The sequence below is a fragment of the Thalassophryne amazonica genome, chromosome 1 (genome assembly GCF_902500255.1).
Source record: "Thalassophryne amazonica chromosome 1, fThaAma1.1, whole genome shotgun sequence".
In the NCBI taxonomy this organism is placed as follows: Eukaryota; Metazoa; Chordata; class Actinopteri; order Batrachoidiformes; family Batrachoididae; genus Thalassophryne; species Thalassophryne amazonica.
Genome location: NC_047103.1, coordinates 12,903,609 through 13,047,787, shown reverse-complemented (window position 1 = coordinate 13,047,787; position 144,179 = coordinate 12,903,609). Strand labels below are relative to the sequence as shown.

The 144,179-nt window shown below is 41.2% G+C and overlaps 1 long non-coding RNA gene across 1 annotated transcript; it reads left to right on the top strand.

The window, feature by feature from the left end:
* Positions 1-82,537: 82,537 nt before the first annotated feature.
* On the top strand, positions 82,538-111,615 carry LOC117518996. Its single transcript, XR_004563137.1, has 3 exons — positions 82,538-83,237; positions 103,298-103,303; positions 111,605-111,615. It is a non-coding gene; the product is annotated as an uncharacterized LOC117518996 (long non-coding RNA).
* The last annotated feature ends 32,564 nt before the right edge of the window (positions 111,616-144,179 follow it).

Genomic DNA, 144,179 nt, shown 5'->3' with positions numbered 1-144,179 from the left:
CCTTCCTTAAGGTTTTTTTCCCCCCCTATTCCTGCCTTATCGTGTGTGTGTGTGTGTATATAATAAAATACAGGCGGTTGTAGCAGTGAGAAAGCATTGGAAACAATAGAATATACAGTGGTATATGACTACGTCTAACACGCTTTGAGAAGAAAGAATATATCTTGATTAAAAATTGATATTTGCTGTTCACACATTTTAAAAAAAATCAGCACCCAGCTTTGGTTGGAGGTTCGCATTACCATCTAATATAACAGGAAACGCTGCAATAATGGCATAAATGAAGAGTGTGTAATCCATATCTTTATTAACAGAAGTCGTTTCACTTCCCTTCATTTTATTTTCCGCTGAATATGTTCTTGGACGTTGCTATTGATCTTGGAATGCGACGGAGGTCGAGTCAGCTAATTCCCTTTTTCATTAGACCAAAGCCCCCCAAATTCTCTGAGTAGATCTTCCTCTTAGTGGCATCCAATCTCCTGCCTCTCCCAATGACATGAATATAAGCCGGCGCTGATGGGGCCTGGTGTAAATGTATTAGCCCTGCGCCTGTGCCCCGAGCCCAGCCAGCCATAATTATGTTAGGAACCAATGAGACAGCTGGGAAATCAATATGCTAAGACAGATTGAGTGGAGATGTGTGGCTAGTGGAGTGGGAATAGAGAGGTCTGGCAGCTCCCTGCAGTGTGAAGGGGCTAGAGTCAACGATTAAGCCATAGACTTAGCATTTACTCCGTGGATTCGCTGCCAGGATCTAGTTAGCATTTAGGGAAAGATCCCTGCGAGGAGACTGTGTTACACTTAAACGTAGACTTCACTCGTTACCTGAGCGGGCAGTCATCTTATGAAGTTGGGAATGCGTAAGAATGTTTCACTTAGCGTATACGGTCTGAAACGTATTAACCGTTTCATCCCTGTTTACTGAAGATCCTGACTTGGAAATTTGACTTTTAAAGTGATATTTACAGGCACTGTACACATCATATAAAATATACAGTATGGCTTCTTGAATTATGCAAGTAGGCTTTTGTGTTCCATTTACAAATTAATTCATAATATCAGTCTAGAATTCTATAGGGGCATTTTATCTGGAATCCCACCCCCAGTGTCAGAAGTTACATATGTACCCCAAAATGCCTTCTGTTAAAAAAAAATCCTGGCTCTGCCCCTTTATTTGTACTCATTGTAAAATGTAACTGCAGGTATTTCTGCACAAACATTCACTTTTTGAAGATATATTCTTGTAACTTTTCATATTTCTAAATCTTTGGACTCGGTCCAATATTTTCATAAATGTTTTGCAACAATTTGTTCACAAGTACACCACTTAGATTGGAAAAAAAAAACAGGCACCACTGCCTTATCAAGATATTATTAAAAATGTGATCGTAACTATTCCAGGTGATTAAAAAACAAACAAACAAAAATGTCCTGGCTCCACCTCTGTATCCATATGTGCCCCAAAATTTAATTCAATGTAGCAGGTTCAGCTTTGTTTTTACACAGATTTTATGACATTTGGCTGGACTGCCATGTACTGTATCATAATAAAATGTGTTATGCTTTTCCATTTCCAATTTTTTTCCACTATTATAACTTTACATCCCTGTTTCCCAACCTTCGGTCTCAGCACCCCTATGGGGTGCCAAAAATCATTGGAGTGGGGTCTCTGAGGTAAAAAGGTCGGGAACCACTGCTCTAACTCTGTAAACTAAGAAATTTAAATCCATTCTTTACAAAATATTTGCTCGTTTGATGGAAACCTGTTATTTTAAAGGAACATTACTGCTGTATTTCATTTACTGCATGTTATAGTTACAGATCTCCTCATGTAAGATAAAAATCTTTACAAACATAAAAGCTTTACTTATATTACTCATTTTGATCTTGCTTGACGTAGACCAGTTGAGTATTATCAAACTGCAAAAGACGTCTTCACTGGATTGAGGTGGAGGGACAAGTGGGGTTCGGTCACATCAATCTTCTACCACAGAACACGGCAGTTTGGTCTTAATTTTGTAAACCAGAGCGCTGCTGTAATTTCTATCCAATTAAGGACGGGATGGAGGGTGGCTGCAAAATCAAGACCAAGGTGTATGGGTTGGCGGAGGTAATGCCAAGGAGGTGGGGGCTTGTTAAAGATTGAGAATCTGGTGGTTGTGTGAGCATGGTGGGGTGCGATTGCATCGTCCCCCATGCCCAATCAGTGACCTCGAAGGCACCGTCCCCTAACAATGGGCCCCATCAGCGAAGGGAGTGAAGTCACAGCGTAAGTGCACCCAATAAGTGTGCAATTTCTGCCCATATGATCTTCCGACCACAATTGCTCTAATTTTCCTCCTTTGAAATGACTGATAAAAGACTTTGGTAATTGCCAGAGCTCAGAATTTCTCCAATGATCAGGAAGCAGGATGGAACAACAGAGAAGCACTGAGGGATGTGTGAGAGAGTTTGGCTGAGGAGTGACACTGCCTCAGGGCCGACAGCCATGCACACTAACGTGTCAGTTTGTGAAAAATCCCAAATTAATACTTGTCATTTCCTCTTCACCTCTCTGAGACACTGTCCTCTGCATCCGCCAAGGATCTTATTAAGTGGAGCTAATTTCTCTAGGCAGTGTGACAGACATTGCTAATTCAGGCAACGTTTTGGAAAACATCTTCAAGATAAGTTGGTGTTGGTTTTAGCATGATAATTTATTAATAGTCGCTGGTTTGTCATTTCAATGAAACGATGCATATATGTCACTTGTTGTGTTGGGTGGAAGTTATGTTTTTGCCCATTTGTCTGTTTGTGAATAGCCTGGAACCCATAATTTTTCATATGTCATTATGAAATTTTAACAGAGGATTCATATCCTGATTCAATTTTCAAGGTCCTAGGTCAAAGTCAGGAAAAATATTGGAAATATCCCTATCCTTTAGCATTGAATGAATTTTCAAACATTCATAACTCTTTCAAAAAAGATCGAATTTCTTTCATATTTGAGAACATTATGTACGATAGTATCTTTTATCGACTGACAAAGTGTGATCTGGTTCTGATCTGGATTACAGATTTAGTGGCCATTGAAACCCCATTTAATATATATTTTACATTATATCTTAATCAAACATGCACCAATCACTCTCATATTTGAAAGTGAGGTGCAGACTGGCACTCACTAACAAAATAAAAACCTGACAACACCACAAAAAAACCTTTGATTTGAGTGCATGAACTAAACACATACTCCTGATATTTGATCACATCTATTTTAGCTTATGAAAAGCCACTTTTAACAGGACTTTGAGCTTGAAAATTTTTTCCAAGGTTAAAATTTGTAGAATTAAAAACTAGTGTTGGCAAAGGTAAAACTAGTAAAATTTAAATTTTATGCCAGTTTTTACATCACGGGAACGTGGCAACTGTTGCATCACAGGGTGCCCATCCCACACACCTACTTGTTAAAGTTCTTTCACATTGACTGTCGTGCAAAGCCATTCTGATAGTCACGCAGGAATAGAAGAAATGCTTTTAACATCCACTCTTCTGCTCACATGATTCAATACTTTCATTCTGTCCATGTTTATCTGTGAAGTCTTTTCACAGGAAGCAGAGAGTTTGACCACATTACACCCATTTTGACATCTCTTCACTGGCTTCCTGTCCCTGTGAGATCAGATTTTAAGGTTCTGCTACTAAAACTATGAAATTATTCATGGGCTAGCCCCTCCTACTTAGCTGACCTAATTAAACCCTACGTACCAGCCCGGGCTCTGTGTTCTCAGGGTGCAGGACTACTTTGTGTCCCTAGGGTGAATAAAAAGTCTTTGGGTCATAGAGCTTTCTCTTATTGTGCCACTGTTCTGTGGAATGATCTCCCTGCATCAATAAAACAGTCAGATTCTGTAGAGACTTTCAAGTCCAGACTTAAGACGCACTTATTTTCCCTTACGTATGGCTAGCATACTGGCATAGTATGTTACTATGCTTCCTACCCTTTTAAATTCATTCTATTAGCAAAGAGAGCGTGTTGCGGACTCAACTTTATCTAAAGTCTGGGTCTTTTAGTGAAGCTTAGGGCTAGTGGCTGCTGGTCACCTTCGTATTTCTTCTGTTTTTATTGTTGCTTAATGCTGACAAATTACTAATTACAAATTATTAATCACTGTATTTGTTCTCTTTCCGATGCCGATTCTGTATTTTTTCTCTGTGGTGCGGCTCCATCCTGAGATGGGTGTGGTATCTGTTGCTGCAACCCTTCTGTCCTGTGCGCCATCATAGGCAGAATTTCCTGTATATTCCTTTTGTAAATTGTTTTGTCAATTGTGTCTGTAGCATGGCCCAAGCAGAGGGTCACTGCTTTGAGTCTGGTCTGCTTGAGGTTTCTTCCTCAAATCATCAGAGGGAGTTTTTCCTTACCACTGTTGCCTGTGTGCTTGCTCTGGGGGTTGGTAAGGTTAGACCTTACTTGTGTGAAGTGCCTTGAGGCAACTTTGTTGTGATTTGGTGCTATATAAGTGAAGTAAATTAAATTAAATTAGTCAGGCTTACACCTTCACATACAGCAAACTATGCAGCAACCGCACCACGTTTGCTCCAACTGTGTGAAGAACCAACAGTGTGAAGTAAAAATAAGCCCTCCTCAGCCCCAAAAACACTTAAGGATGGACAACACAATTACATCTTAGACCATATTTCCACAACTGTTATGTCTTCATGCGAAAATGACTTTATAATAAGTTACAGCCATAAGGAAAATGATTAACAGGTGTTTGACTCACATATACTGCCCTGCTGAGCCGAGTGTTGCAGATGTGCCAAAATGATTATTCATTCACAAATGAATTGATATTTGGCATAATTTTTAGTTATTTCATTGGCGTTATTAAAAATATAAATAAAAAAAATCTGGCCATCTGGGGATTCTTATTGGCTTGGCAGCCCATCAGAGCGATACTGTTATAGGTGGACTGCTGGAAACTGAAACTGGAGACTTCCCAGATTGCTACAAATGCAGGTGCATTACACTACTCTCTACACCAGCAGGTGGTGCAAACATTATCCTTAAGACAACCTGATGCGCAAATAAGTGATTACATTCCACTGCCCTTTTTGTCTTTGTCAGTGTTAATGTTTTTTTCTCCTCTCAAAATGTGCTTGGTGCTCTCTACAGGGGCAGATCCACTGTAAAGAGGTAAAGAGGGTTGCGACCCAACCCCCCCCCCCACATAAAATTTAAAAAATCTCTGTTTTTCTTGCTTTCTAAGGCAATCTTGGAAACTAATACTGACTGTCATCAGTTTTAATACACATTTTTTATTTTAAATACTGTAAATCTTACAATTGTGCACGCAGCAGCTTATTTATTATGCAAGACCTTTCCCATATTTTATCACACCTTTTGCCAGCGGCACCCCCCCCCCAACCACCACCACCACTCTGCGCCAGATCGCTCTGTCACATGTATCACTGCCATGTGACTTGTTTGCTTGGAATTAGAAGTAGTGGTTTGTAATGACACTCGCATTATGGCTGAACTAGTTTATCGCTAACTCCGAAGTTTGATTCACCTCAAAGGTCAGTAGTAAGAACATAATTTATGATTGGATTTGCCACAAATATAGCAACCATAGTTGAGCTTTCTGTGGTTTGTGCTTTATTTCTTGACTTTGGAGTTAAATTTGTTGTGTGTTGGGGGGGTGTGGCTGGACATTTTGGTGTTCTTTTCTTTTCTCTGCTCTCCAGGTGGTATGAAAACTGATTTGTCTGTGGAGAAGGTGCTGGCTGAAGAGTCCTTCACCCTCATCAACGTTATGTGCAGCACCTGTGGATGGTGCTCACATGCAACCTTAAAGACTTTCAGCTGAAGCAGATAATTAGATGGCGTTCTGCATTTAAGCCATGTGTGATTCAAGCAGAATTGCCGGGAACTTGACCTTGTGGTGTTCGTTTGTGAGACGCTGAGGACCGCGCCTGGGTTTGACATCGTGCCTGTGAAGGAAGAAGGGTGAGGGACACATGCTGTCAGCACACATCAGAGGTGAATAATTGTTTGACTAATTGTTGATAGTAACTTGGTATTTTGTTACGCAGTATATTTGAATTGTGATGAGAATTGTGCAGCTCGCTTCTCACTGCCGTGGCGTGCGGACAACTGATCCTCCACCTGTTGTGAGAAGCTGCTCATTTACATAAAGCTTAAATACAGACCTGAATGTGTTGCTGATAGTGTGTGCCTTTTGAAGGATATTGCTTGTAACTGCTGACTTACCTCACCTCTTCTATCCTTCGCAGAGAGTCGGTTTGTTGTGTCCACCTGGGGGGTGTTTGGCGGTAAAAGTGAGTCCAGAAGCGCCGGGCCTCGATCCTTTTGGGCGCTGGAGAGCGTGCCAGCCTTCACTCCACCAGACTGACGCTGTTTTAGTTTGTACACGTTGTTATGCACCAAAGGGTGGAAGAAATAAATTGTTTTGTTATTGGAACCGCTTTCTGGTTATTTTAGCGCTGGGTTCCGTCAGACGCAGGTCCGCTCCTCAACCCGCGTCGACACATAACAGTAGTTCCCGGCCATTCCATAATGGACCCAGCGGCAGAGGCGGTTCCTTTCGCCGAAAGAGTTCAAGAACACTTGGAGAAAATATGGGAGCAATTACTGCATCTCGCAAACCAAATTAAACCAACAGACGCCCGTGTTACGGAGCTTGCAGCGCAAGCCGTTCCACTTCCTGCTGCTCCAGCTGCGGCACCATCGATACCGGTGCAGATAACTCCGTCTCCCAGAGATTCGGTGTCCGAACTGGTTATTTGTCATCCGGAGCCTTATGCGGGAGACGTTGAAGCCTGTGCTTCGTTTTTGATGCAATGTTCTCTGGTGACGTATCTCCAGGTGTTCTGGGACAGGCAAAATAATACACACACACACACACAAAAAAAAAACTTGTATGGGTTAATGTTTTGTTTCTTTGAATAGGGGTTATAATTTGTTTGGGGAGTCAGAGGCGTGTCTGGTGGAGTGAACGATAGGCGGTTAGAAGCCCGTCTGGACTCACTTGATCGTTGTTTTTTTTATGTATATTTAGGTATTTTCTGTTTGGGTTTGGGGTCGTTTTGTTTTGTTGTTTTTTATTTCCCTACTTCCCTAACCCCAACCTCACTTGCCCCAAGTCCGTTCATCTTGTGGGTTGTGGGGTGGTGCAGGTTGGTCACGCTGAGCGTTCTCAGAAGACCTCTGCACCTGGGGGGGGTTGTTAGGGGCGTTTTTCTTGGTTTGGTTAGGGCCCGGTTCCACTCCAGCCTCGGTGGGCCTTTGTACCGTTCGTCATCGGTGTTGCCGGGGTGTGGTGCAGCGGGGACATACCTCAGTCAGAGGGGTGGGCCGATCTGTTGCCGTTCGCCATTTCGGTAGTTCCACCCCTCCCGAGAGGCTGGGGTATGTTCGAGTTGGGGCACCGGACGTATTTCCGGTTTTCCGCTGCGCCTAGGGGTTGGGGCTGGGTTAGTTTTTCCTGTTCCCTTCCCCGGCTTGATGTTTTGTGCCGTTCGCCAAAATTGAGCCGCCGAGGGGCTCTGGGAGGGACCTGGGGTCTTTCGGGGTGCCGGGGAAGGTAACAGGGTTTAACGGTTGTTTTATTTGCCCCCGGGGTTGTTTAGGGTAGTCCTCCGGGGGTTGGATTTTGATTTTGTTTTGTTTCCTTCCGGGTTCCACCTCCAGGGTTGATGGGACGGTCCTCTGGGGGGAATTGGTTTGTGGGGCCGACTAGCCAGGTGTGGCCGGGTCTGGGGTTCCGGGGTTGTGGGGAGGGTGTTGTGAAAGTGTTGGAACACGGACCCACAACAGGGGGCGCAATGAACGGACAATGGAGAAAGTAAATAACAAGTTTTTTACTGTCGTGAAAGTGCACAACCAATACAACAATTGACAATTTGGGTTTACACCGAATTCCACTGGTGTCGTGTGGGCAGGCTCGAAGGTAGGAGACGTCCGTCCAAGTCGAGCCGGAACCACCCAGATTTCCCCTGCCACCGAACCCTGGAAATACTGGAACCGCCAAGTCCCGAATTCCCAGGTGGCCACTGCCTCCGCTCGTCGGATCCAGTACTGCTGGCAAGAGAACAAACACACAGGTGTGGATGCGGCTGCACCCAGTACACAGAGAGGGAAGAAGCTGACTCCACCTCACGTCAATACTGCAGAAAGGTGAGTACTTATCTTTTAGTAGTCAGCTGTTCTGCAAAACTCAGAGAGACAATATAATGTAGCAGAGAATCGTTACCTCTAACGTAAGGCGATATCTCGGCACTGAGGTGGAGACGCCGTCCTCCTGATATACCTCTGTGCTGAGTGGAACAGCTGTGTCTGGTGATGGGTGACAGCTGTCACCCAGGCTGCTCCCATAAGGCGGCAGCGCCCTCTGGTGCCTGGAGCCCGCACTCCAGGCAGGGCGCCCTCTGGTGGTGGTGGGCCAGCAGTACCTCCTCTTCAGCGGCCCACACAACAGAGGGTGCCTCCTGGGGTTTGATGGTACTGTCCTCTGGGGGGCGCCGTTTGCTCCATGTGTACCTGGGGACCTTTGTGGGATTCCGGTTCTGGCTATTTCTCCTGGAACCGGCGGTAAAGACCTTCTGGGGGTGTTGGGCTCTGCAAGTCGTTCTGGGAGGGTTGTTTGTTATTTTTCTTTTATGCATTTATGTTTGTATTGTGTTTGTGGGGCTGTGTTGGGTTTTTGCATTTGGGAGTTTTTCTTTTCTTCCCGGGGTTGGATGGGACGGCCCCCTGGGGAGGTTTTGGGTGGGTTTTATGTTTTTTCTTGTATGTTGGATTGTATTAGGGACTGTTTTGGGGTTTTTGTTGATGCCAGCCGGCCTTCCAGCTGCGGTGCCCTGTCCTGCTGTCTGTGGTGGACCTTGGGAACGTTATGCTGTCTGCTTCCTGACGAGGACCCCGGAGGGAGGTGCTATTCTCGGACCTGGTTTGTTCGGTCGCCGGGAGGCTTCCCGTTAAAGGGGGGGTACTGTTGTGTGTTGGGGGGGTGTGGCTGGACATTTTGGTGTTCTTTTCTTTTCTCTGCTCTCCAGGTGGTATGAAAACTGATTTGTCTGTGGAGAAGGTGCTGGCTGAAGAGTCCTTCACCCTCATCAACGTTATGTGCAGCACCTGTGGATGGTGCTCACATGCAACCTTAAAGACTTTCAGCTGAAGCAGATAATTAGATGGCGTTCTGCATTTAAGCCATGTGTGATTCAAGCAGAATTGCCGGGAACTTGACCTTGTGGTGTTCGTTTGTGAGACGCTGAGGACCGCGCCTGGGTTTGACATCGTGCCTGTGAAGGAAGAAGGGTGAGGGACACATGCTGTCAGCACACATCAGAGGTGAATAATTGTTTGACTAATTGTTGATAGTAACTTGGTATTTTGTTACGCAGTATATTTGAATTGTGATGAGAATTGTGCAGCTCGCTTCTCACTGCCGTGGCGTGCGGACAACTGATCCTCCACCTGTTGTGAGAAGCTGCTCATTTACATAAAGCTTAAATACAGACCTGAATGTGTTGCTGATAGTGTGTGCCTTTTGAAGGATATTGCTTGTAACTGCTGACTTACCTCACCTCTTCTATCCTTCGCAGAGAGTCGGTTTGTCGTGTCCACCTGGGGGGTGTTTGGCGGTAAAAGTGAGTCCAGAAGCGCCAGGCCTCGATCCTTTTGGGCGCTGGAGAGCGTGCCAGCCTTCACTCCACCAGACTGACGCTGTTTTAGTTTGTACACGTTGTTATGCACCAAAGGGTGGAAGAAATAAATTGTTTTGTTATTGGAACCACTTTCTGGTTATTTTAGCGCTGGGTTCCGTCAGACGCAGGTCCGCTCCTCAACCCGCGTCGACACATAACAAAATTGGTTGTTCCTAACACCTGTATATCAATGCGTTTGTTTTTTCGAGCCTCCATATGATCCCAGGGGACTGGCTCGTTCATCCGTGATGGTGATCTCATGAAAATGTTGGGAAAACTCCAGGTGCAGCATTTACTGAAAGATTGTGATTTTGGCAAACATGACACCATGGAGTGAAATTGGCAGAAAATTGAAAGAAAAATGCACGTCTGGAAAGTGCTTATCTGCCAAAGTAAATACCACTTTTATTAGCACCCAAATATCATCTTTTCCATTCAGAAATATCCTCCAGTCTCCCTTTCCTGCGCCTTGTCGGAGCCACATGTGTGCTTAAGTGTGTCCGTGTTTGTCCCTGATTGTGTGATGCTTGACTCTTATAGCTAGGCTCCATCCCGTGTCACTCCTCACTATGACCTTGTCGTTTGTAATCAAGCCTACTTTATCTGATCCCTCAGCTTGTGTGTGCACGTGGCACTCACACCCATCATTGGAACACCTCGTCTCCTGGACTGTGCTTTCACTTGATTGGAGTTCAGTTACCGTAGGAGATAAAGAGATAGAGGATGGACAGAGGGAAATGGAGAAGAGAATAGCAGGTTAGTCACTTCACTAACTAACTAACCCGGCTGCACTCCCAATCGGTTTTGCTAAAGCCCATGTGTATTGTGAGACACTGTGACGGACACGAGGCGCTGATTCCAAATAGTCTCTGCCCGTGCCTGGGTAATGTTGGCTAATAGCTTAATCAGTACTTATTATGGCCCTATTGGTTCAGTAAAGTGAGAACAGAACCTTGCTACATGCAGTGTCTCAATGAAAAGAAAGGAAAAGACTGAAGAAGAATGTTCTTGCAGTGATCCAGATGGACAGCTTAACCCCTCTTGTGGGATTTCATTATTTAGGAATCCCATTTTCCCAACGTAATTGACGCGAATTGGATCCCGTGGAATGTGGCTAACTCTTTTACTTCCCCTAATGAAGCTCTAATGGCTTTGTCACTCATTTTCTAACTTTTTCTTCCTCAACTGGTCTGGTCAGCTGCAATTGTCACAGACTAGAGAAGATGGTGTGAAGTGGAGAACAAGTGAGAGTGGGGCAGTAAATGGAGCGCTTGAGGTACAGGGAGCGAACAGGTGATTAGTCAGAGATGGCGGTGATACAGGTGATTGCTGAGTACTCAGACTCAGGTAATTACAGTCATAGTGGTTGGACTAAAAACTGATGACAAGAGTGCTAAAGGTTCCATACAGTGGCTAAGTTAGTCCTGATCAAGACTAGAAGTTTACTCCACAGCAGCTGGACTTGGAGTTCATTATCAAGATGTTTCACCATTCATCTGAGTGACTTTGTCAGGTCTGATTTTAAGTCAAGCGACAACAAACAGCTGAAGAATCAAACCATCTAGCCACAAATTACCTCATTCTCTGGTGTCTATCTAGGTTACAGGCTAAGAGGGCTCATAACTACCACTTTGGGGGTGACAACAATGTTGACGGTATTTTTCTGAAAGCTATATATCACTAAGCATCACTATTGTGCATCTTCTTGAATTTACAGCCTTTCAAACAGACCCCATATTGACCAAGATTTCACATCTCCAAACAAATAATTTTTTTTCCACTCGTAAACACATACGTGTAAATGTTTAAGTACAGTATAAAATAGTATTGTAATCATAATAAATGTCATGGTTGATGTTCAAACATATGCAAAATTGTCCGGCTGTCTGGTTAAGTGACAACTGTTTTCAGTTAGTCAACTCATTAAATTAAGTGTAGGTATGTATTCAATATCAAATCAAATCAAATCAGTTTTATTTATATAGCACCAAATCACAACAAACAGTTGCCCCAAGGCGCTTTATATTGTAAGGCAAGGCCATACAATAATTACGGAAAAACCCCAACGGTCAAAACGACCCCCTGTGAGCAAGCACTTGGCAACAGTGGGAAGGAAAAACTCCCTTTTAACAGGAAGAAACTTCCAGCAGAACCAGGCTCAGGGAGGGGCAGTCTTCTGCTGGGACTGGTTGGGGCTGAGGGTGAGAACCAGGAAAAAGACATGCTGTGGAGGGGAGCAGAGATCAGTCACTAATGATTAAATGCAGAGTGGTGCATACAGAGCAAAAAGAGAAAGAAACACTCAGTGCATCATGGGAACCCCCCAGCAGTCTAAGTCTATAGCAGCATAACTAAGGGATGGTTCAGGGTCACCTGATCCAGCCCTAACTATAAGCTTTAGCAAAAAGGAAAGTTTTAAGCCTAATCTTAAAAGTAGAGAGGGTGTCTGTCTCCCTGATCTGAATTGGGAGCTGGTTCCACAGGAGAGGAGCCTGAAAGCTGAAAGCTCTGCCTCCCATTCTACTCTTACAAACCCTAGGAACTACAAGTAAGCCTGCAGTCTGAGAGCGAAGCGCTCTATTGGGGTGATATGGTACTATGAGGTCCCTAAGATAAGATGGGACCTGATTATTCAAAACCTTATAAGTAAGAAGAAGAATTTTAAATTCTATTCTAGAATGAACAGGAAGCCAATGAAGAGAGGCCAATATGGGTGAGATATGCTCTGTCCTTCTAGTCCCTGTCAGTACTCTACCTGCAGCATTTTGAATTAACTGAAGGCTTTTCAGGGAACTTTTAGGACAACCTGATAATAATGAATTACAATAGTCCAGCCTAGAGGAAATAAATGCATGAATTAGTTTTTCAGCATCACTCTGAGACAAGACCTTTCTAATTTTAGAGATATTGCGCAAATGCAAAAAAGCAGTCCTACATATTTGTTTAATATGCGCATTGAATGACATATCCTGATCAAAAATGACTCCAAGATTTCTCACAGTATTATTAGAGGTCAGGGTAATGCCATCCACAGTAAGGATCTGGTTAGACACCATGTTTCTAAGATTTGTGGGGCCAAGTACAATAACTTCAGTTTTATCTGAGTTTAAAAGAAGGAAGCAATGCCGTCTAATAATACTGCCTAAGGGAAACATGTATAAAGTGAATAAAATTGATCCTAGCACAGAACCTTGTGGAACTCCATAATTAACCTTAGTCTGTGAAGAAGATTCCCCATTTACATGAACAAATTGTAATCTATTAGATAAATATGATTCAAACCACCGCAGCGCAGTGCCTTTAATACCTATGGCATGCTCTAATCTCTGTAATAAAATTTTATGGTCAGCAGTATCAAAAGCAGCATTGAGGTCTAACAGAACAAGCACAGAAATGAGTCCACTGTCTGAGGCCATAAGAAGATCATTTGTAACCTTCACTAATGCTGTTTCTGTACTATGATGAATTCTAAAACCTGACTGAAACTCTTCAAATAGACCATTCCTCTGCAGATGATCAGTTAGCTGTTTTACAACTACCCTTTCAAGAATTTTTGAGAGAAAAGTAAGGTTGGAGATTGGCCTATAATTAGCTAAGATAGCTGGGTCAAGTGATGGCTTTTTAAGTAATGGTTTAATTACTGCCACCTTAAAAGCCTGTGGTACATAGCCAACTAATAAAGATAGACTGATCATATTTAAGATCGAAGCATTAATTAATGGTAGGGCTTCTTTGAGCAGCCTGGTAGGAATGGGGTCTAATAGACATGTTGATGGTTTGGAGGAAGTAACTAATGAAAATAACTCAGAACAATCGGAGAGAAAGAGTCTAACCAAATACCGGCATCACTGAAAGCAGCCAAAGATAACGATACGTCTTTGGGATGGTTATGAGTCATTTTTTCTCTAATAGTTAAAATTTTATTAGCAAAGAAAGTCATGAAGTCATTACTAGTTTAAGTTAAAGGAATATTCGGCTCAATAGAGCTCTGACTGTCAGCCTGGCTACAGTGCTGAAAAGAAACCTGGGGTTGTTCTTATTTTCTTCAATTAGTGATGAGTAGTAAGATGTCCTAGCTTTACGGAGGGCTTTTTTTATAGAGCAACAGACTCTTTTTCCAGGCTAAGTGAAGATCTAAATTAGTGAGACGCCATTTCCTCTCCAACTTACAGGTTATCTGCTTTAAGCTGCGAGTTTGTGAGTTATACCACGGAGTCAGGCACTTCTGATTTAAGGCTCTCTTTTTCAGAGGAGCTACAGCATCCAAAGTTGTCTTCAATGAGGATGTAAAACTATTGACGAGATACTCTATCTCACTTACAGAGTTTAGGTAGCTACTCTGCCCTGTGTTGGTATATGGCATTAGAGAACATAAAGAAGGAATCATATCCTTAAACCTAGTTACAGCGCTTTCTGAAAGACTTCTAGTGTAATGAAACTTATTCCCCACTGCTGGGTAGTCCATCAGAGTAAATGTAAATGTTATTAAGAAATGATCAGACAGAAGGGAGTTTTCAGGGAATACTGTTAAGTCTTCAATTTTCATACCATAAGTCAGAACAAGATCTAAGATGTTGGGAAAGTGTAGTGACACGGACCCACAACAGGGGGCGTAAATGAACGGACAATGGAAGAAGACAAATTATAACACTTTACTGTTGTGAATGTCACAACCAAACACAGCAGATTCAGAATGTGCAACAGTCAATTAATAAAGGTGTCGTGTGGGCAGGCTCGACGATAGGAGACGTCCGTCTGGAAACGAACCGGAACCACACGATTTCCACCGCCACCTGAACCCGAGGAATACTGGAGCCGCCAAGTCCCGGAGTCCCCAGGTGGCCACCTTCCCGGCGTGTCGGATCTGGTACTGCTGGCAGAAAGCAAAAGACAGTCAAAGGGTGGGTGTGTGAACACCCAGTAACAATGGTGGGAATGCCACCTCCACCTCTCACTCAACACGTTGCAGCGGTCTCAGATGAAAAGGAGCGCCGTCTTGCACAGCCTCCGTAAAAACGACCGGTTCTCCTGCAAACACTCACAATAACAGATTTATAAATCACAAAAGGCTGAGAGTATTACCTCCAGATGAAGATGATATCTCAGCAGTTTGGTGGAGGTGTCTTCCTGCTTTTATACCAGATGTGATGATTAGTGACAGCTGTCACGGATGATGGGTGACAGCTGTCACCACGGCTTGTTCCTGAGGCGGCAGTGCCCTCTCGTGCCTGAAGCCCACACTTCAAGCAGGGCGCCTTCTGGTGGTGGGCCAGCAGTACCTCCTCTTCAGCGGCCCACACAACACTAAGATATGATTAAAGTGGTGGGTGGACTCATTTACATTTTGAGCAAAGCCAATTGAGTCTAATAATAGATTAAATGCAGTGTTGAGGCTGTAATTCTCAGCATCTGTGTGGATGTTAAAATCGCCCACTATAATTATCTTATCTGAGCCAAGCACTAAGTCAGACAAAAGGTCTGAAAATTCACAGAGAAACTCACAGTAACGACCAGGTGGACGATAGATAATAACAAATAAAACTGGTTTTTGGGACTTCCAATTTGGATGGACAAGACTAAGAGTCAAGCTTTCAAATGAATTAAAGCTCTGTCTGGGTTTTTGATTAATTAATAAGGTGGAATGGAAGATTGCTGCTAATCCTCCACCTCGGCCCGTGCTACGAGCGTTCTGGCAGTTAGTGTGACTCGGGGGTGTTGACTCATTTAAACTAACATATTCATCCTGCTGTAACCAGGTTTCTGTAAGGCAGAATATATCAATATGTTGATCAATTATTATATCGTTTACTAACAGGGACTTAGAAGAGAGAGATCTAATGTTTAATAGACCACATTTAACTGTTTTAGTCTGTGGTGCAGTTGAAGGTGCTATATTATTTTTTCTTTTTGAATTTTTATGCTTAAATAGATTTTTACTGGTTATTGGTGGTCTGGGAGCAGGCACCGTCTCTACAGGGATGGGGTAATGAGGGGATGGCAGGGGGAGAGAAGCTGCAGAGAGGTGTGTAAGACTACAACTCTGCTTCCTGGTCCCAACCCTGGATAGTCACGGTTTGGAGGATTTAAGAAAATTGGCCAGATTTCTAGAAATGAGAGCTGCTCCATCCAAAGTGGGATGGATGCCGTCTCTCCTAACAAGACCAGGTTTTCCCCAGAAGCTTTGCCAATTATCTATGAAGCCCACCTCATTTTTTGGACACCACTCAGACAGCCAGCAATTCAAGGAGAACATGCGGCTAAACATGTCACTCCCGGTCTGATTGGGGAGGGGCCCAGAGAAAACTACAGAGTCCGACATTGTTTTTGCAAAGTTACACACCAATTCAATGTTAATTTTAGTGACTTCTGATTGGCGTAACCGGGTGTCATTACTGCCGACGTGAATTACAATCTTACCAAATTTACGCTTAGTCTTAGCCAGCAGTTTCAAATTTCCTTCAATGTCGCCTGCTCTGGCCCCCGGAAGACAATTGACTATGGTTGCTGGTGTCGCTAACTTCACATTTCTCAAAACAGAGTCGCCAATAACCAGAGTTTGATCTTCGGCGGGTGTGTCGCCGAGTGGGGAAAAACGGTTAGAGATGTGAACGGGTTGGTGGTGTACACGGGGCTTCTGTTTAGAACTACGGTTCCTCCTCACAGTCACCCAGTCGGCCTGCTTTCCCGGCTGCTTGGGATTTGCCGGAGGGTAACTAACGGCAGCTAAGCTACCTTGGTCCGCACCGACTACAGGGGCCTGGCTAGCTGTAGGATTTTCCAAGGTGCGGAGCCGAGTCTTCAATTCGCCCAGCCTGGCCTCCAAAGCTACGAATAAGCTACACTTATTACAAGTACCATTACTGCTAAAGGAGGCCGAGGAATAACTAAACATTTCACACCCAGAGCAGAAAAGTGCGGGAGAGACAGGAGAAGCAGCCATGCTAAACCGGCTAAGAGCTAGTAGCTGCGCTAAGCTAGCAGATTCCTAAAAACACACGAAGTGAATAATGTGTAAATAATTTAGAGGTGATTCAGCAGAGGGAGTGCTTTAGTTAAGGCACGTGAAGATTACACTGTGAAACAAATCGTTATCTAGTTATGTAGATCAATCTAACTGTGCAGATTAAACAGCTAACAGATACAGCAAAACACCACTGTGCTCCGGAACAGGAAGTGATACAATACTGCAGTGAGAGCCAACCACCAATATGAAAACAACCTCTAAAAACTGTGTTCAGAATTTTTTATTTTAAACATTTTCAGAGTACAAATACCCATTTCCTGCACTGGCACTGTGCACACATGATTTCCTTGCCAGAAAACCTCTCACCATCTCAACAGCAGTGCAACAACACCGGGCACTTCAAGGGAATCACAGACAATGCTCTGATTGGTTTATTGCTCCAAACATATGAATTTGGGTACTGCACTTTAATTTTGGCTCAGATTAAATAACTAAACAGCAAACTAGAGTTGGACACACCCCAAATGCACCTCCATTATGTGCTTTACACTATGCACTATGCATATTGTCAAGATACACAGTACATTTTGCAGAGTAAAATATACTCTGCCAGGATAACATTTGGTCCAATTTCAAATAGAGTTAGATACACTCTACTATAGAGTGAAATCAGCTCTACAGTCTCGTCAAATCAAGTTTGATCATTCCATTAAGAGTCATTCACAGCATGATAGAGTGGATTGTACACTGTGACAGAGTATATTTTACTCTATTTGGACTGGGACCAAATGTTATGCTGGCAGAGTATATTTTACTCTGCAAAATTTACTGTGTAGGCCCTTTACATGGAACTCGATTACATTTCTTCTGACTATATGCATCCTTATGGCCTTTTTTGTCATTTTTGGACTTGTTTTACATCCTTATTATTTTGCCTTTCATGTGTTATCCTTCCTTGGAGTTTCATTAAACCTGACTCATTCAGGCTAATATTTATCTTTGCATATTTCCTGATTTCATGCTTTGTTGTAGTAGTTCATACATTTACTTTTATTCATTACTATTTGTCTACTTGAGCATGTTGATTTTGGCTCCTTAAGACTGAGGTACCAATCTTTGGAAAAGTATAACTCAAAAAGCAAACTACATGTATGGACCTGTAGGTGACACTGGCTCCCACACCAACATTCCCGTGTTAGTAGTGCTAGAATATTTTATTAACAACAGTGGTGGTTCATAAGAAACTGTATTAATATTAATGTGATGTAATAAAGTAAACACAGAGACAAAGAAAGCATGTCTGTGAAATTGCCATATTTTAATATAAGGCAGTTTCCATCTGCAGAAAATAATAAAATTGAAAAAATATATGTACTATATGGAAACTACAGCAGTTAATTAAATGTAGGAGTACGGTATCTTCTGGTGTTTGCAGTTTTCATTAAATCTGAAGTGTAATGACATTGATTTAACATGTTATTATGCTCAGTTAATAGCAATACAAATTTGAAAAATATGAAGCGTGATAGCTTTCAAAATATCATTATCTAAACTAAGCATCTTCTTCAAGAGTTTCTAATTTAATGGAAATTGATAATTAGATGTGTTGTATACAGTAAACAACATAGCAGCATGAGGCATTCCCATCTCATTTAGTCAAATTGCAGCTGTCGCTAAAAGCTGAATTACGAAAGATCTGTGTGATGGACAGAAGAAAATTGTTCTTTAAAGTTTCCCTTTATATTATTAAAAGTTAAGCTAGTATTTTTAATGTTACAGGTGGTAATGGTATGTTTTCAATAAGACATACAAAGCATGCTCATAATTCCAAAGTGATTACAGAGCCTCAGTTTCGCAGTATAATTTAATTTAAAATTTAATTTAAATTATACTTTAAACCCCATTCAAAGAAGATGTTGTGAAGTTGTTTGTGGAACTCTTTGCAGCATTACTGAAAAGGTCCTTATGCAACAATCACCAAATCAGGTGAAAAGTATGAACAGAAGCTGTTAAATTCTGTAACAATTTTGCAAAAAAGACTTGAACTGTTTTTAATCAAACCCAAATTCTTAAATGCATGATATTAATAAAAAGTATGAAAAAAAAACCTTTTTCCTGAGAAATGTTCTATTAAAATTTGCAGGGTGAGGTTTTTCTTTGAGCAATATTGTTAATATATATAAAAATAATGTACATTTAATGTTCTGTCTTTATCACTTCTTTGCAAAATTTATTCCATAACCTTCATAAAAAAAGACCTGAAGGTACATGTCATCCTGGCACCACCCACCAATTTGAGTTCATCTTGAAATGATTTTGTAACATTATAAAATACAACAAATTAAGTTGGAAAAAGGAAGTGTGGGATGAGCTGCTTGGTCTACTGCCCGGACCCAAACAAGTGACAGAAAATGAATGAATGAATGTTGTTATAGACGAAGCAATAATTAGAAAACTTGGGAAATATATTGCGTGCAACATGCAGTAGGAACTGTTACACTGGGGTGGAGTTCTGCAAAAAGGGGGCGGAGACAGGAGGATAAAGTGTGCTGATCCAGATTAATCGTTTTCTTTGCTTTATTTTTCATTGTATTTTTCGACATATGCTCTGAAATAGTGACAATTCATAAAAGTTTCTAAACTTGGATTTTATGGCCTCAACCTTCTAGTGTTGCATATTTTGCAGTGTTGTGATGTCACAGGTGTACATTGGGGTGGGGTGGGGGTGGGGGGGGGGGCAGATTTCCATTTAGACAAACCGTCCACACCCAGCATGAGAACCAGTCAAACAGCAGTGTCACCTACTGTGATTTGTGGACCTTCTGTGACTCCATCAATGTTCCTCCTCCAGCTGCCATCATCAGACCAGCATGCGGTGAAATGACCGCGCTATGGAAACCCATCGTGGTGCACTGTGGCGACGTGAAAAATCTCGACTGCGGGAACACGATTAATGCTCTGTGTTTCAGCTTTGCTGCGGTGTCGTCGGGTGTAATATATTGTGAATAGGCTGTGATTGCACAGATCAAACATGCACAGACATATGAGAAACTGGCTTGCGTGCACACCTGTCTCCCAACTCCCCTTTTCTGTTCCACCAGGAACCTTACAGGGACAGGAGCAGGGATCACCGCAAGAAATGGGAACATTGATTGACAGCTTAATTCCAAGGCTGTGTGTATGTGTGTGTTTGTGCTGTACGTGTGTGTGCTATACGTGTGCCGATGATTTTGACTGTGTGTTTCTGCTGACCTTGACAGCTTCATACTGGAGTAGTGTCTGTCAATCAGACAGACAGAACTGGCCGTTTGCGGTGACCAGGCATAATTTGGAACAATTACAGTGCATCTGGAACGTGTTCACAGCTCTTCACTTTTTCCACATTTTACGTTACAGCCTTATTCTAAAATTAATGAAATGTATTATTTTTCCTCAAAATTCTACACACAACACCCCATAATGGCTTCTGTCTGGCTACTCTACCATACAAGCCTGATTGGTGGATTGCTGCAGAGATAGTTGTCCTTCTGGAAGGTTCTCCTCTCTCCACAGCGGAATGTTGGAGCTCTGAGAGTGACAATCAGGTTCTTGGTCACCTCCCTGACTAAGCTCTAGGAAGAGTCCTGGTGCATCCAAACTTCTTCCATTTACTGATGATGGAGGCCACTGTGCTCATTGGGAACGTCCAAGCAGCAGAAATGTTTCTGTTGCCTTCCCCAGATTTGTGCCTCAAGACGATCCTGTCTCTACAGTCAGTTTCTTTGACTTCATGCTTGGTTTGTCCTCTGACATGCACTGTCAACTCTGGGATCTCACATGTAGACAGGTGTGTGCCTTTCCAAATCATGTCCAATCAACTGAATTTACCATAGGCGGACTCCAATAAAAGTATTCACAGCAAAGGCTGCGAATACTTATATACATGTGATTTCTCTTCTTTTTTTAAAATTTGCAATAATCTAAAAAAAAAAATAAAATAAAAATCTTTTTTCACATTGTCATTATGGGGTATTGTGTGCAGAATTTTGAGGAAAGAAATGAATTTCATCCATTTTGGAATAAAGCTGTAGAATATCAAAATGTGAAAAAAAAAGTATAGCATGGTGAATACTTTCCGGATGTACTGTACATTATTACAGTTAAAAAGAGAAAATTAAGCAGATCCTGTGGATTTTTAATTGATTTTATTGGAATTTAAAGTGTTGGTTGACACCAAAAAATGTTCATAAATAATCACTAAAAATTATGAAATGGTGATATTTTAAAAAATCCTGAACATAAAAGTTGATTATAAGTGCACAGGTGAAGGATAAACAACAGCTGTCTTAAGCCTGCAGGCTTCAGCCGTGGCCATATGGTTGCTACGTCATCACAATCTTTTTGAGCCACTGTAGTCTGCTTTTTGAAAATATCATTCCACAGAGACAACTAAAATGGTGAATGATCTTCTGCTTGCAATGGATTTGGACACCACTACGGTTCTGGTGCTGTTAGATCTTAGTGCTGCATTTGATACCATGAATCATCATATTCTACTCGATAGGCTGGAGAATCATTTTGGGATTACTGAGAGTGCCCTTGCATGGTTGACGTCATACCTGACCAGTTGTTCTCACTGTGCTTTGTACAATAACACTATGTCTAACCTTAGTGACATGAAATTTGTGGTTCCACAGGGGTCCATCTTAGGCCCCCTGCTTTTCTCCCTTTATACTATATCACCCCTTGGGCACATATTGTGGCATTTTAGGGTTACCTTTCATTGCTATGCTGATGCTACTCAGTTATACATTCAGATAACTGCTGGTAATCTCATTTCAATTTTCAATTTGAATTTATTTTCATTTATATAGCGCCAAATCACAACAACTCAAGGCACTTCACACAAGTAAGGGCTAACTTTACCAAACCCCATCCACATGAAATCCTTAGAAGATTGCCTTGCATCAGTGAAGAGCTAGATGTCGAGCTATTTCCTACTTTTAAACTCTGATGAGACTGAAATGATGGTTGGTCCAGTGAGGCATCGGCATTAAGTTGAGCAGCTAAGGCTTAGCCTAGGCTCGTGTGTCATACATCACACTGACAAAGTGAGGAACCTTGGGGTAATTTTTGATCCTATATTGTCTTTTGACCTCCACATTAGAGATATTATGAGGACTGCTTTCTTCCACCTGTGAAATATAGCGAAGATTCGTCCCATCCTGTGTATGGCTGATGCCGAGACCCTGATTCATGCATTTGTTTTTTCTAGATTGGACTACTGCAATGTTCTGTTTTCTGGTTTACCGCAGTCCAGCATTAGGGCTCTTCAATTGGTTCAAATAATTGTTGCTTAATGCTGACAAGTTATACTGTATTTGTTGTCTTTCTGATGCCTGATTCTGTTTTTTTTTTCTCTCTGTTTGAGGTGCGGCTCCATTCAGAGATGGGTGTGGTGTCTTCTGCAGGCCTCCTATCCTGTGCACCAGCATGGACTCCCAAAATTTCCTGTATATTTGTATTGTTAATGGTGTCAGTAGCATGGCCCAAGCAGAGGGTCACCCCTTTGAGCCTGGTCTGCTTGAGGTTTCTTCCTCAAATCATCAGAGGAAGTTTTTTCTTACCAATGTCACCTATGTGCTTGCTCTAGGGGTTCATAAGGTTAGACCTTACTTGTGTGAAGTGCCTTGAGGCACCTTTGTTGTGATATACTCATCACTCATCTTCAACCGGTTTTCCGGGATTGGGTCGTGGGGGCAACAGCTCTAGCAGAGGACCCCAGACTTCCCTTTCCCGTGCCACATTGACCACCTCTGACTAGGGGATCTCGAGGCTATATAAATGAAAGAAATTGAAATGAAATTATTTGATCACAGGAACGGGATCTGCTGATTCAAGCCCAAATCAACTGTAAATATGGCGGAGGTTGAGCTGTTTTTCAACGGGTTTGTTTTTTCTCTTTTTTCTCTCTTTTTTCCTCTTTTTTCTTTCTCTTTTTAAAGTCTAATCTGCAGGTGATTTTAAAGAAACTGTGGTTTTGAGCCTTATTTAGATCACAAAGATGGAGACTAAACCTTGGAAGAAAACCTTCAGTCTGACAACAGAGATGATATTGGCAGAATTCAGAACATAGAATGGTGATTATAAAATAAATAAATATTAAAAATCCATAAATTAATCGGGTTATTAAGATAATGATTCTGGCACCGATGACATTTCCTCCTTCCTCTCCAATGTCAGGACTCATCAGGAAGTTCCTGGTTTTTAGTGGTGCGCAGTTCAAAATCCGAATATTTATCTCTTCAGTAACTGCACACCTGGAATGATCAATTTCAAACTGTTGTTTAATTTTCATCTTAAATTTTAGTCTAAAAAAAAATTACATATGATGTCACCTACATTTTAAAGGGGTCATATTACACACCTCATCAACACATTTTGGTCACCCGATAACAATATCTGCAGACAGAAATGCTCTAGACATGAAGTTGATGCATGCAAGGAGTTGTTACCAACGCCACCCCCTCTCCAAAGTGATGCAGAACACCCGTAATACAGTTGTCATCAGAGGTTTACATGCACTCATCATGGACATGAAGGTCATGGCATTGTTACTCCATGAGTCTGGCACTTGTCAGATTGTAAGTACCACCTGTCAACAAAATTCCTCTTCAACAGAAAAAAACATACATAAGTTACGCATTGCACCTTTTTTTTGCATGTGGAGCTGGCATTTTAACACAGCATTTCCCAGAAGGTGAGTTTTACAATGGACAGGAAGAAAGTGCAGCACATGTGCACACCACAGCCTGTGCTGTTACTGAACATAAGGACTTTTAAATTCCAAAAATAAGCAAGATGGACAAATAAATGCGTCACGGATGACATATCCATGTTATTTGATATAGTTTGAACAACAGAAAATGTCAGCTGGACACTGACAGAGAGGTTCACAGTGAAATTATGCATCAGTTTTTATCAAAATTGGAGAAACTTTTACTTTTGACCACTGCACAAACTGAAATTGACCATTTCTCCATTTTTTGCTATTTGTATCCCATAAATCCATAACATTCAATTAGAGAGAGTAGTTGTAGAATGTTTAAACCAGGATCATATTACATTTTTGGAATGTTCCAAAATCCTGGCCTTAGTCCTGCCAAATGTATATATATGGATGGTACTTAAAAGTTCACTCTGTGCCCAACCAACATGCAATTGAATTCTACAAATTCTGCAAGGAAGATTGGTCAAACACCCAACCACAATTCTACCAGAAGCTTGTTCATGGCAACAAGAGCTGTCTGTTCAAGGTGCATGTTGCTGGGGGATATTCAACCAAATATTCAGTGTGCTGTACTTATGTACATTTTTGATCCTGTGTTGAATTTGGAATTCTATGGAAATTGAATTGTATTGTGTCATGATTAAAAATGAAAACAAACCATTATACATGTTCTATCAAATTTGGGACAGAAGATGAACATGAGCCTAAATTTTGATTTGTGGAGATTAGCAGCTACTGAATTAACATGAAATCTCGACTATATTCAACTTTTAAAAAGAGATAAAAAAAAAGAAGCCATTTTTCACAGTATGGCCCCTTTAATCCTTGACAACCATTAAAACACCTTGAATGTGTAATTCCCATCTTAAAATAACACATAATTTGTATTATTCTGATGGATTTAATGATCTTAAATGAGTCACAATTAACATTTAGCTTCAAATGTCCCTTTTCTTGGTCGCTACAGTAATGGAAAACCATTAGCAACACTCAGAACATTTTTTAAATTTAAACGGCCACTGCAGCTTTTTTTATGGTTTTGTTTTAAAGTATATAATTTTTTTAAGTGATCTAAGTCCAGTTTTCCCTTTTTCTTTTTAACACTTTTCTGAAATTTGACATTGTCACAAGCACAAATGAATTGCATCACAACTTGTGCAGCACAGTCACAGTGGAGTTCAAATATGAAAAGGCCAATCACAGGGCCGGTGGGTGGGGCTTGACAACTGGCCCGTTTGCTATTCTGTTTTACAATGAGAAATCGGAAAAACATGTTTTCAGGTATTTCTCAACAATTTCATGATAAGCAAAATAACACACCCGTTATTTGTTTAAAAAAATTCACATCAAAACATTAAAAAATAAGCACCGGAGAGCATCTTTAAATCTTTCCAATGTTATTTCTACACCAGTGCTCTTTATATGATAGCCTGGGGTGACCCTATTCCCACCTCATCGCTCCAGAGGACCCGACCCTGAACTCAGTCACCTCTAACAGCTCCTCAGTATCATCTCGCGCCCTCCAGCCACTGATCCCAGAACAGATACTTTCTTATCCTTCTAATGGTTAAGGTTAGGGAGCTGGTCCGGAGTAATCTGACCCTGAATCTGTGGTGGGAGACGAGTTATTCCTCAGGCGACTGCTGCTCCACAAACAGAGAGCGGTGAGGTGAGCCAGGGGGCAGTATGGGTCTAACAACCTGCCTCATAGCAAGGTTGTTGTGTGGCGTTTGTCATCTCTCTTCATGTGTTTGCATGCGCGCCGGAATCATTTTTGAATAATATGCATGCTTGCAAATTTTTATGCAAGAGTCCTCCTTTTGCTTTTTGGTGCATGCATGGTTTTTGCATGTGCAGGTGTGTGTGTGTATGTGTGAGCGTGCGCGTGCGTGTTTGTGTGTCGAGCTTGCAGTGGGGAGGGAGACGTCATGTTCAGTTTGTGTTTGGCTAACCCTGTGGTCTCCACCCCTAATAGCTGGGTCTATGGGGTGTAGACACATGCCAATATTCATTGGCAGTTGAATCAAGCCACTTAGATACCATCTGTAAACAGGACTCGGAGGGCCTTGAATTAAACGCTGGGCTGGAAACAGTGGAGCTCACTGCGGAGATTACTGAAGGTTCAGCGCAGGTTAATGGGCTTTGTTGCCATAGATCAGTTTTACAGATATCGCCAGGGCTCAGCTGAAAACAACCCGTGGATTTCTCTCTTAAATTATACATGTGTGCAGGAAATTCTGCATGAAATTAAAAAGCTCAAGAGTGAAAATGAGCATCTTATCAGCAGGAAAATCACGTGGACTACATTGGATGTTGTTGTCAATTAGTTTTTTTTAAAGCAAGATAAATTCTTCATTTTTGAAAAGAACGTGCTTCACCCTCCTCATTATACAATTCAAAGCCGGTATATTAAAAGACACAATGACAACATTGTGCGTCATTTCCACTCAGCCAATCGGCGCTCTACTCCCTCTCTCTCCCTCTCTCGGCTCTCCGTCTGTCTCCCTGCTCCCTTTCGCCACCGTGGCGCTCTGCTCACCAGCACTGATTCATAATCTATAGCCATGCCTGGGAGACCAGCAGCTATTGATTTAACGCCTACAGTAATCCAGCGCTGTATCCGCTGCTTGTTAGAGATGCTGGGGCCCAGGAACTGTGGCTTGTAAAGGTAGCTGGAGAGGGACTGGGCCTGATGAAGTAGAAATTTTGAATTAGAAAAGACTAGAAATTTTGAAGTGAGTGTAAATTCTAAGTTTTTAGCCTTGTAGGCTGTCATTGTTTATAGAGGGAAAAGTGGTGTGTTCAAGAAAACAATGGAAAAAATAAAAACGTGTGGAAGGTGACTAAAGTTCTACAAAGGCCAACATGTTCTAATGCTTGATAATTCGAATTAATGATGCATTATACATCATACACTTGCCATTTATAATCAGGTCCGTAACTACTTAGACAGTGCCACAGTTTTTGTATTTTTTGTCTCTGTACATCACCACAGTGGAGCTGAAACAAAACAATCAAAATGTTATTGTAATGTCGACTTATGGCTTTAATTCAGTGAACAAAAACATCACATCAGCCATGCAGGAATTGCAGGCCAAAATTTGGCAACATAAATATAAGTCAAGTCAAGTCTGGGAGTGACACCGTGGAACCGCCTTGACTCCTGGATGGCAACCACACAGGCAGACAACTGGTCCATTCCCAACATCTCTAAAATAACCATCTATCTGCTACAGCCAGGTGTAATGTGAGTGTCCCCTTGGCCTTCTGCAGCTACTGGGGTCATCAACACTGAAGCACCTGTGTGCTGGATCATGCACAGACAAACGGGCCACGTGGCCAAAAGGCCAGAGCTGACACTCCCTCACAATGCAAGTGATACTCCTCATCTTAGTCTCTCATCATTACCACTTATTTGAAACAAAGTCATTCCGGCAGTACCCAACGATCCTCCAAAGACACTTAGTACCAAAGATATGCAATCGCCATCTTAGGTCACTGGTTAGTCTCACAACCATGCAGTAAGACGGGACAAACCAGGATCCTACGGTCTTTGACCTTTGTTCACCTGCAAAGATATCGCCATTGCCAAACACCTCTGTCCAGTGACCTCACGACTCTATAAACTCTTCCTCAATTCACCTCGATCTCAAAGGCTGAGGCCCCAAAGGCAGTGAGTTAGCAAAAGTTATCAACAAACAAACAACAAAACAAAACAAAACTGCACAGTCAATGGGATGTATGGATATGGTGGTACAGTGGTAATATTGCTGCATAGCAACAAGATCCTCAGTTCAGGATCACCTGAGCCGGCAATCCTGGAGTTGCAGCATGTAGATATCATTTACATAAAATGTTTTACAGAATAAAATACATTAAAAAGAAAAAAATCCACCGCCCCCACCCTGCCCCACCACCACCAACAAATATATGCAGCAGAGAAGAAGAATGTGCTTAGATTTAAAAAATATTGTTAGAAGTCAACTGTCTAATTTCAGCCAGCAGTTTGTTTTGTGTCCATTTTACTATTTTCCAAAGTTTTTGGTTAAATATCTGTCATACACTACTGGAACATTGTGTATATCATTTTAATACTTAAAAAATGTCAGGAAGTAACATTTGCTTAACTGCTCTTTGGAGTCATGATGAAAGTATTTCATCAGACACAAGGTCTCATCTTCATCTGCAGTATTTGATATTTGAGGAAAATATTGCTTATTCACATGTACTAATCTATCTGATTGTTATTTATTTTTATTTTTGGATCATTTTTTATAATCAGGTATTGAATTGCGTCATCCTCTAAATGACACAGGCTGAAGGAGTCTAGATTTTTCTTTGTGCTACAATAACCCAGCATTTACATGTACAATAACAGAGTTTGATTGGGCGTGAGTGACAGCTAAAGTAGCCTCTGCATATTCACGCAGGGTGCTCATCATGCACGGTACAAGAATAATAGACAATGGTGCTTTCAGTTCATTAAGCTTCCCGGTAAGTGGATAGGTAATTTAAGTGTTATTATCAAATCTACCTAATTCGGTTTGGGCCATCCATCATGATAATAGCTCCATTCTGTCCACACATTTTCGATTGTGACAAGTTGGTGGATATATGAACAATACCTTTGTCATTAGAGTTCATATCAATTCTATGTATTTACAGACCAAGCGTTTTAGATGCCCCTCTATGTCGATGACAGTGTGTGTTGTTGTCTTGAGTGGGAAGGAAGTGTTCCAACGTGTGAAATTCTGTTCCATATTTGTGTTTACCTGTTTGGCTGTAAATCGACACTAAAATTTTTCAAATCCATGTTGGCTATTTGGTTAAACGTGTTTTTCTCACCTTTTCGGCTTATTAGTAAATACAGTGATTCTGCTGGTTTTAAGAGACACAGACAATAAAATGGTTTACATAATCTAAAAGCTGTTTTTATTGACCTTTGACAGATAAATATGCTTTGGATTTGTATATCTACTAGATACAGTGGCTTGCAAAAGTATTCAGCCCCTTGGTATTTCATGCATTTTATTTTGTTTATGGCATTTCAAAAGCAAAATGTAGATCAGGCTTCTCAATATAAAAGTTTCTAAAATTATCTTCTTTAGACTCAAACTGAAAGTAAATCTGTACAACTTGATATAAATTAATTAAAAATATAAAAGTCAAGATGATGGGTTGCATAAGTAACCAGCCCCTTTGGTATAATACCTGTAATACCTTTCTTCAGACAATTCAGGGGATGGATACATGAACATTTCCAATTCACTGAATATGTCTTGAACTTTATTTCCATCAGTTTTGAAGAAATACAAACAGTATGGCACTCTATGGTAAATTTGTGTAGATTAGACAATTCACAAAAACTGAGTGACTGTGCAAGAAGGACAAGAGTGAGGAAAGCCAGCAAGACACCCAGACAACCCAGAAGAAGTTACAGGCTTCTGTGGCTGTGATTGGAGAAATTGTCCCGTAGTGCATGCTTTGCATTTTGTATCCCCAGTTATACAGATTCATGATGAAGTGGCACAGAGGAGGGTTTTATTAAAAAGAAGACCTGAAAGTTCAGCTACAATCTGCCAGAAGGTACATCTGAGATGCAAGCCTAGATTGAATGTTCTGGTGAAACAAAACCCTCCTCTGTACCACTACTTTTTTCAAAATTCTATATGAATCAAGGCCACATCCGGCCTACATACAGCTACTATATGAGACAGTTTCTCTGTGCTGGTCTATGGTCTTTGAGACACACCCGATACAGTCTGTGGGAGTGGCACATGACCTGCCTCCAATGGGAGAAGATGTGTTTTGCTATCACCACTTCAACTGCACTTAAACTAACATACACCCAAACTTGTTGTTTCTTTGAAGCATAAAAACCCTGAAAATTTCATCACCTTTCACACCACTATTATTTGTCCAGCTTTGCAGAAATAGAAATAGTCTATATAAGAACAGCAGTAATGTGCACAAAGTACCAATGCTTAAATGTACAATATGCAGAAGAATAAGGTAAATGAAAGAAAAGATGCTCACAGGTTCAGTGCACGGTCACTTAATCAAGATGATAAATGGCAGGAAGTTTGAAAAGAAGCACTTATCTCAGTCAGGTACAAGTCATCAGCATGGAGACAGACAAGCACTGTGACCTTCATTAGCTCGGTCAAATAATTAGCTGACCTCGGCTGACAAGCACTCACCCTGCAGATATGAACACGCTGCATGCTCCGTGGCCCACGTGTGTCTCTAATGAAAAGAGGACTGACGCACAAAGCTGATTGCTTTGTTCTTATGAGTTTCTGGCTCAAGTAGCCCACTTGATGGATGGATGGAGACAAACAGAAAAGGAAACCAATGGAATAGATAAGTGAACATGTCTAATAACGTGGAACGGGCTGGGAGCATGGTGGCAAATGATGCTTGTTGCTCCTGAGATAGCTGCAGCATGATTGAACTAATCTTAAAAATGATCTAGGTTCACAACTAAAGGCTATTTAGTAAAATTACCAGCTTGGCAGAAACCTGATGTTTCCTGATGGAAACACATTCTTTGAAAAGGTAACTTGCTCAAAAACCAGGTCACCAGACTCGTTTGCGAGCAGCTATATGTTAGGTATCCAACATAATGTAACGCTATTGTAGATAGGTGAACGGTTCAGTCTTGAACTGATTGAAAATGCTGTCAACAATTAATCAATCAGGTTCAGCATGTTACTAATTCTTCTTTTTTGGTAGTCCTGGCTATCTATTATGATCTGTATCTCCATGTATGCATGTTGTTTGCCATTTTCCTCAAAGGGCAACCAGTGACACCGTGGTCAATGTCGATCTGCATGTCAAAGTTCATAAAAGCTGTATTTACATTAATCTAGTCTGACAACTACGTGGCTGATGATTCCCGATTAACAAATATTATTAGCATATATAATGTGCTCATAAATCAGTTTATTGGGCTCAGTTTCAAACCACTTATGTTCCAAGTATCCATTATGACATAGTTGTTGGATTGAAACTGTATTAGCTAACTAACTATAACATAAAATAGCCAGAAAGTAAAGTTATATGTAATAATACTAAAGCATTTGTACAATACAATGGACAATGGATAATTGATTTAAAACTATATCACCATGTTTTTGAAACAATTAATAAGGGAAATACGGTTGCAAATTTTACTACACAAAATAACTACCCTCTACAATTTTTGCCAAAACTACTAGCACAAACATGCTCCTGCAGCTTTCTAATTTATTTTAATTAATGGAAGTGTAAAGGCAGGTATGTATATATATATATATATATATATATATATATATATATATATATATATATATATATATATATATATATATATATATATATATATATATATACATATATATATACACACACATACACTTTGCTGTGTTGGTGGTTATAATAGTGTTGTTCTGTCATTATTCAGCACCCCTTCCAGGCAGAAAGATAGTATATATACTATATACTATACAGTACACCTGCCTTTTGAAGTACTGCGGTTCCTTTATTTGTCCGTGCTTTCGGCGCTTGTCATGTACTTTATGCACAGTCACATTGCCGTGACCAGTGCACTAATCTTTGCCGTTCTCTTCTGGCTACAATGAGCTGAAGAAGGTTAACTTCACCTTCCAGGGTAAATAGAAAAATGAAGCAGAATTGCTGCCAGGGAAGGAGCTATAAACAGTAGTTATTAACTCGGGTTTACAACTTGTTTGCACACACGGAGATTTTGTGAAAGGTCAGTGCTTTAAAACCGGCCTCACTGAGATGATGAGCAACACAATTCATTTGATGTATTAGCAATAAATTAAAAAAAAAAACCTGATACAGTCAGTTTCTCCTTTATTTTCTATTTTTCTACTCATATGGGTTTATCTAATGTCTCTGTGTTTCTTTGGTTGTCTCTGCATCTGTTTTACTTGTTTTTTTTATTTGTCTCTGTCTTTGTCTCAGCCTTTTGTTATGTCACTATCTGACTTTGTCTCTTTATTTGCCTGTCTGTGTCTGTCTTTCTGTCACTCTATGTCTCACTTTCTACTTCTGCCTCTTTATTTTTGTCTTTCTCTGTCTGGATTTCATTGTCTTTCTGTCTCTCTTTTTGTATATCAGTCTTTTTTTGATGGTCTTTGTCTTTCTGCATTTTTGTCTGTCTGTCTGTCTGTCTGTCTGTCATACATTACATGTGTCTCTTTGTCTGTCTGGGTTTGTCTTTGCCTGTTTTGTGTCTCTTGCCTGTCTGTCTTTGTACATCTTTCTTTATTTGTCTATTTCTGTCTGGATGTCTTTGTATGTAGTTTGTTTGTCTTTCAGTTCTGTTTCTGTGCTGTGGTGTCGTCTCTCTGTGTACTTTGTGGTTTGTTTGTTTTTTTTTTTGTCTCAGGCTGTATTTTTATCTGTATATCTGTGTCTCTTTGTCCATCTAGTTATGCCTCTGCCTATTTTTTATGTCTCTTGTGTGTCTCTTTCTCTGGATGTCTCTGTCTATGAACATCATCGAGGGCACAAATCCATTTGGGGTGTTCGCATACGTTACAATGTGACACCACGACTGAAAACAGTGTGACATCGGCGTGACACATGTTGGTTGTTCCCTCAAACAAAATAATCTATGGTGGTGGAATATGTTCCAAAGACCTGTATTTCAATATAAATTTAATATATTAACCATTTTTTTCTCTAATATTTTGTAAAGGCTAGCGAGAAATAAACACTTCTACGTCTAAAAAATCTGTTTTTCTTACTAGATAACACCTGAAGTGATGTTAGCATGCTAACTAGCGTTAGAGGAATGTCCAACTCACTCCAACTCTGATTGTGTTAAGCAGTTGAGTGTGGAATAAATGTTCATAGTGACTGTCGGGTTCCTTCATTCTTTATAACCTGCTATTAAACATTGTGCACAGTAAATCCAAATATGAGCTGGCCACACCCCCGGAACACCCATCTGGAGACAAACACCAACTGCTTGTCACTCTCTTTTGAAGCTAATCACACCTTGGCGTGAGTCTTTCGGTGGAAGACATAAACATGGAGACGGACACTCAGAGGCACAGAGACGAGTACTGAGTTGGTACTTAATGTACCACCTCCTGTAGGACTGTGCTCTGTGTGAGGAGAGATTACCTTTTGTGATGTCATCACACGGCATTCCCTTTTCATCACAGGCTTCAGAATGGGCACTTTTCCCTCTTGATTTCTGTCGTTATTATCTGTAAAATGCATGTTTTCTCCCACATTATCATTTTCCTTGCACTGAAGTGTGATTTCTGAAGAACATAATTCAACCTGCATGTTGCTCTTTAAGTGTCAAGGATGTGATTTGCATTGGAGTAACTGATACTGTGAACTGAAACACAAGAGCCCTTCACACAAGGATAAATCAAACCACATCACAGTGAAAAAATTGTCAGGACAGAGCAAAACATGTGAAATAGTGGAGGAATAAGTGCCTTTTCTGACTCCAGTCCATTCCTACTTCTTTTACTTGACAGTTTTAGAACCACGTTAATATATTCTGGCACTGGGTCTGAAGACAATTATGTGAAATTGCTGCTTTCGCATCCACATTTGCCCGTCTCCCCTACTCTCATCTCAATCCAATGTGAAACCGTTTGGGCAAATAAAATGATATTTACCTCATCTTCTGTTACAAGCTTTCAAAATTACAGGCTTCAGGAAAAATCAATACAAAATGCCAGCTTAGCAGCAGATGTATGCTCCGTGAGAATGCTAACTTTTCCTCTTCGTATTGTTTGTCTGCCCCCCTCCCCCCCCACAGCAAAGGATGCAAGAGAAGAAGAAGAAGAAGAAGCCAGTGGTCGTGTGGTGTACAGGGGCGGGGGTGGGGGGCATGTTGTGGTGAGTGTTTATAAACTACTTGCACGCTTGCAGGGCGAATGCATGATTGTCTTGTCCAAGACGCTAACCTTTAGCATCTCGCTGCGCTTCGGCGCATCTTACAAAGTTCACTGTGAGAGGGGAGTCGTGACCCTGCAGATGATTTGGAGGACTGAAATACCACTTTCATTTATTATTTATCCCAGCTGGCTGAAGGGAAGGCAAGCCGTGGTGCTGTCATACCTGACTGGCTAATGTAAGAAGTGGCCATCTCGCTGCGGCCCTGGGGAGCCAAAGCCCATTACTGGTTTGAGAGATGGGCTAATGTCCGCGGTGAACACACACACTCCAGATCAAAACATCAGGATGAGCGCGAGACGCTCAAACACGCAAACTCACACGTTCCACTCAAACACGACACGTGAACTTTACGCCTCAGAGTCCTGCAGAAATCAGCATTTATAATTCAGATCTGCACTGTAGGATCTGTTCTTCATCCACAAAAGCCCATTCACTGTGGTATTTAAAGCCTGATGTCTGTACAGTTCGGACACACCATTCATAACAGTTATAACGGTGATGACTGAAAGAAAAGACCCACACTCTGCACTGCAAAACTGCAGCTGCACAATTGTTTTTTGCAGCGATGCCACTGCAAACCTTCATAAATATTTAAAATTCCTGGCCACTTTTGGGTGGCAAGGTGGCTTTGCAGCTAGCACTGTTGGCTCACAGCAAGAAGGTCCTGGGATCACTTCCCACCTTGTCCTTTCTGTGTGGAGTTTGCATGTTCTCCACGTGTTTGCATGGGTTCCCTCCTGGGGCTCCGATGTTCTTCCACTTCCAGAAACACACCAGTCAAGTGAAATGGAAACTTTGAATTGACCGAGTGACCATGTGAATATGTTTGTCTGTCTATACATGGCCCTGCGATGGACTGGTGTCCTGTCCAGGGTGAACCTCACTTCTCATCCATTGACTGTTGCCAAAGGCTCCAACCGCCCCCAATGACCCTCAATTGGCGTAAGTAGGTATAGAGAATGAATAAATGTGGCAACTTTTCACTTTAAAAAATACATAGTTCTCATTAAAAAACAGTTGTGCTGAAAAGTTTACATACCCTGGCAGAATTTTTGCTTTTTTGGCCATTTTTAACAGAATATGAATAATGACACAAAAACTTTTTTTTCCACTCATGGTTAGTGGTTGGGTGAAGCCATTTATTGTCAAACAACTGTGTTGCCACTTTTTAAATCCACAAGACAATGACAAGACAACTACCCAAATGAACCAGATCAAAGGTTTACATACCTCTGTTCTTAATACTGTGTATTGCCCCCTTTAACATCAATGACAGCTTGGAGTCTATTGTGGTAGAAAATGGGCAAAAACGCAAAAATTCTCCCAGGGTATGTAAACTTTTGAGCACAACTGTACACATTCATACACACACACACACACACACACACACAGGTATGTATCACGCTATTTTTTTTCTATGATACTGTGTCAATTTTCCTGCTTCTCATATCGGTACAGTAGATTTTAAAAGTGCTTTGAGTTCCCTTAAGCCCCTGCGATCACTATGATCTCCAGTTCTGTAGATGTCGCCGTAGAGCTGGAAGGCTGATTGCCTCCTTATAGTCGGCACCCGTTGCTTCCGGTATTATTTCAGAGGCAAACATTGTCAAAAATAGAAGCACAATACCTTTATCTTTCAATGCCAGTGTGTGCGCATGCTTTGGTTTTAAAACCAAGCCGGTATGTTTGATGGTAATAATTTATTGTTCTGCACATTATGCAAATTGGACATACTTCATAAATGAACCTGGACTTTATTGAAATTCTGCTGTTGAGAATGTCTCCCAAAGTGTGGAAGTATTATTTTCACATATTTCAAAAAAATGACACACTGACTCTTATCCTGATCCTAACCCTAAATCATTTAAAACAAAAAAAATAATCTGCAAGGTTGCCGGGCAGCTGAGACATCAGGTTTCGAGCCTCATTCCAACTGGTCGGCTTCAGGAGTGCGAAAAAACAAAACAAACAACAACAACAACAACAAAAAAAAACAGTCTTTTCCGATTCACATACTGAACAGAACACAAAAACCATTCCAATAAACTAGAATGGAAATTTAAAATGAAGCTGTTTCAGATCAGTTCATCAGCTGCGTTATTAACGTGATGTGATGTAGCTTTTATATCTCATTGTGGTGGGAAGTAAAATCCTGCCGTTTCTGGAATTTGGCTGACAATTCCCATATTGGCCCTGACTGATAGAAGTTCTTGAATCTTGATTTAAATTTGGCATTTTTGTTGGCATCTTCATGTAAATGGTTCTTCTTCTTCTGCTTCTTCTTCTTCTTCATGCTCAGATGTTTGTATTCTTGTGGTTTAGTGTCAGTTGCATGATAGAAAAGTCAATACATCCACTTGCTTGCTGTAAATCCCAGACAGTGACCGGCGGTCTGCACACATGGACCCAATCAGACATTACGTGAACACTGTACAACTGCACGTAGCTGCCAAGTTGCCTTCAGCTGGTCCAGCTGATTTGAACATTTGCATTCTGACAGACAGTTTGTAAGTAAAGTTTTTACAAATTCAGAGTTGCGTATGTGTGAAAACAGGTTTTGTGTGTATGTGTGTGTGCGCACGTGTAATTGTCAAGACGGAGATTTAATGAGCCTTTTGTATCTGGAGCCGAGGGGCAGCTAATGAAGCGTACGTGTTTGAAGTACAGGCCTCTGCCTTTTAATGGGGAATTCCTATCAATACCATATATTAGATTAATATTTCAAAGTTAATGTTTTTGTTGAAGAATTTGCAAAACAAACATGAGATGAGGCTTCACAGTTGCCTGTGCAGGAAAATGCAATTTTCTCAGACTTAGCTGCTCATCTTTTTAATTACAGCCCTAATAGCTTTATAGATTTCTGAAAGATGAATTCTTATTGGCATTTTTATAATTACTGGTCTTTATTGCTTTTTATGAAAATAATCGTCAAGGCTCATTTACCAGCACAAACCCTGAGACTAGAAGTGTTTCAGTGATGAGGCAAATAACCTCCAAAATATCAGCATTCATTTTTCAACTCTGTGAACTCTCCAGTTAATCATGGTTTTATTATTATTATTATTATTATTATTAATTTAATCTAAGTCCTCCAAGGTGATAAAACTACACATTTAAGTAAGTGAACACTGATCATAGTCAAATCATTAGCTTCTTCTATTCAGTTAGTTTTAGATGTGGTTAACTTTATCATTAGATTTGTATTTAATTTCAGATTTAGTTAAGGTTTAGTTAACTCCAGATAACTTTGTTTCATATTTCATTAATTTTATATCCAGTTTAAGATTTAGTTTTGATTACATTTTAGAGTACATGCTTAGCTTGTTTGTTAGCTTTACATTCAGTTAACTTTATATTCAGCTATTTTTTTTATTAAATTATATTTAGTTAGATTCATGGTCATTTACATTCATAGTTATTTTTGGTTTTCACTCATGTTTAATTCTGTTAGTTTTAGATGCACTTAAGATTCAATTTAGCTTAATATCTAATTAGCTTTTCATTGTTAGCTCTAAGTTTAGTTTCCGTTTAGTAAGTTTTGTGTTCAGTTATACATTTAGTTAGCTTTTCAGTTAGCTTAATATTCACTTCGTATGAAGTTTAACTTATTGCTTAGCTAGTTTTACATCGGTTAACTTTGTATTTTTATGTTCACTTTGATTTACAGTTAGTTAAATTTATAGTTCGATTTAGTGTTAGGTTTTGATTGTTATTTTTACACTCAACAAAAATATAAACGCAACACTATAGGCTGGAGAATCACTTTGGGACTACTGGAACTGCTCTTGCATGGTTGACGTCGTACCTGTCTAGTCGTTCCTACTCACATAAAGTCCTTGGAGGATTGTCTTGCATCAGTGAGAAGTTGGATGTCTAGTAACTTCCTACTTTTAAATTCTGATAGGACTGAGGTTATGGTTTTTGGTCCAGCGAGATATCGGCATCAATTTGATCAGCTAGCATTTAGCTTAGGTCCGTGTTATACATCATACGGATAAAGTGAGGAACCTTGGAGTAATTTTTGATCCTGCATTGTCCTTTGATCTCCACATTAGAGACGTTACAAGGACTGCCTTTTTTCATTTGCGAAATATAGCGAGGATTCGTCCTATTCTGTCTATGGCTGATGCTGAGACTTTGATTCATGCGTCTGTCTCTTCTAGATTGGACTATTGTAATGCTCTATTCTCTGGCTTACCACAGTCCAAGATCAGGGGTCTTCAATTGGTTCAGAATGCTGCTGCCAGACTTTTGACACTGAGCAGAAAGTTTGACCACATTACGCCAATTTTGACATCCCTGCACTGGCTTCCTGTTTCTGCAAGATCGGATTTTAAAGTACTGATTTTAGTTTATAAAATTGTTCATGGACTTGCACCTCCCTATCTGGCTGACTTGATAAGCCCCTATGTACCAGATCGGGCCCTGCGTTCTCAGGGTGCAGGACTTCTGTGTGTTCCCAGGGTGAATAAGAAGTCTGCCGGTCACAGAGCTTTCTCCTATCGTGCCCCAGCTCTGTGGAACGATCTGCCGGCACACATTCGGCAGTCGGACACTGTGGAGACCTTTAAATCACGTTTAAAGACTCATTTGTTTTCCCTGTTTTATCATTAGTGTTATGATGTGTTTTTAATCTTGTACTTTTTTACTGCTGTTTTTTTTCTTATGGTTGTTTTTATTGTGTTTTAAATTTTTAATTGTTTTTATGTTGTGAAGCGCCTTGAGATGATTTTGTCGTGAATTGGCACTATATAAATTAATAAATTTGAATTTGAATTTGACTTTTGGTTTTGCTCCCATTTTGTATGAGATGAACTCAAAGATCTAAAACTTTTTCCACATACACAATATCACCATTTCCCTCAAATATTGTTCACAAACCAGTCTAAATCTGTGATAGTGAGCACTTCTCCTTTGCTGAGATAATTCATCCCACCTCACAGGTGTGCCTTAGACTGTCCACAATAAAAGGCCACTCTGAAAGGTGCAGTTTTGTTTTATTGGGGGGGGGATACCAGTCAATATCTGGTGTGACCACCATTTGCCTCACGCAGTGCAACACATCTCCTTCGCATAGAGTTGATCAGGTTATCAATTGTGGCCTGTGGAATGTTGGTCCACTCCTCTTCAATGGCTGTGCGAAGTTGCTGGATATTGGCAGGAACTGGTACACGCTGTCGTATACGCCGGTCCAGAGCATCCCAAACATACTCAATGGGTGACATGTCCGGTGAGTATGCCGGCCATGCAAGAACTGGGACATTTTCAGCTTCCAATGAATTGTGTACAGATCCTTGCAACATGGGGTTGTGCATTATCCTGCTGCAACATGAGGTGATGTTCTTGGATGTATGGCACAACAATGGGCCTTAGGATCTCGTCACGGTATCTCTGTGCATTCAAAATGCCATCAATAAAATGCACCTGTGTTCTTCGTCCATAACAGACGCCTGTCCATACCATAACCCCACCGCCACCATGGGCCACGCGATCCACAACATTGACATCAGAAAACCGCTCACCCACACGACGCCACACACGCTGTCTGCCATCTGCCCTGAACAGTGTGAACCGGGATTCATCCGTGAAGAGAACACCTCTCCAACGTGCCAAATGCCAGCGAATGTGAGCATTTGCCCACTCAAGTCGGTTACGACGACGAACTGGAGTCAGGTCGAGAACCCGATGAGGATGACGAGCATTCAGATGAGCTTCCCTGAGATGGTTTCTGACAGTTTGTGCAGAAATTCTTTGGTTATGTAAACCGATTGTTTCAGCAGCTGTCCGAGTGGCTGGTCTCAGATGATCTTGGAGGTGAACATGCTGGATGTGGAGGTCCTGGGCTGGTGTGGTTACACGTGGTCTGCGGTTGTGAGGCTGGTTGGATGTACTGCCAAATTCTCTGAAACGCCTTTGGAGACGGCTTATGGTAGAGAAATGAACATTCAATACACGAGCAACAGCTCTGGTTGACATTCCTACTGTCAGCATGCCAATTGCACGCTCCCTCAAATCTTGCAAAATCTGTGGCATTGTGCTGTGTGATAAAACTGCACCTTTCAGAGTGGCCTTTTATTGTGGACAGTCTAAGGCACACCTGTGCACTAATCATGGTGTCTAATCAGCATCTTGATATGGCACACCTGTGAGGTGGGATGGATTATCTCAGCAAAGGAGAAGTGCTCACTATCACAGATTTAGACTGGTTTGTGAACAATATTTGAGGGAAATGGTGATATTGTGTATGTGGAAAAAGTTTTAGATCTTTGAGTTCATCTCATACAAAATGGGAGTAAAACCAAAAGTGTTGCATTTATATTTTTGTTGAGTGTAGATTTCATTAGCATTTCAATTAACTTCATAGTTGCTTAGATTTTTTTGTTCGTTCAGCAGTAATTGTCCATTTAGTTAGCATTAAACTAAGTTTTAGACTTAGAGTTTGGCCAAGTGTGGTCACAATTCACTTTTTGCAGTTCACCACATTGGCTCTTCTGTTTAACTTATTTTAGGTTTAATTTATTTTAATTATGTTTAACTCATCGTGTATTTTATTTTATATTTCTTTTGCATATCTCTTACCTTTTTTTTTACTTTCATGCCTTCACCAGCTCTTGAGTACCGAAATTTTGCTTCTTTCATGTACTAAAAGTACAATACAGTAAATGAACCTTAACTTTGAGTTTTAGATTTAGTTGGCTTGATTTTCACTGAGCTTTTTATTGTTATCTTGACACCAGTTAACTTTATATTCTGTTATCTTTTGATTCAGTTAATCATGGTTTTGGCTGGCTTTACAGATAGCTTGTATTCTCTTAGCTTGTCATTCATTTCATTTCATGTTCAGTTACATTCACAGTAAATCAGGGTTATGTTCACATTTAAGTTGTTCAGTTGGGTTTATGCCACATGTAGTTAGCTTTACATGCAGATGTACATTTAGTTAGCTTTGCAGCTAGCTTTGTACTCTCTTTCTATTTTCATTTAGTTTTGTGGAACCTTCATATATGTTTTTGGACCCTGGTGACCTATTAATCTGCAGAAAAAGTGAGACCGTATGTGCCTTTAATGATTAATTTTTAGGCAAACGGTGGGTTGTAAGATGCTTGTTCTCAGGTTCCATCCAGCAGGCTGCACTGCACTCCAGTGTATTTTAACACAGCATAAAACCCAAAGGCCAAAAAAAAAAAAAAAAAAAAAGATTAAATAAGAGCACATGAGCTCATGGTAAAGCAGAGTTTGGCCAGAAAATCATATATGTCAACATGCTATCACATGAGCTGCTAAAATAACTGAACCTCTTCAGCATTAACATATGTACAGGGTCAGAGCGATCCAAGGCTACTTCAGCACTCTGACTGTCCACAAAATATATCTGAACACTTCAGCAAAAACATATTTAGAAGAGCTGGCCAAGGTTCCTTTATGTAGTCTACAGAGGCCTTCGAGTGCAGCAGCCTTAGACAAACAGTGGCTCACAGCCAGACCCAACTAATGACTTAGACAATAAATTTGGGCAGGCAGAAGGAATTTGACCAAATGAATTTGTGGGATAACAAAACAGGCAAACTATCTTTTGTGAAATTCATACCCAGATTCTTCCAATCAGTATTTAATTTAGAATGAAATCCTGTGCAGAGGGAGCGGTGTGCATTTGGCTTCCCTCATCACCACTAAAAGGGAAATAGGCATTGATTTAGCCTTGAACTCCATGTTGAACTTGGCTGGCCCTCTTCACTGTGGTTTCCCAGAGCATTCCCAATTCCTCCTCCATCGTCTCAGATCCAGTCTGCGTACGGACAACAACCGGAAAGAGAATTTAGAACGTTTTGGAGTAAAGTGGATGTACATTTCACCCTTTGCGTTTGCCAGAACCATGTGTTTTATCTATAAATGCTCAGCTCCAAAGAGCCAAATCTGTGGAATATTTCAGGCCGTGCTTTATTTAATTGGTTTGGAAGCACGAAAGGAAAGAAAGAAAAGTCAAATGTGACTTTCCCAGTGGATGCCCTGCTAACAAGCTAGGCTGGCCTGACTGTAAAGTATCCTGATCATAATTGGACCATGGGTAATTTCCTAGTGTTATGGCCAGCTGAACATGTTCATAACACAGAGTGCTAAGAACAAGTCATTTACTTGAAGATGCCATAAAGCAGTTGGAAAATTATGTTTATGACACAGAGATTAAACAAAATTTAATTTTGCTTTTGGGGAAATTGGGTTCTTCGTAGTGTGAATAAGCGCTGGCTGAGCTTGTCTGTCCTTGGCTGGGTCTGCTGAAAGTCTAAAACATCCCTATTTAGGTTCCAGCGTTTTTGGTCTTGGATTGTGTACTGCACAGTGAGTGTGGGCTGAAGAGTCTTGTGTGTCTGCTACACATGTGAATATGCTCGACAGATGTTTGCTGGCTCCCAGGCAGACAAGGTCTCCTCCCCCTGGCCTTTTTGGCACTGCTTGTGACATGGTGACACACAGTAGCATCTGGAGTTCAGTCCGGGTCAACCAGGGCAAACGTAACACAAGCAACCACATCAAGACCTCAAGTATCTTTGGATAATTTGGGAGAAAATGTTAGATTTCTTATCGACTCTATGCACTGATATTTGTGGGTTTTGAAGATATTTGACTCTCTATTTCTCTATAAATGGATAGATCTGGATGTACTAGGAAGTGATGGGTTCCTCTATGAAGTGAGGGGAGGAGCACATCACTGATGTCACCGACTGATGTTAACATAATGGAACACGCTAAAACTAATTTTGTCAATGGGTTTGGTAAACCTATTCTGTATGCTAATCATGAGAGTTCTGTCTCCAACACAGTTATTTCAATAAAAAACAAGATAATAGAATAATCCTTTGTTATTGGCCATCGCTACACCAAACGTTTTTGGCCTGCAATTTCAGGTATCCACAGAATCACCTTTGATATAACACATATGTAGAATTGTAGGGATTAAAACATGGCAATTGCAAAACACTGCTGTTACTGAAGTCCTTATTGTGGAGGGTTGTGCACCCGTAGACATTCATGGACAAATGAGTGTTGTCTGTGGCAATGCCTGTGTGGATGTCACTACCGTCAGGAGGTGGATGAAGAATTTGAAGGGTGAAAATCCAACAACAAGTCTGCATGAGCAGGCCCATAGGGCGCGCCCTGTAACAGCTGCAGATGCACAACATCAAGTGCAGGTGGGATGGCATAGTCCTCACAGAAATTTTTGAAATGCATCAACAGTGTCCACTCCAACCAATATGTCGATACTTTGCAAAAGCTATGCACACGCTTGAGGTTGGTTTGTCCTGGAAAAGACACAGTACAATGCAATGCTCCTCCACACACCAGTTGATGCGTTGCAGCGGCTCAACTCTTATCACATCCACTGTACAGTCTGGATCTTTCCCCCTCCAGCATTTTTCCTTTTTCCCAAGCTGAAGGAACACTGTTACATCAGTGACACAGAGGTGCCAGCAGCTCTGTTTCGCTAGTGCACCTGATTTGATTCCAGACCAGATGCAAAAACTTGTCTGGGGTTGGCAAAAGTGGGTGGAAAGTGAAAGTGACTATGTGGAAAAGTAATGACATTGTCTGACAGAGACCATGCAGATATGTTATTTATGTGATTGTCTTGATTATTATTGAAATAATTACGTATGAGGCAAAACCTTTCAGCCAACCCTCATACTGAGGCACTGTATTTCAAAGTATTGAATCAAAGGACACTGGGAACTGTAAACAGTTAAAATTCAAGAAGGCGACCTTTTACAAGTCAAACATTATTATTCATTACGTGAATTAACAGTATAAAGTGCACAAGTTGAAGTAAGGTAAACAAATATCTAGCAGATTCACAGATGTCTTTATGATTAAAATATTGTAAAGAAACATGATGCGGTGTCTTAGTTGAAATAAATTATTGCAGGAGGAGAAGAGAAACTGTAAAACAAAGCAACACTCATTATTCCATTATTCAGCATAATATACAGTTTGGAATTGCCCAAGGTCATGTTAACACCAAAGTGAAAGCAAAACAATCGAGCGTGTTGATAAACTGAAGATTCATGGTGCTATTTTGAGGATATTATAATTTTGAAGTAATAGTCGTGCTGTTGGCCGTTGTACCACCAAGAACGGGTGTTGCCATAAAAGACGCTCACTACACACGTTTTGTATTTTGTATCACCAGTTATACGGCTTCATGATGAAGTGGTATAGAGGAGGATTTTCTTTCACCAAAACATCAAATCTAAGCTTGCATGTCAGATGTACCTTCTGGCACTTTGTAGCTGAACTTTCAGGTCTTCTTTTTAAGAAAACCTTCCTATAACTTCTTCTGGGTTGTCTGGGTGTCTTGGTGGCTTTCCTCACTCTTTTCCTTCTTGCACAGTCATTCAGTTTTTGAGAACTGTCTACTCCACATAGATTTACCACAGAGTGCCATACTGTTTGTATGTGAATGGTAAATTGACTACATTTATATAGCGCTTTTCCATCTGCATCAGATGCTCAAAGCGCTTTACAGTGATTCCTCACATTCACCCATTCACCCATGTTGAAATAAAAGTATTAATAAATGGAATATATTTGACAGTGTTGAATGCTTGGTCTCCAAAGTAAAGGTCAAACAAGTTCATCATCCACTGGATTCTGTGACGTATGACATATGTTACCCCGTAACATGATAACTAAGTATGACAGATGGTGCAAACTATTCCTTTTTAAAATGCTATTAACTCAACCAATAATTTGCATATTTGTTTTTACCAAAATTGGAGCAACTTTAATTTTTGACCCCTGTGCAAACTGAAACTGGCCTTTGTCACCATTTTGCTGTTTTTACCCCATAACTCCATGGAATTCGGTCATAGGTAGTCCAAACTATACATTTTTGGAATTGTTATGATCAGACAAATAATGTGGTATAGTTTTCAACATGATTGGAGCGTCTTTAAATTTTGACCCCTGTGTAATTCTTTATTGACCCCTGTAGAGGTCAGCTCCAGGATGGCTCCATATCTGAACATCAACTAATTAGTTAGTTAATTTAGACTATGTATGCCAAATTCCATGCTTTTGTCACAACATGAACAATTTTTATAGAAATTTTAGCTAAGCTGCACCACATTTTGTTGCTCGGCCAAACTGTCAGCCACTATAGTATTAGCGTAACTATTACAATTGTACAAAATTCTGCCCTCCCAAAGAATTACCTATTCTAAAATATAGCTTTTGGTCTGTTTTAGAAAGAATAAACTAGAATAAACTAAAATAATACATAAAATAAGGTAGAATAATAAAGAATAAACCTGCTAGCCTTGTCCACTTGCTACGGTGACTTTCCATGCAAACTTACCTAGTACACATATGGCTGAAAAATGTCTCTGTTGAACTTTATTGTGAACAGAGTTCATCTGTGTTTGTCAGTTGATGTTGATCTTATAATTGTGTATGAATAACACAGTTGGTTTTATTGGCCCTATTAACTAATGTATGACCTTGTATCTATGCTGCCATTATCTCTTGCAGATACTATTTTTGGTGCTCATTCTTGCAGTATAATAAATGAAAGAAAATGGTTTTCTGTTTTTGCTGCATTTAATGAGCTGAAATGTCTGAAATACATGTTTTCAATTAGCAAAGAGTTTTTAAAAGAAATTTACCATTTTCTGAAGCCTTGCAAGTATCAGGAGATACGTCACATTTCAGGCGTTTCTAAGGTGAGGTGTCACCAGTAACAGGGTAAGCAGAGAGTGAATTTTTTTTCCTTTCCTTCAGCCTTCCACCAAAAATATCTGATACCTACTTTATTGAATGGACCCAAAGGAGAACAAACCAGTTGTGTTGTTATTGATTGTACGACAACTGCAAACAAGCTATCCTGAGAAACGGTACAAAATTCCACTCTGAGTACGGTGACTGCATTTGTAATTTTATATGTTATGTAATATGGTTAATGCCTTAAAATTCTCAGGTTTAGAGTTGGAATCATAGATAAGAAAAGATCACACAAAGTAAAAAGCCACAGGAAACAGAGCCAGGACCTAAAAAGCAGCATTCAGCATAGAAAAACAAACCCATACATAACTCACTGAAAGTCAAAAGTAGACTCCCAGCAGGGGTCCTTAAACCATATGTGAATTCAAATTAAATTAAACCCTATAGCATCTTTAGTACTAAAGGCAGCCAACTTCATTTCAAGCCTCAGATGCTGCCAAAGGAAAATAGTTCATATTTGAACAAGAACAATAAAAAAGATGCCTGGTTGCCTTTAAACCACAAGACTGTGGTTTGTTGTTTTACTTCTTACAAGTCGAGCAATGAGGCGCTCTTAGAGGTTTAAAATATACTCATTTTTTATAGATATTACTGTTTTATGGAGATCTATTTGACAGGATTATGAACACTGCTGCTTTTTTAGGGAATTTTAATTTTTTTTTATAGCCATCAAAAAAATGTATACAAAAACATAAACATAGCTTAGAAGCCATCCTTTCTGCTGAGACGATTTGCTTACAGTTCGCCTTCCGTAAGATGACAGTCGACCCTGTTCGGAGACAGTCAAGTGTCACTTCATGAAAGGAACATTTAGCAAATGTGCAACAACAAAGCTGCCAGCTGACTTGCACGCCGTCAAAATCCGCCCCGTCATGTAAATAACTTGTTTCGGTGTGCTTTCAATTAAAGTGGAGGACGGAGTGCCATTGCTGCCTTTGATGGATGGGCTTAGATATTGGAGTGTACCACTGGATGACAAAACGTTCCCCCACTCCACCTCAACTCCTCTTTCCTATTGATTCTCCAGGCGGATATTCATCAGGGCGGTGGCCACTGTCAGATCAGCTGCTCCTTCTCCTCACAAAACACATTTTCCACAGTTATTGATAAAGCTATTTGACCTTTTATTCAAATGTATGTGTGTGTGTGTGTGTAGCATGCACACATCTGTGTTTTCTGTTGCTCTTCTCTTGCCAGAGGCTTGCAGATCACTGCAGCTAACATGAGGAAATGCAGGCTGTTTTGATTAACGCCAAATGAGTAGGTCTATTCTTTGCAGATGTCCAATCCAGCGGCGCTGAGCGTTGCTTTCACATAACAAAAATATAAAACCCAAACCTGTTGTTACAGTTTGGCAAATGCAGGCAGAAGCACACGGCCCCATGCACAGTTTTTCACACTGCGACTGGCGTTGCTGTACATACATTTTCAGTGTTTTGAACATTTGCTCTTTTGTCAAAGCGAAGGTGAAGACAGGCTTTCTTTGCTGCAAGGCCAAAAGCAAATGTGGCCCCAAGTTAAAAAAAGGTCAGCAGCGGAGACTTGTTTAATCACTTTACAGGACTTCTGTGGTGAAAATGATGTCGGGAAAAGTTAGAATGTTGGCCAGTATCTAAAAAATCTGTGCAATGTGCTCTTTGAAAACCAGTCTGTTTAATGTCACCTTTTTAACGTGCGCTGGTTCAACACAGCTGCAGCAAAGGGAAAAAAAGAGTGATTCTTGATCAGACGTTGTACACACACACCTATTGGATGAATCAATTAAACCTGTGTTCACATTATTGCATCAAAACAGATTTTGTGTCGCCATCAAAAGTTTAATGTGTTTTGTTTGTGCAAACACACCGACTGCGCTCTTAACAGAGTAGAGGCTAATGGTAATGCTATGTATGTCAGAACTTCCAGAATTGTGCAGGAACATATCAATGTTCAAACCAACTTGGGGAAATGTCAGCATTTAAAAACAGCTGTCAAGTTTACAAAAGGTTTTAAGTTTGCTGAGCTAACGACATGACTAATGCTAGTGATATTTAGCACACAGTGAAGGAGAATAAGAACATACAGCACCACCTACAGTTCTGGCATCATTAGGATCTGCACAGTCCAGTGTAGCATGTAGAGATAAAGACATTCCAACATGAAAATACATTTAGGAATCAACGGACGTACTCACTGCAGCACTTGAGAAGCTGAGTGAGGAGTCATGGTGGTTGGGATTGCAGTTGTCCTGGATTACGACTAAGACACAGCCTTTGAATGACTTCCTGGATTCAGCCATCAGAAAAGGATTTCTCTGTAGTGAATGTATTGAACTTGTGGAGACATTCGCTGAGTGACATTCATATCTCCGGGTCATTGGACTTTGACATCAAGAGACAATTCGGAAGAGATCATGGAGTCATGATGTTGCATATTTTTGCAGGAGAACAAAGTTCCAAGTCTTTAGGGTCCTGGTGCTTCATGTCTTACTGTAAGGTTGAGACTTGGATGCTAACCAGTGACCTAAAGCAATGGTTTAATTTCTTTGGTACCAGTTTTCTTCAGAGGATCCTTGGGCACTGGGCTACTTAGAGAGATTAAGATGAGATCACTTGCATTATGATGATGTGCAACTTCCACATTTTGTCCATGTGGTGCATGATCCAGCCTGAACCCAGTGACTGGAGAAAGCCAAGGGGTTTCTTTTGAGATGTGAGGACAGACTGGTTGTCTGCCTGGGTGGTTACATTCAGAACCCAAGGTAGTTCTGAGGTGCCATGGTTGCGGTAAACCACGGCACCAGCACATGCTCCCAGACTTGACTTGACATTTAGGATCTTTTCCTCAGCCATGACTGAGCTCTCCCTCATTGGAGGTGTAGCTGTTGAATCTGGTCATTAAGGTTGGCACATACTTTATGCAGTGGTAACCAGCAGTAGGTGCTGTGTAGTAAGTAAACCTCACTTCCCAACACCAAAATATATATATTATATTATATATTATATATTCCATGTGGACTATATAAGCTAATATAGCTAGAGTAATTGGCTATATTAGTTAACCCTGTGGGGTCGACGCCATCGTATACGATGGCTAAGACCAACCTTTACTGAATGATATGAGATAGAAACTTACTTTTTTTTGCTGAAAAGTTAACTCCATAGACTTTCGAGCCAGCCATCAGCCATCTTTGTACTCCTCATAGAAGCTGTGTGATGATGTGCGCAATGTGAGTTTCCAATCGGAATTGGTTCACCGTCACATGGTTTTCCAAAATCCAATCGTAGGGCAGATTTACCTCACGTGAAAAGCCAAAGATCGTTTTCAGGAGTGATATGTTACTAGTTGGCCTGTTTGAATAGCTCCAATGAGTACATACTATTAGTACATACTCAGTGTGCCCTGCACCATTACGCATAGCGATCAGTGAAAGTAGGAACAGACGGAGAGCCTCTGATGACAATCTCACATGCTCAAACAAATAGTGTGTAACTATCAGGATTGCTCCACTAGTTTGCATGTGAATGTTACTGGATAACTCTGTTGCTTTCTCTTCGTAAAGCACTGTTTACCATATCAATGGACAACAAAACGCATAGACCATTTTATATATATTGTTCAAAATGTGCATTTGTATTTATTGTTTGAACCTTTTTGTTGTACAGACTTTCACACAAGACCTCAAATTACCTTTATAAAGTGTCAAAACAGTTGTTTATTATAGTTTGCTGTGTGTTTTGAATAAATGTGTGTGGAAAATTATTTTTCGCTTTATTTTTTCCTTGCCTATTTTTGATTGTAAACCTTTATTACACTTATAAAACACAACAAAAACATATATATTCTGAAAGCACAGGTTGTCCTGAAAAAAAGAGACATAGGATGGGACATGGGATGCAGGGAGAGCTGTTAACAGCAATCATAAAACATTCATGCCAGACGAGTGAACTGTCCAAATAATGCCCTCGGACCCAAGAGGGTTAAGCATATCCTAGGGGTTTGAACACCATCCTCACATGCTGGTTACCATGAATTTGAGACCAGTCAGAGACACGAGGCACGTTACATTGGAGCCTTGACTTGGAACACCAAAAGACATTCTCACAACAGACACTGAAGCCCTCACTGTACAGCACCACCTGCTGGCTAACGTTAAATTTGTGTGGATGATGAACAAAAACTGAACATCCAAACAAGTATAGCCAAACCTTCCAGGCCCGTCACCATGTGTTTTCACAACAGGCAATTTTTGAAGCATTGAAACATTGCCTGGCTTGTATTCATTTTTAGATCATGGCTCCACATAAATAAATTTTATTCATTTTATTAGGTGCACCTTGCTAGTACTGGGCTGGTCCCCATTTTACCTTTAAAACTACTTTAAATCTATGCGGCACCAAAGCATTTTGGTCCAGTCTTGATCCAGCACACAAGGGGGTTTAGTGTGGAGGATTCCAGCAGCATGAAAAAGCCAAGGGAACACACGTTTCATCTGGCTTCAGAGGATAGAAGACTACTTTCAAGAGGTGAAGATGGACCTGTTGTATGCCTGGATGGTACCAGTGCTCCCAGACCTGACCACATCTGTGTGAAGAGTGTACCAGCATGGCTTAGATTAGCTCCTTGAGGAAGATTTAGGCTAGGTTTGAATTTTATATGTCTACTCTAAACCTCCAATATGAAACAAAAACCAAATCATTAAATTGTTGTAGAGGATGTAGTGTGATCAAAGCGAGACTGTTGTTTTATTTATTCTGCATGATGACTCATAGCCGTGTTTATATGGTGTATAATTTTAGACACTGCAGAGACTGAAGCACAACTGTTTTATCCCATGAAATTCCTACTCATGTTTTTTGCCTTGCTATCAATAATTAAGACTAGATCTTGGAAGGAAAAAGTAATTTCCCTTGAAAGATGCGGATAGAATTGACATAAACCCCCGGTCCTAAAAACACACTCAGAGAGGTATCTGAAAGCTCAGAAGGTGCCAGTAAAAGTGGAAAAACAGGAGTCTTTCTAGCAAAACACAACAACAAGAACAAGAGCAACCCATTGAAGTGGAGAAGAGAAAAACAAGGGAGACTTAAGGTGATTCTCATCTTCGACTCCAAAGCCTGGGCACTCTGAAAAAGAAAAAAAGTGAGAATGTAATTTCCCAGACTAGGAACATAAGCCAGGAGTAATCTGGCCTGTAATACCTTCTAGTCCTTAAATAAAAGCCCTCCATTTTAAGTCTTCAACCTCGTCCTCCCCACCCAACCCCCCACCCCCTTCCCCACCTTTAATAGGATTTGGTAGAAAATGGCTTTGTGAATCGCTCCTCTTCGTCTTGCTCAAGGAAGAGCGGGCTAGTCTCTTTGAGAAGTGCTTAATTGCTTTAAATGACTGATGATACATCTGGGGAGAAGGGCCTTGAGGTAAGGGCCTCAGCAGATAGCTCTCCAGGATGACGGGAGGAGACGTTTCTGCCCGGCCGTATATTTGTGTGTTCGTAACAAAGAAGAGATGCCGGGATGGACGCTTCTCCAAAAGGGTCATAACGGTGTGCACGGATGTGCATGAACATGTGTGTGAGTGTGTGCGTGGGCATGTAGAAGTGTGCGTGAGGGTCAGCAGGCAGTGTTCGTCCTATCGACACCCCAGTAACAGACTAAATTAAAGCTGTGATGAATTGTGGCTGTCATGGTATGAGAGAGGGGAGACTTGGTGCCGTATTCCACCTCTGATTAGGTGCAGATAGAAGATACAGAATATCATTATCAATATGTAGCACTATATTTTCATTAGATTTTTCTCTCTGCGGTGGACAGTTTGATAGCAGGATGATTTTTCATCTCAAGGAAAGAATAAACGTCCTCATGGACATCAGAGAGGAGATTAGTAAAAAAGTTTGCCATTAAAATCACTGTGCAAGGGTGAATTTATATATATATATATATATATAAACGTCTGTTTTATATTACAGTCACTTAGACTTGCAATGTACCATATATTATAATAATATAACCGTATATTCTCCAAGTTGCATGTTTTGTTTAAAGTGTGCAACTTGTACTCTGGTGCGACTTATACCAAAACATTATATGTTTGTTCATAATAATAATAATAATAATAACAATAACTATAATATTGCAATTTATATTGGATTTTTATAGGAATCAATGCAAAATACAATAAATAAACTCCAATAATAAAAGAATAAATACCAGTCACTATAACAATGCACAAGAAATAACTGATAAAAAAATCTAATGGATTCATGTTTGTATTGTATTATTTCTTTCCAACACTGTGGGACAGCAATTTGTGCTCATTTGCATCAAATAATGCAGAATATGTTGTCTTGCAGACATTTATTGTTCCATCTTGCATATTTTTGAACTTTAAAAGTCCTTACTGTACACACCACAGGCTGAGGGCTTCTTGCATAAATCCACTGTTAAGTTCTCCATTTGTCCTTTTGACAATTTCTTCTGTGAAAATGTTTCAAATAACATCCAGTGTGCCCAGTGTATGTTTATTTGTCTATCTTGCAAATTATAATTTAAAAGTCCTAATATTAAGTAACAGCACATGCTGCGTGCACATGTGCTACCAAGTTCTTGTCTGTTTTTAAGCCTCAAAACTATAGACTGTGAAATTCCATGATGCAACTGTAAGCATAGCATGTGAGGCTAAAGATAAGGAACAGTATGGTTTGTACGTTTGCCAAATCTTCTTAACGAGAAAATAATTTTTAACTGAAGGCAACTGAAGCTGGGTTTTACTCGACTCTGAAACCATCCCTTTGTAAAGCATTTCTTTCCATAAAATATGATTATTATTGGCACACTTTCTTGGAAAACTGCAAGTCACATGCAGATTGCAGAAATTTTCTTTTCACTAAGACAATTTCAGAAGTTGGGACACTCACAACTTGCAATTAAAATTCAAAAATCCTAAAAGCTCTTTCATCATTGTAGGATGCTTGTGGCTGTTGGAGAGATTAAAGCTTTTGGTGTCTTTCAGTTGAACCAGGTTGAAGAGTCTCACATTTATGCATGAAGTTGAAAGTGACATACTTTGGGTAGACCTCAAGGCTTCTTTAGTCAGTTAAAACTACAGCTGTACATGTGAGAAACAACACAGTACATGTACCAAACACCTCTGCTCGATCCATCAGGGCTTCCACCAGCTACAGCATGCTCTATGTCTTCCCCTTGCTGGAGAAGGATGACTCTCAGGGTCAAAGTCAGCACTGCTGTTGTTATTGCACTGTCCAGAAGGGACCAGCATGCTCACAGTAGTTCCTAGTGTGCACATCCTCGGGCCCTTCCCAGTCATGGATTCTGGTAACCATTAAAGTGGATATGACACTTAAAGACAACATAGTCTTATTACATGTAACAAAGGTTATATAATTCCGTCAACCTAAGCGTTTTGGGAAAATGGACGCAATTGTCCCGTTATATATAACATTTGAACGTCCCGCCACTGAAAAATGTGCACGCCCCAGGACCAGCTTCCCACTGAGCACCAAGCCTAAAATACATCACTACGTATTGCTTGCGCGCCTGGTGGCTGTTGTTTACATTTTTTTTAGTGGCAGAAGCTCTCAGGGACTTGTTTGTCGATATGCCTGACCAGTGTGTCGCAGCATATTGCACAAACACTAGGGCGAAAGGTTTTAGCTTTTTCAAGTCCAGGCAGATTGACTGAAAGCCGCGGTGATGTGTGATGCACGAACTGTCCTGCTGCCACTCGCTCCGCTCGCACACACGCATTTGCTCCCGACAGCAGACACTTTCCTCTACCGTTTCCATGTTCTCGCACCGCTCACAGGAACACATAAAATGTCAACCCCAAATAATATGTTCACAATAATCTTGAAATGGTCAAGGAACTTAGGTAGTAAACACGGCGGCGGCATGTAAACACGGCAGCGGCATGTTCACTGTTGTTTTCGGCGATCTTTTTCGAAACTTTCACCGTTTATTTCCTATTCTTTCATGAAAATAATATAACTAAACACGGATGAATGCAATGGCAGGCACTCGAAAATGGCAAAACCCGAAGGTAATGACGGTGGGCCGCAAGTAATAGCTACACTATCACGGCTCCGGAACAATAACAAAGGCAGTAAACAGACGCTCAAATTGAAAATGCTATACAGTGGTCCCTCACTATAACGCAGCCTTTCATGGCCTCACAGTTTCGCAGATTTTTTTTAGTGCAATTTTGCATGCTTTTTTTTTTTTTACAGTCCATTGTGTTCTGCGTCCTTATCAGGTGGGCCAGTCGCGGCACCGATCGGCATCACCGCGATTGCTCTCACTGCCTCTGATGCCTCCAGGCCACTCACACCGCCCTCCAGTCTGCTGTGCGGAGCTGCGCCAAATCTGGCGCATAAAGTGTGTAGTGAGGGGTTTTACAGCCTTAAAACATCTATAATAATTGCAAAAAATAGTGCTGACTACTTCACGGATTCCGCTTATCCCGGGTTATTTTTAGAACGTAACTCCCGCGATAAACGAGGGACCACTGTAATTAGAGTGTTATAAACAGCAGCAACAAAAATCAAAGCCTACCTTACCATTCCATATTCTGCAGCCTTTCAGAATCCATCGGAATTGGCACGTCTCTTGCCTCTGCTTCGGCTCTGCCATAAACACTGTCGGCATTATTTTCGCTGCCAGAATGCTCCTGGTTTGAATGTTCGTTCGAAAGATACGGCTCCAATCTGTAGGGTCTAATCACTGCTGCAACATCCTCAGGATCTGAGTCAGAAATAATCCACACTTGAAGAGGAGTCAGAAAAGTTCTTGATCTCGTCACTGTCCTTGTTAAGGTCCATCTGTTCCTGTTTGTTAATCTAACAGACAAAGACGGGACTCTACATGCTGTGACATCATGGATGATGGAATGCTGCCAGTGCGCTTTCCAAGAAACACACTTTTGAGAAACTGTACAAACTTTATTTCTCAGTGATAATAATTACAACCACTTTCAACTTACTTTACTGTAGGTATATTTTGATATTTATATCAGTTTTACCTAATTTTTTAGGTGTCATATCCACTTTAATGTCCTCAAGGCCATGGAATACTTCACCAAGTAGCCCAAGACATATGCAGTGCTGTGTCAGAGCACACAACTTATCAGCAAAGATGATAGTGGAGGAGATCTTCTCCCACTTTATGGTCCTTAACAAGCTCTACAAAAACCAAGACTAAATCTTTGACTTAAGGCACCTTGAGACTTGCACGAAATTGATCCCCACACCGGCACGCAATCTTGCATGCCATTGAGTAAAGTCATCGTAAACTGTGCATTTTTTTAACCACTCAAAAGTCTACACAGAAGACCCAAAATGACTATGAGAAATTATTATTTTTTTTTTTAGTTTTTTTTGCAAATTTATTAAAAAACAAACAAACAAACAAACAAACCTAAGACATCACATGTAGATGAGTATTCACAGCCTTTGCCGTGATACTCAAAATTGAGCTCAGGTGAATCCTCTTTCCACTGATCATCCTTGAGATGTTTCTACAGTTAAATTGGAGTCCACCTGGAGTAAATTCAGTTGACTGGACATGATTTGGAAAGACACACGCCTGTCTACATAAACAGTGCAACAGTTGACAATGCACGGCAGAGGACAAACCAAGCATGAAGTCAAAGGAATTGTCTGTAGACCTCCAAGACATGATTGTCTCGAGGCACAAATCTGGGGAAGGGTGCGGTGTTTTTTGTGAAAGACAAATGTGTGTTACAGATTACAGATTTTATTTGACATTTCAGCTTTATTCATGTCAGGCACGGGGCAATGCGCGTTTGTCAACTCCTCCACAATTAACCTGCTTACACTAAATTACATATTCAGATTTTAGTCCCACGTAAATATTCAAACCTTTCAGTACTATTTTAAAGATTCATACGTTATTCTACAAGGCAAATGTACTTCAACCTTTTTCTGTGAGCCACAGTACAACTTATTTTGCACTAAGACCACAAATCTTACTTTAAGCGCGTGTGAAAACCTCAGCTTGTGACTCCCTGGTTGAGAAACATAGGTGTATATACGGTGGTAATCAGATGTACACAGGAGCTGTCATCATTCGCAACGACAGTTTGTGACGATATAGAAGAATTGTTTTGTGCTTTCTCATATCCAATCTTTTCAAATTGTTCCCATCTGAATCACCACGGCAGCTCTGCAGCAACACAATCCTGAATATAGAAATGGAGAGAGAATTGCAAGGACCAAACACAGCGACATTATTACAAGCTATTCACAAAGAAATAAAGGTTTGTCATTCTCTGCCGTTTTAATCTACATACATATGGGTATTGGTGTTTCTTTAGAAATATCAGCATTTCTCCAATATGAATCACTATATCCAACAGTGTTGTGAATGTGGCAATTATTGTGTTGACCCCACTCAGCGACACAAAGAGAATTTCTTTTGCTAGAATTTTCCCTTTTAAAGCCGACACATAGAAATGCTAATTTTTTCAAGGGTACTTGTACCTATGTCCCCCCCCGAGTTTGCAATATATTTATAAGGACATAAATGATGTGATAGATAATGTTGCTGCAGATTGATTTAAGGCACCTTAGAACATAGTTTGAATTACAGGTGGTACTGGGGGTATTACCACCATAAGTAAGACTTGGACTAACCATAAGTAAGACTTGGACTAACCCCAAATGAGACAAAAATAAGAGTTGGGCAGAGGGGTTAAAACATTTAGATGTCTTTACCTGTGATTGTAAATATAACAATAGATTCCCCATGTTGATGGCTGGAAAAAGGTTGTGATATGCTTTCAAACACCCCTAAAGAGTGCCGTTCCATTTCGTAACTTTAAGTGACTGCAGATAATGTTAGCTAGTTCCAGGGTGTGTCATCAAGTGGTGAGATTTCAAATTATATTGTGCTGTCACGATTTTGTTTCCCTTCATGCTTTTGCTTCTTTGGGAACAGGGATTCTTGCTTCCTGGCCTTCCCTCGTGACAAGCGGCATGTAAGATTCTTCCATTTAAAAAACAAACTGAGGTTCTCAAACTTAGCCTGTGCTAGAAACCTGTATGCAGTGTATAGGGGAGCAGCCATTGATTCCACTTCTTTTGACTTCAGTCTTAGGGCCCTGTCCCACTGGCGTTTAGGAGGATTTGCGCATGAAATGAGGAGACAAAAGCTGAGCGTCTGCAACAAAGGTGGGAGGAAATGACAAATGTCCCGGGGTGGATTAGCGAATACATGAGGAAGAAAAGTGGATATAACAGGGAACAGAAGCGACGGCGACCGCGGAGGCGCCCCCATGAGGGGCACAGCGGCTGTGATGCACTCGCTCACTCATCCGTGCCCACTCTGTCTGCATGCGCGACATACCATTTGCGACCATCATGTGGCCATGCTGGGCACGCGTCATATCTGTTTTGCACGCTGTCCCGGTCCGCAACCAAGCCGCGCCAACCAGTCAGTTGCGGATATCAGCGGATGACAGGGGATATGCGGCGCATTGGTTGTGTATGTCCTGCGTATGTCTTCAGTATGTGTTCAGGCAGTGATGCGGATCTCATCCGCAGCAGGATTTTTGAGCCGCTCAAAAATCCTGGCTGCGGACATGCATGCCTCTGCGGATGATCACGGACGTGTTCGGATGGCGGCCGACTCATACAGGAATGTTACACGGTTATTGCGGTTGTTTGGCGGATGTGGGCCACTTTTGTGCGCATTCCATCCGCAAATCCTCCTAAACGCCAGTGGGACAGGGCCCTTAGATATGCTGCACAATGAGAGTAACAGAGTAAATGTCTCTTTTGGGCTATGGTATCCACATGGGGACCTCCATGAGGGTCTCATTCTAAGCTCATGACAACATGGGGATTTCTTGTTGTCGGCAGTTATACACTAAGGAACTGGTGTTTATGAACACTGTATTCCATTTCTGTAAATAAGCATCCCCAAATCCTACACACTGTAGTTTTAAGTAAGAGTTTAATAGACTAACATTAGCTAGAGGAAGCTAACATTTGCTTTGACCAACCTGATTGAACAAACTTTCAGTAAGGACCCCCTGGACTGTCAAAGTATAATTAGCCTTCTGCCTTGATATGTGGTTTTCATGTAGTAGGGAACACTGTCATAAATTAAGGAGAAATCTAACATAGCAAACTCCAGTAAACAGTTTTAAAATGTAATTATTCCTACTTCTGCGTCTTTATGTAGCTCTAACACCATCTCACTCACTAAACGTCACACAGTGAGAGAGATTTTTGGATTGAGTCTGTGTGGGAAATTGTTCTTTAAACATCAGCAGAAACGCTTGTCAAACTTGGTAATGTCACTAAAACTAAATCTCAACATGGGAGCAGATTAGCTTGAGTAATTTGTTTCACATCCATTTCAACTTTGGGGAATTCTACATGAACATTTACAGTGACGCAGATTACAAGTGGCCATTACACTTACTGTTGAAGTCACAAATAAACACTGACCAAAATAGCCACAGCTATCACGCGATTGTATTCGTAAGGTGTGTCACAGGATATACATTTTTAAAGACAAAACATTCCAAAATATAAAATCATGCAAATGATGCTTGTTCTGACGTGTAAAACAGAACGGGATGGTAAAAATAAACTGACTTAAAAAGAGTAGGTAATCAAGCAACTGAGCTACCTAGCTAGCTTAGCTTAGCTAACAGCTAGTGTTGCCACCTGTCCCGTTTTTTCCTGATTGTCCCGGATTTTCATGGTCTGTCCTGGAAAATAAAAATAAAAATCCGGGACACTGAATGTTGAACTCCATGATGTTGTTCATATTCTTAATTAAATTAGTATTTTGGACCAGTTTGTTGGATTCACATTTTAAAACATTAGTTACATTTGTTACATTACACACCACTAGCAAGTATTTACTTGTATAAATGATTGTTGCAATCTGGGGGGCTTGATTACTGCTGATGTTATCAATATGCAGATATGTTCACAGCATTGTTGTCCCCAACCACGCCCCCCCCCCCCCCCCCCACAAAAAAAAAAAAAATCATCACAAGTCATTATTGGCTCCCTGAAATGTGGATAAAAGTCACTAAATTACATGATAATATCATCACACCTGATTTGCCTATGATGGGAAGCTCAGTGGCATAGTGGGTGGGGACAATACAGCTGCTGTTCTTAAACCATTTAAGCCCAGTCACTCGGCACTAACAAAGGACACCAAAGCCTAAACGAAACAAGAAATCTGGACTTCCGTATGTTGACTTTTGGAGGCATCATTTAACCATCTTCCAGCTTTGTTTCTATAGGTCGTCAGAATTTTCAAACTGTTGTAAAATGTGAACGACTCCCGATGACAACCTCAGTTAGTCCGTATTCTGTTTTGCTTTCTGTTTTGATGGTTCCTCATCATTTGCGTAGTTCCAGTACCGTCAGCGTTCAGTTTGATTGTCGTCCAACTTCATCCAATCTCCCAAGTCCAACATATTGACGATATCTGAATGGCTCAGTAACTAAAGATCCAATGAGCTGAACGTGACTTGTCCATGTCTGGGACGAAAACTAGCATTTTCATACAGAAGCAATAGCGGTAACAACATTTGATCAACTACTTTAACTATTTACGGACGTTGCAGCCGTCTCTGGTTGTAATGTGCGTGTGCGCGCACAAGTTGTTGTAGTGAACACAAACCTGTTATCAAGACAACGCAGCTGCAGGTGGCTGTGGAGAGCACAGACTCGCTGCAGAAATGATCACAGCATCAAGGCCGGCATTCGCTTAGTTTTTCTTTTGTTAGTTTCGGTTTTGTTTTGGTCTTTTTTGCGCTCTGCACTTGCAGGCTTTTTGGTGATGGGAGAAGTGCCGGCTCATTTGTCCACTTTTTCTAGATGATTTGTGACTTTGGGACTTGTTTTCCTTTGTTCAGTGAACGTAGTGTGACTGGGGCTTTACAAATGGGCTGGTTTGTGTGGAATAAAAGTCACCATAATTGTCGTTAGCCAGTAGATTTGATTTTTAGTCTCTAAGGAAGGACAAAATATTGCCAAATCAACACAACACTAGCTCAGAGCTCTGTCCAGTGGCGTTGCATTTTTATGAATGCACCACAGTTTTCCCACGAATGCACAATGGTCTTTGCTGTGAAAATCGGCATGCAACAGTTTCCGTTAAAGATGACAGCAATGGCAGGCACAGAAAGCACAGAAATGTCTGAAAAGAAAGAAAGTGATTCATACAGGTAATTTCTTCTGCTCCACCTTCCAGCAACCGGAATCTGTTCCTCTTGGATCTTGGATGAAATCACAGACTTGAGATGTCACAATGTTTTGAAATGCAAAGCCACTGGATGTCTTACCAAGCATGCTGAGTTGGCTAGTTAGCATGTCACTCACTCAGTTTGGGTTTGTGAAGATGATTTTCCAGTAAATCATGTACTCTGCTGATATGTTTTTTTTTTTGTTTTTTTTTTGGGTTATGTTAGCCTTGGTTTGATTAAATAATCTTGCAGTTGTGACATTAGATATTTATGTATGGCGGTTAACAGGGGCAACACAATAGCTGCAATGGGTCCTGCAACATCAGAAATAATAATAAAAAAAAAAATTCTGTGCTTCTCAAACAATTGTTGCAAAACTATTTGACAATCATCCAAGAGAAAAATCATTTAAAAAGATTAATATTTGACAAAAACAAACTTATATCCTAAAATGCTTGGAAATTTAATTGTACACTCTACTTACTGTGCAACCAACAATTTTGTGTATCTCTTACACAAATTACTTGGCAGAGCGGCTGAACAGTATTTATAAAATGTGATGTTGAAAGTCTGAGTTGTGATCCATACAGAACTATTTTCAGCGACCCATCCCAGGTATGTAGCAGCAGAGGGATGTATATTCTCCCCTGGTGGTAGTCTGTGTATGTGTATATATTGTTTTATCAGTGACCCGTATCCTGTTTACCTGATAGAGGCAAAAGCTCAGTGTCGAAACTCCTTAAAAGTCAAAGCCAAAGGGGGGCAGCGGGTGGAGGAGCTCATCCAAACGTATACCACATGTTATCACACACATACACACACTCTCCTTCAGCCGCAGGGCGCCATGGTTACCTTGGAACTTTAACGTGGACCAGCTGGTGTACTTGGGTTGTGAAATTGCATTGCACACGCGCGCACATACACACACACACACACACACACACACACACACACACACACACACACACACACACACACACACACACACACACACACACACACACACACACACACACACACACACACAGTTGCAGAGGATCAAAGGGAGTTGCAGCCCTGCACAGCAGCCCTTCTGCTCCCGCCCTCGGCTAAATGGACGACCAAACATTCCAGGCCGTCCAGCTCAGTAATATCTGGCCTGCAGCCTAATGAAGATGGACTGTGTTTATAATTCTCATGTTTGCTCTGATCACTAACATAATCCTTTCTATACACAAAACATGCAGACAGAAAACACTCTTTGTTTCTTCATTTCAATGGAAACGAAGAAGAAGAGACAGAGAACAAAGTGTGTAAAGATAAAAAAGAAAACATGCTTTTCCTCAGGTTTAGTGCACTTTACATTTTTGCACAGGGCATCACAGGATCTCAAACAAAACAGAAGGCACCGAGGGATGTTTTTCTGCTTGCTTGAGACTTTGACACCTGCCTCACTGCAGCAAATTGGAATGGCACACTCTCAAATGAGATTTCTGTCCGCCGCATAGGGAGAGAAAAAAAAGGTCACCCATTACAGCTATTCGACGTGATTCACAGCGTTATCACATCTCTGCTCGCCCACCTTCCCTTTAATTAGCTTGGGAGACCTGGCCAAGGTGTATGTGCTTTTCTGTTTGAGTCTGATGTACAAATATGCTTTCTTTCTGCCTCCTTCTCCAGCCTTTCATCTATGTGTTTGCACCAAAATTAAAATTCCATGATGTTTTTCAGGGATACACTGCACATCTTCAACAGCTAATTTACCCATGAACAAATGAACTGTGTTGTTATTTATGCCGAGCGGGACTGTGGCAATGCCGCGTTCATAATTGGATTTACAGGGTATGACAGAACTGACAGAACCGTCACCTGTGCAATGTCAGTTAAATGTCAAATGATTCAAAATTGTATCACCACTCAATAAGTGTGTTCTGTCGAAGTTGACAAGCAGAGTGTTTGCCCTGGTGAATAACAGTAATAATAATAATAATAATAATACTAACAAATAAATAAAAACTTGTGAAAGAGTATATTGAAAATACAAACCCCAAACTCATTGTAACAGTCAGTCCATGTATACATACACTTTAGTAAAATACATCTAAATCATTACTTTCGAGTTAGTTTGGATTTTTTAAAACATGAGGAGATTGATACAAGCACTTTTACAGGTCACTGAATATTTCATAGATTTAATTTTATTCAATTCAATATATTACATTTATATTGTGCCAAATCACAACAAAGCTGCCTCAACCCCTAGAGCAAGCACACAGGCAACAGTGGTAAGGAAAACCTTTTTCGGAGAGAGAGAAAAAGAGCAGAATCAGTTGGCCGACCGCTAGCCCCAAGCTTCACTAACAAACCCAGAATTTAGATAAAGTTGAGGCAGAGACCTGTTCCATTACTAATAAACTGAATTTAAAAGGTTATCCATCCAGATTCAATCAGACATGAGCTGGAGTGGCTGGGTTTGCGATTGTTTTGCATCTGATTTTAGTCTGTTTGTACGCAATGAAGATATTGTTTGACTATGAGTACTTGCCTACTGAATATGTGCACACCATCCAGATTGTGATCTACTGTTTTTGCCTATTATACAGTACACTAATAAGAGTATTAAGACAGAGCTTAGGAAGTGGGCTTTCTATGACTTCCTGGACTTTGCCATCACAAGTGTAACAGTATGAGATGAAAATGTTGAACTTAATGAAACATTCACTTATGCATTTGGGTATTTGTTTAGTTGTTTGGTATAGTACCTCGCGCAAACCCCACTGCACTGTGGTGCCTGTGGCCAGTCCATGCTCCCACACCTGACCTGATATAAAAATCACTAAGTGCCTCCATCCATTTATAATTATCTGGTCGTTTCAGCATGTTGATATATATATATGAGTCACAATTTGCTAATGTGTTATTTTGTGCTATGCTTCTATAAATGGTTTTCAAAAAAATAAGATGCAAGAAAAAGATGTAAGAAAAATATTTGTTTCCTTTAGTCGATCTGTTCGGTTATATTTTGCATATCTGTAGAAACAGTCTTGCCTCAGAATCTTTCAAGGTCATTTTTTTAACAAGACATTTGAAAAAATGGGTACTCAGACATTTTTATTTTGTGACATACCTACACACCCAATTTTCAAGCTTCAAAATTGAGTCGTTTTGTTGGTCTAGTTAACTGGATACAGTTTCTATTTATAGATATGGATCATGCAAATCTATTAATTGCCAAATAAATGGTATATTGGCTTGGGTTTGTTTTTATAAGGTCTTATATTTTGGTGTTCACGTATTTTTATTTTCTAAAGTCCAATCCTCTCCTCAGTACGCCTAAGCCAGAACAATATTTAATGCTTACTCCAAATTACCTCCTCCAAATTCCATCAAGATTTAACATACATGAATGCAACCTTTATTATCAAGTGCATAAGCAGCAAAAAGCTATGACTCAGCAGGATTGGAGCTCAGTGTGCACAAAACATGAGGATGTCATCAGTTTTTGTGAAGAACTTCTGCAATGGGCGCCATCACACACACACATGGTTCTGTCCAAAAATTGACATATGTGAAATTGTGACATACGTGATGTTTTCAACACGAAAAGAGGTAAGTTGTTTAAGATTTCTGTAGAACAAATATTTTAAATGTATCCATTCTACATTTGACCCACACTGTGGGTCATATATATATATATATATATATATATATATATATATATACACACACACAGTCCCCTCCAACAGTATTGGAACACTTGGTATTTCACACATTTTAATTTGTTTATGCCATTTCAAATACAAAAAATCAGTTTTTCTAAAATGATCTGCCTTAAACTCAAACTGAAAGCAAATCTCTACAACTTGACATAAATTAACTAAAAATGAAATGTTAAGATGATTGGTTGCATACATAATGGGATGCTTTGATATAATACCTGTAAATAATCAGTTTTATTGTTGGTTTTCTTCAGACAAGTCAGGGGATGGATACTTGACAATTTCTAAGTCACTGAAATTTTCTTTCACCAAAACATCAAATCTAGGCTTGCATCTCAGATGTACCATCTGGAAAATTGTAGGTGAACTTTCAGGTCTTCTTTTTAATAAAATCCTCCTTGACACCACTTCGTCATGAAGCTGTATAACTGGGGATACAAAATGCAAAGCATGCACTATGCATAATTTCTCCAGTCACAGCCACAGAAGCCTATAACTTCTTCTGGGTTGTCTGGGTGACTTGGAATCTTTACACACTCTTCTCTTTGCAGAATCACTCAGTTTTTCAGAACTCAACTCCATACTGATTTACCATAGAGTGTCATACTGTTTGTATCTCTTCATAATTGATGTAAATGAAGTCCAAGACATATTCAGTGACTTGAAAATGTTCAGGAATCCATCCCCTGACTTGTCTGAAGAAAACTGGCAATAAAGCTGTTTATTTACAGGTATTATTACAAAATTGTATTTATTTATTTATTTATTGTATTTGAAATAGCATAAATAAATTAAAATGTGTGCAATACAAATGTTCAAATACTTTTGGAGAGCACTGTACGAGGTCTGTTAGAAAAGTATCGGACCTTTTTATTTTTTGCAAAAACCTGATGGATTTGAATCACGTGTGCTTGCATGAGCAAACCTTGAACCATCGTGCGCATGCGTGAACTTTTTCACGCCTGTCGATTGCATCATTTTCTGGTAAGCAGCCTTTGTGTGGGACGTGTGCTGTGTGCTCGACTGGAGCAGCGCCACATCAAATTTTGCCAGAAACTGGACGACAGCCAGGTGGAAACCATTCAGATGATTCAGACGGCTTTCAGTGACTTTTCAGTCGTGTGACTATCCATGAAATTGTGGAAGAGGTGAGCATGTCACAGCATGTCCTGTGAGACTTCAACACAAAGGAGCGGCATGAATTTCACCGCCACTCTTTTCATGGCCAAACCTTCTGTCACACTGGAATGTACTGAAAATGTGCTGATGTCCACCTCTTCTGCAATTTCTCGGATAGTCACACGATGGTTCCGCATCACCACAGCGTTCACTTTGGAAATTATCTGGTCGTTTCAGCATGTTGATGGCCGACCGGAGTGCGGCTTGCTCTCCACTGTTGTGCGGACATCTTTAAACCGGTTATACCGCTCCTTAATCTGTGTGATGCCCATAGCATCGTCACTGAAAGCCGTCTGAATCATCCGAATGGTTTCCACCTGGCTGTCGCCCGGTTTCTGGCAAAATTTGATGCAGCGCTGCTCCAGTCATTCCGACTTTTTCCTTGAAATGAAAATCTGCCGAGCGCACTACACACGTCCCACACAATGGCTGCTTACCAGGAAATAACACAATTGACAGGCGTGAAAAAGTTCACGCATGTGCACGAAGGTTCAAGGTTTGCTCATGCAAGCACACGTGATTCAAATCCATCAGGTTTTTGCAAAAAATAAAAAGGTCTGATACTTTTCTAACAGACCTCGTATATAAACATAACCTGACAGACATTTTCTGAGATATTTTTGTCATCATATCCTCTATTTGCCTGTCAAAATACAAAAAGAATGCATGCACATTTGTTTCAGAACTCAACATAAGGCATGCGAATTAGATTTGACCTTAAAATCCTGAGAGTGAAAGCCCTGTTGCAGGACTCACCTGTTGGGAAAACTATGACTCTGGCGTGCACTGTGCTGATGCAGTGGATTTTCTGCAATACTGTGATCAATGAATGAATGAATGTATGCATGCATGCACATATACACAAACCATCCATGCTTGCAGTCGTATGCTCTTGCATACAAACACAGTGCATCAATACCAAAAGGGGTTTAATCAACTCTCGGAGGAAGACATCATTGCATTTATAATCAAACCCATGGAATCAATACCTGCATCACACTTAAAATGACAAAGTGCTTAGACTGAGCTTGTGCAGCCACACAGCCCCGGGGTAAGTTTGGAATGTATAGATGGATGCGTGGATCGTTTATGGCTGTGATTTTGGTTGCGTGATAGATCCTTGAAAATCTGAGCCCGTGGGGCATACACAACCTTTCCACTGGAGAAATGTCTCAGCAGCAACAAAATAGGAAGACATGGTGAAACCAGTAAACTGCCTGGAAACAGACCACCAAGGATAAATGCTGTGCTCCTGGGAGGCACCTAAATAACTGCTAATGTGGCCAACCTCCTTGTTGCTGATGCTGTATTTTTCTTTTTAATTACTTCATACTATTTTCATTTATTACAACACCCATGGAAAAGCCAGTGTAACTAATATCATGACAAACCACTGAAAATTCATCTCGTGGTGACAGTGTGAATCTTATCGACAAGATGGCAGAATCCGAATGTAGAAATCAACCTTGTTGTATTAATTAGTTCCTAAATTGGACATACAACACTAGTGCATACATCCTCTGTGGTCAATAGCCACTTCTTTGAAGTGCAGGTGGGGGTGCTGTTTTGCCAAAGTACATTAACATATAAAATTTATATAAAATATTATTGCAAAATTATCCTGATCTGCAGCTGGTCTAAAATGCAACTGATTTTCCTTTGATCCAAGTACCGCATCTCCAACCTTTATTGATGGAGCAGGTGTGGTTGTCCGGGAAATCAACCATTACGCTCTGATTAACAGTGGGCATGTTGTAAAACTCAAATATCATGGTCACAACTCCCCATAACCCTGCAGAAAGCATTTTGTATGAATATAGCCAAAGTTTTCATTTCTTCCTTCTCTTTTTATCTATTTGGACATTTGAGTGATTTTGAAGTTGCTCTGTTTTCCAGAGTATATGTCACACTTTTTCTCTCTCTCTCTCTCTCTGTTGAACTTTTTTAGTACAGTGTTTCACAATACACAGGAACATAAGGACTTTTAAATTCAAAGAAGAAGAAATAATTATGGTTGTTATCTGATGCAATCTGGACAACGAAACACAAAGATGGAGAAGTGAACAGTGGATAATATCACTACTGCCACAATACTCCATGTAATGTGGGGTTGTGTCAGGAAGGGCATCCGGTGTAAAACTTGTGCCAGTTCAACACGCAGATCCACTGTGGAGCTGCTGCGGCGACCGCGAGTGAAAATCAAGGAAGCAACTGAAGGGACTTGTTGTTATAATTTTATTTTTAATGTGTTAATTCCTGGGAAAGACCAATAGAAATCATTATTGTTGTAATGAACAACAAATGTGTGATTTTTGAGTATATAAGTTGTACCAGAGTATGAGTCACAGGACCTGCCAAACTAGTAAAATACCAAAACCATATGACTTGTATGGGTGAAAACACTTGAAATTAGCTTGTTTGTCAGGTTCCTCCATTTCCAAAACCCTGGCCTGGTGGCCACCCCTGCTTGATTGTCTAGGAAATATACAGGGTGAACACAAAACACTCCTTGGTTTCAAATATTCATAATATCAAAAGTCAAATGAATAATTTTACAATTTTGGTATCTGCAGTTGCAGAAACTCATCAAGTTTTTTTTTTTTTTTCTCTCTTTTGCAGATTCTTCTTCTTCAAAATTGTAAAACTATTCATGTCACTTTTCAATCAGATTCAGGTCTGGGCTCTGGCTGGGCCACTCAAGGACATTTACAGAATTGTCCTGAAGCCACTCCTTTGATATCTTGGCTGTGTGTTTAGGGTCATTGTCCTGCTGAAAGATGAACTGTCACCTTAGTCTGAGGTCAAGAGTGCTCTGGAGCAGGTTTTCATCCACGATGTCTCTGTACATTGCTGCATTCATCTTTCCTTCAATCCTGAACAGTCTCCCAGTTCTGCCTCTGAAAAAAATCCCCATAACATGATGCTGCCACCACCATGCTGCACTGTAGGGATAGTATTGGCTAAGTGATGAGCGGTGCCTGGTTTCCTCCAAAGAGTTTAATCATTGTCTGATCAGAACAGAGAATTTTTGTTTCTCATGGTCTGAGAGTCTTTCAGGTGGGCTGCCATGTGCCTTTTACTAAGGAGTGGCTTCAGTCTGGCCACAGGCCTGATTGGTGGATTGCTGCAGAGATGGTTGTCCTTCTAGAAGGTTGTCCTCTCTCCACAGAGGCATGCTGGAGGTCTGACAGAGTGACCATCGGGTTCCTGGTCACCTCCCTGACTAAGGCCCTTCTCCCCCGGTTGCTCAGTTTAGACGGGTGTCCAGCTCTAGGAAGAGTCCTGGTGGATCTGAACTTCTTCCATTTACAGATGATGGAGGTCACTGTGCTCATTGGGACCTTCAAAGCAGCAGAAATGTTTCGGTACCCTTCCTCAGATTTATGCCTCGAGACAATCCTGTCTCTGAGGTCTACAGACAATTGCTTTGACTTCATGCTTTGTTTGTGCTCTAACAACCTTTACTACAATATTCTCCTGTGATGTCTTATCCTTCTTATGTCTTATTACTTATTATATTATATATACCTTCTTCTTGAGCTGCTTGGGTGGGTAGGGAGAGTTCCCATGGGATAAAAAAGCTTTTTAACCTACCATCCCTGGTTCTCAAGACCAGGCACCTAAGTGGCTCTACTCTACTCTTTTCTACTCTCCTATTTTACTCTTCCTTGTTAGATATTTATATATACCTTTGTATATTGGCATAGTTCCACCTTAGAATTGGAATATAACATATAAGATATACCTTACTGAATTTTCATGCACTGTCAACTGTGGGACTTTATATGTAGACAGATGTGTGCCTTTCCAAATCATGTCCAGTCAACTGAATCTACTCCAGGTGGACTCCAATTAAGCTGTAGAAACATCTCAAGGATGATCAGTGGGAACAGGATGCACAATTTTGAGCTTCATGGCAAAGGCTGTGAACGTACGTTGTTTTATTAAATAAATTTGCAAAAATCTCCAAAAAACTTTTTTCACATTGTCATTATGGGGTATTTTGTGTAGAATTTTGAGGAAAAAATAAATTCATCCATTTTAAAATAAGGCTGTAACATAATGTGGAAAAACTGAAGTGCTGTGAATACTTTTTGGATGCATCGTACAATATGACCAAGACTTTTTCTTGTCCTATTTAGACTTTTTAAGTAATGACCTTCTGAAATATGAAGTTTTCGTGCTGTGAAGTGACACCAGCTGACATCCATTTTAATAGATGTCAGTATCGACGCCTGTGCAGGAGTGCCTTGAAAGATAACCACAGAATTAGACAGTGAATTTGCATGTCTGTCATGGTGTTGGTAATTAAGGCAGCGTTGCCTCATCGTCATTTTCTCGCGCCACCATTACCCACAGAATAAGGAACTGAGGCGCAGAGTATGGGAGAGCGAGTCTTATGCATTATTGCAGTCACGCTACCCACGTCTGAAAACATTTGGCAGGCAGTGCAGGGGAAATGTAAATGTGAGTTTGCAGACTCACACACACATACACGAGAGTAAAAAAAAAAAAAACACTCATCATCCTCTCTCCCATATACACACATAATGCATTAAAATGGAAAACAGCTCACGCTGGCCGCGGCTTTGAAGGAGACCCTAATATTTGTTTTCCCTCCCCTGTAGTGTCCTCATTGCCAGTGACCAAATTTATAATAACCTCTGCCTCAGAGTCCAACGCCGCTTTCAGAATCTACAATCACCTCGGCAGTTGCTCGTCCAAATGGGCCTTCTTCTCCTCACCGTCTTCAGAGGTGCACCAACTCATCCCAACCCCTGAGACCTGCTCGTGCGAGGACACAATGCCTCACAGTGATGGACAGTGTCACAGTTTTACCTGCAGCCACTTACATAATGCTCACATGCAGTCTGCAGATTAAAGGCGCACATCGGCACTGCAGATGTGCGCTTTTGCTCGTAGCGATTGGGCTACTTTTGCCTTAATTTGTATTGAGGATAAAACCAGGAATAAATCAAGTTTAATTTAAAAACTCTGCTGCCGTGCATCTGCATGGTCCTTCAGTTGGTTGAGCAACATTAATGCAAAACATTACAAATCACTCCACTTAAAAAAAAAGTTTTTTAATATTTCATTTTCACTGCACTCTAAGGAAGATTTGTCTCTGTAGTACGCTATTTCAAAGGGTTTATTTGCATTCACCTGAAATCTAATACTTTGATGCATCACAAATTGAACTGGCCAATCACGGCAGTGGTGGGAGGGGTTTTATGGTTAATCTTCAATAAGGCAACAAATGAAGATGTGCATTCAGTCCAGAATGTTTCAACTGGCATCCACGTTTTAGATGTTTGGGCCCATTCATACTTACAAGTGAAGGGTTTGGTGCTGACTGATGTACTAGAGACTCAAACATCTCTGTGACACACCAGCAAATGCATGCTCCAGGGGCCCACATATCCTATCTCCAGTGCATGGTGACATAACCCAGCAGAAGGCACTGTTGCACTGGTGGAGATAAACATTTGGTGGCAGTCCACTGACTCATGCAGGATGTAGTTTAACTTCTGCCATCAGAGGCCGGGCACATTGGCAGCACACTCCTAGTAGCATAGCTTGGCTTATCTTATCGTCGACTCAGCGTTTGAGACATGATGTTGCCTATATAAACTCAACGCTAACTGCGTCACATGCTACTGGTGCATCGTCGGGGTAAGTTCTACATATTCCTTCACATTTCTATAGTTATTCATGCCCAAGAGATTCAGAGGAAGTGGTGGATCCAGTCAAGCCTCTGATGTTGGCCGGCAAAGGCCAGCAGAGGGCATTGGAACAGTAATGTGTACTGGCAGAGGTGATGCAGCGGTAGTGGAGCTCAAGTCTTCCAGAGTTTTAGCATTAACATGTAAAATTTTAATTGTGTTGAAAATATTTCTGGGAGCATGACGAACATTTGTGTTGCCCAAATGACGTTGACTTTGCCCCTGCGGAGTTTGGCTGAACTCAGAGTGTGGAGTTACAGGGAGACTAGGTAGAAAAATAACCCTGAATTTGTTCAGTTCAACAGCTGCATCATAGTCAGCCTTAGAACTTTTCAGCCTATGACACACGAGCCTAGGCTGAGTGTTAACTGGTCAAATTGATGCCGATGTCTCACTGGACCAAGAACCATCATTTCAGTCTTATCAGAGTTTAAAAGTAGGGTTTCTCGACATCCAACTTCTCACTGCTGCAAGGCAATCTTCAAAGGATTTTATGTGAACGAGATTACCAGCACTTATCGGCTTTGCTTGAGCTGCTGCCCCCGCGACCCGACTCCAGATAAAGCGGAAGAAAATGGATGGATGGATGGATGGATATCGGCATATATAACTGAGTATCATCTGCATAGCAGTGAAAGGTAATCCCAAAACGCTGCAATATGTGCCCAAGGGGTGCTATATAAAGGGAGAAAAGCAGGGGGCCTAAGACAGACCCCTGTGGAACCCCAAATTTCATGTCACTAAGGTCAGAGGTAGTGTTACTGTACAAAACACAGTGAGAACGACTGGTCAAGTATGACGTCAGCCATGCAAGGGCACTCCCAGTAATCCCAAAATGATTTTCCAGCCTATCAAGTAGAATATGATGATCCACTGTATCAAATGCAGCACTGAGATCTAACAGCAACAGAACCGTAGTGGTGTCCGAATCCATTGTAAGCAGAAGATCATTCACCACTTTAGTGAGAGCCATCTCTGTGGAATGATATTTTCTAAAAGCAGACTGCAGTGGCTCAAAGAGATTATTCTCAGTAAGATAGTCTATGAGCTGCCGTGACACCACTTTTTCCAGATTTTTAGAGCAAAATGATAGATCTGATATCGGCCGATAGTTTTCAATACACTAGGGTCAAGATTAGGTTTCTTAAGTAGTGGTTTAATCACTGCAGATTTGAAACATTTAGGAACGGATCCAGAAGTTAAAGAAAGATTAATAATTTCCAGCACAGTCGGCCCAAGAGTGTGCCACAGGTCCTAAAACAGTTTTGTTGGTATAGGATCAAATAAACAGGTTGTGCTTTTTGTTAACATTACGGGTTTCATCAGCATGCCTAGAGAGATACTTTCAAATTCTGTAAATCTAGGTAATACCTCAGTAGTGGCGCCCACCTCAATAGCAGGGTATAGTGGCTGGGTTAAGGCATGCTGGGATTTGTTCAACCTAATGTCATCTATTTTCTTCTCAAAGTAATCCAGGAAATCTTGTGCTGTGAAAGGAGAGCGAGCGAGGTGGTTGTCCATGAATAAGTGTTGCCACCGTGTCGAACAAGAACTTTGAGTTATGCTTGTTTTTGTTTATCAAATCAGAGTAGTAGGTCCGCTTTGTAGCCAATAATGCATGCTTATAGTCTAAGATAGCATCACACCACGCAAGGTGGAATACTTCTAATTTTGAACAACACCATTTCCACCCGTTCTGTTTGTATTTCTCACTAATTGATGTAAATTATGTCTGAGACTTGTATGAAGAAAACTTGCTGTAAAAGTGATGATTTGTATTCACACACACACACACACACACACACACACACACACACACACACACACACACACACACACACACACACACACACACACACACATATATATATATACTATTACTATTACTTATGAGCTCTAAAAATGGTGCCAGTGTTTATACAAATGGCTGTCATTCAATGGTTGATGTGTTTATTGTTAATTTAATGGATAATGTAATAATTTTGTTCAACTATTTGACTTAAATCTAAAAGTCTTCATGACATCTTAATTGTTTTATTTCAGCTCCTTCGTGATAGTGTACACAGGCAAACTTACAAAAATCGTCACTGTCCAATCACTTATGGACCTGACTGTCGCAACAAAGCTGAAATACAAGAACAGTACCACAGTCAGTCTTTTATTGGGTGTCCAAATGTGACCCAAATCTAAAATGCTGTTGTCTAAAATTAAACTGAAATCACAACAGTCAACATTAAAACATTTTCAGATGATTGTTCTAACTTATTTCTATTAACTTTTATTTAATCAAAGGGGGGGGGGGGGGGGGGGGGGGGGAAGTCAAAATTCAAAAATGCTCCTCCCACCTCTGAGCTGGAGTGGGCGTGCCCGTGTCACTTTGACTGGCAGCTGAGCTAACAGGCACATAACACAAAATGTCAGATCATTATTGGACCTGAGTGAAGAGGCGGAGTTCTGTAACCATGCAAACTGATGGTAAACAACCACGCTATTCGATGTCTAAACTGTGAAATATTGACATCTATATTATAATAGCCAAGTGGCCTCTGTGTGTGTGGGCATGTGTGCGTGTGTTTGTGCATATTGCTTTGATCACTGAGAAATTGGGGAGAGCTGACATTTGCCATTTGGTAGACTTATGTATTTTGGGTCAAGGATGAAAGCAGCCAAAACAGAATGTTGACAGGACTAATATTTTTGGAGAAATTAGTAATAATAGCTATTATGGTTCATGTTTGTTTAACATTGTTGCTAGTGTTATTTATTTATTGTGTTTTTGTAGTTCAATTGGTTTAGTCAGTTTAGTTAAGTGTCATGTTGCTGTTACCATGACTGAGTTAAGTGTCATGTTGCTGTTACCATGAGTGGGAAGTGTAGTGCATTTGATGTCTTCCGCCTCTGTCTCTAATTGCTGGTGCATAAAAATAAAAGCACCTGCTTGCAGCAGAATGCAGTAAAGACAAAAAGCTCTGCATACGTGCCCGCATATAACACTGATTATGGCCAAACTGGAGAGCTGACATTTGCAGTTTGGTATGCTTATGTATTTTGGGTCAAGGATGAATATCGCCAAAATGGAACATTGATAGGACTAATATTTTTGTAGAAACTACAGATATTTGCTACACACTGAACAATGGATGTTTATAATTACAGTAGGGTAAAAAAGAATTTAGTCAGCCCCTGATTGTGCAAGTTTTCCTACTTAGAAAGATGAGAGAGGTCTGTAATTTTCAGCATAGGTATACTTCAACTATGAGAGACAAAACGAGAAAAAAACAAAGTCCAGAAAATCACATTATAGGATTTTTAAAGAATTTAATTGTAAACCATGGTGGAAAATAAGTATTTGGTCACCCACAAACAAGATTTCTGGCTCTCACAGACCTCTATTTTCTTTAAGAAGCTCTTCTGTCCTCCACCTGTTACCTGTATTAATGGCATCTGTTGGAACTCGTTATCTGTATAAAAGATACCTATCCACACCTGCAAACAGTCAGACTCCAAACTCAACCATTCACCCTATTGACGTATCCCATAATCCCTTGCATGCCAGAGAGTCGCTGCAGTCAAACAACATAGAGAATCCACATGATGACATTTGTAAATGAATGTTATACTACAAAAATGTTTTTTTTTTTTTTTTTTTTTTGGTCACGTTAATAAGAGACTGCATGCATGATACCCTGAAAACTTGCTAAAACTATGATAACAAATAATCCGTGTCTGCTACGTTTAATCTGCATGGAATTTAATAAACGCAAACCGAATTTCAAACATATTATATATTAGTCTGGAACAAAGAGGACAAACAGTGTTGTAAAGAACAATAATCAAGACGTTAAAGAGCAAACTTCACTTTCCCCCAGAACGACATGATCAGGAAGCGAGCATAGCTCACAGCAGCTCCCACTGAAAATAACGGAGAGACAGCCTGTGATTCTCACATGTTTACATAAAACAAATGCAATAACAACGTCTATAAACCCAGAGAATATATTCATGAGAGTTTTAGGCACAATATAAAAATAGTTTTGTGTTGCAATGTTAATGGTGTTATCCACGTGCAGCGGTTAAATTGCAGCCCAATCAGAGCATCTCAGTGCAGTTCTCAATGTTACTGAGATCTCGCAGCGTGGTGACCTCTTCGAAGTTTTGCAGGATTTGAAACGCCAATAGGGCGAATGGCCAAGACCAAAGAGCTGTTGAAGGACACCAGGAAGAAAATTGTAGATGTGCACCAGGCTGGGAAGAGTGAATCTACAATCGTCAAGCAGGTTGGTGTGAATAAATCAACTGTGGGAGCAATTGTAAGAAAATGGAAGACATACAAGACCATTGATAATCTCCCTCGATGTGGGGCTCCACGCAAGATGTCATCCCGTGGGGTCAAAATGATCATGAGAACGGTGAACAAAAATCCCAGAACTACACAGAGGGACCTGATGAATGACCTGCAGAGAGCTGGGACCAAAGTAACAAAGGCTACACACTACGCACAGAGTGACAAATCCTGCAGTGCCAGGCGTGTCCTCCTGCTTAAGCCAGTACTTGCTCAGGCCTGTCTGAAGTTTGCTAGAGAGCATATAGATAATCCAGAAGAGGATTGGGAGAATATCATGTGTTGAGATGAAACCAAAATAGAACATTTTGGTAAAAACTCAACTCATCGTGTTTGGAGGAAGAAGAATGCTGAGTTGCATTCCAAGAACACCATATCTGCTGTGAAGCATGGAGGTGGAAACATCATGCTTTGGGGCTGTTTTTCTGCAAAGGGGACAGGACGACTGATCCGTGTTAAGGGAAGAATGAACGTGGCCATGTATCGTGAGATTTTAAGCTAAAACCTCCTTCCATCAGTGAGAGCATTGAAGATGCAACGTAGCTGGGTCTTCCAGCATAACAATGATCCCAAACACACCGCTTGGGCAACAAAGCAGTGGCTCCGTAAAAAGCAGTTCAAGGTCCTGGAGTGACCAAGCCAATCTCCAGACCTCAACCCCATAGAAAAATTTGTTGAGGGAGTTGAAAATCCATGTTGCCCAGCGACAGCTCCAAAACATCACTGCTCTAGAGGAGATATGCATGGAGGAATGGGCCAAAATACAACCTACAGTGTATGCAAACCTGGTGAAGATTTAGAGGAAACATTTGACCTCTGTCATTGCCAACAAAGATTATGTTACAAATTATTGAGTCAAACTTTTATTATTGACCAAATACTTATTTTCCACCATAATTTACAAATAAATTCTTTAAAAATCCTAGTGTGATTTCCTGGATTTTTTTTTCTCATTTTATCTCTCACAGTTGAAGTGTACCTATGTTGAAAATTGCAGACCTCTCTCGTCTTTCTAAGTATGAGAACTTGCACAATCAGGGACTGACTAAATACTTTTTGGCCCCACTGTACATTCTGGACTCACACACCAGGGGGTAAATCATCTATGGTTTAAATGCATGCATACATGATTTTATTTAGTAAGTTTAATGTAAGTACATAATATAATTATAAATATGGTCAAAATACATGGATGACACAAGAAAGTCAAACACTTATTTCCATTTAAAAAACAAATGATAAAACAGAAGTAGTAATAATAATAATAATGATACTGATGATGATGATGATGATAATAATAATAGTGTATATACAATTTATAAATACGTTAAGACAGTAAATTAAAATTTTAAAATTACATAATTAACAGGAAATAAAAGAGATGAGTTCTTCTTCTAAAAACTGTTGAGATCTAAGGTCTAAGGTTCTAAAACATTCTGGACTCACACGCCATTCCAATTAATTGTAGAAACTTTGCATAATTTATTGCCACCATTGAAAAATGTCAGCTGCCTATTTTATTAACACGACCCAATCTAGAGCCCGTGGATCCCTACGGGCAACACGCTAGTTTACAATGAAGGGTTTAAGTTGTTGCTGCTGTGACATGTGCATTAGCTTGGTAACAGTGTAATAATTTTTGTCAATGTATGATTTCCTGAATACGTGGAGACGAGATAGAGACATCGGCTACGAAACTAAAAGGGGTTGTGTGACTGAAAAAGTTACCATTTGTGTACAGCCTCAACAATATTTTCACTGTTACATTCAAAAGACATAAAGATATGAAATTTTAATTGATTTCAAGTGCAGATTTCTTTTTCTTTCCTGGTTCCTTAAAGAATAGAGCTGTCTCTCCCCCAGTACAAAATTCAGAGACATCAGCTTAGTGTAAAACCTGTACCGGTAGTTTTTGTGTTTCACAGAACGACAAAAAAATAATGCTTGTGTTTGGTTATACGAGGTCTGTTAGAAAAGTATCCGACCTTTTTATTTTTTTCAAAAACCTGATGGATTTGAATCATGTGTGCTTGCATGAGCCAACCTTGAACCTTCGTGCGCATGCGTGATTTTTTTTCACGCCTGTTGGTTGCGTCATTTGCTTGTAAGCAGCCTTTGTGTGAGGATGGGTGGAGTCTCTCGTCGTTTTTTCTTTGCAAGGAAATGGCGGAACGACTGGAGCAGTGCGACTGCATCAAATTTTGCCACAAACTGGGCAACAGCCAGGTGGAAACCATTCGGATTATTCAGATGGCTTTTGGTGATGATCCTCTGGGCATCACACAGATTAAGGAGCAATACAACCGGTTTAAAGACGGCCGCACAATAACATGCCCAGCTTGTCAACCATTCGGAATATTCAGACGGCTTTTGGTGGCTTTTCAGTCGTGTGACTATCCGAGAAATTGTGGACAAGCTGGACATGTCAGGGCATGTTACAACATGTCCTGTGAGGCTTCATCACGGAGGCGCTGTTGCTGCGCCATCAGCTTCGTGCCGATGAATTTCGCCGCCACTCTTTTCATGGCAAAATCTTCTTTCACAGTGGAATGTGCCGAAAAAGTGCTGATGTCCACCTCTTCTGCAATTTCTCGGATAGTCACACGACGGTCCCACAGCACCACAGTGTTCACTCTGGAAATGATCTGGTCGTTTCAGCGTGTTGATGCCGATCGGAGCGCGGCGAGCCCTCCACCGTTGTGCGGCCGTCTTTAAACCGGTTGTACCGCTCCTTAATCTGTTGTCCTGCACCTACATCAGTCCTGACCTGCTGGAAACAGGGCCACGAAATTCACTTTTTGATTTGGATTTGCAATGAATTGAACTGCTATATTATCTCTCTCCATAAGGACTACACAGTAGTGTTATAGTGGAAAGTGTACTCAGTTAGTTTGTGTTTCTTTGGTGTGACACTCAGAACGATTTACAGTCCAGCTGATGGTGAAACAGTTTTGTCAGTTCTTCATTGCAGCAGAGGAATGCATCACCAGGAACATAATATAGAGCTGTGAAAAATATTGTGACTCTGCAAGACTTTACACATTTTAATATGCTTATACCAAATTTAAAAAATAATTCATACAATTCATTAGAATTAAAATTTTTAATTAAAACTTTAAATTTATAAAATTTTGTGCTTTAAGCTCACAGTGAAACAAGGCTCTCTTAACTTAACGTACGTTCAATAAAAATATCTAATCCAAAACAATGGAATCTGTGTATGTGCCGCCCATTGGTATAACTCTATAAGCCAACAAAATCATCACTTTTACAGCCAGGTTTACATGAGACAAGACAGAGGATGGATACATAAACATTTTCAAGTCACTGAATATGTCTCGGACCTAACTTACATCAGTCATTAAGAAATACAAACAGTATGGTCCTCAATTTCATGCTGTACTGCATGTCATTGTTTTGGCTTTGATTTTTTTTTTTATTTAATTTATATCATGTAGTTGAGATTGCTTTTCATTGGGAGGTCAAAGAGTATAAACTTTACCTAATATAATCTAATTTTGGAGATTTTAAACGGAGATTTTAAATTAATCTGATTGTGCATTTCTGAAAATGATGCAATTACTATAATTATACTACATTTATAAAGTGTATTCAAATGAGGCACAAAATTTTTTAAACATGTCAAAAACAAATATGATGAAAACAAACCCTCCCTTTCCTGTCCTGTTTTTTTTTATTTTTTTTATATATATATTTTTACTGATGTTTGTCTTTTTAGCAGCGTAACTCAAAAAGTAATGACCAGATAGATAAGGTTCCGTGAAATAGGTGATTCACTTTATCCAGAATACATTCTGGAAATGTGATACAGAAGAATGTTTGGCACAACATTTAACTCAAAAAGTTGTAAGAGAATGTTAACATTTTGTGAGGAGATGGATAATGTTGAACTCGATCCGTAACATATTTTGGATCCAGGCTCCAGAAGAACTTTTAAAAATTCAGGAACATGTGGCTTTCGTGGATGTATGCACTCTCTGGGTGCCTTCTAGTTTTGTTTTGTTTGTTTATTTGTTTGTTTGTTTTACGTTCTTACCAATCCCTGCTGTCACTTTGCAACCACAGCTTCCACCACTAGACCTGGTTTTGTAAAGAACACTTTCCTCTTTGCTGTACATGTACACAGGAAGTACTGACGTGTGCATGGATGACTTGATTAATTAAATGGCTAAAACAAGTTTTCACAGCCCGGTTCCTCGGGGGGGGGGGGGGGGGATGATTGCAATAGCGCTTCTGCCCCAACTCCACTGAGCTTAATGTTTTGTCCCTCCCTCAAAATGTACAGCCATAATAATAATAATAATAATAATAATAATAATAATAATAATAATAATAATAATATGCATGTCAAAACTGGCTTGTAAATATTGGGATCAATCTTGCTTGAGTGATGGTGGAAATAGATTAAAAACAAAAAGAAACCTGAAACACGGAACCAAACGTGCTTTCCTCTTATTGATGTTTCTCATACAAAGACAAATTTCCTTTAAAGTGGGCTGAGTGGGCTGGCTTAATTTCATCTTGTTTATGTGTGATTGTGTCCCTGCGTCCTCCCATCATGTCTGAGTGATAACTTTAAGCAACTGTGCACCCCCCACCCCCAATGCATTATCTTTCCATGCATATAAAAACAGCCTCCTGCTTTAATATCCTCATTTAATGACTTTCCTGGTAAAAGACCATTAAAGTAATGACATCAGACTGACCATGTCATAGAGAGAAGCGTGCTAACCCTTAACGCTGACATTCTCGTCTGTCACTAATGAACAATGAATGAACGGCAGAGGTGAAACTCTTTTTTTCCCTCAAGATTGTGCTTCATCGTTATTTGCAACATAATGGGAGATTGTTTTCAAAATAAAAGCACAGCCGGCGATGGTAAAGAGTCACACTTCATCACAATTCAAGGACGTTTGCTAATCACCCAGAGTGAGAAGTTATGGAGACATGTCCATTAACTTCTTGCATACTTATGTCACGAAACGCATGCACGCGCCTGTGCATGCTGTACAGCAATTTGGAATATTGAACAGCTGACACCGTTTGGATTTTGTATTGGCAGCACCCCGCCGTTGTCATGCAAACAGTCTGTTGTCATAATCTGGGCCGGTCTAACTCGGTGACATCATCAAATCCAAGGACACTGCTAATGACCTCATAGCAGCTGTGGGGGCTGAGGATTCCCAAAATATTTTTGGTGTATGTGTGTGTGTGTGGGGGGGGGGGGGGGGGGGGGGCTTTTCCTTCTTGCATAAAACAGTAATTTCCATTTTCATGTGAGACAGAAAATAAATAATATAAGAATGTATTTCAGTTTATTTCACTGGTACAGAACAGCACCAAAGAACCTTTCAGCCTGTATTCATGAAACAAATATACCAATAAAAATTAAGCTTGAAAACAAATCATTCATGCATTAGTTACAACATAATCACTTGAGACAATTTATGTCATATATAATAAATATAGCAATTATTTTAATGCCTTCATATAAATGTAAAAAACTCTGTCCTTCAATTAAAAAAAGTCACAACCACATCGGGCACATAATTCCAGTTCACTTAATACCTGAGGAAACAACATGTTAGCATTAATGACACAACACCGTAAGACCATCGCTGCACCGCGCACATGCCTAAACATGCATATGCACAACATCCTCATCATCTTTGTCCCTCCAATTAGAATTTTTAATATCCCGGTCCACGTTAATGGAGATGAATGGCCAATCCTGGTGGAGAATTCCAGCATCATCTATTATCATTCCAGCCTTGGTCCCAGTCCACTTTAATTACATCCTCAAAATGCCCTCCGCTCCATAACCCCCAATGCCCTTAGCTCAATCAATAATTTTAATTTTCGGTCACCCCCAACCCCACTCAAGTCCCTGCCCCGATCCTCTGGTTTTGCCTCATTTTTGTCCTTCTCCACATGTGTCGATTTGTTTCCGCAGAAAATCAAATGCCGTAGAACAAAAAGGCTGAAAGGGTGGGTGGGTGGGGGGGGGGGGGGGTGTGGTTAATTACGGCGTCTCGCCTCGAGCCCCGTTTGATTTCTTTCTTTGTTTGTCCGTTGGCGTTTAGTCGTCTGCCTTGCTTCGCTCTCTTGTGTCTGCTGTGTCTTTCCCTCTCACCCTTTTTCTGTCTGATGCATTGGGGGAGACATTCCATCCCCCCACCAGCACATAATTAGCATGCAGATATGTATCGCCTCATTCACAAGTCAAATCGCCTCATGATTTCCTCCGTCTGCTTCTCTTCTCCATTTTTGGAAGTGATTGTTCCTATTCAAATGAGGTGTTTCAATTGGACACTCCTCCAACCCCCCCCCCCCCCCCCCCCCGCAAACCGCCACTGCCGCCATCCCGCATGCATCAAAGGCACACACATAGACACAAATGATAACATCCTTTATCTACAGAAGGCAGGGCTTCGCTCCGACCCAGTCCGACATGTGTCACTCCGCCCACCTCGCCCAGTAAACACAATTTGAGAACACAATGGGTTCCCCGTCCTGCGTGCCCTGCGGTCCAGCCTGCCGGTGACTTTCAGTGCCAGATTTCATATGATGCATGCTTTTCCTGATTTGACACACTTTCACACAGTACATCTTTCGGAGTCCCTCCCCAAACATGAATCCATTTCCCCGTCTTGCTGTGTTTCTCCCTGCGCTCGCCTGCTACTGCTGCTGCACAAAGACGTTTGCTCAGCACATTTCAATATGATCATCAGAACAGTCTATCTCACTGCCATCCATTTCCTTCTCATAAACCAACACCAGCCAGCAGTTTTTTTTTGTTGTTGTTGTTGTTGTTCCACAGATCAAATTGCATTAATTTCCCTGCTAAAACTCAGATATTAAAAATGTGATGGTCATGAAAAAGGAGGAGAAAAAAGTCAATAAAAAAGTGCCTTCAAACTGCAGTCCCTCCAGGTTTCATTTGTGACATTTTAACCTAAAATGACCACATGAAAAATAGTGACAAGAGTCAATATGTGACCTTTGGCACGTTGCATCGATAGAGGTCAAACTGGAGGCCAGACCTCCCTCATTTTACTTAAGTTTCTTATCCACCAACTTCACAGAGACCAATTAGAAACTTATTAGGGCTTGAATTAAAGAAATAAGGAAAAAATATATTTATTCACCCCCTCTGATGCAGAACAGCAGCATCTCTCCCAGAAAATAAACAGCAACAAGTGTCAGAGTGCTGGAGGACGGAGCAGGTTTTTCTGCGTTGTCATGTCTTGGTGTTGCTGGCACCAGGCCAGCTTTGCCATCTGTCTCCTCTTTCCCTTTTTCCTCCTCCTCCCCCTCGTCCTCCTTTTCCTCCTCCATGACAATTTGCTCTAAATTTGCTGTCATTATGTGCCTGCCATCCTCATGGCACATCTGAGGCAGGCGCCGGGCACCCTTTACCCTCCTCATCCCTCCTCCTCCTCGTCCTCCTCCTCACTCCCCTCTTTCCGCGCCCACTTCGCCACAGAGTTCTGTAAAGGGTCCAGGTGGCATCTTGCCCTGTGCTTTTTTCTCATAGCCGCGATGAAAAACAAAGAAGCGCCCCAAAGAAGCCTCAATCGTAAGAAAACGCTTCAAAAAGCAAGGATATACTCCCTTCCACATCCTGCTTGGAGCTTCCTGTGCTTCCTGTGCCCACAGGCATGCTGTTGTTGTTGTTGTTGATTTCCATGCCTCTTCCCATCGACGTTATACCCTTCAAACCGTGGAACATCCTGGCTTTGGTGCTGTCGATGGGACCCTGGTACGGCTCACATGCCCACAGTCTGACACAGATGCTGCAGAGTGCTTCTCTCAGTGCTGCCTGCTGCCACCACGTCTGCCTGCTGCCTCCGAAGAACTGGGAATACCATGGGATCTACCACAGACTCGCCCGCACGTGCACACAGAGACGCCGGATTTAATACGCATGTGCACTCCCCGGTCGTTTGACGCTCTGGGAAAGTGAATAATCAATTAAGTATTGATTCCTTGTAAGATTTTGTAAATTTCAAAGGCAAAGACAAAGAGGGTAGCTTAAGGAGAGCCGCCGCAAGCGAGAGGAGCCGCAAATTAACCAATAAACGCAGACGGGGAACAAAACGAAGGCAGACGAACGAAGCGGTCGTCATTGCAAAATGCTTTCTATTGTTTCTCCAGATGAATTAATGTTGAATGCGACGATGGTTTGCTGTGGAAACGAAAACATGCCAAATGGGTAAGTGAGGGTTAAAAGCGAAAGCTGCAAGAGGAGAGAGAAAGACAGAGACTGAAGGACTTGGTAATTAGGCAGACGGCAACGTATAGCACATCAGTATGCGGAGTATGCAAATTGACCGGCTGGCTTGCTCTCGCTCTTTTTTTTTTTTTTTTTGGTCATGGATCAAAAGGCAAAGAGCTGCAGAGAAGAATTAAGAGCGATTATTCCACCCAAGGAAAAGCTGATGTATGCAAACGAGCAGCAGAAGGCGGAGCGCAAAGACCACTGTGCAACCAGAGATATACAGTGGACTTTACTGCAAGTACAATCACACAAATACAGCATGATTATGCCTCACACCTTGGGGAGATACTTAAAGATTTGTGCTGGAAATACCGAAGGAGAACACGACAATCAGACATGCGCCTTCATTTCCCATTACGCCTATCTCCACTTATTGATAGGCTGCCTCGCGGATGATAATTACCTTTTGGAATATTGAAATGCGAAACGAGCCTCGGAATGAAAGCACCAGACGGGAGGACAGAAAAAAGGAAAGAGCGGAGGTATGCAAAGGCGCTAATGATATTCACTGCGCTCACTGTGTCATCTGCATGACGACAACGGCCAATTATAATGAACCATTGGCTCTCCGCCACAAATAAGTAGGAGAGAGGAGGTTGAAGAGGAGGGGTGGGAGTGAGGTGAAAAACTTCTCATCCTTCTTAATTTGCCGATTCTGCATTGTGTGGATTTACAGTAACGTGACGTGTTGAAGAAATTAACCATCCCTTTGCGTCGTCCGTTCAAAGGAATAAAGGCCATCCGCGATGAGAGCGTTCCTCCTCCGTGTCGGATTTACAGCTGGTATTCCATCGCCAACGTTGCTCAACTGGGCTTTAGTTCTGTTGGCGCTCCTTCCCATACCAACCAGCGCTTTGAAAAGTCAAGGAATCATTTTGGAAAACGTGCATAATCAGCGGCAACGCTCTCCCCTCTTTCATCACACAACAAACTGCCTCCCCATCGCTGCTTTGCATATTCGCATGCCGCTCCGCCTGCCACAAAGGACTAAACAGCCGTATGCAAAACAGTCTGGCATCTCCACTTACATGAGATGAACAGTGTGAGAAAGCGGCAAAGGGGGGAGGCAGGGTAAAACATGAAGTTGGGAGGAAGACGGGAAGGTGGGAGGGCCACAGGGGAGCTTGTTGGCACTCAAAAGGGGCACGCGTGGAGATACCACTCCTACTGCGCGATGACAGAAAGAGGCGGGCGTGGGAAAAGACAGTGAAGGGGAGGGGATGGGGAGGAGGACAAGTGCATGTTGGCACTAAATGGGGGCATGTACTGAAGAGGTGGGGAGGGGCGATGTGGGTGTGCGTGGGAAGTAGGGCGTTAGAAAGGGGCGCGGCAGGGGGTGGCACTAAACGCAGAGGAGTATCTGAGAAGAAGGGGGGTTCTGTTTGAGGAGGAGTGTCACACCATTAAAACACACCTCTTATCGCACCTCAAGGGACTAAGTGGGCGTGGCTGCTCTCCCTGTGACGAAGCACAAAGTTCGACACAAAACACCCGTGTGGGTTTTCCTCAAACCCATAAGGATGCAAGTGACGTAGTGACTGCAGAAATAAACCAAAAATGTACAAGTGGTCTGGTAGTGAAAGCAAACGCACAATCCCTGAAGCATTCGTATGCTAGCTGACAAGATCCATTATCAGTTTCAGTCTTTGTTTGTGACTTTTTGTGGATCATTTCAGCTGCTTCAAAAGTGCAAAGTAAACTGCAACCAGGGATCCAAAATGGAGTTTACTTCAGTGGAGAGATGCAAAATGTCACTTTTGTGTTTGCCTTGTTAACATTATGCCACCGTCAGTTTATGTGTAGGTTTACAGTTGTGGTCAGAAGTTTACATCCACTCTCGTGGACATGAATGTGTGGCCTTCAAGGATTACTTAGGGCTGTTCTTCTTCTCAAATGTTGTTGCACTTCAGACAAACCTTTCAATTACGCTGTCTTGTGTTGAATTTAAATTAGTTATACTTCATGTTGACTCAAATTCATTCTCTAACTAGTCTAAGTAGACATTAATTAAAATTGGAATAATACGATTATATGTTGGCTAATGGTTAATAGTTTTTTATACTTGTGTCTTCAAGATATATCGTCATGAAAAAAAAAAGACCTCAGAATTTTGTGAATGTGTTATAATTTATCATGGGTTTTCTCACATCAACACAGGGTCAAAATTATACAGGTGCCCACATACATTATTAATTCAGATGTGCTTAAAAGCCATTGAAATGTTCCAACATTTCAATGGCTTTTATCATTCTGTTAGTAATCATGATTTATATTAGCTGGTAGCTTCTATGTTCTAACAAAAATAAGAATTCTTTGGCAGTACTCAATCATTGGATTCACCAACACACAGATCTGACAAAAAGGTTTATACATTTACACAAGTCAGAAATATCTCTTGGAGTCACTTGTAAACAGCTGTAGATGCCAGAGTACAAGTTATTGCAAAGTGGAGCCATTTTATCAAGTTGTAGAACTGGGGTGGGCAACAGTGTGTTGTGAAGGGCCAAGATGGTGCAGTTTTACCTTGTAAAAAACGGTCTCAGCAGGTGGCGTTCCTGGTGACCTCCTTCAGGACTTAAAGTCCTGATCATCTTTGAAGTCACTTGCTGAGGTGATCATTAGCATGAAAAACCTGCACTGCCCTGACTCTTCATGCCTACCCCTGCCCTAAAGAAGCCCCAAACTGTGACTTTCAACTGAGAGGAAGTAGTTTTGGGTATTCAAGTCCTGCCATCAACTGGAAGCTGGTGGACTGAAAGGCTGCGTCCACAAAAGAAGACCCTGCTCTAAAATCAACACCTTTGACTTCAACAACACTTTGTAGCTGACAACATGGACAAAAAAAAAAAAAACTCTTCTGGATTAAAAAAAAAAAAGATCAAATATTGAGTTGTTTTGAGAAAAGTGACCACATGTACATTTAGAGGAATGAGCAGGGGTGGTGGCCAAGTGGTTAATGCGCTTGGTTTCAGTTCAGAAGGTTCCGGCTTCAAATCCCACTCCTGCCACATTTCTCCATGTAATGTGGAGTTGCGTCAGGAAGGGCATCCGGCGTAAAACTTGTGCCAATTCAACATGCAGATCCACCTTTGATTTGCTGTGGCGACCCCAATTGCAAACAAGAGAGCAGCCGAAGGGACTTACTATGTACATTTAGAGGAATAAAGGTGAAGGATTCAACCCCAAAAACACTGTCAGCTTTTAAGCAAGGTGGTGATGGTAGTATATCTACTGCTGCATTGTGGACAAAGTGGATGGAGTAATAAACAAGAAGGGTGACCTCAGAATTCTACAGAAAAACCTCAAGCTGTCAGCTAGATTGTTGAAACTTGAGGGTACCAGTAGGACAGTGACCCCAAACACACACCAAAGCGGGTCTACATCAAGCTGACATTAAACATTCTGAATGAAGTTTGCAAAGTCTGGCCTTTAACCCAACTGAAAATACCTGGAATGTACCAATTCTGCCAAGATACTTACTGATGACCAAGTGCCTTGTGTAGGTCAAACATCTGAAAGGACATTCAGCCAAATATTAGTTGTATGTTTTTGCCCTTTTTTTAAACAGCTCAAGTGAATTATCAAAAGCCTGATGATGAGTGTTTGTGAACCACAGTTGTATGTGTGGAAGCTAATTGCACTATAATTTCATTTTATAATGTGTTGAAAATTAGACTTGATGTATTGCTGTTTCAGTGGGGTTGCAAATGATTTGTTATCCACCAATTTGACTAACATCAACACTCTCTGAATGTATATTTCACAGATTTGCTGTGTACCACAGTTATGGTGTGTACTTTGAGTAACAGGATCCACCAAGATCAGTGATTTGTTTTCATGATAACTTAATAAAAATATGGAAAAATGCCCTATTTCTTCATGTAAATGTTAACCGAATTATCCAGAATTTCCAACAGGATACATTCAACATTATATATTGCCAATATGTTTAAAATTCACCTGCTCTGGAAACAATTTAGAATTCTGAGCCATGTGAAACAAAACAGCAACAACACGCCATAACATGCTGGGAAAACTGTTGCCGTTCAAGGGTCAAAGAGCACTGCTACATTACGTATGCCAGAGTTAGCTTCATGGAGCTGAAGAAATGCAGAAGCCCTTAAATTATTACTGTACGGAAAAAAAAAAAGACATGAAATGGAAACAGAAAGACTGATCATGACACAAGAAATAAACACAGACCACAAGAGATCCAGTTGGGAAAAATCTCTGGATAAAATCTGAACATATGAATCTGAACATGAAGGTTTTACTGGATTATCTGTTAGACACAGTTAAGACTGTTACTCACAGTATGTGAATGTGGCCAAACACAGAAACTGACCAAATGATGTCTCAGCTGTCCAGCACCTTTGTAAATGTCTTGCTTTTTAGTGGTTTCAAGGCTTATGGGTTGAATTAGGGTTGGGGTTTCATTTTTCTGAATTCCGTTAAAAGTTGGGACATTTGAATTACACGTCTGCTTCCAAATCTTGCACAGTAGCAGAATTCCAATATGGTTCAAGCCCAAATCCTGAATACAACACTATCACAAGTCTGCTGTCAGTTGTCAATGCTAACGTCAGTTACAGTTTGCCAAAAGATTGTTTTTTTCATAACTTTATTTGATGTATTTCTCTGGGTTCTAAGCAGGAAACGCAAGCAGAGCAGGTAACTCAGTGAGATCAAGAGGTGTGCTATGAATATATAGACCTGGTTTTGATTTCTGATGTCTGTCCCCTTGGACAAGACACTTCATTTTCATGTCTCAGTCCACCCAGCTGTGAATGGGCACTGTCCTTGGTTTGAGAAGTAATTTGTGATGGACTTAAGACCCATCAAGGAGGAGTCATAGACTCTCTTCCACTTCAAGCAGTGGGCACTGGGGATAAGCACCAGCACCAATGGTCCATAGTTCTCAGTTTCCATCAAATGCAGCAAGAACTTTGCACATTGAAGATGCTAATTTCATCACTGTAAAATTAGCATTAATTTTGCAAAATAACAAATAAATGTCATCTACTTTATAATAACTTGATTTTCACCTAAGGTAAATTAGAGTGGACGTACTGTAAAAGACTATACCTTAAAAAATATTGATGACTAATTGAACATCCTCCCTGTCTGAAAATGTTGCCTCCCTCCCCTGCTGTTTGTTCACACTGTGTAACATCATGTATTTGTTGTTTTTGTTGTGTGACTCTTCTTCAGGTCAGTGCAAAATATGGGGTCTATGAATTGAATTTAATTTATTTGTAAAGCAACAAATCACAACATAAGTCACTCCACGCTGCTTCATAGGGTTAAGATCTAACATTATCTACCCCCTCACCACCCCCAAAGTAAGCACGTAGACAACAGTGGTAAGGAAAAACTCCCTTGGGTGTTTTTTGATTGTAGAAAGAAACCTCAAGCAGACCAGAATTGGAGGGGTGACCATCTGTTTTCACCATACTACCAGTCAGAAATATCAATGAAGTACAACACAGAACTGTCCAATGTGCCAAACAGAAATGATGGAACCAGCATCCAGGTATTTGTCACTTGAAGTCGTCACAGTGACCAATCTAAAAAAAAAAATAAAAAAAAGCAAAATGGCAAAGTCCTGGACTCACAATGTGTGTCCGTTGTCTACAATCTGACAGTTCTAAAAGTCCTTTACCATCCACAACGCAGCCCCTAGTGCAAGTCTCGTCTTGATTATCTTGCCAAGTTCTCCAATGCAGTCGGTCATTGGTCGGTTATCATGGTAATCCCTCGGTGGTGATGAAGATTGTCTCTTGATCTATTTCCAGATGCGATGGTGGACACAAAGAAAGACTTGTAGGTGTGTAGCGCAGCTTTGAAAATCTACATCTAGGGTTGATCGAGAGACACCTGTACATGGGTTTGTTTAACCGACAAATATGCAGTCCTTCACTGATCCTTAGCCTGATCCGATGGCTCTGAAATCCCATAAGATCTGGGTCTAAGGACCTGTTGCAGCCTTTATCCACCTTCGCAGCCTTGGGTTACAAGCCATCACCTCCTCTGCCTGATCCGTCATTGAGAACTTCTTGTTTCACCAGAGTCCTGTTAGCCATCTCATGTTCAGGGTTCCTGTTGGACCTTCATAATTACCAAAGCAGCCAAGGGGTGCGTAGCATCCCCACTGTATTTCACCTCAACAAGCAATCCTCTACTTGAGGCATTGTCAAGGTGTCGGGATGCGGAGGAAAGGTTGGATGTTGACACCTAGATAGATATTGGTCAGGGAAAACCAACTCCTCCACCTTGTATAAAGACAAGAAAGAAGTATTAAAAACAAAAGATGTACATGTCATGCTGTGTGTTGTCACCTTTAGGACAAGTTCCACAGATTGTTCAAGTCCAGGATGCACAAATAAACCAAACCTGGACCTTGGTGACAAAAATGCTGTCAGGAGTTCTTGTTCACCATCTTAAAGTCATCCGGCGGTGAGGCAATTTGATTATTTTCACATTCGCTTCTGGTTTAAGAGTGACTGTAGTTTCATGTGTCCTTCTTGAGATGCAAGCCTCTAGCTTTTAGCCCGGCTAAGTGAATCATCAGTGGCAGTATCAAATTACCCTCAACAGAGACCAAAGGTTACTTAAAGGCCTTTTAGTCATCCACGCTGCCACGCCGGCTAATTTACAGCAGACTCATTAGAGCAGCATTAAACACAATTTCCTGCCGACAAATTTCATTTGGTCGAAAAATCATTACCATGGCAATAATAAACAAGCTTATACATGAGTGGCTAATGGCAATCTGGGTAACCTAACGTTGTTAGAAAACCCCAGAAATAGCTACAGAAGCTTGGCTTCGCTGAGATGTCGACATGACGAGGGTTCACTTTGGAGTTTTTATTTGTTTCTCTTTCACTTTTTTTTAAAGCTTCGTCTCGAGCCTGGACTATGACAGTAGAAATATAATGTTTCATAACTGTCAGTGCACAGGGTTGCGTGTAGCCCCGGGTTGCTGTGCTGAACAATAAACTATAATTTGATAGATGAGAAATTACAGCGGTCCATCTACTGTGCAGGGCCCTCACCTCGGGCAACGCAATACCGCGCCAGATGATGTGTCACATTTCTCCAAGAACGGGAGAAAAATTAAATTATTCCTTTTATACTTTGTTAATAATGTCTGCCTGTGTTCTGAAAGTTACATCCCTGTTTTTTTATGTAGATAAAAAACTAATACAACACAGCCATATTGGGCCTCATTTTGGCCTTTGGTCCTTTCAACCTGCATGTGGTGCTGCTGGATTGCTTCCTTTGACTCTTGGTAGGTCATCGTGGGCTTCAAGCCCATCATTCTGTTAACATGTGCATTTCTTTAAACGTCGTAAAGATTTGCCACAAAGCAGGTTGGAAGTAGTGTGACTGAGAACTATTCAGATGAACCATTTGAATCCCTGGAGCGCGCTCTAGTGCTGTGCCATTTGTGTCAAACATACAGCGCAGGTTTGCTCGAGTCGCACAGCGAGTAATTGACAGCTGTGTGAATAAACGTAATGGTTTGGATCCAACTGGAAAATAGTGCTGAGGTGTGAATTAGTGGGTAGCAGTAACAGTAATGTCTACGAGGAACTGTTTAACTGAAAAGATGCTGCACTTATCAAGTATGAAGCAACAAGCAGGGTGCACAGGATTGTGTGTGTGTGTGTGTGTGTGTGTGTGTGTGTGTGTGTGTGTGTGTGTGTGTGTGTGTGTGTGTGTGTGTGTGTGTGTGTGTGTGTGTGTGTGTGTGTGTGGACAACATACAGTTGTATGTAAAAGTTTGGGCACCCCTGATGATTTCCATGATTTTCCTTTATAAATCATTGGTTGTTTGGATCAGCAATTTCAGGTAAATATATCATATAGCAGACGAACACACTGAAATTTGAGAAGTGAAATGAAGTTTATAGGATTTACAGAAAGTGTGCAATAATTCTTTAAACAAAATTAGGCCGGTGCATAAATTTGGGCACCCCAACAGAAAAAAATACATCAATATTTAGTAGATCCTCCTTTTGCAGAAATAACAGCCTCTCAACGCTTCCTATAGCTTCCAATGAGAGTCTGGATTCTGGTTGAAGGTATTTTGGACCATTCTTCTTTACAAAACATCTCCAGTTTGTTGGTTTCTGAGCATGGACAGCCAATTTAAAATCACACCACAGATTTTTAATAATATTTGGGTCTGGGGACTGAGATGGCCATTCCAGAATGTTGTACTTGTTCCTCTGCATGAATGCCTTAGTAGATTTTGAGCAGTGTTTAGGGTCGTTGTTTTGTTGAAAGATCCAGCCCCGGCGCAACTTCAGCTTTGTCACTGATTCATGAACATTGTTCTTAAGTATCTGCTGATATTGACTGGAATCCATGTGACCCTCAACTTTAACAAGATTCCCAGTACCTGCACTGGCCACACAGCCACACAGCATGATGGAACCACCTTCAAATTTTACTGTAGGTAGCAAGTGTTTTTCTTGGAATGCTGTGTTCTTTTTCAGCCATGCATACTGCCCCTTGTTTTGTCCAAATAACTCAATTTTAGTTTCATCAGTCCACAGCACCTTATTCCAAAATTAAGCTGGCTTGTCCAAATGTGCTTTATCATACCTCAAGTGACTCTGTTTGTGGTTTGTACGCAGAAAAGGTTTCCTCTACATTACGCTTTCATCCAGCATCTCCAAAGTGCACTGTGTAGTTGAACGATGCACAGAGACATTATCTGCAGCAAGATCATGTTGTAGGTCTTTGGAGCAGGTCTGTGGCTGTGACTGACTGTTCTCATGATCCTTCGCTTCAGCTTATAGGAGATTTTTCTTGGCCTGCCACTTTGGGCCTTAACTAGTACTGTGCCTGTGGTCTTCCATTTCCTCACCGTGTTCCTCACAGTGGAAACTGACAGCTGAAATCTCTGAGATAGCTTTTTGTATCCTTCCCCTAAACCATGATGTTGAACAGTCTTTGTTTTCAGGTCATTTGAGAGTTGTGTAGAGGCTCCCATGTTGCCACTCATTGGAAGAGATGCAAAAAGAGAAACATTTGCAAATGGCCACCTTAAATACCCTTTCTCATGATTGGATTCACCTGTGTAAGGAGGTCAAGGGTCAGTGAGCTTACTAAACCAATTTCATGTTCCAATAATTAGTGCTAAATGTATTCAAATCAATAAAATGACAAGGGTGCCAAATTTATGCACCTGCCCAATTTTGTTTAAATAATTATTGCAGACTTTCTGTAAATCCTAGAAACTTCATTTCACTTCTCAAATATCAGTGTGTTCATCTGCTATATGATACATTTAACTGAAATTTCTGATCCAGACAACCAATGATTTCTAAAGGAAAATTACTGAAATCATCAGGGGTGCCCAAACTTTTGCATACATCTGTAACTCAAATGGATGAATTGATTTCCTTCAAACTTGGTGGGAATATTATTTGGATTGATATCGAGAGGTGATTAGATTTGGGGGTAGTTTTGTCAAGGTCACAGAAATCAAGGTCTGAAAAACATCTTTTTTGTGTATCTCAACAACCAAGAAGCCTAGATGGGTGCTCAAAAGCAGGGCTCCCTGAGTTATTTTGGCAAAGCAAGTTAAAACTGTAACAAACATTATAATTAACACAGTAGATCAGTGTTGTCTTTTTGGTCCAGCAGATATTCAGAAAAACTTTCCTGTGAAATATTTCCAGAGTTTATCCTGAGTTCTTCCCAGTGGGATCTCTGGTCACCTGTATTTATGTGTCTGTTGCTTTCTTCCCCCCTTCAGTTTTACAGGACATCACTTTTTAGTAATCAAACAAAGGTTTTGCTGGATTTCTACTGGACAGGTAAGACAATACTCACACAGGTCAGCTGTGTCAACTGTCAGTACTAACATTCGTTACAGTTCTAATGTTTTAACTTGGTTTGCAAAAACCGTTGAATGAGAAGGTAAATGTTTTTTCAGTATCCATTGCTTCATTAAAAGTATTTTTTTCAGTTACAAGTGTAAGACTTGATTGATCAAAGTTACTGTATTTGCTGTTGAATACCCAACCCCTCCTCCCTCCCCGAGATAACTAATTTACGACAATAAAATTAGCTGTCATTTTGTGTAATATGACAGAACTAAAAGTCCTTTGTTATAACTAGTGTATTTGCACATTGACACAAAATTCTGCCTGAAGAAGGGGTGAGCCATTGCATGAAGTATTACATTAGTTGGAATGCCCATTTTAGTAAAATGTCTGATTTCATCACAAATAAAAAAATTAAATCAATCACCTGTTTGTATCCGTCCTTTGTCCTTTCTTCATTCATTAAATGTAATCTTCTCAGCTGATGTCTGGCAAGTCCATCAGGAAGTTTTGTGCCTGCTAAAAACTTTGAACGGACGTCAGGCGGAGAGCTTCCCCGGTGGTTGTTTTGTGGTGTATGTGTTTGTAGCTTGCCAGTGGGTGTCCAGTTGATGCCTTCTCACGTCGGCAACAGAACAAAACCACTACAGCAGAATTATGTCTTAATCTTCACAAAGCTAGCCATTGTGCCGGAACACTTCCTGGCTTTTTGCGCAGGAGTCTTTCAAAATACGAGCACATTTCCATGTAAACTCCAGTTCTACTAGCAGTGCACACTGATGACATAGTCACAGGCAAGACACGGAAGAAATGAGAGAAACATCATGAAAACTCATGATTTTTTGCTATTTATGGTGTGTTGGCTTCACAAAATATTTCAATTTTGGGTGGGTGTTTAATCAACTTGAATAAGCATTTAATTAGTTTAATTTAGGCATTTAACCAACTTTCTTCAGAGGAGAGGATGTGGCTGGTGCTTGGTGCTGGGCACTCTGATGCACGGCTACGGTACATTTCAGCAGAAAGCAAAAATTTTCCATTTCAGTCAAAAGAGACTGCACCTTTAAAAGCAGCAGAAATGTTTTTTTTTTTTTTTTTTCTCACATCAAACTGAGCAGTGAATCTTCACATTTGAGATACTGGAACACAATCAAATTTATCTTGGTTCTTCCTTATTATTATTATTTAAATAGTTACTCAGTTATCTAAATAGTTGACAGTTCTTTTATGAGAAAGTAGCACTGTTAAGATGGCACAGATGAGTCCCTCCTCTTTTGTTTTGTCTTTTTTTTTTGTGTCCTGTAAGAACACAGAGCCACTCATGTCGATGGAGAAAACATTTTGTCCTCTTTTTGAAGCCAGTGAAGCTCATATCCTCAGACGGCGGTGATGTCATACCAAATGAATGGCTTTTATTCCTCAGTAATTTTACAATCTTGGCGTGAAACCTTATATTCTCCCCATTCCTATTAAGGAACAACCCGCCTTTTTTTTCCCAAAATGATCCGATAGAGATTCAGGAGGATTTTTTTTCTTCTTCCCCTTTGTTCTGGTCAGTAAGCTCATGCAATGTTTATGAGATTAAAAGTCAGTGACTGCGACGAGAGGAAAGGTGAAAAAAATGCAAAACACAAAAGAGAAGCCCATCACGGGCACTGGAAATGCGTTCACCGCCAGTCTTTTTATTACAAATTGAAACCAAATCACTTTGAAAGGCAGCAGAGAGGGGAGGGATTTGTCTGTGATTTAGAGCAGCAGTATGTAATACAGCATTTATGATCACAACTCGCGTCTGCGTCTGACAATTAACGTGACTCCAGTCGGTTTTACGGCCGGATTCAAACAGGCGCTACATTTCATTGTGGTGATAGAAGACAGAGCGGACATAAATAAGAATGTACATATGTGAAATCCATAACGGCTTACCAAATGGTTTATGTAGAACGGGAGAGTCGGGGTGCGAGAGTTCATCCTCCACGTCTGAACTGTCACGGTAGCTCTGATGATGTACGACGGCGCCCGGATTGACATGTTAGGTGTCGTGTGTTTCAAATGAGTCTGATGGTCATGTGACCAACGCCAGTGCTGACATCTTCCTCTGTCCTTGTACTTTTGTACCACCCTTGATTTATTGCTGTTAAGTTAGTCTGTTTTTCCCTGAGAGGTCGCAGACTTGCTTCAATTTCTGCGAGAATGGTTGCCATTTGATTCAACTTTGAACTCAACCAAATAAAAACTGTCCTACTACTGTTTACTTTTGAGGTCAAGTCAAGTCTGGGAGCATACGCTGGTGCTGCACTTTGCCGCATCCGCAAAACCATGGAGCCACCTTGGGGCCTGGATGGCAACCACGACTAAAGCCCAAACCTGCTCCATCTCAGATTTACTGAACTAATAGGCTATTAGGCTAACGTTTGTTTGGGATGTTTTTGTAAAACGTAGTTTTGGGGACTGTATGCTGATTTTCATAACAGTTGGCTTGTGTGTCAGCATCAACACTTATGACTGGCTTGCCTCAGTAACCGTGGAGAAACAGTGGCACCAAGCTACTGATACCTGCTAACACTGCTAAAATAAATAATATGAAAGCTACACTTAATGGAAATACTGAACCAAAGACTTCTTAGATGGTCTGTTAGGACAATTAACCTCACAACAAGTCATACTATTACAAATATTTGTAATAAAATGCTCAGAAAGGACATTCACGGTCAGTCCACAACAGCTAGCATCCACTGCTGGAGGTCTCTGCTAGCAGAGTACACACTCACTGTCAATCAAAGTGACCTCGCCCCTAATTAGTCAAAATTTTATGCCTTAAAATACGGTTTAAAATATGTAAAAATAATTAGTTATTTTTAGAATAATCACCCCTGTGCAGTTGTCATGGAAAGGGAAACTAGGTTAAACAAAACCTTTTATTGTACCAGACTGTAAACATGCTTATTTCTGCTGTAAAAGTCAGACATTTTAACATGGGCTTCTATGGAAAGTAGCTCCTTTTTGGAACCAGCTTCAAGTGACCATTCAAGGAATAAGATTCATTTCAACATTATTTTCAGATGACCAGAGGTTAGGGATTGGTTTTCACACCTGAAAGCCCAGAACAAGCTTCGTGTTGTCATACATTTGGTTTGCTTAGTTTGGTTTCACACTTCAGTTTTGTGTTCGGCCTTTATGCAGCGTTCTTGCATCCTGTCATCATCGTGTTCATAGGCTACGTCTCCCTATACTTGACACTGATTGGTTTGTAGATGTGCATGACGTTGGCTGTGAGTTGTTCTGTTTATTGGCCTGGTCACACGGCATACGAGATGATTCAAGAACAAAGGGAAAAAAGTAAAAAAGTCACAAATCATCGAGAAAAGGTCGACAAACGAGCTTTATCACTGAATAATCAATATAATCAAGAGCGCAAAAGGAATGAAAGAGGAACAAAACGAAACCAAAGCTAGCGTTGATCTCCACGCTTTAAATGAAACGTGCCTGGAGCCACTGCTGGAGCAGTGTCTGCATCTCTGTGTTCCAGGACCCGGCACTGGGACGAGGCTCTGTAGCACCTGAGTCCTGGAGAAACTGCAAACAGAAGCGTGTGATTCGACCCACTGTGGAGATCTGTGTGCATGTCAGTGGATCCACCTGCTCTGGTTTCTCATCCAGAACAAAAGAGGGATCATCTCCTCATCAGAATCGTCACTATCTGGTTCCGACTGATTACATGCTGCTGCACCATCTTGCTCCAATTCAAAAACAAAAAAACGCTGGTGTGTCGTGGTGGCTGCTGTATCACTGTATTAAGCTACTAAGCCATATATATTGATTTAAGCAGAAAACTGTCAATAAAAACTGTCAACTGTTGAATAAATATAAGTATAAAGATGATTGAGTCTATCATCAGAGCGGTAAATTGATCAGTCCGTGTGAACGCGCATTGACTCCCCATGTGTGGTTATTTCCGCCAGCTGCCATGGATCCACAATGTGAATTCTGCTCTTTGTATAATCATCTGAATCATCTACCTGTTGCCACATGTACAGAAGGGCTGGATTGTCATTCCTACACTCATATTATTATATCACAAAAAAAAAAAGCGCACGCAGGAGGCAATGGCTGCTGCTGACGCTGCGTTCAAGTACCGTCGGAAATTACACAACGTTTTTGTTGTTTCAAATTCAGCAGTTGCTTGTGGAAAAATAATTAATTCTATCCACACAAAAGATTAATTCTGGCCTATATAAGGTGTCTGAGACTAGTGAAGCTGACCCACCCAGATAAAAATAATCCAAGCAAACAGGCTGAGTTTGCCCTGTAGTTTCCGACGATACATGAACACAGCGGGAGCAGCAGTGCTCACAAAATGGCTTCTGCACTGTGTGAAAGCTGGTTGAATGAAGTCAAACTAAACGCTAATGTTACAAAAGCTAAGCAAACAATAAAAAACTGTCAAGAATGACAGCAAAATGAAATAATTTGAATTGAGGTTTTCTGTGGCATTCGTTCAAATTTTTGGACAGTTTAAAATCCTGATGAAGCGCCAGCTGCAGGAACAAAGCTGCGCAAAGGTTAAACAGTGCCAACGAAAGTCAACAAAAGTCCAGATTTCTTGTTTTCTTTGGGCTTCGTTGCCCTTCGTTAAGGGCCCCTTCACACTTAGTGCGAATTTGGTCAAAGACAGAGTGTGCACTGTGTGAGCCCATTGAACCCTCTCACGGCAGGTGTTGGCCAAATTCCAGCTGACACACATGAACATCTAACACCGCTCGTGCGGCACTTAGAAAATGTGTGGCCATTCGTACTATCATCACGAAAACAGTCAGCAGACAATCATTGTTGAACTGGATGTGAAATTTGTCTAAGTGCCCTACGAGTGTGGCTTTGCAAAACAGCAACACACGTGACATGCCAGAGTGTCAGCTCCCCCCGCGCACACATGTGCCGTGTGTGTGAATCGCGCATGTGTTGCCCCCCCATCCGTAAACATGTGGTACCGGGGGGGCGCATTTGCCTGATATATGGATGTACAGATGGTGTGCTGGTGTGTGCGCTGAACTGACAGGGGGTGTGTCCACCCACAGCACGCACATTGACAGGCTGCCCCAGGTGACAATGGACCATCAGATCATAACACGCAGCGGGTGATCCGACTGTCACGTCACCCATGTGAGCTCTGTTCCACATGGACACGTACGTGGGGCCGGCTGGACACACCAGACCAGTAGATGTGGACACGATAACAGAGCATTGCTTCATTAATATCATTTCATGAATGTATGTCTGTGACCATGGGTCATCTACAGAGGAACAGACGGTTCATACAGTAGTGACAGTAGTTCAGTGGTAAAGTTTTGGGCTCACAATCAGTAAAGTCCAGGTATAAGTCCTGTGGGTGGCATGTATGTTTTTTTGTTGTTGTTTTCCACAGCAGAGGCGCAATGTGGTTCCACAAGTACCAGCTGTTTTTTATTTTTTATTTATTCCACAGCAGTGGTGCGATGTGGTTCCACAGGTACCAGCTAGTTTTTATCTTTTATTTACTCCACAGCAGTGGCGTGATGTGGTTACACATGCTCCAGTTGCTCGCACTGTGTTTGTGCACGAGCATGCATGACACCATTGCAGCAGGATTGTGCACACCTGCCCATCCGCATGAAGTTTTCGTAATTCGCTAATTCGAACTGTTTCACACTGTTTTGCCATAATTCGACCAAATTCACACTATGTGTGAAGGGGCCCTAAATGCCGTGTGACCAGACTTTTTAAGGAACATTTTTCTTTTTTCTTTTTTTTTTTTTGCATTTTTTCTGACCAAATTACAATTAAAAATGTTGTCTTCTCCAGCTTCTCCCTTTTACATAAACAAACTGCATAAAATGATCTTTTTCAGTCCTTAATGTGAGCGTAGGATTTAATCATTAGTGAACGCAGTCAGGGAGTGTCCTTGGAGGAAATAAGAGAAGAAAATACATTTTCAGGTTCATATCGTTCTCCACAGCAACTAATTTATTCACACATTTATTTAACATTTTTAGAATAATTTCTAAGATGTCCTCATGTAACTGTTTCTCATGCAAATGAGCCAATTAGGGATGTGGAGATTAATTGATATGAATCAGTATCTAGATCCAAACGTGTGCGATGCAAATGTGTCAGTTCATTCAATGAAATTGTGATCACATTGCTCGCTGCGTGCTTGCATCACTTTTTTTCTGAGTCACATTGAATGTACCATCCCTGCTTCACGTTTTGTTTTGAGCATGGAAGGAAGCCAGAAAGCACATTTCTACCACAACAAACATAGACGTCCGCAAGCAGTTGGACATTTTTGAGGCACCTAAAACATTTAAATCAGGGATTTGGAGATACTTTGACTGTTTTAAAAAAGATGGGAAACTTCACAAGACGCATGTCGTTTGTGAAGAATGCTGTGATGCTAAATCATATGGCCGCTGCTGCTCCATTCGGATATTCCTCAGATTGTAAACCTCCAGGAAAACTCTGGTGAGAAAAGTATCTCAAATTACTTTTTGGTACGCTGTCAATGAGTGACTCACTTTAAGTCACTCATTGAGAGTGACATTTTACTGTTTACTGTTTAAGTTCTGACAGTGTGATGAAGCAGGTTCCACATATGAGGGAACCGATTCCTGTTCCATAATGTTGAATCTGGTACATTTACTGCTTATAAGGAGTAAAACAAATCCTCTGCGTCTAGTAGAATCAGAAGAAGAAGAATACCATAATACCATACTGAATTGCAGCTCCTTATTTTCTATTTAAATTTTTGGTATAATTTCTTTACATCATGTGGAATTGCATCGTATCACACCAAATCGCATCGTATCGTAGTGTGAGGAATTGAATTGCCATCAAATACATATCAAATCGCATCGAATCTGGAACAGGGCTGAATCGTATCGCATCGTATCGTCACGTATCGTCACGTATCGCTATATGTATCGTATCTCTGGTAGTGTATTATTATTAAGTGATTATTTTAGCTCAGTTATGGTTTCCTGTTTATTTGCTGCTTGTGATTTACACTGATTTAAACAAATGCACAGGAAAAAGCAAAATCCCCTCCAATCAATCAAGAATATGATAATTTATCATTGCAACACCTTTTTAATTTTTTTTTTCTTAAATACCTCTCTGTGCCTGTCGTTTAAGGGCTGGGTGCACGAGATAAGGTGTTGGATGACCAACACAACTCTCTGCCTCTCTCCTTTCACTTCAGCCATCAGCCGCGTCATCCAGCTTTCATCATGTCGGACCATTGATCCTCCACCCAGCAGGGGGTCCTTTCACTCTGCAGCCTAATGTTCTCATTATGTGTCCTGCGTGGTCCCACCGCTGATGACTGGCTGATTACCATCTCATTAAGAGACATGGCAAAGCAGGGTAGAGGAGGACCTGTCACAGTTTAAGGAGCTCATCAAAGCACAGAAATAATACATGCTGCAGACCTGCTTCACGTCTGATGATAAGTGAAGGAAAATGCTTTCTTTGAGATAAAATGAAAGCACTTCGACCATAAAACATGATGGAAAAGATGCACAGAGCCGGTCAGAATATTGACTCCCCTCCACTTCAAAGATCAGAATTTAAAATGCAAATTAACCCATTTTGTATCATACAAATATTGAACAACAAATCAAAATGCTTTCATATAGTGAGATAGAAAATACAGATATCAAATATACACGTGAAGCAGTTATTGTATAAATACTAAAAACAGTGTGGTAAATCTGCCTGAAGTCGGCAGTTCACACAAAGTGAGTGTGCAGGGAGGACACAAGCCACAAGTCAAGGAAAGCCACCAAGACACCCGGACCATCTCCGAAAGCAACCAGAGGCTTCTGTGTCTGTAGATGAAGAAACTGTGCATGGTGCAGCTTTTGTCTTTTGCATGACCAGTCTGCGCTTCATGGTGAAGAGGAGCAGATAAGGACAAGAAAACCCTTCTATAGGTTCCTCTCCTGCATGAATCTGTGGATCCAACAGACAAAAGTCACACTGTGCACAGTTTCTCCAATCACAGCCACAGAAGACTACACTCTAATTGTTATGTGTCGACGCGGGTTGAGGAGTGGACCTGCGTCAGATGGAACCCAGCGCTACAAATAACCAGAAAAGCGGTTCCAAAAACAATATATTTATTTCACCCGCTGGTGCATAAAAAGTGTAAAAACAGAAATAGCGTCCCTCTGGTGGAGTGAAGGCTGGCACGCTCTCCAGCGCCCAAAAGGATCGAAGCCCGGCGCTCCTGGACCCACTACCACCGCCAAACACCCCCCAGGTGGACACGACAAACCGACTCTCTGCGAAGCATAGAAGAGGTGAGGTAAGTCAGCAGTTACAACTAATATCCTTCAAAAGACACACACTATCAGCAACACATGCAGGTCTGTATTTTAAGCTTTATGCAAATGAGCAGCTTCTCACAACAGGTGGAGGACCACTTGTCCGCATGCCACAGCAGTGAGAAGCGAGCTGCACAATCCTCATCACAATTCAAGTATACTGCGTAACAAAATACCAAATTACTATCAACAATTAGTCAAACACTTAATCACCTTTGATGTGTGCTGACAGCATGTGTCCCTCACCCTTCCTTGCTTCACGGGCTCGATGTGTCAAACCCAGGCGCGGTCCTCAGCGTCTCACAAACGAACATCACAAGGTCGAGTTCCCGGCAGTTCTGGTTGAATCACACATGACTTAAATGCAGAACGCCATCCAATTATCTGCTTCAGCTGAAAGTCTTTAAGGTTGCATGTGAGCACCATTCACAGGTGCTGCACATGATGTTGATGAGGGTGAAGGATTCTTCAGCCAGCACCTTCTCCACAGACAAATCAGTTCTCATGCCACCTGGAGAGCAAAGAAAAGAAAAGAACACCAAAATATCCAGCCACACCCCCCAACACACAACACTAATGTCAAGAAGACGACGTGCAACAAAGGCCACCATAAAATTATTAACAATGTCCAGAAACGGCTGCTATATTTCAACACAGAATTGTATTTTTAATGTTTTCTGCAACATGTTGCCATGTATGATAATTATTTTATTTTATTTATTCATTTATTTATTTAATTTGTGGCCACTGAATCTGTAACATTTTTGCCATGTTCTCTTTTGGAACTCGCTTTTCGCACTTATTTGACTTTCTTTCATTGCATCTGACTGTTTATTCAAACATCTCATTCGCCGCTTATGACATCCCTCTTTTGGTTGGTGGACATAATTGCAGGCAGGTTTTATTGCTACAAGTACTACTGTACTTATTAATACTCATACTGCAGTTCAACATACAGCCTGGCTATTTAGCTGCTACTTCCTGAAGGAACGGTTCATTTTGTCACACTCCATTTATCATTAATGTTGATTTCTACTCTTGGATTAGTTCTTTGTTCTTGATAAATCAGAGAATACACAGGAAGTTTAATATTTGTGTGATAATAGTCACTTTGACAAGGTAGAGTGATCCATCCGCGACTATACATGTCCCCAGCTGGCCGCTCGACCGTTTGCCTTTGGCTTCTTTTCATGCATGTTCCAGACTCTCTTCAATTTCACATTGACCGCTCTGCCATTATCCTTTTCCCGTCATGCATTGTGCATCTCGAGCCCATCATGTAGCAAATTATCAGCTTCCACAGTGAGGTAACACTAACGTTACAACCAACAGTGCCACCACAAAGCTCTGGGAAGTCTCCATTTTTTGGACTTACCCGATCTGACACCTACACATTTTCTTCAGGTTTTCTCTTATCTTTTCTCACTGTGCAATCATGCATCAATTTCCCATCATGCATTGTGCATCACTAGTCCATCTTTGCTAGAGCAATCTCCCGTGAGTGGTGCAGCTCTCATTGTGTTTCTGTTCAGCTAATTAGTAATTTCTTGGAATTACTCAAACAAGTTTGTTTGGTACCCCCCAAATAATTACTGCCCTGCAGAACCGCTCTGGAAAAGTTGAAGGATATTTGATCCGGCCTGTACTATGGGAGGTGGGCGGACATATTATTGCATGAGGCTAGTGCTAGAAAAATTTGTAAATGTTGTATTTCCAGAACTACTTTCATTATGTGTCAGAGGTACACAGCAACAGAACTAGATCTAGTCACTCATCGTTATTCATTCCAAGATACACCACAAATGGTAAAAATTATTTTAAATATATTGGTGCTATTAGTTGAAATCAGTTGCCGTCAAATGTACAAACTTGTGATAATCTGATCTGTTTTAAGAGAATGGTCAAGTCATTTCTGCTCAACAGCATTATAGAAAGTCAGTCCAGCCAATTTGTCTGTGTATTTTATTTGCTGCTTAATTTTTTAAGTGTTTTTATTATTACTAATATTTTTATTTATTCGGGCCACAATGGAAATAAGTTGTATGACTTTTTTGTGTTATCCTTGAAATTCCAAGAATTTGCTTTAGTCATATGTTTTAACATGTTTTTGTTTATGATTTGTATGGAATTTCTAAATAAATCAAATCAAATTTCTCATAATTTTTATTCTTGTTGTTCTGTGTGTGGTGATAATAGAAATAAAGTCACAGGCTCCATGAAATTGCAAAGGATTAACAGTGTGAAAAAGTGTGACTGGAAAAAAAAAATGTTGAAAATTCTGCCTTGATGAAAACAAGACAGTGACACGATCAAGGTTGGGTAGGATTACTTTGAAATGTAATCCAAAAGTAATCAGATTACAAGTAATCCAAATGTATGTACAGGCATACATGTAATCCACATGTATTCTTTCAAAGTAATCCTACCCAACCTTGGACACGATGACCTTTAAGGTTTTCTAAGGTAGGGAGGGGTGTTATTTAAAAAAATTTGGAAATCTATAAATGTTTGCATGGAATATGGAAATATACACGGAATAAACCATAGCAGGATAAATTATGGGTCATTTGGTTCCAAAAACCCATATGGACGGAGCCAGTGAAGATATCGGGTTCAAAAATCGGCAAAAATATCGAAGAAAATGTCATATCTTGTAAACCACTGCACCTAGAGACTTGAAATTTGGCTCCAAATGTTGCTTGACCCCAAGTTTATATTCAACTTCTATAGTAACAATAAGACTATCTGGTGCTTTTTAAGAGTAATTGACAAAATCCTTATTTCAGTACATACGAGGTCTCTTAGATAATAAACCGACCCTTTTATTTTTTTTTTTAACTGTATGGATTTGAATGACATGCGATTACGCCAATCATGCTTGAACCCTCGTGCGCATGCGTGAGTTTTTTCACGCGTGTCGGTGACGTCATTTCCCTGTGGGCAGGCCTTGAGTGAGATGTGGTCCCGCCCTCTCGGCTGAATTCCTTTGTTTCACACGCTGCTCGAGACGGCGCGCGTTGCTTTATCAAAATTTTTTCTGGACCTGTGAGGAATATCCGAGTGGACACTATTCGAGAAATTAAGCTGGTTTTCTGTGAAAAGTTTAACGGCTGATGAGAGATTATGGGGTGTTTCTGTCGGTGTAAGGACTTCCCACGGAGCGGGACGTCCTGCAGCGCTTCCAGGCGCTGTCGTCGGCCTGTTTCGAGCAGAAAACATCCTAATTTAAGGCTTAATTCACCCAGGACATCGTGAGAGAACAGAGAAGATTCAGAAGAGGCCGGCATGAGGAATTTATGCGGACATTCCACTGTTTAAGGACGTTTTTAATGAAAGATGTGTGCGCAAATTCGCCGAGTCGTTTCCGTGACGACTCGGCAAATCTGTGTGCGCCGCGACAGGAAAAACACCTCCGTGTTGAAAACCATTTGTAGAATTCAGGCGGCTTTTAATGGCTTTCAACAAGTGAGTAACTGAGAAATTGTTTAACAGCTTGGGCATGTTCCAACTTGCCCGTTAAGATTTCCAACGGAGGTGTTTTTCCTGCCGCGACCCCCCGCGGTCGGGTCCAGCCCGACATGCGACTCTGCCCGCACGTTCTTTCATTACAAAATGACCGTTAACAATGGAATGTCCGAATAAACTCCTCATGCCGACTTCTTCTGAAAGTTCTCTGTTCTCTGACGACTTACTGCGTCAACAGAGCCTGAAATGTGGAAGTTTTCAACTTGAAACGGCGAGACGCTGCCGCCTCGAAGCGCAGATCGCCATCAGGCACCGTGGACCGTCCTTAAAGCAACACTACCAGACCAAAATCTCTCATCAGCCGTTAAAATTTTTACCGAAAACCAGCTGAATTTATTGAATGGTGTCCACTCAGTTGTGCCTTACAGTTTTGAAAAAATTTTTATCAAACAAAGCAACAGTCTCTGAGCCATTCCTAAACAATGAAAAAAATCGACGATCGGGTGGACGACTCCTCACTCAAAGACTGCCCACAGGCGAATGACGTAACCGACAGGCGTGAAAAAACTCTCGCATGCCCACGAGGGTTCAAGCATGTCTGATGTAATCACACGTGATTCAAATCCATATGGTTTTTGAAAAAAATAATAAGGTCGGATACTTTTCAATTGTAACAAAAAAATCTCTGTAGTTTTTATTTCAGGAACATCAGTTGAGTAAAATCATCACATGTAAAGAATGACATGGACACAATGAACTAATTATAAGCAACAGAGTGGTTTTCTGCATCAACAGCACATATACGACACACGCGTTACTGAAATTTTCAAACGCTCTGTTCATATGGGTTTTTGGAACCAAATGACCCAAAAATTATACTGTTATGGTTTATTCCATGTATATTTCCATATTCCATGCAAAAATTTATAGATTTAAAAAATGTTTGGAAAAACACCCCTCCCTATCTAAGGTATGGACAAGGTTTCAAAACCTTCTGGCATCCATGTTCACGAAAGTGAGATGGGAGCTTAAATGTGATGTGTTTGAGCTCAGATTCAAAGACAGGTGAGATGCTGTGTAATCTGGGGGAAGAATAACTGTGTTTTCACATATTTCACCCAGATTTCACTCAAAAGAATTTGATTATTCCATTAAATGATACATAAAGTGTTGCTTTGTGGTCGTTTTGAAACATTTTAATTTTTTTTTTTTTTTGTCTTTAATAAGGTACCTGTTTCACCTTGTCCGGCGTTCGAGGAGGATTTTCTTTGACACGTGCATGCTTGTGCGTGTGTTTATGTGTATCTTTATTCCAGCATCCCCATGTGTTGGGGGAAGAGGACTGAAAATCCCAAGGTAATCTGAAACACAAAGGCAATGTCATTATAGACATGGGGGGACATTATTCTAAAATGGCAAGTGATGCAGCGCTGAGACAGTAGATAAGGTGAAAAGAAAATGTGGAGGAAAGAAGAGAGGGGAGAGTGAGCGCTTGAATTTGTCATGGACAGATAAAAAACAGGCTATAGGGCCATGGCTGGAGGACGCCGTAATAAGGCTTTTGTTTTTCCCCTCCCCTCTTTCCTCCTTCATTCCTCCCTCCCCCTCCTTTTTTTGAAGTTTATCTGACACACGATGAATGCAGCAATTTTATCTGAATAGACAAAGGAGCGGTGACATGCAGCCTCTCTCTGACGATTGACCTTGAAGGAGACGAAAGGAAGGAGCAAAAGAAAAAAGGGAGGAGGGAAGAAGAAAGAGGGAAATGGCCATGTTCCTTATTGTCCCTGTCCTTGTGTAATACAGGAAACACTCATTTATCTGCCCATCACAATAATACCAATAAAAGCATTAGAACAGTGTCAATAATAAATAAAAACTATTGACTATAAAACAATAAAAACTATTCATTTAATAATGAATGAATTAATAATTTTGGTCTACAAAATGTGTGACAATTTATTTGTAAAAAATCCAGTGGAATTTCTAACACTCAGAGAAATAAGATAATTTACAGTCCAACACACAATTTTTGTGGTTTGCATTGAGATTAGAGCAACTCTTCATAAATGAGAAACTGGAACCAGCTGGAACCCTGGACAGGCTGCCGGTCTATCACACGGTCAACACGTATATCAACAAATTCATTCACACCCTCACTTATGCTGAAAATAAATTCATACTGGGGTTGACAATCTGGCTGGAGATTGAATCCGGATTGCTTTCTAGCTGGATAGCGTTCAGACCTTTTTTTCAAATCCAGCTCATCCTACACTCGTGTCCAAACTCAATCCAGCTCAAGATGAACGTGATGTGTCTGGAGGTGAGAGTACGGGTGTGTGTGTGTGTGTGTGTGTGTGTGTGTGTGTGTGTGTGTGTGTGTGTGTGTGTGTGTGTATGTATGTATGACATGTGAGCATAGGGTGTGTGTGCGTGTGTAGATCTGGACATGTGAGCATGGGGTGTGTGCGTTTGTAGATCTGGACATGTGAGCATTGGGTGTGTGTGCGTGTGTAGATCTGGACATGTGAGCATAGGGTGTGCATGTGTGCGTGTGGAGATCTGGACATGTGAGCAAGGGGTGTGTGCGTGTGTAGATCAGGACATGTGAGCATAGGGTGTGTGCGTGTGGAGATCTGGACATGTGAGCATGGGGTGTGTACGTGTGGAGCTCTGGACATGTGAGCATAGGGTGTGTGCGTGTGTAGATCTGGACATGTGAGCATGGAGTGTATGTGTGTGTAGATCTGGACATGTGAGCATGGGGTGTGTACGTGTGGAGATCTGGACATGTGAGCATGGGGTGTGTGCATGTGTAGATCTGTACATGTGAGCATAGGGTGTGTGTGCGTGTGTAGATCTGGACATGTGAGCATAGGGTGTGTGCGTGTGGAGATCTGGACATGTGAGCATGGGGTGTGTATGTGTGGAGATGTGGACATGTGAGCATGGGGTGTGTACGTGTGGAGATCTGGACATGTGAGCATATGGTGTGTGCATGTGTAGATCTGGACATGTGAGCATGGGGTGTATGTGTGTGTAGCTCTGGACATGTGAGCATGGGGTGTGTACGTGTGTAGATCTGGACATGTGAGCATGGGGTGTGTACATGTGTAGATCTGGACATGTGAGCATGGGGTGTGTACGTGTGTAGATCTGGACATGTGAGCATGGGGTGTGTGCGTTGTAGATCTGGACATGTGAGCATTGGGTGTGTGTGCATGTGTAGATCTGGACATGTGAGCATAGGGTGTGTGTTTGTAGATCTGGACATGTGAGCATAGGGTGTGTGTGTGTAGATCTGGACATGTGAGCATTGGGTGTGTGTGCATGTGTAGATCTGGACATGTGAGCATAGGGTGTATGTGTGTGCAGATCTGGACATGTGAGCTTAGGGTGTGTGTGTGTGTAGATCTGGACATCTGAGCTTAGGGTGTGTGCGTGTGTAGATCTGGACATGTGAGCATAGGGTGTGTGCGTGTGTAGATCTGGACATGTGAGCATGGGGTGTATGTGTGTGTAGATCTGGACATGTGAGCATGGGGTGTATGTGTGTGTAGATCTGGACATGTGAGCATGGGGTGTATGTGCGTAGATCTGGACATGTGAGCATAGGGTGTATGTGTGTGTAGATCTGGACATGTGAGCATGGGGTGTGTACGTGTGGAGATCTGGACATGTGAGCATGAGGTGTGTACCTGTGGAGATCTGGACATGTGAGCATAGGGTGTGTGCGTGTGTAGATCTGGTCATGTGAGCATGGGGTGTGTGCGTGTGTAGATCTGGACATGTGAGCATGGGGTGTGTGCGTGTGTAGATCTGGTCATGTGAGCATGGGGTGTGTGCGTGTGTAGATCTGGACATGTGAGCATGGGGTGTGTGCGTGTGTAGAGCTGGTCATGTGAGCATGCGGTGTGTGCGTATGTAGATCTGGACATGTGAGCATAGGGTGTGTGCGTGTGTAGATCTGGTCATGTGAGCATGGGGTGTGTGCGTGTGTAGATCTGGACATGTGAGCATGGGGTGTGTACGTGTGGAGATCTGGTCATGTGAGCATGGGGTGTGTACGTGTGGAGATCTGGACATGTGAGCATGGGGTGTGTACGTGTGGAGATCTGGTCATGTGAGCATGGGGTGTGTACGTGTGGAGATCTGGTTATGTGAGCATGGGGTGTGTACGTGTGGAGATCTGGTCATGTGAGCATGGGGTGTGTATGTCATGATCCCAGAGATTGCCGGATTCTAGCCACATTTACTTTCAGATGTCTGCGAATCCCACTCAGATCTGTCTTAAATCCAATTTGCACCATTCAGATATATATATATATATATATATATATATATATATATATATATATATATATATATATATATATATATATATATATAAAAACGTATCTGTACATCTGGCCATGTGAACACGTCACAGTTTGTTCACTTTAAATGAAAAATTAGCACTTGTCCAATACAGGAAAACATAATGGAGTAGCTCTGCTGTTGAAACATGTTTTCCACTTTGTCGGTGAAGCAAAGTTCAAGGTGTCGGTTCAAATGCATGTTGCACCTTGATGGAGGTGTGCACTGTACTGAGTGCTGCTCTGGTTAAATAATCCTTTAAGTAAATGAAATAATAATAACACATACGTTCACCACATGAAATGCATTAATTGAAAATATTTTACTTTGAACTCTCAGATGGAGTGAGTGCAGCATCAGTCTTTGCTCCATCTGCGGCTGTTTGACCCAGAGAGAAACAGCTGCCTGGTGTCACCTGGAGTGCATGTGTTGAGCTTAACGCACTTTGGCACACCTAAACGTCATACGGCTGCACATCCAAGTGGAACAGGGTTGTCTGTGGCCTACAGCTGGCGTCTTCACTCGTGACGGGTTCGTTTCCTGCAGCGTGGACCAGAGCAGCAAACAAATCAATTAAGAGATGTGTTGTGACATCAAGTTACGGCTCAGATATGTCGTCAAAGTCATTCAAACATCAGAGCGAGAGTGATTTGTCAGAACTTTTCAGAAGGTCAAAGTTGAAACCTCAGTAATTCTCTGTGTGAGCCAACTCCATTCAGACATGAGAAAAGAGACGTTACCTCGGCCCGCGAGGTGATGTTTACTCCCATGTTCGTCTTGGGCCAAAAATAACATGAAATTTTGCTTCCTATCTGAATTCAGCAGAAGGAAAATTTCACTTTCTTCAACATTAACACACTTTTCACAGTATTTTGATCCATTTTTCATGAAGCTAGGAAGGTATTCAATAGTGCACTGGTCCCCAAACTGAGGTCTCAGCACCCCTCAGGGGGCGCCAAAGATCACAGGGACACAAGGTTTTCTCTGCTGTGACTGTGTGAAAATTGGAAGTGTACATGTTACATTAAGTTATAATGTCTGACATAGCGGACAGATACATTGGTCAGCAGTATTGGAGTTATAGAGCAGGCAGCTCAGTGGGATAAGGACTTGATGACCAATATAGCAACCTGGGTTCCTTTCCTGGTAACACTACCTGTGTCTGTCCTGGAGCGACGCTTCATCCACCTTGTCTCAGCCCACCCATATAAGTGGGGACCAGTCTTGCCTGGGGAAGTCACCTGCTTTGAACTGGCATCCCATCCACGATGGAGTCATAAACGCTCATCCACTTAATGTCATGGAATTCAGAGGTCACTGACTGGAGCAGCCAATAAATAGAAGATGATTTACAAGATAAACCCCACTGTGATGTCTTGGCAGTGTCTGACGCCATGTAGCTCCAAGTCAACCTATAAATGCGTAAAGAGGTGGAACACAAGCAAAACCTGCGTGACCTGGGTGGAACAAATGAAGCCTGAACATGTCCACCATCTCTGAGTTCCCAAACTAGCTAAGGCTAACAGGCTAATTTTGGTTTGGATGGATTTGTAGAGTGGATGGTACTTTTTATTATAGGAGGCTTGGGTACAGGTATTACTGCATATGATGAGGATATCATTGGTGATATCAACTGCCCAGTCTCACGTTTTTTTTTTTCGTCCTCCCGTCACGAAATGAGTCAAATTTTTGTGATGGGGTTTTTTTTTTAACTCACTATTACTAACCGTACTCCTGCCCCCAACCGTAACCTTAACCATAACCTAATCCTACTCCTTCCCCCAACCCTAACCATAACCACCCCCAAACCCTCCTCCCCTGCGACACTTTTAATTTCGTGCAGCCATCACGGAATGAATTAGAATGAATTTTTGCTGCCGTGACGAAAATGAGGCGCTTTTCGTCACAATATCACGAACCGATAGATTAATATATATTTTGTGCTGCTGAATCAGGACTTGCCGTGAGACTGAATTGGATATCAATAATGCTGTCAAGCTACCCATACATGCAAATGACGAAGGGTGCTTACGTACACACCAAATATTACTAAAAGTTCATTTAACACAAATACTGGAGCACCAACTTCTTAGATGGTCCATTTGTACAATTAACTGCACTGCACAGTAAGCCACATTATCCCTGATATTTGTAATAAAACGCTCAGCAAGGACAAACACGGCTGAGTACCAGGGCTGCTACCCAAACTGTTATGTCACTCCCCCGGGTTTAAATGATTTTTTTCTGTTGTAAAGGTGGATTGACTTGCTTTTGAAGATGGCGTAAAATGGACATTGAAGGAACTGCAGTATTTGGCACTTCCGCACTGGCCGACGCCGTGCGCTAAAGGTCCCGGAGTTTGTCAGTCAAATGGATTAATATCAGCACTTACTGTATACAAGGAAGTGCGACAGAAAAAAAAAAGTTTGAACAAGTGTGACCCTCAAAAGTACCGCTTCACTGCTGTCCATTTGTCAGACAGAAATGTATTAAAGAAGTTACTTCAGCCACTTGGAGAAGTTGCTTAGCAACAACTTTGTACATTTTCAAGGACCTGACAGCAATTTTACGAGGAAGAAAAATAAAGATGTTTTTCAGACTGGTCTGAATTTGAATTACCATTGGAGTGAGGTCACGAAGAAAGAAAAAAAAATCAGAATTTTCAACAAGCGTGACCCTCAAAAGTGCAACTTCAGTGCCGTGCATTTGGAAAACAGAAATTTATTAAATACGTTATTTCAGCCACACTGAGTTTTCACTTTTTTTAGTCCAGTCTGTGAATTAGAATTTGTGTTTGATCGAGGATATACAGCTCTTTCACTGTTCAATGAGCTGTGATGTCATACGAGGGCTGATTGTGATTGTGTGATTTTATTGGCTCACTTTTGAGAGTGGGCGGGGCTTGATGCTTGGCGCTGCAGCTTTTGTGTTGTCGTAACTTTACACACGCCAGGTTAAAGAGGGAACTATTGCAACTAGTTAGTTACCTAGTTTGTGTGGTCATAAGCTGGTGACCATGTGGTGCCTTCGAGCGCCTTGGGGCAACTGTTTGTTGTGATTTGGCGCTATACAAGAAAAAAGTTGATTGATTGATTGATTTAATGTCCTCATCAGAATGAATATATTGTAAAAGTCCCTTTGGCTGTTCCATTTTTTTTTCCACTCGGGGTTGCCACAACAAATCCGAGGTGGTTCTGCATGTTGAATTAGCACAAGTTTTACACCGGATGCCGTTCCTGATGGAACTCCACATTACATGGAGAAATGCGGCAGGGGTGGGGTTTGAACCAGGGAACCTTCACTGAAACGAAGTGCACTAACCACTTGTCCACCACTCCTGCAATGAATTTTTTGTGGAATAATGAAATTCTGAGTTTTATCACAAATGGCCAAACATTGACACACATCACTAAAATTATCCATTTTTTGAAACACGTTTCCCTCATTTAATTCCATTTTCTGTGAATCTGTATTCCTGCCATGTCCCACACGCTTGTCATTATTATTATTAAACCTTTTATTTAACCAGATTAAAGAAGTCAGCTTCGCTCAGTACAATAACTGACTATATTCTGTGAAATTAAAATACTTCTGATCTTTTTGTCCTGCACAAATTCTTTGATAAAACATTCCATTTTGATCATTTATGTTACCCTTTTGTAATATTAAGTATTTTGTATGTGTCTACCTTGTCGTTTCGGGGTAACTGACCTTTTATGTATGTGGTGACATCACAACCAGCATTTTGTCTTTCTAAACTGGAGATGGAAACAACTGTAACAGTAAGTCTCTTCGGCTTCACACTTGTTTTTCCACTTGGAGGCACCACAGCAGATCTATGGACCTACATATTGTTTTAACACAGGTTTTACACTGGATTCCCTTCTGGATGTGTGTTTTCATTACAACAACAACAAAAAATCCTTGTCAAAATATTCCACCACTGTTTGTGGTCTTCTTCGTGTACTTTTGCCTTAAGGTTTTGTCTTACTTGAAGTTTTGCTGCACTGCTCTCGTGATTTCCTGTGGTGTTGCTCTACTGTCCACATCTGTATGCTTCAAGAAAACACACAAATACGTGGCAAACGTAATAAGAGAGGAATCTGTCCATGTCCATATTTAATGTTGAACATAAATGAGGAACATAAATTTAGGAACTCCAGGAGCCTAACACGTTTCTCCGTGTACAACTGGAGTTGCGTCACAAAGGGCAAAAAAGTTTAACTCCACAGAGCCAGGGACAGCTGAAAGGTTTAAAAACAATAAAAATAAAACCTTATTTTTAACACTTTTTGATTTTTTTATTAAACAAAGCAGAGCTGTAAACCAAAGTGAAATTTTGCATCAGCAGTCACACGGCAACATCAAGACCTTCTTTCTTTGGACGCACAAAGACAGGTGTGTTACTCCATCCAGACCGTGATCTGTTAATCTGTTAATGTGAAGAATAATCCCACATCTGGAAGTTTTACTTCTCTGTAATTGCGGAGCTGCTTGTCAGCAGCCCCCTCCCCTCCCTGAGTCTCGCAGAAGAAGAATGACCCGCATTCAGCGGCGAACACCGAGTGACGCGATATCGTTCGGAAGGGATTGGAATTTGTGTTAATTTCACATGACTTAGCTTTTCCAAACCAATTTAGTTTCCGCTGCATTTGTTGGCGCTGCTCGCAATGTGACAACTCTGACGTGCATTTCCACAACAGATGGACAAATGTTTTTCTTTTCTTGGCCCTCTTTCCTACACTTGCCGTTTTTTGAGCAGGATTTCATCTAGACAGGTGCTTCCTGTCCGGACTTCGACATAAAATAAAACACAAGTCCAGATGTGAAATGTGCACGTCTGTTCAGGGAGATGCACTTTATTTCTCTGTGCACGCCGCAGTCTTTTCAAGACAGTTCAAAGAAAGAATGAAGAGAGTAAACGAAGACGCAGAGGAAGATAAAACCGTGGTCATAAAAGAAAATTTACAACCAAAGTCCCGTCATTTGTACAAGATAACTTTCTGCGTATGTACAACTGTAAAAATTCAAGTCCAGTTTACAGACATGATCCAAGTCGACTTTGTCTCTGCACTGCTTCCAGTTGTATCCCCCGCCTGATGCACAAACCACCGGAGATAGATATACATAGATGAGTGCACATCTGTCCGTCTGAACATTTGTCACAATGCGCACTAGTAGCTTGCACCGCATCATGTGGTGTGTTGCTTATGGTGGAAGACGGAGACCTAAATCTCCTAGAACACTGGGGCCAAATCTGGCACATGGGTAGTCGCAGTGGGTGGCACGATCACTGTATTGTAGCAACAGTGAACCAATTTGTGTATGAAAAATGTCATATTTTGGCTTTTATAGCCTTTATTACTTCAGCTATATAGGCACACAAAACTTTGACAGAACCTACAGTTACTCCACGGCACCTACTCAATATCCGATGAATTCTTCAGCTTTGTATATGTTGTCCAGTAATCAATGTTTTACTTTAACTTCCTGCAGTATTTTAAGGAGAATGTCACTTTTTTCCCACTAATTTGGGAGGTTCTGTGACTTACACTCCAATGTGACATATACAGAGAAATCACTTCATAATAATAATTATTATTATATGGTATGTGATTTTGCCAACTTCTTATTGGCCCATTCGCCACTTTCTGAGCTGTACCACATGCCGAGTTGACCACTGGTGGAGCAGAGTAGGCCGCGCGTGTGAAACGAATACACCTTGCATGCAGCGTAGCGCTAGCTAATCGAGTGACGCCTTCTATCGATAACGACCTATCAAATAATGCGATACAACGGCTATTTTGGCTGTCAGTTTGTTGACAAGATGGCAGAAGACAGGTTTGCGTCTGTTAGCGACGCTGACTAAACAAATTTTACATGAGTACAAGTACGTCACTGAAAAGGGACATGTGCCCAACTTTGAAACGTATGACAGACGGATGCTTGACGGAGTACTCGGTCGATTTTACGCAGAAGCTAGACAGGCGAATGGCGAATTTATAAGAAAACAAGCCTGATGACTCTTCGTCACAGACTTAACAGGCATCTCCAGTCAATCGATGGCATGCCAGTTGGTGCAGTATGACAGTAATAATACAGAGTTTAAGCTTGAGATAGATTTTTCAGTTTTAGTATGTTTGACAAACTCCCAATTTTCTTGTTTACCATATAATAAAGCAGTTATAGACTTTTGATGAGGTGTACCCGTGATTATTCGGACCTTGTCAGGATGGGGTTCACCGAGGCCTGCGGACCTGACCAGGTCCACATAATCACGGGTACACCTTATCAAAAGTCTGTAATTGTATATTATTACTAATAATACTAGCTGTGTGATAGACTGGCGTTCTGTCCAGGATGTACCCCGCCTTTCGCCCTATGACTGCTGGGCTCCAGCACCCCTGTGACTCTTGACTGGTGTAAGCAGGTATCGAAAATGAATGAATGAATGAATGAATGATGGTAAGCAGTATGGTGGCTTAGTGGTTAGCACTGTTGCCTCACAACAAGTAGATCATGGTATTGCATCCCCTTTTGTAGACTTTCTGTGTGGAGTTTGCGTGTTCTCCCCGTGTTTGGGTGGGTTCTCTGCGGGTGTTCTGGCTTCCTCCCACATCCAAAGACATGCAGGTCAGGTAGATTGAAAACTTTAAATTGGCTATAGGTGTGTGTTGGTGTAAATGTGTTTGTCTGTATGTGGCTCTGTGACAGACTGGCGTCCTGTCCAGGGTGACCATGACTACTTGGATAGGCTATAGAAAATCAAATCTTTAATATGGACTTTTTTTTTAATGAAGCACCTTAACCCCTTAACGCCTGAATTTATATAGCTGTATATAAAAAAATATTTTGTGTGTGTTTTTGCCTTTAAGTAGATGGTAAATAATGTTGAGATTATTAATTTCACTTTTGCACAAAAAATAAATAGTAACCCAGTGACCTGGGATTGCCTCAAGGTATTTCTTCAGGTTCTTCTTCATCAGGCCTGTTGCTCCCACCACAACTGGGATGATATTGACGTCTTTCAATGACCATGTTGTTCGTAGGTCATTTTTCAGGTCTTGGTATTTCGAGATCTTTCCCCTTTCAGCTCGATTCAGACCGTAGTCATTGGGGACTGTCACATCAATGATTTTGGCTGTTTTCTCTTGCTTGTTCCAGATGACAATATCAGGTTTGATTGCACCTCCTTCAGTGTGTCTTCCTGCTGGGATCTCTTTGTCATACAAGACCGTTACTTCTCCGTTGGATGAGACTGGAGCTGGCTCGTGCTCCCAGACATGTTCTTTGACTTCCATCTCCAGTTCCTTGCAGACCTTCCAGTGGAGATATTGACAGATCTTGTTGTGTCTGGATGATGCCCATCTGCCATGAGGATCTGGCATGCTGAAGTTAGATGGTTTACACTCTCAACAACTGTATGACAGAATCAGCATTTATCATTCTGTGAGATCCCTGCCATTTTTTTGAAGCCATTTGTTAGAAGTCCCTGATCTTGTGCTCCAGTCAGAATTCTTTCTCCATCAAAACCAAGTTTTCCATTTTTTAGCCACTGCATTGATCCAACTTTGTCAATGTATTCCTTTTCGAGTTCTTCTTGGAAACGTCCGGCTCTTTTGTGCTGTTTCCATCTTTCCACTCGATGTTTTCCTTCTCTTTTGCTGTATTGTTCTCTGGTCTGTCTTGCAAGTTTTGTTGCAGGCATGAGACTGTTGCTTTTTCTCTCTTGTATAAGTTCTCCGCCAAATTGTTTTGCCAGTTTAGTGATTGAGGTCCGTTCAGTTATGGCCTCATGGTGTTGTGTGACCGTTTTTACGATTTCTTCTTCAGAGCTCTTTAAGTACTGTCCAATACTTACTATTGATGCTCTGTAGGCTTGGTTGATTTCAGTGAGACCCATAAAGCCTTCTCTGCGAGGGAGATATATTCTGTCCATGCACTGATTTCTGTATGTGATTTTGTGGAGGGTGAGCATTTTCCTGGTTTTTGTGTCCAATTTATTAAGCTCACATTGTGGCCAGTTCACTATGCCAAACCCATAGGTCACCACTGGTATTGCAAACTGGTTTATGGCTGTGATCTTGTTTTTTGGTGTCACCTGTGTTTTGCAGATCTTTTTTAAGCGGTTTAGGTATTCTTTTGTTGTTTTTGTTCTCATTTTCTTGTGCTCAATTGTATTACTTTGTTCAATTCCCAAGTATTAGTATGTGGAGTCTGCAGCCAGATCTTCAATGTAGCTCCCTTCATCCAATTGTATGTTTTCGTTTTTTGTCTTTTTTCCTTTTGTCATTGTGCATTTTGAGCATTTATCCAGTCCAAATTCCATGCCAATGTCTTTTGAGAACTTATGGACAGTTTCCACGAGCTGCCTGAGTCCGTTTTTTGTGTTGGCATAGATTTTCAAATCGTCCATGAACAACAGATGGTTCACAAGTTTTTGGATTTCCTTTCCTTTGTCTTTACTTAAGTCATATCCGATGTCATGCTCCTTCAGGATCTTGCTGAGCGGGTCCATGATTAAGCAGAATAAGAGAGGCGAAAGGCTGTCTCCCTGAAGTATCCCTCTCTGAACTCGTACGTCTGGGATTGTTATTTGTCCCTCTGTGTGATTGAGGGTGATGGTGGTGTTCCACTTGTTCATTTGTGCTCTCAGGAAAGATCTTATTTCCTCATTGATGTTATAGAGTTCTAAGCACCTCATGATCCAGGAGTGTGGTACACTGTCAAATGACTTTTTGTAGTCAATCCAAGCCATGCTGAGGTTCCTCTGCCTTGTTTTGCAGTTCTCCAGGATAACTTTGTCAGTAACTGGTCTTTAGTTCCTAATCTTCTTTTGGAACATCCTTTCTGTTCATTTTCCAGGTAGCCACCAGTGTCAAGATGTTCATAAATGGCATCAGTTATGATTCCTGTCAGCCTTTTGTACGTTGTTGTTAGGCAGCAGATGGGTCTGTACTTGTTGGGAAGCTGTGTATCCTTGGTCTTTGGAATTAGGCTTGTGTTCCCTGTCGTTAGCCAGTCTGGTGTGTCCTCTTCTCCGTTCAATATTTTTGTGAAAGCCACAGCATAATGTTGGTGTAATGCTGTCAGTCTTTTCAGCCAAAAATTTGGGATTTTGTCGATGCCAGGTGCCTTGAAGTTACTGTATTCACTCATTTTCTTTCTGATCTCCTCTTCAGTGATTACAATTGCTGGTATTTGTTGTTTGTCTTTGTTTTTCTGTTGTATTTTTTCAATCCACTCAGCCTCTTGGTGTTGTTTTGGGTCTTCAAAGAGTGGTCTCCAGAATTTTTCAATTTCCTCTCTCTCAGGTGGCTGTTGTACTTCTATTGTGTCGTTTGCCAGCTTTCTGTACACTAGTCTGGAATTTTTTGCAAATAGTTTGTTTGTCTGTTTTGCTTGTATTTTCTTGTCTTTGTTCCTAATTTGTGCTGTGAAAGCTTTTACTAAGGCTTGATGCTCAGCCAGCCTTCCACCTAGCAGTTTGTCTTCAACATTGTATTTTCTTTTAATGCGATTTATTTTTTTAAGAAGATTCTTTTTGTGGTTCTTGTTTCCCAAAAATGTGGCCATTTGGGAGATCTCTGCTCTTAGGCGACTGATTTTTTGTTGTAATTTCTTTTTCCATCGTGGCATGGTATTCTTTTTCTTATTTGTGGTGCCGTTTCTCTCCAAATCTTGTGGGGCTAATTTACTTTGTATGTACCATGCCGCTCCATAATTTACGGAATTTAATTCTGTCAATGTGGCTCCTTTTGGGACCAATTTGGTCAGTCCTATGTTAACTTTTTGCAGGATATTTTTGAATTTTGTATTCTCCTTTAGTTTAGTCAGCTTTGGGCGCTCTTTCATGTCCATTTTTCTTGTTTCTTCAATCTTATTTTCCAATTCCTCTTCTAGTTCCTGCTGTTCTGTCTGTGTGCACCTGTATATTATTTTGTAGATGAGCTGGTGAACTGTTCATTTTTTCGGGGAGCAGTGTGTTGCTGGTTTTTTCGGGGGGCAGTGAGTTGCTCGTTTTTTCGGGGGGTAGTGAGTTGCTCGTTTTTTCGGGGAGCAGTGAGTTGCTCGTTTTTTCGGGCGGCAGTGAGTTGCTCGTTTTTTCGGGGGGCAGTGAGTTGTTCATTTTTTCGGGGGGCAGTGAGTTGCTCGTTTTTTCGGGGGACAGTAAATGGTTCGTTTTTCCGGGAGGCAGTGAATGGTTAGTTTTTTCGGGGTGCAGTGAATGGTTAGTTTTTTTGGGAGGGAGTGAATGGTTTGTTTTTTCGGGAGGCAGTGAGTTGTTCGTTTTTTCAGGGGGCAGTGAATGGTTATTTTTTTTGGGAGGCAGTGAATGGTTTGTTTTTTCGGGGGGCAGTGGATGGTTTGTTTTTTCGGGGATGTACTTTTTTTGAGGGCAATCATTTTTTGGTGGTGTAATGGGTTGCGTCAGAGGGCAAATGCCGTCTCTTATCATTTGCTCAACCTCCTGTTGCATCGTTTTTATTTCATTATCCGAGAAATGTTTTTGTTTGATAAAGTTTGATTTTTGGGTTGTGAGATTCTTATATGTGATGTCTTTCTTATTTGGGCAGTGGTGGTGGAATATTTTTTGCCATTCTTTAGATCTTTTTGTCTGGTTTTTGGGGTATTTTATTTTGGCATATTCCTTTGCCCATAACAGTATCCACTGTTCCTCCCTCTTCCACTGACTCCTTTTAAACTGGAGTTGCTTCCGTTTATCCATCAACTGATAATCTTTTATTGCTTCCTTTTGGGCTTCTTCTTTTATTTTTTTTCGATTCCAGTTTTGCGGTTGTGGTGGCTTCTTTCTTTTGTGGTGGTAAATCCGCTTCTTTTATGCGTTCCTCAAATACTGTCTTTTTCTTTCTGCCCCACTTATCATGCCTTGAGTAAGTGAAGCAGTGAAAGATCTTTTTTTTCTCATCAATGGCCCAATTTACTGTGGCGTAGTTTCGTCTGTTTCTTCTGGTCCATTGATGTTGTTGTTGCTGGAGTCCAGGATCAGAACTATGCTGATCTGGTGGATTATCCAGCCGAGTGTTCTTCTGTTCAGTTCCAGAACTGTCTGAACTCCTGCCACTGGTACCTGGTTGTAAATGACTCTTTGGACCTGAGTTGCTGGCTGGTTGTGGTCCTCCATCGTCCTCTCCATCAGCTTCTGCTGTCAGTGTTCTGTGTATAGATGAGCTGCTGGCTACAGGCTCAGCCTCTGTGCTCTCATCACTTGGGCTTTGATGAAGCTGTGATGACTCTGGTTTTTCATCATCATTTTCACTCTTCACAGGGACGGCAGTGAAACCAAACTTGGTGAGATCTGCCTCCTCCAGCTGCTGAAGCTGCTCTCCCTGCTGACTTATCCACAGCTTCTCTTCTTCTTTAACGTCCTCCTGGTCAACACTCAGATTCCATTCCTGGTGTTCAGGGAGCGTTTCTTCTTTAATCACCAACAACGGCTGCATGTCTCTTTTGTTCTCTTCTTTTAAATGACTCATTTCTTCTCCCTGTCTATGATCATTCCTTCATCAGCAGGTGTCCGCTGTAGTTTCAATGTGTCCCCCAGCTGCTGGACTTCAGATGTGTTTGTAGAAAGAGAGGACAGGAGTGGCTGCAGTCCTCGGACAGGCAGGACAGTGTGTTGTGGCTTTGTGTGGTGGTGAGGTGGTTGCTGTTGGAACTTCTGTTGTTGCTTGACCCGATCCTCTTCAGCCCCATTTTCATACTTTGTCAACACCCGGCAGATTTCATCCTTTGCGTTTCTGTAGCTCCATTCCGACATGGTGTTTAAGGAGTCCCGGACATAGGCTGTGAAGGCGTTCCTAGCTGTGCTGGGGTGCTGCTCTTTACACTTTTGCAGTTCTTCCATGCGGGCCCGACTCTCCTCCGCTTGTTCCTGCATTAGCAGTAACATTCGGTCCATCTCGCCTTCTTTGATACTTCGCCTTCTTGGACCAGCTGAAGTGGAAGTCCTCGGTTCACCTTCAGAGTCTACGTCCGCGGCCTCCTGTGCAGCAGCAGCTTCAGCAGCATCCAAGATGCCTGAGTGCTCAAGGATAACAGCCTCCACACTTGGATGCCATGATGAACCATTGCCAGTTTGTCCAGATTTTATCATCATCATCATCATCCCTTTGCCCTTCTTGATGAGTCGAGTGTTCGTGTCACGGACGCTCTTAAACACGGTGGCCGACAGGTTCAGCTCTTCTGTTCTCTTCTTTTAAATGGCACATTTCTTCTTCCTGGTCTGTGATCATTCCTTCAGCAGGTGTTCACTGTAGTTTCAACATATCCCTCAGCTGCTGGACTCCAGAAATGTTTGTAGAAAGACCTCTTCATGAAGGAATTCTACTTTAAAAGCAGCGTTGTTGGAGCCAAAAATAACTGGTCCTAATGTGACCGAAGCTAACAGTGTGTGTGTGTGTGTTTCCGTTTCCAAATTACTGAACTTTGGCTTTTAAAGCATCACTCAGATGCCTTTCTCATTTCTACCTTTCTGACTGATGAAGAGCTCTGACTGTGGGCATTGTGTGTTTTAAACGCTGCCTGTTTACTCCAGACTAATTCCTCCACACATTTCTTAAGTTGCGTTCATTGTATTTTCAAACATGTAGTTTCACTTAGCTCAGATACTGAGTCGTGTAATACAAAGAAAAGATCAAATTTTTTGCCCTTCTGTCAGTTAACGGAGATAAAAAAAAATACTATAAAATCTTTTTTTGTGTGTGTGTGTGTGTGTGTGTGTGTGTGTGTCTGTTTTGACATCTCATGCCTTGCATAAACATGTTTTTACAGCATAGTCTTGGATTCAGAAGTGGTGGTGGGGTCGCCATCCACCATTGTTGTTACTCTGTAATAATACCTCTGGGCATGAATGGAGAACCTGTTATGGGGCACTCTTATATTTGACCCTTTGCAATTTTGATCTCACCTGGGTAATTCCAGAACCCACCTACATACTGTATGTGTTAGATGTTTGGTGCAAACCTGAGTGAAAATGAAGTTGTTCACCTTTGTCCCCAATGACGCTGACTAACCTTCATGGATATACCACATTTGGTACACATCAACAAAAGGACCTGAGAGGAATAGGCCAACAAATAGACAGGCAGATATGACCTTAACCCCATATCTCTCTCAAGTTCAATGAAAATCGAAGAGAAAAAAAATTTGACCCAACTGACTTGACCCCGATTATTTGACCTTTGGAAAATTTTACTTATCAAGATGCCACATATCAAGGTTAGTGGAAATTGCCCAAAGGACATCCATCTGTCCAACCATTCAATTTCTGTACCCTTCTAGAGGTGGGTGTACACCCTGGACAGACCGGCAGTCTATCACAGGGCTGACATGTTAACAGACAGCCACATTCACACGCTCACTCACACCTTCACCTCAATTTAGAGTCACCAATTCACCAAGCGGGCATGTCTTTGGAAGAAGGTGAAAGCCAGAGGACCCAGGGAGAACCCTTGTTGCTGCTAATCCACAGTGCTGCCCAGCAAATGGACAGACAAAGAGGGGAGGTGATGGTTAGGGGAGGTGATGGTCTAGTGGTTAAGGTGTTGGGCTTGAGACCAGAAGATCCTGGGTTCAAATCCCCGCCTGACTGGAAAAGGCAAGGTCTTTAATCCCCTATTGCTCCCGGTGTGTAGTGAGCGCCTCGTATGGCAGCACCCTGACATCGAATGTCAGGCAATGAATGTGAGGCATTATTGTAAAGCACTTTGAGCATCTGATGCAGATGGAAAAGCGCTATATAAATGCAGTCCATTTACAAACCTCGAAGTAGTAGTGGAACAAATACACACAAACAAGCGTTTCTCAAACACTAGCATGATTATTAATTATTATTATTAATGCTTATTATGGAATAGCGTGAAGGTGCTGAGGGCTGTAGCAGAGTACTTGTTGTCACATGTAGCTTGACAGGAGCTTGTTTTTCAGTATTTTTTTCCTTGTCCGAAGCCTAGGTCTGGTGGCAACCAAGACCCCTCCTGCTCATTGGACATCCCAGACTGGACACAACTCTATGTAAATATATGAAAATTGAGAAGGGGGGAAAAAGAGCATGGATGGGTGATGGGGGACACGGTGCCCCCCAGTTTCTACGCCTATGCATGTCTTCTCTGTTCCCAAATACCACTCCTTTACTCATCTTCTTTCCATTGATTTCCACAAATTTACTCCCCCCCCATTAACTTATTTCGTTGAGTGGCTTGTACGCTTCCGTTCCCAGCACATTCTGGCCAGCGTGTCCGGCTGATGTGGTCCTGTGGGTTATTTATACAGGGAAGGAATAAGGGAGAGTAGAAGGACAGGTGCTGTGGCAGGCAGCTGGGTTAATCTCATCTGTGCTCTGTCAGCCTCCTCGCAAAAAAACTTTAAAAAGTGTCATGTTGACTCGCTGTAACAGTGTGACACTCCACAGACACAGGAAGAACAAGTGGGAGGAAGCAGATACTGAGACAGTGCAGGGATGAAAGCGACATGAGGGATGGAAATTGGAAGTGTTGACAAAAACGACAATGGTTGACATTAGAGCGGAATCGCCTCACTCTTGTTTGTCGTCCCCGGCTACAACATTAAAATCATTCCCTGTTAATACATCTATTCTGCGCTCGTGAAAAGCTCCCTAAGTGTCACGATAAAGGTGGAGGTGGTTTGTGAGGTCGGCCGAGGAGCGCTTTACGAGACGTGCTTCACTGATATATGGCTCGCCGAGACTCCATTAAAACGCTGGACCTGCGCCATTTGGGAAAATGGAGGTCACTCATGCTGGGGTCACATGGCATCTATAAAATCAAACTTTTTCTTAATATCTGCTCGTATATCACCATTTTCTTCCCTGTTTTTTTTTTTCTTTTTTTTTTTTTGAATCTTAAACAATAGTGTTGCGGTGGACGAGGATGATCGTTTTTCAGAAAGTGTGCAGCAGGGTGAGGCTCGCTTTTTGATAAATGCGCCATATCAGATCTGCAGAGAGGCGTAAGAGGAAGTGTGCCGCGAGCGCACTGAGATATATGAGCACAGGTTTGTAAAGACGTGGTTTGGATTCTTATGCTCGTCACCAGCTGTTTTCACACTAGCGTGAAACCTGGACCTGACGTCCAGGTGACGTCTCAGACTCTGGACTGCCTGGTTTCACACGTAGCACTAATGAAATCTGTCTAATGACGCCTTTAATCTTGATCTGTTCATGTAAGCATACTGTTTGGTTTTCCTGCTCTGATTTCAGAAATTGAACACAGACTGATGTTTTCTCACTTTCAAGTGACAGCTGTTGCAGTTTGTGCCAAATATATAGAAGGTTTTGGGTTTGTGTTGTATAGTTTCTGATTTTTTTATTGCCTCATGAGTTCCTCTAATTAGTCACCATGTTGTTTTGTTTGTTTTGTTTCACCCCATTTTTTTTTACCTTTATTTTACCAGGAAAAGTCGCATTGATATTAAAAACTTCTTTTGCAAAGGAGTCCTGGCCAAGAGGCAGCAAAAGTTACACAACAATTACAGTTAAAGTCACACAATTAAAATGGCAACTTAATTAAGAAAAACAGTTACAATTTAACCTTGAAGGAGGCGTGTTTGGATCTGAAAACTTTTTCAACTTTTTCACTTTGGTCAAAATTGTAATAATAATCTTGACACTAATCTTGATAATAATCTGTCGGATGCAGCATGGTGGCTTAGTGGTTAGCACTGTTGCCTCACAGCAAGAAGGTCATAGGTTCAATTTCCACCTGTGGCCTTTCTGTATGTTCTCCCCGTGTTTGCATGGGTTCCCTCCAGATGCTCCGGCTTCCTCCCACATCCAAAGACATGCATGTTAGGTGGATTGGAAACTTTAAATTGTCCGTAGGCGTTTGTGCGGGTGTGAATCTGTTTGTTTGTTCGACAGACTGGCGCCCTGTCTTGGGTGTACCCCACCTCATGCCCTATGAATGCTGGGATAGGCTCCAGCCCCCCGTGACCCTTAATTGGAGTAAGCGGTTGAAGATCAGTGTGTGAGCATGTGGACCTTTTGGTAAAAATAAAACAATAATAAAACTAAATTTTGGCATAAGAACAATTCAGTGAATGCTGAGCCATTTTTGTCAAGCATTCACACAATGAAACATGGATCCCATTTAATAATAAATCAATTATTTCATCAAAATCACACATATCAGTGATTTCTCTACAGACCAAACTTACGTAGTTAGGGCTAACAAAGCCTGAATGCTCCTGGCTCTCTGAACCCCGGCGTGATTTTAATAGTCTTGAAGGAAAGGGAATTATTTTCAAAAAGACACATTTTCAAAAACTTTTGTGTAGTTGTCATTCAGTGTAAATCAATCAGAGTTTCATTATTATTATTTATGGTTTCTGTGAATGGTCATGTTACCTCAAGAGCAAAATGACCTAATATTTCAAAATATTGCAGTTTCAATTTATTTTCATTTATGTATCGCAAATCACAACAAATCTGCCTCAAGACGCTTCACACAAGTAAGTCTAATCTTACCAAACCCCTGAGCAAGCACACAGGCAACAGTGGTAAGGAAAGGAAGGATCCCTCTGATGATACTGAGGATATTTTAATTTAAAAAGGCTATATTTTAAACATTTACAATATTTTCACGCCACAAATATTCAGCCTACCGTTGCTATAACTATCACAAAGCGCCCCCCCCCCAGTGGCAGGGGGGCTAAAATGATCCTTTGCTGTCTGTTATCCAATCAATAGCAGACACACAATTAAAAGGTTATCTTAATGACATTTAACCTTTGCATTTGTGTTGAAAAGTGAAATATTCCAAAATTAACTGCATAATATTCAAGTTATGTTTGTTTAACAATCACTGAATTTTTAAACTTGGATAAGTTTTTATGCCATAAAACAATAAAACCATGTAATAATTTAAGGGGTTGAGAACTGTGCTTTTGTTACAGTAAAAAAACATTTGAAAGTAATTCTCTCAGCTCAGGCTTTATGTTATATTTATTTCAAGATTAATATGTGTGTGTCTCAAAACTCAAAACATAAAAACAGATTATAAAACAACTGCCTTTTTGTAAAAAGACTTTCTGAAGACCGCATCTGTTTTTTTAAGTAAATGCAATGTTTTTTTCAACCACAGGTGACCACGAGTGAAAACGAGGGAGAGGCCAAAGAGACTTACTTTTAGGACCACAGTAAAGTTTTCTTAGCATTTGCATTTTTAAGATGGTCATTTGAGCTCCCAATCTTCGAACATTCCACTTTATCACACCACAATTACTTGAGAGTTGTTTGATGATTCTACTGTATTTATCACCATGAGCTTAAAGTTTGTATCATAGCTTCTAATCAGTGTCCGGTTAATTTATGCAACATTTGAGAAGTGGTATTACCTCCGCCAAGGAGGTTATGTTTTCGGTCGAGTTTGTTTGTTTGTTTGTCTGTCTGTCTGTTTGTCAGCAAGATAACTCAAAACGTTTTGAACGGATTTTGATGGAATTTTGTGGAGTGGTTGGAAATGACAAGAGGAACAAGTGATTCAATTTTGGTGGTGATCCGGATCATGATTCAGATCCAGGAATTTTTTAAACGATTCTTCACCATTGCGGGATATGGGGAATTTTGACATTCTAGTTTCTAACTCCACAAAAACAAGGCAGAAAGTCTTGAAAAAAATTAGGGTGTAACATAGTCAAATGTTCTATCAAACAACAAAGTTTGGTGATGATCGGATCCGGATTCCGGATCTGGTGATCCAGAATATGCAAAAATATAGGGAAAATAGAAAATGTGTCAGTGTGAGGTGATAAATGAAGGTAGATGCACAACTAACACCAAATTGTAGCTGAATCTGTACTGATTCAGTAAGGTGTCATCAGATTTGATGTAGCTTCAAATGTTATGGAGCTAGATCCAGAAGAAAACCGCCATTACTGAAAAATCGTTTTTATACAATAACGTTTGAACTAATAAAGACATAAAAGTGATTCCAAGTTCTAGTGGTATGTTTTCATGGTCAAGGATGTCAAATATAAAGGAAAGAAAAGTGTATGTATCATAGTTTTGGTTGTAACACTGAATTGTTGAATAGATCACTGTGCCAAGGAGGGAATCTCTTTAGGGTCAGTGACACTATGGCCTTGTGTAGCACATGCAACACTTAAAAAATAGTTCTATTTCAGAATTTACTGTTATTTATTTAGAGAAGTGTTTCATAAATGTTAAAAAATTCATATATTTGCAGTTTAGTTGAATAATAAATTGAATTTTGTCTCTTATTTGTTTTTGTCTATAAGCACATGCAATATCAATATCAGTGCTCAGATGACAGTAGCTTCTGGGAAAGGTGCAAGTTGCAATAAACTGTGATGCCAAGTGCTAAGGATACATGCTATCCAGTCACAGCAGATGAAACTTTTTTTTACTACTGAGCAGACATCATTGTTAGACTTTTTTAGGTTCAATGATTCCATGGCGTGAGATGTTATGGCGTCAGTGACCCCATGGCCTTGGCGGAGGTTTGCACTCTCTGAGTGCTTCTAGTTTTCAGTATGATCACATTATCGCTCCATCTTGCAGCACTGTAAGCTAGTTAGAAGGGCAGATTGCTTCAATCTGAGGGAAAGAAACTCCTATCATTTTTGGTGCCACCTACTTTTGCAGATGTATATGATATGTAAAAGTTTAGACCCTGAATATGAGACATTCCCATTATTTTCAGGTTTGTGCTGGGTTTTGTCCAATCTGTGTGCCATGGCAAATACCGATCCCAGACTAATGACTTAGTACCACAGCAACAGAATGAAAACTTTCCAACATCTTTGATATCCAAACATGACAACTCATTTCTGAGTTGAAGATGAAGGTGTGAAAGCAGCCATGCTCAATTTCTCATTTTGTCATCCTCTCCATGTAATATAATTAAAATGACCACATTTTCTCACCCACCTTACACTTCTAATTGTCTCTGTCTGTCGTGGGCTCATTCCACTGTTCAGTGTTTCTCATTCACACTTTGTTACACTCATAAACCGATCCCCTTCCACTCCTGTCTCTCGTCATATTGTAAACCCTTAAAACCCCAGAAATATGTCATTTCCCATCTCCCTCCTCCTCCTCTCTGCTTCTCCCCTCCTTATCTTCATGTCTCTTTAAGCTGGAGTCTGTCTATCCATGGTGCCCATGTTCCCCAGGGCAGCATTTCCAGGCTTCATTTGTTTGAGGGCTTTCTAATCTGGGGACTGGGACAACCTCAGTCCACCGTGCCCTCGTCAATCATCCCTGCCGAGGAGCAGAGAGGAGGTGAAGAAGCAGTGGAGAGGAGGAAGAAGACTGGAGGTGATGGCATGATTAGTTATCTGTCCTCGCTCTCACCCACCCGCCACATTGCCAGCGACTACCACTCCCTCCATCTTCCCTCCTCTCTCTTCTTCCCGTTCTCTCGCCCTCTTTTCCCCACTGTCTTATCTCTCTTTTTCCTGACACCTGAGTGCCAGCCTGTAGCGTCGGCTGTCCCTGTGTCCGTCCGCCTATTTATCTGTCTGTCTGATTGTCCGACCTCAGCCCCGATGGTGGTCCCTTTTGTGTCGGCGGACAAATGAGGATGACCTTTTTTTGTAAAACAGACACCTGTGGAGAGGGATGAAACGGCAGGTGTTTAAATTAACAACAGAGAGAAGAAAAGGAGAGGGAGGTCATTTCAAACAGAGAGAGAGGGACTGTGTCAACTTTTTGAAGTTGTAGTAATTATAGAACACTGTTTGCGTCAAACTAGCATGACCACTGCTCGATAATAAAGTCCCCTACCTGGTTGGCAGCTATTGATGAACAGTGGTGGAGCGGTGAGGAGCAGACCTCTTGAACGTGGCCTGGACCCATCAGTATGGGTGCATGAATTATAAATGGCATTGACAGTGGAGGCCATAAGAATAGACAGAGTATTATTGCACATGAAGGTCCATTCTGATTGAGATCATTTTTTATTTCAGGGGGCTCACAAAAGGCCAGGAGACTCTTGATGAATATTCTAAAAGGGCACATGGCTAAGATGGGCTTGATGGCAGGCTTTGATTTCTGGCTAATAGCCACTTCAAACAGGGTCACGCGGCCTGGTTACACAGGAGGAAGAGGGGCCAGTGTCCTAACATTTCATCCTACCTATCGCGACATCTTACCATGGCTTAGTGCGCATGCACACAACACAACAGAAAAACATCATTTTGCAGGAGAGTATTCATTGTTTTCCACTTTATTAAAGTTAATACTTGATTTCAGTTGAATTTACTTATTGTCCGTGACTCGTTTTTGATTGATATTCTCTGTATTAGCATACTTGTGTAAGCATGATGTTAGCTTTGTGGACCTTGTGGGTTTGGTGTCACCAATAAAGTTGTGTTTAGATTTATCCTGCACTCCAATTTTGCTGGTTTTACATCATTCAAAATAGCAGATACTGCCTAAAGGATGAATTTATACCTATTGTAAGCCACTTGACAGATGTGTCTATAAATTCAGCGTACAGTAGGACGTTTCGACAAAGTAGCATGGTTCATCAGAACACCAGGACATGAGACATCCATAAAGGGGGACTTGCAAGTCACGTTATGCCTTTTTCAAAATGGAGTTTAAGCTAAGTTTTGAAAACACTTCTATCAGAGCTACACAGTTAAAGATTTTTTAACCTTTATTTAAGCACATCAGCTGGTCAACTAATTTGGAAGTGCTCAGAGGTTTTCCAAGTATGAAGCATTTAGAAATAAATGTTACATGGTTGTTTTTAATCTGGTTAAGTTCACGAACAATAAAATATCTGAACAAATTTCTATAAAATTAGACATTTTCATATATAGTAGTATGGGGCCAGATGATACTACTTATTTCCACTTACAGGCCCTATGTAATTGATAATCAATCAATCAATCAACTTTTTTCTTGTATAGCGCCAAATCACAACAAACAGTTGCCCCAAGGCGCTCCACATTGCAAGGCAAGGCCATACAATAATTATGAAACACAGTCTACGTCTAAAGCAACATAACCAAGGGATGGTCCAGGGTCACCCGATCCAGCCCTAACTATAAGCTTGAGCAAAAAGGAAAGTTTTAAGCCTAATCTTAAAAGTAGAGAGGGTGCCATCAGATTACATATTCTTAAGATGTCTTGCTAACATGCAGACAAATACAAATGAAAACTCCTTCATGAAATTGTAGCAACCAAGCAATGTAACAAGCTAAATATGCTAGTCCTCCGTCTGACAGTGTTTTATCAGTCCATCTGTGGTTTATCAGTCCAACTAGCTTGGCATATGCTAGCCCTCTGTATGACAGTGGTTTACTAGTCACACTAGCATGACATATGCTAGCCCTCTGTATGACAGTGGTTTACTAGTCACACTAGCATGACATATGCTAGCCCTCTGTATGACAGTGGTTTACCAGTCACAATAGCATGACATATGCTAGCCCTCTGTATGACAGTGGTTTACCAGTCACACTAGCATGACATATGCTAGCCCTCTGTATGACAGTGGTTTGCCAGTCACACTACCTTGGCAGACGCTAGCCCTCTGTATGACAGTGGTTTACCAGTCACATTAGCTTAGCAGACGTTAGCCCTCTGTATGACAGTGATTTACCAGGACAACTACCTTGGCATATGCTAGCCCTCTGTATGACAGTGGTTTACCAGTCACACTAGCATAACATATGCTAGCCCTCTGTATGACAGTGGTTTACCAGTCACACTAGCATAACATATGCTAGCCCTCTGTATGACAGTGGTTTACCAGTCACAGTAGCATGACATATGCTAGCCCTCTGTATGACAGTGGTTTACCAGTCACACTAGCATAACATATGCTAGCCCTCTGTATGACAGTGGTTTACCAGTCACAGTAGCATGACATATGCTAGCCCTCTGTATGGCAGTGGTTTACCAGTCACAATAGCATGACATATGCTAGCCCTCTGTATGACAGTGGTTTACCAGTCACACTAGCATGACATATGCTAGCCCTCTGTATGACAGTGGTTTACCAGTCACAATAGCATGACATATGCTAGCCCTCTGTATGACAGTGGTTTGCCAGTCACACTACCTTGGCAGATGCTAGCCCTCTGTATGACAGTGGTTTGCCAGTCACACTACCTTGGCAGATGCTAGCCCTCTGTATGACAGTGGTTTACCAGTCACACTAGCATGACATATGCTAGCCCTCTGTATGACAGTGGTTTGCCAGTCACACTACCTTGGCAGATGCTAGCCCTCTGTATGACAGTGGTTTACCAGTCACATTAGCTTAGCAGATGCTAGCCCTCTGTATGACAGTGATTTACCAGTCACACTAGCATAACATATGCTAGCCCTCTGTATGACAGTGGTTTGCCAGTCACAATAGCTTGACATATGCTATCAATCAATCAATTTTTTTATATAGCGCCAAATCACAACAAACAGTTGCCCCAAGGCGCTTTATATTGTAAGGCAAGGCCATACAATAATTATGTAAAACCCCAACGGTCAAAACGACCCCCTGTGAGCAAGCACTTGGCTACAGTGGGAAGGAAAAACTCCCTTTTAACAGGAAGAAACCTCCAGCAGAACCAGGCTCAGGGAGGGGCAGTCTTCTGCTGGGACTGGTTGGGGCTGAGGGAGAGAACCAGGAAAAAGACATGCTGTGGAGGGGAGCAGAGATCGATCACTAATGATTAAATGCAGAGTGGTGCATACAGAGCAAAAAGAGAAAGAAACAGTGCATCATGGGAACCCCCCAGCAGTCTACGTCTATAGCAGCATAACTAAGGGATGGTTCAGGGTCACCTGATCCAGCCCTAACTATAAGCTTGAGCAAAAAGGAAAGTTTTAAGCCTAATCTTAAAAGTAGAGAGGGTGTCTGTCTCCCTGATCTGAATTGGGAGCTGGTTCCACAGGAGAGGAGCCTGAAAGCTGAAGGCTCTGCCTCCCATTCTACTCTTACAAACCCTAGGAACTACAAGTAAGCCTGCAGTCTGAGAGCGAAGCGCTCTATTGGGGTGATATGGTACTACGAGGTCCCTAAGATAAGATGGGACCTGATTATTCAAAACCTTATAAATAAGAAGAAGAATTTTAAATTCTATTCTAGAATTAACAGGAAGCCAATGAAGAGAGGCCAATATGGGTGAGATATGCTCTCTCCTTCTAGTCCCCGTCAGTACTCTAGCTGCAGCATTTTGAATTAACTGAAGGCTTTTTAGGGAACTTTTAGGACAACCTGATAATAATGAATTACAATAGTCCAGCCTAGAGGAAATAAATGCATGAATTAGTTTTTCAGCATCACTCTGAGACAAGACCTTTCTGATTTTAAAGATATTGCATAAATGCAAAAAAGCAGTCCTACATATTTGTTTAATATGCGCTTTGAATGACATATCCTGATCAAAAATGACTCCAAGATTTCTCACAGTATTACTAGAGGTCAGGGTAATGCCATCCAGAGTAAGGATCTGGTTAGACACCATGTTTCTAAGATTTGTGGGGCCAAGTACAATAACTTCAGTTTTATCTGAGTTTAAAAGCAGGAAATTAGAGGTCATCCATGTCTTTATGTCTGTAAGACAATCCTGCAGTTTAGCTAATTGGTGTGTGTCCTCTGGCTTCATGGATAGATAAAGCTGGGTATCATCTGCGTAACAATGAAAATTTAAGCAATACCGTCTAATAATACTGCCTAAGGGAAGCATGTATAAAGTGAATAAAATTGGTCCTAGCACAGAACCTTGTGGAACTCCATAATTAACTTTAGTCTGTGAAGAAGATTCCCCATTTACATGAACAAATTGTAATCTATTAGACAAATATGATTCAAACCACCGCAGCGCAGTGCCTTTAATACCTATGGCATGCTCTAATCTCTGTAATAAAATTTTATGGTCAACAGTATCAAAAGCAGCACTGAGGTCTAACAGAACAAGCACAGAGATGAGTCCACTGTCCGAGGCCATAAGAAGATCATTTGTAACCTTCACTAATGCTGTTTCTGTACTATGATGAATTCTAAAACCTGACTGAAACTCTTCAAATAGACCATTCCTCTGCAGATGATCAGTTAGCTGTTTTACAACTACCCTTTCAAGAATTTTTGAGAGAAAAGGAAGGTTGGAGATTGGCCTATAATTAGCTAAGATAGCTGGGTCAAGTGATGGCTTTTTAAGTAATGGTTTAATTACTGCCACCTTAAAAGCCTGTGGTACATAGCCAACTAACAAAGATAGATTGATCATATTTAAGATCGAAGCATTAAATAATGGTAGGGCTTCCTTGAGCAGCCTGGTAGGAATGGGGTCTAATAAACATGTTGATGGTTTGGATGAAGTAACTAATGAAAATAACTCAGACAGAACAATCGGAGAGAAAGAGTCTAACCAAATACCAGCATCACTGAAAGCAGCCAAAGATAACGATACGTCTTTGGGATGGTTATGAGTAATTTTTTCTCTAATAGTTAAAATTTTGTTAGCAAAGAAAGTCATGAAGTCATTACTAGTTAAAGTTAATGGAATACTCAGCTCAATAGAGCTCTGACTCTTTGTCAGCCTGGCTACAGTGCTGAAAAGAAACCTGGGGTTGTTCTTATTTTCTTCAATTAGTGATGAGTAGAAAGATGTCCTAGCTTTACGGAGGGCTTTTTTATAGAGCAACAGACTCTTTTTCCAGGCTAAGTGAAGATCTTCTAAATTAGTGAGACGCCATTTCCTCTCCAACTTACGGGTTATCTGCTTTAAGCTACGAGTTTGTGAGTTATACCATGGAGTCAGACACTTCTGATTTAAAGCTCTCTTTTTCAGAGGAGCTACAGCATCCAAAGTTGTCTTCAGTGAGGATGTAAAACTATTGACGAGATACTCTATCTCCCTTACAGAGTTTAGGTAGCTACTCTGCACTGTGTTGGTATATGGCATTAGAGAACATAAAGAAGGAATCATATCCTTAAACCTAGTTACAGCGCTTTCTGAAAGACTTCTAGTGTAATGAAACTTATTCCCCACTGCTCGGTAGTCCATCAGAGTAAATGTAAATGTTATTAAGAAATGATCAGACAGAAGGGAGGTTTCAGGGAATACTGTTAAGTCTTCTATTTCCATACCATAAGTCAGAACAAGATCTAAGATATGATTAAAGTGGTGGGTGGACTCATTTACTTTTTGAGCAAAGCCAATAGAGTCTAATAATAGATTAAATGCAGTGTTGAGGCTGTCATTCTCAGCATCTGTGTGGATGTTAAAATCGCCCACTATAATTATCTTATCTGAGCTAAGCACTAAGTCAGACAAAAGGTCTGAAAATTCACAGAGAAACTCACAGTAACGACCAGGTGGACGATAGATAATAACAAATAAAACTGGTTTTTGGGACTTCCAATTTGGATGGACAAGACTAAGAGACAAGCTTTCAAATGAATTAAAGCTCTGTCTGGGTTTTTGATTAATTAATAAGCTGGAATGGAAGATTGCTGCTAATCCTCCGCCCCGGCCCGTGCTACGAGCATTCTGACAGTTAGTGTGACTCGGGGGTGTTGACTCATTTAAACTAACATATTCATCCTGCTGTAACCAGGTTTCTGTTAGGCAGAATAAATCAATATGTTGATCAATTATTATATCATTTACCAACAGGGACTTAGAAGAGAGAGACCTAATGTTTAATAGACCACATTTAACTGTTTTAGTCTGTGGTGCAGTTGAAGGTGCTATATTATTTTTTCTTTTTGAATTTTTATGCTTAAATAGATTTTTGCTGGTTATTGGTAGTCTGGGAGCAGGCACCGTCTCTACGGGGATGGGGTAATGAGGGGATGGCAGGGGGAGAGAAGCTGCAGAGAGGTGTGTAAGACTACAACTCTGCTTCCTGGTCCCAACCCTGGATAGTCACGGTTTGGAGGATTTAAGAAAATTGGCCAGATTTCTAGAAATGAGAGCTGCTCCATCCAAAGTGGGATGGATGCCGTCTCTCCTAACAAGACCAGGTTTTCCCCAGAAGCTTTGCCAATTATCTATGAAGCCCACCTCATTTTTTGGACACCACTCAGACAGCCAGCAATTCAAGGAGAACATGCGGCTAAACATGTCACTCCCGGTCTGATTGGGGAGGGGCCCAGAGAAAACTACAGAGTCCGACATTGTTTTTGCAAAGTTACACACCGATTTAATGTTAATTTTAGTGACCTCCGATTGGCGGAACCGGGTGTCATTACTGCCGACGTGAATTACAATCTTACCAAATTTACGCTTAGCCTTAGCCAGCAGTTTCAAATTTCCTTCAATGTCGCCTGCTCTGGCCCCCGGAAGACAATTGACTATGGTTGCTGGTGTCGCTAACTTCACATTTCTCAAAACAGAGTCGCCAATAACCAGAGTTTGATCCTCGGCGGGTGTGTCGTCGAGTGGGGAAAAACGGTTAGAGATGTGAACGGGTTGGCGGCGTACACGGGGCTTCTGTTTAGGGCTACGCTTCCTCCTCACAGTCACCCAGTCAGCCTGCTTTCCCGGCTGCTCGGGATCTGCCAGGGGGGAACTAACGGCGGCTAAGCTACCTTGGTCAGCACCGACTACAGGGGCCTGGCTAGCTGTAGAATTATCCACGGTGCGGAGCCGAGTCTCCAGTTCGCCCAGCCTGGCCTCCCAAGCTACGAATAAGCTACACTTATTACAAGTACCGTTACTGCTAAAGGAGGCAGAGGAATAACTAAACATTTCACACCCAGAGCAGGAAAGTGCGGGAGAGACAGGAGAAGCCGCCATGCTAAATCGGCTAAGAGCTAGTAGCTACGCTAAGCTAGCGGATTCCTAAAAACACGCAAAGTGAATAATGTGTAAATAATTTAGAGGTGATTCAGCAGAAGGAGTGCTTTAGTTAAGGCACGTAAAGATTACACTGGGAAACAAATCATAATCTAGATAACTAGATCAATCTAACTGCGCAGATTAAACAGCTAACAGATACAGAAAACACCGCTGTGCTCTGGAACAGGAAGTGATACAATACCGCAGTGAGAGCCAACCGATGCTAGCCCTCTGTATGACAGTGGTTTACCACTCACACTACCTTGGCAGATGCTAGCCCTCTGTATGACAGTGGTTTACCAGTCATACTAGCATAACATATGCTAGCCCTCTGTATGACAGTGGTTTGCCAGTCACAATAGCTTGACATATGCTAGCCCTCTGTATGACAGTGGTTTACCACTCACACTACCTTGGCAGACGCTAGCCCTCTGTATGACAGTGGTTTACCAGTCACATTAACTTAGCAGACGCTAGCCCTCTGTATGACAGTGATTTACCAGGACAACTACCTTGGCATATGCTAGCCCTCTGTATGAAAGTAGTTTACCGGCTAGCTTGCCATGTACTAGTTCTCAGTATGACTGTGGTTTGCTAGGCCAACTAGCTTGACATTAGGTGCTACTCAAAGTCAGGTTTAATGGGTTATTTGTATTTCCTCAAGGTTGTGGGTTCAAGCCCAGCATGTTTTGGAGTTTGCGTGTGTCTTGCACATAGGTCTAATGGATTATTTTAAATTCAGGGTGAACTGTGAATTTTATCTGCTCGTACACAAACAAGACATTATAACTTTGGCTTATGTTATTTTTCTCCATTTCTTCCAAAACGTTCGACAACTCTCATCCATAAACAAGGCTTCCTGTTGTTCAAGTGAACTGGATCCCTTTGACTGATCTGAATTCTTCTGTGTACAGCAAGATTAATCTAGAACATTTATGGCACTAACTCTCAGACCTCCACAAACAAACTCAACACGGTATAAATCATCTTCCTTAAGGCGTAGCCCCACCCTCCTCTTCATCATAACTGTGTGCCATTCGTTAGCCACACACAACTAGTAAAGCACATACACTCTATTTTAATTACAAAGAATGGACACACAAAACAAATCAATAACTCCAAAAGAAATATTCAAATGTGACCTAGAAAACGGTGCTGGCGCCCCATTTTATTATTGATTTTTGATGCAGGGCAATTTAGTCTTTGAGAGTTTTTTCTCCTCACTCCTTTTGTGCCAAATGGCACATAAATATTTACTCCAAAGATAACACACAAGTAAGTGTGAATGAATATTGAATTTGGAGTTAAGCATGTGTGCACAAGCTAATGCATGTGCAAAGAGAAGCTGCACATCATCTCCGAATGACGATATGAATATAAGAATATTTGTTAGCGGCAGGGTCAATATCATGAGTTGGATATGGCCTCTGAGGCAGAGCTTGAAATCAATGGTGCATTTGGCACCCAGCGCCTCTTTAGTTCCTTCCAGATACCACATTAATTTATTCTCCGGATACGATCAGAGTCTTTTTTTTCTTAAAATACTCATAACTATTGAAGCGATCTGATTATTACCCTCTGTCTTCCTTGGGGAAAAAAAAAAATCTCTGTTATTGGAGAGTTTTTATTGCTTGTTTGTCTCCACAAAATGCTGCCGGGAGACCATGGAGCAGGTTCTCATGTGGGGATTTAAACCGTCAACATCCCACAGTCATGCCTGATTCTTTAACTTGCAGCTCTGCGCTGCCTTCAGTCAACTGCTTCAATCCACTGATTGGATTGTGGATTTGTTAGCTGGAGAATTAATTTCTCAGTGATATAAACATGAATTAATTTATTTTCAATGCTCACATTTTCCAGTGAAGTTGTCGCAGGAGAGCTGGAGCCTATCCCAGGTCATGGATGCAAGCGGTAGAAATGAGATTCCTCTGTCAGGTATCTGGGCTTACCAGGGAGGGACTGGTAATTACTGGTGTGGATTGCGGAATTACTGTGGCTGTGCATCGCAAACACACATGCGTTCAGCTTTATATGTTAGATAAGATAAGACCAACTTTATTTATCCCAAAGAAAATTACGAGGTCTGTCCAAAAAGTATTGTACCTTTTTATTTTTTTCAAAAACTATATGGATTTGAATCACGTGTGATTACATCAGCCAAGCTTGAACCTTTGTGCACATGTGTGAGTTTTTCCACGCCTGTCGGTTGCGTCATTCGCCTGTGGGCAGGCTTTGAGTGAGCACTGGTCCACCTCTCCCGTCGGATTTCTTTTGTCTGAGAACTTGCTGAGAGACTGCCGCTTTGCTCCATGAAATTTTTTTCAGAAACTGTTAGAGACAGGCAGTTGGAAACCATTCGATAGATTCAGTTGGATATCGGTGAAGATTCTGTCGGCGTCACGCAGATTATGGACTGTTAAAACCTTTTTAAAGACGGCCCACAGCGGCGGAGGGCGCACGGCGCACCGAGCGGCCATTCGACAGGCTGGATCGACCAGATCATTTCTAAACTGAACGCTGTGTTGATCCGGGACATCATGTGACTACCACAGAAATGGTAACAGAGCTGGACATAGCACTTTTGCGGCACATTCCACTGTTATAGGAGATTTTGTAATGAAAGATGTGCGGAGGATTTCGCGCGTCGGCACAGAGCCACTCAGGATGCGCAGCAAAAAAACACCTCCGTCTTGGAAGTCTCACAGGACATGTTGGGGCATGTCCAGCTGTTACACAATTTCTCGGATACTCACTCGACTGAAAGCCATCGAAAGCCGTCTGAATATTCTGAATGGTTTCCAACACGGAGGAGTTTTTTTTTTGCTGCACGTCCTGAGCTGCTTCGTGCCGACGCACGAAATCCTCCGTGGTACTAATTGGGGTGTGAGGTGAGTGCACAGGGGAGGGGGAGCAATGAGAGGACCTGGAGGAAGGAGTCCATGTTGAGTCCATGTTGATGCCATATTGTCAAACCTGTTGAAGAACAGGCTTAGCTCATTGGCCTCATGTATGTCTCTTTCTATCATCTGGTTCACCTTCCTACCATGACCAGCCTCCTGGTCACTGCCAATGATATATATATATATATACAATCCATCCATCCATGTTTTGGGTGGACGGAGGCAGCATACCATCAGCAAATCTGTCTATTTGGAATATTTTAACTACCAATGATGTGGTTTAGAATCAAAACAAACAGTGTTTGTTTGTTTGTTTGTTTGTTTGTTTTTTCATGATTGTACCAAACCTGAAATTGGCAGATATCTGACGGCGTTACTTGGAGCAGAAATTGTACGCATGTTTTATTTGAGCATTTTCAACAGAATTGCTCCACCCCAATTTGGTGGAAATCCATGCTGCTTCACTAGATGGCACCTTGGTTCCAGACAACAGAACCAGATTGTGAATCAGAACCTTTCTGGTAGGAAAACAGGAACCGAGTGTGTTTGTGCACAAAGCTGCCCATCTTACCTCGTTCTTCTTAGTGTTGGTCCTCGTGTCTTCTGCTCCTGCATATTTGTGTGTTTGTGATATGATGCGAGTTGGGAGGAAGAGGAGGATATAAGCCTGGATTAAGTTCACAGGATTTTTTTTTTTTTTTTTATCCCCATAGGGGGTCTCTAAACGCCAAGATACAGATGCAAGGTGACCCTATGCGGACACGCGCAGGCGTGCATGTACTCACCAAGGCAAGGACGCAGGAGAAGAAAGCTGCCAGCACTCACACACTTCCATGCAGGTGACCCACAAATCAGGATTATATAGTGCTGATGTTCGAAGTAAAAGAAAGACAGCTTTGCCAAAGCCTCCTCTTCATTGTCACGGTGATAACACTAACAGTATTGACGGCGGAGAGAATCACACCTTCAGTAACTTCCTTTTATTCCTTCTTTCTTTCTATTTGCATGTCAGACTTTTGTGTTTCTTTTGAAATGTGCGTCTGTGCAAAGACTAAAACACGAACGTTCAGTTATTCAGAGGTTTCAGGCGTCGTGTGACCTCATCTCAGCTCTTTTTATTTATTTAGTTTTGGAGAAAAATACAATGCGGTGGTGAGGCTGAGCTCCAGATTGATCATTAGGCTGGCGTCACCGCATTAAAGAGCAAAAGAACAGCTGAGAAAGAGAAATAAAGCAGCACAGAGGAAACGGCAAAGGTGGAGGTGACCTCTTTCATTTCAACTTTTCATTTTCGGTACAAGTGACAGCCGCGTTTGATGGAGAAGCTGATTATTGTGGATTTTCGCTTTGTTCTCATCCATTAGACCCCGAGATAAGTGGCAGACAAGCAAATGGAATGTTCTCATTCAAATCCTCCACCTCTCCTGCGCCGACGTCTTCGCCTCATCTTCCGCTTTCTTCTGTTCCAGCTCCATCCACCTCGCAGGCTGTGATCAGATTTGGTCCCTCAGAAATGAGATTTGAAGGGACTCGGCTCATCCCACAATGCTGAGCATGACCTTTGTGTTTTGTTTCTGCCTCTGCCTGCACACACACGCTTGCCTTTGAAATGCATTTGACACAAAGGCGCCACACGTTTTATTAAGAGCGAAAACAATGCGGGAGCAGAGCATTGAAAGAAGTAAAGATAAAACGCGAGACATGCTGTAACCGCGTGTTTACTCTTGCAGAACAGGGGCCTTTGGGTTTGGTGGTGGGTTTTGAGGTGAGTGTGTGGGTGTCAGATGTGATCTTTCTAAAGAGCAGGTACAGTGTCCTCAACATGCACACATGTATCATTTTAGCACAAACTCTGAGGTAAGAATGGCTTCTGTCTGATTTTTGTTTTTAATGATCACCTCTGCAGCATGAGATACAGTAGTGTTCAGAATAATAGTAGTGCTATGTGACTAAAAAGATTAATCCAGGTTTTGAGTATATTTCTTACTGTTACATGGGAAACAAGGTACCAGTAGATTCAGTAGATTCTCACAAATCCAACAAGACCAAGCATTCATGATATGCACACTCTTAAGGCTATGAAATTGGGCTACTAGTAAAAAAAAAGTAGAAAAGGGGGTGTTCACAATAATAGTAGTGTGACATTCAGTCAGTGAGTTTGTCAATTTTGTGGAACAAACAGGTGTGAATCAGGTGTCCCCTATTTAAGGATGAAGCCAGCACCTGTTGAACATGCTTTTCTCTTTGAAAGCCTGAGGAAAATGGGATGTTCAAGACATTGTTCAGAACAACAGCATAGTTTGATCAAAAAGTTGATTGGAGAGGGAAAAACTTATACGCACGTGCAAAAAATTATAGGCTGTTCATCTACAATGATCTCCAATGCTTTAAAATGGACAAAAAAAAACAGAGACGCGTGGAAGAAAATGGAAAACAACCATCAAAATGGATAGAAGAATAACCAGAATGGCAAAGGCTCACCCATTGATCAGCTCCAGGATGATCAAAGACAGTCTGGAGTTACCTGTGCTGTGACAGTTAGAAGACGCCTGTGTGAAGCTAATTTATGTGCAAGAATCCGCCGCGAAGTCCCTCTGTTAAATAAAAGAAGAGGTTACAATTTGCCAAAGAACACATCAACTGGCCTAAAGAGAAATGGAGGAATATTTTGTGGACTGATGAGAGTAAAATTGTTCTTTTTGGGCTGCAGACAGTTTGTGAGACGACCCCCAAACTCTGAATTCAAGCCACAGTTCACAGTGAAGACAGTGAAGCACGGTGGTGCAAGCATCATGATATGGGCATGTTTCTCCTACTATGGTGTTGGGCCTATATATCGCATACCAGGTATCATGGATCAGTTTGGATATGTCAAAATACTTGAAGAGGTCATGTTGCCTTATGCTGAAGAGGACATGCCCTTAAAATGGGTGTTTCAACAAGATAGTGACCCCAAGCACACTAGTAACCGAGCAAAATCTTGGTTCCAAACCAACAAAATTAATGCCTCACAGATGTGAAGAAATCATGAAAAACTGTGGTTATACAACTAAATACTAGTTTAGTGATTCACAGGATTGCTAAAAAAGCAGTTTGAACATAATAGTTTTGAGTTTGTAGCGTCAACAGCAGATGCTACTATTATTGTGAACACCCCCTTTTCTACTAATAGCCCAATTTCATAGCCTTAAGAGTGTGCATATCATGAATGCTTGGTCTTGTTGGATTTGTGAGAATCTACTGAATCTACTGGTACCTTGTTTCTCATGTAACAATAAGAAATATACTCAAAACCTGGATTAATCTTTTTAGTCACATAGCACTACTATTATTCTGAACACTACTGTATAAAGGAATGAAAATTTTCAAGATTTTTCCTGATTTGTGATTTTTTTAGGGTGATCTGGATGAAGTATTCCTGGGCTAACACTGAAAGCACGTGCCACATCAATCAATCAGTCAATCAATTTTTTTATATTTTTTTTATCACCACATCAACACGTTACACTGATGCATCACATTTGACCAAGCGGTAACACCCCTATTCCATAGTGCGCCATTCTATTACGATCATCCATGATCTAAAAAGGGCAAAAACGGAATGAAACATCTTACTCTGGCTTCTAAAGTGCAGACCTGGCAACCCACCTGAAAATGAAAGTAAGAAACTGCACCCAGCTCCACCTTCAGCCAGAATGGAAACAAATGCTGCTTCTGCTTCAGATCTTTACCCGCACGATGAAAAGGTTTCAAGCTGTACTCACTGTACTGTACTCAGAAATATCTTGTTTAAAGACATTCAAACAAGATCAAAGCTGTTAATCCAACAAACACCCGGAGGTTACCACACACTAGCGATGATCTGGTGAACCAGGAAGAAATTTTGAACAACTTGAAAATTTCACCCTGATTTCAAATCTGGTGGCGATGATGGCCGTAACTACTATGTATGCCAAGTTTATTAAAAAAAAATCCTCCACGGCTCCCCTGTCATGTGGTGTGCCACAGGGGTCCATTCTTGGTCCAATTCTTTTTTCATTGTATTTGCTTCCGCTGGGATCAGTTTTTCATACATTTGGGGTGTCATTTCACTTTTATGCTGATGACAGTCAAATCTATGTGCCCCTAAAGCGTGAGAATGCTTTCGGTGCCAATCAACTTCTAGAGTGCATTGAGAACATTAAAGACTGGATGTCTGCAAACTTTCTACACTTTAATGAAAAGAAAACTGAAGTTCTTCTGGCCGGGCCAAGTAAAACAGGTAGTTGTGGTTCAGTAAACCTTGGACCATTGACACAGTGTATTAAATCTACTGTTTGTAACCTTGGTGTGAGAATGGATGGAGATTCTAAACTTGATAAACAAATCACTGCTGTTGTGAAGGTGAGTTTCTTTCACTTGAGGCACCTAGCTAAGATAAAGCCCTCACTTTCAAGGCATCACTTGGAGATTTTAATCCATGTTTTTGTCATGACTCGGCTGGACTATTGCAATGCGTTGTACTTCGGTATTAGCCAGGCCTCGCTTGCATGGCTGCAGCTGGCCTTTTAACTGGATACCGGAAGCATGACCATATTTTGCCTGTTCTTTCTTCCCTTCACTGGCTGCCAGTTCGATATCGTATTGATTATAAAATTTCATTGTTTGTTTTTCAATGTCTTAATGATCTTGCCCCACGTTATCTGTCTGACCTGCTCGTCTTATTCCCCATCACGTTCTCTCAGGTCACGAGATCAAGCTTTGCTTGTAGTTCCTCAGACCAAGCTCAAACTTAGAGGTAATAGAGCTTTTTCTGTTGTTGGTCCCAGATTGTGGAATGACCTGCTTCTCTGTATCAGGCAGGCAGATTCGCCTCTAGTCTTTAAATCTCGCCCTTAAAACATATTTTGGCTAGATAGTTGATTTTATTGTTTTAAAACTTATATTGTTGCCATTGTTATTTACCATGTCATTATTTATTTATTATTTATTTATTTATGTCTTTGTACAGCACTTTGTTCAACCTTGTTGTTTTTAAATGTGCTCTACAAATAAACTGAATTGGATTGGATTCAAAATTGACAAAGATGGATCAGGAAGTTACTGTGATGCTTCAAAACGTGCCCAGATTTGCTATTCGGGATTAAACTGGAAAGAACAGCAGCACTCTGTGGAACAGCCCGATAAACTGCTTGACACTTGCTCCAGAACAGAGCGCATTCCCATAGGATTACATGTTAAAATGTCCAACTTTAGAGGAGGAAAAATGACAACTGTACAGGGGGTCAATTTTTCTCTCGCTTATTAGTTTAAAAGGTTTTCAGCTATAAACATCTGTTTGGAGGCGAAGTCACTTTGAGTGACAGCGGCTCTTCCTATGACTGTAACTCAGAGTCCGATTGATGCATCTGCTCGATTTTGCGGAAGCTGTCTGTTTCCTTTGGAGTATTTTATGACAATCACTTTGATGAATATGGTTTGTTGTGTGGTGAGACATTCTAACAGATCATCTAAGATGTCTCTGCTGAAATATTCAGTCGGAAGTTCTCATTAGATTTAACTCTATAATATCCTCACATTTTTCAATAGAATGTAGTAGTATCAAAATGCTTTACTAAACGGTTGAGTTGACCACTAGAGTTAATCTTGTATGCTAACAGTGTTAGCACTTTTAGTAGCTATCAGCAGCTTGATCCATTATGCTCGATTACTGAGAAAATAAGAGGCTCATAACATTTAATGACCACAACAAAGTAAATTCTTACAGGGGTTAAGGCAACACCACTTCTGAAAAAGACATGGTAAAAAAAAAAAAAGTATCGGCCTGAAGAAATGAGCTGCTGG